We start from the raw sequence: 139,456 nt of genomic DNA, 5'->3' as shown, positions 1-139,456 counted from the left end.
GCCCTGCCCATCTGCCCCCAGTCACGTACCCCAACCACCCTTCTCCCCCTCTCTCCTAATGCCTTCTTCACCCAGGAGCCCCCCAATCCCCCCGCCCCTACTCACCTGCCCCTGCCCTCTACCTGCAGATGCTGTACACTGGCATCGTGATCTACGCCCCCGCGCTCATCCTGAACCAAGGTTTGACTCGGGGGAGGGTGACGGGGAGGGGACAAAAGCTTAGAGACTGGACCAGGGGAAGGAAGGGGCAGCCCTAGGAGAGACTTGGGAGGGAAGTATCCTCCTGGAGAGAAGAGGGCCCAAGACAGTGGAGGCCAAGTTTACACCCTGCACAGCGGCCTAATGGGAGGGTCTCCTTGCAGTGACAGGGCTGGACATCTGGGCATCGCTCCTGTCTACCGGAGTCATCTGCACCTTCTACACTACTGTGGTGAATGTCCCCCTACCCCCACCCGACGTGGGGCTCCATGTCCACTGAGTGGGAGAGACTGTGGGCAGACCCATCCACTCCCTACCTTCCCTTCCTCCGGAGGAAGCCTGTGTCCCAACTGGGCCTGCTTCCTCATCTTTATTATGAAAGGTGATTTGAAAAGTTTATTGCTGAAAGTCCAAGGACAATCTAGCTTCAGGCATGGCTGGATCCAGGGGCTACAACAGAGTCCTCTGGGTCCCTCTCCCATCTCTAGGGACCTCATTAGCTCCAGGCTTCCACCCCTTTTGGCTTCCTTCCAGCAGCAAGTGAGTTCCAGTTTCAGGATGGGCTGGCTGAAGTCCCCGAAGGGCTCTGTTTGGCTGGCTCTGGTATTCTGTGAAGGATGAGCCATTCACAGATGTTTGGGTAGCTAGGATGTTCTGATTGGCTATTCCTGGAGCTGGGAGCAGGGTTAGCTTCACCCAAATGACCTGAGTGGGGGGGAAGGGGCTTCTCCAAAGGAAAATCCAGGGGCTGCCAAGACAAAAACATGAAGAACATGCCAAAGACATGAAGGCTGGATGGGTAAAAACAACAGCTAATAATAACAGTAGTAGTAATAATGATAATAATGGTGGCAGCCATCACTCACTGAACACTTGTATGTGCCAGATGCTCTTCCAAATATTTTTCTTGTATTAATTAATTTAGTCTTCACAATGATACCCTGAGGAAGGTACTGTTATTACCCCCCATTTTACAGATAAGGAAACCGAGGCAGAGAGGGGTATTGGTCCCAGCCACTGCTGGAGGCCAGGCCAGGTCCGCCACCTGACTCCTCCCTCCTACCTCTGCCCTGTCCTGTAGGCCCCAGACAGATTCCCGTCTGACACCCTGTCTCCCTCTCTGTCACATCTTGCAGGGCGGCATGAAGGCTGTGATCTGGACCGACGTGTTTCAGGTCTTAGTGATGCTGAGTGGTTTCTGGGTTGTCCTGGCTCGTGGAACTATGCTCGTGGGTGGACCTGGGCAAGTACTTGAGCTTGCCAAGAACCACTCCAGGATCAACCTGATGGAGTAAGTGAAAACATAAAGGGGGATACTGCCAAACGATGGAGCTGACATCTGTCTGCCCTGGGAGAAGCCAACCAATGCCTCCTGCTCCAGGAAGCCCTCCTTGCTCCCCCCCTCCAGACTCCCCACGGACAGAACCCTGGCTCCCCCTCTCTGTACTCCCATAGCCCCCATCCCTCCATCTGTCCCAGTCTTCTGCACCACCCCACCCCCTAGCCCAGACTGGGGACTGCAGGCTCTCTGAGCTCCCAGCTGAACATAGAAAAAATGTTTTCTGAATGCATACATGGATGATTCAAACTCCTATTCACACTTCAGAACCTACCCCAAATATCCCTTTAAGGCCCATAAGGTCCAGAATGGCTATCTGGGGCACTTTGGGAAGGTGAAGTCAGTGTGGCATCCCCACATGGCTGACTTGCCCTGCCCTCATCCAGCTTTGACCTGGACCCAAGGAGCCGCTACACATTCTGGACTTTTGTTGTCGGTGGCACATTGGTGTGGCTCTCAATGTATGGTGTGAACCAAGCACAGGTGCAGCGCTACATGGCCTGTCGCACGGAGAAACAGGCCAAGCTGTGAGTATTTGGGAGGGGCAAAGCAGATACCTCGGGGACATGCTGCTCCCCTCCCCTTCTGAGACCACCTCTCCCCCCAGGGCCGTGCTCATCAACCAACTGGGCCTGTTCCTGATCGTGTCCAGTGCTGCTGCCTGTGGTATCATCATGTTCACGTTCTACCTTGACTGTGACCCTCTCCTGGCAGGGCGTATCTCTGCCCCAGACCAGGTGAGTCTGGTCCAGGCTCCTAGGCCACTTCTATCTACCCACCCCCCACTGTGAACCTCTGGATGAGTCTCTGCGGGTGAGAGTGGAAAAGTAGAGACAGCCTGTGCAAAGGTCCAGAGGCAGGAAAGAGCTCAGCTCACAGGAGGATCTGGGAGGTGATGGGAAGCCATGGGAGGGAGTAGGGGAGGGGCATTTCAGACTCCCTGAAGGCTATCAAGGAGGAGATGGGACCATGGTCCATCATGAAATGATGACATTAACCATAATGACCCTCTCTCATGTCCCAAGTGTCTACTCTGTGCCTCATGCTGTTCCCTTCACAAGCAGTTAATTTCCCATCAAATCTTTCAACACGTGATGAGGCCAAGGTTGCCATGGCCCTTGACTTCCAGATGAGGAAACTGAGGAGGTCACGGGTAGAGCAATTGCCTGAGGTCCACAGGCAAGTCAGGGGCAGCACCAGGGCCAAGACCTAGACCTGCACACCCTGGCGGGATCTCTGACCCTGAGGCTCAGAGCTGGCAGAGGCTGCAAGACCATCCATCAGATCCTCCTCTGGGGTCAGATCCTGGACTGTCTGACTGTGTAACCTCAAGCAAGGTGTGTACCTCTTTGGTCTCACTGGCTCCATCAGTAAAGTGGGGATGACACAGGACCTTGCCTCACTCAGGTCCCAGGGCTCTTTGCATGGTATCACAAAGTCAATCAACAAACACACACACGCTAAGTGCCCACTGTGAGCCTGGTCTGTACTGGGTGCTGGGGATGTGCAGTGTAAGGACAGACAGAAGCCCCTGCCTTTGGGGTGCTGCTGTCCTGGAGGTTGACCCCTGATTCCCCCCAGTACATGCCCCTGATGGTGCTGGACATCTTCGAGGACCTGCCTGGAGTCCCTGGGCTCTTTCTGGCCTGTGCCTACAGTGGCACCCTCAGGTGAGTGGCGCAGCTTGCTCACTTGGCCACATCTGAGCCCGTGGGTCCTCCTTGTCTGTACCAGCCACTCCCCTGTGGTATGGAATGTTCTGGGCATGTCCATCATTTACTGCTCAGTCCCCATCAGATGGGCTCTGTCAAAGGGCACACCCTGGGCATAAGGACCCCAGCTCCGGAGTCTTTACCTTCTTATTGCCCGGCAGGGCCACACGAGACTCCTTTCCCTTCTTTCTGTCCTCCATCCCCCAAACAAATGTTTGTTAAGCACCTATGTGGCAGGTACTGCTGTTCTAAATACTGGGGCACAGCCATGGCCAAGCGGTCCCCCATTCTTGCCCTCAGGGGCCTTACACTCTGGTGGTTTCAAATCTTCCGCAGCTTCTGGCCTGCTCCTGCTGTGACCAGAGTTCCATGTGACTGTTCTCTGCACCCCATTATTGCTCTGTAATGAGAACTTGTGTCATTTGTGTCCTTGGTCATGGGTGTCCTTGCTCCTGCGAGGGTGTCTCAGGTCTATGGGGTAGTGTGGGGATGTGGGCATCTCCACTCCTGAGGAATTCTGTCGCCCCTGCCTCTGCCCCTGGGCTGGCTGGGGGTCCTGGCAGGCCAGATAGTGTGGGCAGCTGGGGGCCTCCCCTAGCAGGTAGGCCCCAGGGGCTGTGTGGCCAATCCCTTGATGTGGCCTGAGGACACCCCTCCCCCCTCCCTTGTACCCGCCAGCACTGCATCCACCAGCATCAATGCCATGGCTGCCGTCACTGTGGAGGACCTCATCAAACCTCGGCTGCCGAGTCTGACCCCCCGGAGACTTGTCATCATCTCCAAGGGGCTGTGTGAGTTGGGGGGACCCGGGTGGGGGGCCAGGGCAGCCTCTCCCCACTGACAGTGCCATCCGCATCCACTACAGCGCTCATCTACGGCTCGGCCTGTCTCACTGTGGCAGCTCTGTCCTCCCTGCTGGGGGGCGGCGTTCTCGAGGTGAGCCCCGCTCCCCACCCTGCCCTAATCTCCCCAAGAGGGGAGGCAACATCCACGTTGAAATGAGGCTCCGAGAAGGTTATACATGTCAGCGGCAGAACTGAGTTCTGACTGATGCCACAGGCAGGATACTTCCTGCAGCCACCTGGGCCAGAAGCGGGGCGGGTGAGGGCGGGGGGACAGCTAGAAGGGGGAGTGGTGGCCTGGGGGCAAGAAGGGCCTCCTGGCCTGGAGGTGGAACCAAGTTTGTCAAGAGAGAGAATCAGCATCTTTGGGAGAGAGGCAGGCACAAGGAGTCCCCTCCCCTTTGGGGAGTCCCCTCCCCTTTAGGGCACAGAGGAGTCTCAAGGTCCACAGTAGAATTCCCCAGGTCTTCCTCTCCCAGCGGGTAAACTGAGGACAGGAAAGGTGGGAGAGCTCTGCTCTCAGTCTCACCCCCACCCACCCTCCCAGGGCTCCTTCACCATCATGGGAGTCATCAGCGGCCCCCTCCTAGGAGCCTTCATCCTGGGAATGTTCCTGCCCGCCTGCAATACGCTGGTGAGTGGGGGTGAGCGAGGTGAGGGGCTGGGAGTACCCTCCACTGACACTGGGTCCCCCATCAGGGCGTCCTGTCCGGGCTGGCGGTGGGCTTGGCGCTGTCGCTGTGGGTGGCCGTGGGTGCCACTCTGTACCCGCCTAGCGCACAGTCCATGGGGGTCCTGCCTTCATCGGCCGCCGGCTGTGCTGTGCCCTCGGCCAACGCCTCTGGCCTCCTAGACCCGCTTCTCGCCGCCAACGCCTCCAGCAGGGCCTCCAGGTGAGCGAGCAGGTCTGAGCGGGAGGCGTGGCCAGGGAGGGATCCTTCAGCTGAGTCCCGATTGAGAGGAGGAGCGGGGAGCAGGAAGAAGTGAGGGGAGGGCATTCCCAGCAGAGGGGAAAGAAAGTGCAAAGGCTCTGAGACCAGGGTTGGGTTCAGTTTAATCTTTTTTTTTTTTTTTTTTGGCTGCATTGGGTCTTCATTGATGCGCGCGGGCTTTCTCTAGTTGCGGCAAGCGGGGGCTACTCTTCGTTGCGGTGCCCGGGCTTCTCGTCGCGGTGGCTTCTCTTGCTGCAGAGCATGGGCTCTAGGCGCGTGGGCTTCAGCAGTTGTGGCTCGCGGGCTTAGTTGCTCCACGGCATGTGGGATCTTCCTGGACCAGGGATCGAACCCGTGTCCCCTGCATTGGCAGGCGGATTCTTAACCACTGCGCCACCAGGGAAGTCCCCCAGGGTTCACTTTAGTGCATTCCAACTATGGTGAGGTTGGGGTGGATTTAATGGGAGGAGTAAGGACAGGAGATGAGGTCCAGCCAGAGGAATCTGATTCTTTTCTTTCCAAATTGAGATATCATTTACAGACCATAAAATTAGCCGTTTAAAAGTGGTTTTTAGTATATTCCCCTGGTTATACAATCATCACCACTAACTGAAGAACATTTTCATTACCTCAAAAACAAAAACAAGCAAAACAAAAATAGACCACAAAATAAAACTCTGTACGCTTTAGCAGTCACTCCGCATTTCCGCCTCCCTCTAGCCCCTGGCAACCACTAATCCAGTTTCTGTCGCTATGGATTTGCCTATTCTGGACATTTCATATGAATGAAATTGTCCACTATGTGGCCTGTTGTCTCTGGCTTCCTTCACTCAGCGTGGTGTTTTTAAGGTTCATCCACACTGTAGTGTGTATCAGTGCTTCATTCCTTTTATGGCTGAGTAATATTTCACTGTATGGGTGGATCAATTTTATTTATCCTTTTTTTTTTAAACATCTTTATTGGAGTATAATTGCTTTACAGTGGTGTGTTAGTTTCTGCTTTATAACAAAGTGAATCAGTTATACATCAGCTGACGGACATTTAGTGATTGTGAACAGTGCTGCTATGAACATTTGTGTACAAGTATTGGTGTAGACATATGTTTTCATTTCTCTTGATATATACCTAGGAGTGGAATTGCTGGATCATATGGTAATTCTATGTTTAACTTTTTGAGGAACCACCAGACTGTTTTCCACAGTGACTACATCATTTTACATTCCCACCAGCAATGTATGAGTGTTCCAATTTCTCCACATCCTCTCCAATACTTGTTATTTTCCCCTTTTAAAAATTCTAGCCATCCTACTGGGTATGCAGTGATATGTCATTGTGGTTTTGATTTGTGTTTCCCTAATGACTAATGATGTTGACCATCTTTTCATGTGCTTACTGGCCATATTTATATCTTCTTTGGAGAAATGTCTACTCAGATCCCTTGCTCATTTTTAAACTGGGCCATTTGTCTTTTCATTGTTGAGTTGTAATTTATATATTCTTTATATCTTTATAATTCTGGATATTAGATCCTTATGAGATGTATGCTGTGCAAATATTTTCTCTCATTCTGGGTGTTGTCTTTCATTCTATTGACAGTATCCTTTGATACACAAAAGTTTTCCATTTTGATGAAGTCCAGTTCATCTATGTTTTCTTTGTTTTGTTTTGTTTGGCTGTGCTACGTGGTTTTTAGGATCTTAGTTCCCTGACCAGGGATTGAACCCCCCGCCCCACCCTCAGCAGTGAAAGCAAGGAGTCCTAACCACTGGACCGCCAGGGAATTCCCTCTGTGTTTTCTTTGGTTGCTTGTGCTTTTGCTATCATATCTAAGAAACTATTGCCAAATCCAAGGTCCTAAAGATTCACAGCTGTTTTCTTCTTAGAGCTTAATTTGGTTTGATTCTGAGGGCAATAGGGGTCCATGCAGGGTGATGAGCAGTAGCAGGAGGTGATCTGAGTTACATTTTTTTTTTTTAATGAGGCTTAAGTTACTGTTTCTTTTTGTTTTGTTTTGTTTTGTTTTGTTTTGTTTTGTTTATTTATGGCTGCGTTGGGTCTTCGTTTCTGTGCAAGGGCTTTCTCTAGTTGCGGCGAGTGGGAGCCACTCTTCATCGCGGTGTGCAGGCCTCTCACTATCGCGGCCTCTCTTGTTGCGGAGCACAGGCTCCAGACGCGCAGGCTCAGTAGTTGTGGCTCACGGGCCCAGTTCCTCCGTGGCATGTGGGATCTTCCCGGACCAGGGCTCAAACCCGTGTCCCCTGCATTGGCAGGCAGATTCTCAACCACTGCGCCACCAGGGAAGCCCTGAGTTACATTTTAGTAACGCTCCCTCTGCTTGTGTGTACAGAATGCCTGAGGGTGCTGGTGGGATAGCAGCAGGGAAGGAGAACTGGCACACGTCCAGATGAGCGATAACGGAGGACTGGGCTGGGTCGTGGGAGTGGAGACGGGAAGAAGCAAATGGACTGGGAGTGGATTTTAGACTCAAGCTCATCTCTCCCTCCCCCAGCCTCGAAATGGACCCTGATCAACACACCTTGACTGACAGCTTCTACGCCATTTCCTATCTCTATTATGGTGCCCTGGGCACGCTGAGCACCGTGCTATGTGGAGCCCTCGTCAGCTGCCTGACGGGTAAGGAGGGCGTGTGGCATCCTTAGAGGTCATCCTGACCATCCCTCTGCCTCTAGGACCCACCAGACAGGGAGGGAAGGGAGGATCCTTCTGCCAGCCAAGTGGCCACTGCGTGCTAGCCGCATCTACACCCTTTGTGCTGCGTCACCTTCAGGACAACCCTCCACCTCGTGGGACTTGTCCTATTTTGCAAAGGCAGAAACAGAGGCATCCCCTAGCCACCTCTCTATTCCCTCTTCGCCCCCCAAAATTAAGTCTTTGCTAGAGGAAGTCGGGTAGGGCCACGAGACGCTGTCCCTGGTGCTGATATATCTTCTCATCAGGGCCTTAGCAACTCTGTGCTCCTCCAGGAATTCTGAAGCCCATGGAGAAGTGGAAAGAGATCAAAAGAAATCAATAGTGATAATAGGACCTGTTCTCGCTTCCTGAGTCTCAGACTTTACATTCACCAGGCCTTTATTGAGTCTTTCTCTGTTGGGCAATATTCTAGACGATAGGGACATAGGAGTGAATGGAACCATGGGCCGGACCCTCCTGGCCATCCACTGTTGTTCTATTACAACCCCTCACTGTATAGATGAGAAAACTGAAGCCCAGAGAGGGGCAGAGGCTTGCCAGTGTCCCCAGTGGGTCACTATCGGATCTCGGATTGGAAACCATCAGAGCTCTCCCTTCCCCTCCCCAGGGCCTGGTCTCCAGTCCCCGCCCCCCACCCCTCGCTAAATAATTCCATTTTCTCTCTGCCCCCCTCAGGCCCCACCAAGCGCAGTGCCCTGGGTCCTGGTCTGCTGTGGTGGGACCTCACACGGCAGATGGCATCTGTGGCCCCTAAGGAAGAAGTGGCCACCCTGGATGACAGCTTGATGAAGGTCAGTCTCAGGGCTGTGCTCCCGGAGTTGGGGGAGGGGTAGTGAAGTGGCTTCAGGTGCTCTGTGTGTGGCCATAACTCAGGGAAGTGACAGGGTGAGTCACCATCTTTGTCTTTCTCAACTTCTCCTTACCTCCAGTGGAAAGACTCAGTTGGGAGCTAATGTGTCTTCAACACTTTCTATTACCCCCTTTAACAAGCACTGAGCAGAATTCATTTTCATTGTATCTGTTTTTACAATTACTTCTAATCTATGGCAAGTGAAACTGGTTTGTCTTTTGGTGTTGATATAAAGTGTCTCCTGAAAATAAAATTGCTTAATTCAAAAGTGAGTCAACTTAGGAAAAATCTTACATAAGAAACACCACAGGGAGTAGTCCAACCTTGGCCAAAGCCGTGTGGTTGCTATTGGAATGTCCTGAGTTTAAGAAACACTTTGTCCCTGGGGGGTCTGATCCAGGCCTGCTCTTGCTTTGGACTCCCTGTTTCATTCCCTTGTTTATTAAGCACTTGCTGTGTACCCAGACCCATACTGGCAGGAGCAGAAGAAAGCTAAACCAAGAAAGGAATAGGATCTAAGCGGGTGGTGAAGAGTAGGAAGAAAATAAAGCAGAATACTATGATGGGGATGGCCTCTTGGAAGAGGTGACATTAATAGAGTCCAGAATGAGAAGGAGACAGCCACAGGGAAATCTGAGGGAAGGACATCCTTGGTGGAGGGCACAGCAGGTGCAAAGGGTCTGAGGCCAGAGCAGACTCAACGGTGAGGGCTGGGGAGGGAGGGGATTTGGCTTAAGTGTTTTAAAGCTCCCTCCAGCTGCTGTGGGAAAATATTTATTTTCTTGAAGAACAATAAGGCAGAGTCAGAGAGAGGAGGTAGGCAGGCATCCATGGAAGCACTGATGGCCTGGACTGTAGGTGACACGGGCGTGGCGGAGAGAAGTGGATGGAGGTTTTGGAGGCAGAAGGGACAGGACTGACCTATGCACTGGGCAAGGGGATATTGTGCAACTCTGCCCAGGTTCTGTCCTCCCAGGCCCTCTGTCCCCAACTGGAGGATATCTGAGCTGACACAGCGGAAGTGGTCTTTATGACAGGGTCTTTCTTCTCTCCTCCCCTCAGGGTGCTGAAGAATTGCCCCCTGGAGCCAAGAGGCCTCCTGACTTCCTGCCCACTGACGAGGACCATCAGCTCTTCCTGGGTCAGAAGGAGATGAATGGAGCTGGCTCCAGGACCCCAGGCAGTGAACATGACAAAGGTCTTGACCTGCGAGAGACAGACCTCTGAGACAGTCAGGGACTGACCGCCTGGGATGGAACCCCAGGGGAGCCAATCCCAGGCCATGAGCCGATGGTCTTGGGCTCCTATTGGCTAGGCCACATCATATGCAAATAAGCTTGGGACTGCACGTCCCTGCCCTATGGGAAGAGGTGAAGCCCCACCTCCAGAAAGTCATTTTATCCTGCCTCCTCCTTCCAGCTGGACCCAAGTCTTAGATGCTGCACCCCTGCCCACTCCCCCAAAACAAGGCCAGATATTTCTCTACCTACAAGAGAAAGATGTTGGAGTCCCCTCTGGACAACATGGGAAATCCCCAGGCCCAACACTGGGGTCTGAGAAAGACCCCAGTTCTTCCCTGGGAAGTATCTGAACCTTAGCAATGATTTTGGAGGTCCTCAGGCCCAACCCCTTGTGCCCACTTCACAGGTAGGGAAACCAGGGCCTGGAAAGGGGCATTGACTTGGCCAAGGTCACAGAACAAACCAGAGACTCATCGAGAGTTGGACACCAGCTCTCCCTCCTTCATCCCTTCCCTGTTTTCCTCCCTTTGGAGGGACAGACGTCACATGGCCTCTGATCTTGTGAGGAGGAGGGGAGGAGAAAGGAGGAATAATGTTTTCAGCCTTCCTTCTGTGCCTGGACACTTTACCCATCTCATCCACTAAGGACCATGAGCCCACTTTACAGAGGAAGAAACTGAGGCTCAGCGAGGTTGCCTGAGGTCGCACAGTGAGTCGGGTCAGGGCAGGGACAGACCTGGGTGCTGCATGATGCTGAGGCTCCGTTGACGACGTGTTGCTGGTATACAGGCGAGCTCACGTACCAGAGACGCGTCTGACCCTTGGTTGGAGACTTCATCCATGCACATCAAGTAAATGGACTCTTGATGTTCTGTCTTCTCTGAAAAATCATTCTGGCTGTCACCCTAGATCTCCTCAGTCAGATCTGAGTGCAAATCTCTTTATCACTATCCCCGAGCCTATGATGAATAAACCTGAGTATTTAAAGCATCAGAGCAAGGTGATCACTCCCACGCTAGGGTGCATTACACTGCCTTCCCAGACACACAGCTTCTCTCCCCTCCTGACTCCCTCCCAAAGCATCCCCTCCTCACTGCCCTTTGTACACTGTCCCTGCACCAGCCCTTGGGGTTTCTGTGACCCTGAGAGCTGGCTGTACCCACCTCTGCCCACAACTGCCATGGCTCCCATGGCCTCCATGGAAGCGTCCCCTGCTCACCTGGCAGTTGGGGCCCTTATACTAGGTTCAATATGGTAGCCCCAAAATTCACGTCTACCTGGAAACTCAGAATGTAAGCTTCTTTGAAAATAGGGTCTTGGCAGGTGTGCTTGGTCAAGTTAAGATTAGGCCATACTGGGACTTCCCTGGTGGCGCAGTGGTTGAGAATCCGCCTGCCAGTGCAGGGGACACAGGTTCGATCCCTGGTCCAGGAAGATCCCACATGCCGCGGAGCAACTAAGCCTGTGCACCACAACTACTGAGCCTGCGCTCTAGAGCCCGTGAGCCGCAACTACTGAGCCCACGTGCCACAACTACTGAAGCCTGCACGCCTAGAGCCTGTGCTCCATAACAAAGAGAAGCCACCGCAATGAGAAGCCCACGCACCACAACGAAGTGTAGCCCCCACTTGCCACAACTAGAGAAAGCCTGCGTGCAGCAACGAAGACCCAATGCAGCCAAAAATAAACAAATTAATTAAAAATAAAAATTAGGTCATACTGATTAGAATGGGCCCTGAATCTAATGACTGTGTCCTTATTACAAGAGGAGAAAAGACACAGACACACAGAGAGAAAACCATGTGAACAAAGAGGCAGAGATGAGTAATGTACCTACAAGCCAAGGGATGCCAAGGATTGCTGGAGTCACCAGAAGCTGGAAGTGAGGCAGGGGAGGGATTCTATCCTAGGGCCTTCAGAGGAAACACGACCCTGCCAACATCTTGATTTCGAACTTCAGGCCTCCAGTACTGTGAGAAAATTAATTTCTATTGTGTTAAGCTGTGGCAGCCTCAGGAAATGAATATACCCCTCCTGATCTGGCCTCTCTTGACCACTCAGAGACCTGGCCCTCTGTGCAGGTGTTTTATGGAGACCTTTAGATTTGGACTTAAAAATGACCATCACAGGACTTCCCTGGTGGCACAGTGGTTGACAATCTGCCGGCCAATGCAGGGGACACGGGTTCGAGCCCTGGTCTGGGAAGATCCCACATGCCGCGGAGCAACTAGGCCAGTGAGCCACAATTACTGAGCCTGTGCGTCTGGAGCTTGTGCTCCGCAACAAGAGAGGCCATGACAGTGAGAGGCCCGCACACCGCGACGAAGAGTGGCCCCCACTCGCCGCAACTAGAGAAAGCCCTCGCACAGCCACGAAGACCCAACACAGCCAAAAAAAAAAAAAAAAAAATGACCATCACAAATTTTAAATCAGTGACTGAGTAAGGTGGGAACCAGACTTTCGGCTGGTTGATGGTCCTTCCTCAAAGCACAGTTGGGGGTGGGGCAGGGAGCAGGGCTGAGGCTTCCCAGTGCAGGCAGAACAAGCTGGTCTGGCTGCTGTTTTAGAGATCCAGCCATGTTGTCATGTGTATCGGTAGTTCATCACTTACTATTGCTGAGTAGTATTCCACTATATGGATGGACCACCGTCTGTTCATCCATTCACTAACATTCATGTTATTTCCAGCTTTGGGCTATTACAAATAAAGTTGCTAAAAACATTAGTGTACATGTTTTTGTGTGAACTTTCATTTCTCTTGGATCAATTCTTAGGAATGAAATGGCTGGATCCAGTGGTAGGTGTATGTTTATTTCAGAAATTGTCAAACTGTTTTCTAAAGTAGTTGACTCATTTTACATTGTCACAAACAATGTATAAGTTCCAACTGCTCAACATCCTTGACAGAACTTAAATGGTCCATCCTTTTAATTTTGTCCATTCTAGTGTGTATGGGGTAGTATCTCAATGTGGTATTGATTTACATTTCTCTGATGACTGAAGATTTTGAACATCTTTTCACATGCTTGTTATCTATCCATATAGTTTTGACCAACTGTCATTCAAACCTTTTGCCCAATTCTTAATTGGGTTCTTTATTTTCTTATTGTTGCAAGAATTATTTTTGTATTCTGGATACAAGTTCTTCATTGGTTATAAGCATTGCCAATATTTTCTCCCAAATTGTGTCTTGCCTCTTTAGTTGCTTAATACTGCCTTTGAAAGATCAGAATTGTAGTTTTGATTTCCGAAAAATTATAATTTTTTCTTTTCCTCTTTGTGGCAAAAATTACATAAAATAAAAGTCATGATTTTAACCATTTTTTAAATTTATTTATTTATTTTTATATTTATTTTTGGCTGTGTTGGGTCTTTGTTTCTGTGCGAGGGCTTTCTCTAGTTGCGGCAAGCGGGGGCCACTCTTCATCACGGTGCGCGGGCCTCTCACTATCGCGGCCTCTCTTGTTGCGGAGCACAGGCTCCAGACGCGCAGGCTCAGAAGTTGTGGCTCACGGGCCTAGTCGCTCCGCGGCATGTGGGATCTTCCCAGACCAGGGCTCGAACCCGTGTCCCCTGCATTGGCCGGCAGATTGTCAACCACTGTGCCACCAGGGAAGCCCCCATTTTTAAGTGTATAGTTCAGTGGCATTAAGTACATTCACATTGTTGTACAATCACCACCATCCATCTCCAGAACTTTTTACTCATCTGACACTGAAATTCTATACCCATAAATACTAATTCCCAATTCTCCTCTCCCACCAGCCCCTGGTAGCCATCATTCTATTTTATTTTTTGGCTGTGCCATGAAGCTTGCAGGATCTTAGTTCCCCAACCAGGGATCAATCCTGGGACCCCTGCAGTGGAAGCTTGGAGTTCTAACCACTGGACCGCCAGGGAATTTCCTCACCATTCTATTTTCTTTGTCTATGAATTTGACTATTCTATGGAGCTCATATAAGTGAATCATACATTATTTGTCTTTTTGTGTCTGGCTTATTTCATTTAGCATAATGTCTTCAAAGTTCATTCATGCTGAAGCAGCTGTCAGAATTTCCTTCCATTTAGAGGCTGATTAATATTCCACTGTATGTATATACCACATTTGTTTATCCATTCATCCATCAATAGACTTTTGGATTGTTTCCACCTTTTGGCTATTGTGAATGATACTGCTGTGACTATTGATGTCAAAATATCTGTTCTATATTTGCTTTCAATTCTTTTGGGACTATACCCAGAAGTGGAAAACTGGATCATATGGTAATTTGGTTTAAATTTTTAAATATTGTTTTACATTCCTGTTTTAAATACTATTTAATTTTTAAAATACTGTTTTACATTCCCACCAAATGTTAACAGACATAAAGAGAGAAATTGGCAGTAACATAATAATAGTAGGGGATTTTAACACCCCACTTACATCACTGGACAGGTTATCCAGATAGAAAATTAATAAGGAAACACTGGCCTTAAATGACACACTAGATCAAATGTGTGTCACACACTAGGACTCCATATATATATATATATATATATATATATATATATATATATATGTATATATATATATATATACGTATATATATATATACATATATATATATATATATATATATATGTATATATATATATATATGGAACATTCCATCCAAAAGCAGCAGAATACACATTTTTTCCAAGTGTGCATGGAAAATTCTCCAGGATAGATTACATGTTAGGCCACAAAACAAGTCCCAGTAAATTTAAGAAAACTGAAATCATGTCAAGCATCTTTTCTGACCACAACACTCTGAGACTAGAAAGCAACTACAAGAAAAAAAAACCTGCAAAAAACCACAAACACATGGAGGCTAAACAATATGTTACTAACCAACCAATGGGTCACTGAGGAAATCAAAGAAGAAATTTTAAAATACCTGACAAATAAAAATGAAAACACAATTATCCAAAATCTATGGGATGAAGGAAAACCAGTTCTAAGAGGGGAGTTTATAGAGATAAAAGCCTATCTCAGGAAACAAGAAAAAGTCAAATAAACAACCTAACTTTACATGTAAAGGAACTAGAAAAAGAAGAACAAACAAAACCCAAAGTTAGAAGAAGGAAAGAAATTGTAAAGATCAGAGCAGAAATAAATGAAACAGAGACCAGAAAAGCAATAGAAAAGATCAATGAAATTAAGAGCTTGGTTTTGAAAATATAAGCAAAATCAATAAAACTTTAGCCAGACTCATGAAGAAAAGAAGAGAGAGGGCCCAAATCAATAAAATCAGAGATGAAAAAGAAGTTATAACTGACACCACAGAAATACAAAGGATCATGAGATTACTACAAACAATTATATCTCAGTAAAATGGACAACCTAGAAGACATGGGTGAACTCCTAGAAATGTAAAATCTCCCAAGACTGAACAAGGAAGAAACAGAAAACATCAACAGATCAATTACCAATAATGAAATTGAATCAGTAATAATAATAATAATAATAAAAACTCCAGCAAACAAAAGTGTAGGACCAGATGCCTTCACAGTTGAATTCTACCAAACATTTAGATAAGAGTTAACACCTATACTTCTCAAAGTATTCCGAATAATTTCAGAGGAAAGAATGCTTCCGAACTCATTCTATGAGGTTGGCATCATCCTAATACCCCAACCAGATTAAGATATCACACAAAAAAGAAAATTACTGGCCAATATCACTGATGAACATAGATGCAAAAATTCTCAACAAAAAACTAGTAAACTGGGGCTTCCCTGGTGGTGCAGTGGTTGAGAATCCGCCTGCCAATGCAGGGGACACGGGTTCGAGCCCTGGTCTGGGAAGATCCCACATGCCACGGAGCAACTGGGTCCATGAGCCACAACTACTGAGCCTGCGCGTCTGGAGCCTGTGCTCCACAACAAGAGAGGCTGCAATAGTGAGAGGCCCGTGCACCACGATGAAGAGTGGCCCCCACTTGCCACAACTAGAGAAAGCCCTGGCACAGAAACAAAGACCCAACACAGCCAAAAATTAATTAATTAATTAATTAATTTAAAAAAAATGTACTTAAAAAAAATTTTTAAAAAGACAAAAAAAACTAGTAAACCAAATTCAACAATATGTTAAAAGGATCATACACAATGATCAAGTGGGATTTATCCCAGGGATGCAAGTTTGATTCAATGTCCACAAATCAATCAATGTAATACACCATATTAACAAACTGAAGAATAAAAATCATATGATCATCTCAATAGATGAAGAAAAAGCTTTTGACAAAATTCAACATCCACTTATAATAAAAATTCTCCATGAAATGAGTACAGAGAGAATATACCTCAACATAATAAAATCCATATATGATAAGCCCACAGCTAACAACATACTCAATGGTAAAAAGCTGAAAGCATTTCCTCTAAGATCAAGAACAAGACAAGTATGTCCATTCTCGCTACTTTTATTCTACATAGTATTGGAAGTCCTAGCCACAGCAATCAGACAAGAAAAAGAAATAAAAGAAATCCAAGTTGGAAAGGAAGAAACAAAAATTGTCACTGTTTGCAGATGACATAATACTCTACATAGAAAATCCTAAAGATGCAAACCAAAAAGTTGCTGGAGCTAATCAATGAATTTGGTAAAGTTGCAGGATATAAAATTAATATACAGAAATCTGTTGCATTTCTATACACTAATAACAAACTATCTAAAAGAGAAATTAAGAAAACAATCCTATTTACCATCACATCAAAAAGAATAAAATAACTAGGAATAAATCTAACTAAGGCTATAAAAGACCTGTACTCAAAAAACTATGACACTGATGAAAGACATTGAAGATGACAAAAACAGATGGAAAGATACACCGTGTTCATGGATTGGAAGAAATTATATTGTTAAAATGACCATACTACCCAAGGCTATCTACAGATTCAATACAATCCCTATCAAAATACCAATAGCATTTTTCATAGAACTAGAACAAATAATTCTAAAATTTGTATAAAAATGCAGAAGACCCTGAATTACCAAAGCAATCTTGAGTAAGAAGAACAGAGCTGGAGGTATCACACTTCCTGACTTCAGGCTATACTACAAAGCTGCAGTAATAAAAACTGTATGGTACTGGCCACAAAAACAGATACATAGATCAATGGAACAGAATAAAGAGCCCAGAAAAACCCCACACATTTATGATCAATTAATCTACAACAAAGGAAGCAAGAATATACAATGGGGAAAAGACAGTCTCTTCAATGAGTTGTGCTGGGAAAATTGGACAGCTACATGTGAAAGAATGAAATTAGGGGCTTCCCTGGTGGTACAGTGGTTAAGAATCTGCCTGCCAATGGAGGGGATACGGGTTCAATCCCTAGTCCAAAAAGATCCCACATGCTGCGGAGCACCACAACAACTGAGCCTGTGCTCTAGAGCCTGCGAGCCACAACTGCTGAGCCCGCATGCCACAACTACTGAAGCCTGCACTCCTAGAGCCCATGCTCCACAACAAGAGAAGCCACTGTAATGAAAAGCCCACGCACTGCAATGAAGAGTAGCCCCTGCTCGCTGCAACTAGAGAAAACTCCGTGTGCAGCTACCAAGACCCAACACAGCCAAAAATAATAATAATAATAATAATTAATAAAGAATGAAATTAGAATATTTTCTCATGCTATATACAAAAGTAAACTCAAAATAGATTAAAGACCTAAATTTAAGACTGGAAGCCACAAAATTCCTAGAAGAAAACACAGGCAGGACACTCTTTGACATAAATCATAGCAATACTTTTTTGGATCTGTCTCCTAAGGCAAAAGAAACAAAAGCAAATATAGACAAATGGGACCTAATTAAATTTAAAAGCTTTTGCACAGCAAAAGAAACCATTGACAAAATGAAATGACAACCTACTGCATGAGAGAAAATATTTGCAAATGATATGACTGATAAGGGGTTAGTATCCAAAATATACAAACAGCTCGTAAAACTCAATATCAAAAAAAGACCCAATCAAAAAATGGACATCTGACCTGAATAGACATTTTTCCACAGAAGACATACAAATGGCCCCAACAGGCACACAAAAAGATGCTCAAGATGGCTAATCATCAGAGAAATGCAAAGCAAAGCCACATAGAGATATCACTTCATACCTGTCAGAATGGCTATCATCAAAAAGAACACAAATAACAAATGTTAGAGAGGATGTGAAGAAAATGGAACCCTTGTACACCATTGGTGGAATGTAAATTGGTGCAGCCACAATGAAAAACAGTGTGGAAGTTTCTCAAAAAACTAAAAATATAACTACCATATGACCCAGCAATTCCACTGCTGGGTATATATCCAAAGAAGACACAAACACTAATTCAAAAAGATACATGCACCCCAATGTTCATAGTAGCACTATTTACAATAGCTAAGACATGGAAGCAACCTAAATGTCCATCAACAGATGAATGGATAAAGAAGATGTGGTGTAAATATGCAATAGAATATACTCAGCCATTAAAAAGAATGAAATTTTGCCATTTGCAATAACATGGATGGACCTGGAGGGTATTATGCTTAGTGAAGTAAGTTAGACAGAGGTAGACAAATACTGTATGCTATCACTTATATGTAGAATCTAAAAAATAAAACCAGTGAATGAATGAATATAATGAAACAGAAAGATAGTCACAGATATAGAGAACAAACTAGTGGTTATCACTGGGGGGAGGGAATGGGGAGGGGCAAGATAGGGGTAGACAATTAAGAGGTACAAACTAATATGTATAAAATAAAATAAGGGGCTTCCCTGGTGGCGCAGTGGTTGAGAGTCTGCCTGCCAGTGAAGGGGACACGGGTTCGGGCCCTGGTCTGGGAAGATCCCACATGCCGCGGAGCGACTGGGCCCATGAGCCACAACTACTGAGCCTGCGCGTCTGGGGCCTGTGCTCTGCAACAGGAGAGGCCGCGATAGTGAGAGGCCCGCGCACCGCGATGAAGAGTGGCACCCGCTCACCGCAACTGGAGAAAGCCCTCGCACAGAAATGAAGACCCAACGCAGCCAAAAATAAATAAATAAATTTTAAAAAATACAATAAACTACAAGGATATATTGTATCACAGGGAATATAGCAATATTTTATAGTAATTTAAATGGAGTATAATCTGTAAAAATTTTGAATCACTATGTTGTACGCCTGAAACCAATATAATATCGTAAATCAACTATACCCCAATAAGAAAAAAAAGAAATGCAACTGATTTTTGGGTGTTGATTTGCGTCCTGCAAAGTTGTGTTGTGAAACTTTGATAAAATGGTTTATTAGTTCTAACAGTTTTTTACGGAATCTTCAGGGTTTTCTACATATGTGATCATGTCATCTGCCAGAAGAGATAATTTTATTTCTTCTTTTTCCATTTGGATACCTTTGATTTCTTTTTCATGCTTAATAGCTTTGGCTAGAACTTCCAATACTATGTCGATAAAAGTGGCAAAAGCAGACATCCTTGTCTTATTCCTAATAGTAGAGGAAAAGCTTTCAGTCTTTCACCATTGAGTATGATGTGAGCTGTGGGTTTTTCATACATGGTCTTTATTATATTAAGGTAGTTTCCTTCTATTCTTGGTTTGTTGAGTGTTTTTATAACAAAAGTGTGTTGAATTTCATCAAATGCTTTTTTTTCTGCATCATTTGAGGCAATAATGGTTTTTTTTCATTCAGTTTGTTAATGTGGGGCTTCCCTGGTGGTGCAGTGGTTGAGAATCCGCCTGCCAGTGCAGGGGACACGGGTTTGAGCCCTGGTCTGGGAGGATCCCACATGCCGCAGAGTAGCTGGGCCCATGCACCACAACTGCTGGACCTGCGCTCCGGGACCCGTGAGCCACAACTCCTGAAGCCCAGGTGCCTAGAGCCCACGCTCTGCAGCAAGAGGGGCCACCGCGATGGGAGGCCCAGGCACCGCAATGAAGAGTGGTCCCCGCTCGCTGCAGCTGGACAGGGCCCGCGTGCAGCAACAAAGACCCAATGCAGCCAAAAATAAATAAATAAAATAAATAAATTTTAAAAGAAATTTGTTAATGTGATATATTACATTGATATTTTTGTATGTTGAACTATCCTTGTATTCCAGGAGTAAATCCTGCTTGGTCATGGTGTTTTTTTTTTGTTTTTTTTTGTTTTGTTTTGTTTTGTTTTGTTTTGGTGTTTAATTTTTTAATGTGCTGCTGAAATCAATTTGGTAGTATACCGTTGAGAATTTTTGCATCAATATTCATAAGAGATATTGGTCTGTAGTGTTCTTTTTTTCTATAGTGTCTTTGTCTGGCTTTGGTATCAGGGTAATGTAATTTTTTTTTTTTGATGTTGATGCCTTTTGTGTTCACTCTAAAAAATTTTTGCTCAATTTAAGATCACTAAGGTATTCTCCTTTGTTTCCTTCTAGAAACTACATTGTTTTAAGAGTTAAACTTTTTTTTTTAAACATCTTTATTGGAGTATAGTTGCTTTACAATGGTGTGTTAGTTTCTGCTTTATAACAAAGTGCATCAGTTATACATATACATATGTTCCAATATCTCTTCCCTCTTGCATCTCCCTCCCTCCCACCCTCCCTATCCCACCCCTCTAGGTGGTCACAAAGCACCGAGCTGATCTCCCTGTGCTATGAGGTTGCTTCCCACTAGCTATCTATTTTACATTTGGTAGTGTATATATGTCTATGCCACTCTCTCACCCTGTCACATCTTACCCCTCCCCCTCCCCATATCCTCAAGTCCATTCTCTAGTAGGTCTGTGTCTTTATTCCCATCTTGCCACTAGGTTCTTCATGACCTTTATTTTCCCTTAGATTCCATATATATGTGTTAGCATACTGTATTTGTTTTTCTCTTTCTGACTTACTTCACTCTGTATGACAGACTCTAACTCCATCCACCTCACTACAAATACCTCCATTTCATTTCTTTTTATGGCTGAGTAATATTCCGTTGTACATATGTGCCACATCTTCTTTATCCATTCATCCAATGATGGACACTTAGGTTGCTTCCATGTCCTGGCTATTGTAAATAGAGCTGCAATGAACATTTTGGTACATGACTCTTTTTGAATTATGGTTTTCTCAGGGTATATGCCCAGTAGTGGGATTGCTGGGTTGTAAGAGTTAAACTTTTTGTATGAAAAGTTTTCCCATTTCTAATCCCTAGTGAACTACCTTGGCATCTTTTTTTTTTTTTTTTTTGGCCATGCCCTTCAGCATGTGGGATCTTAGTTCCCCCACCGGGGATCAAACCCGCACCCCCTGCAGTGGAAGCACGGAGTCTTATACACTGGACCATCAGGGAAGTCCCACTGGCATCTTTTTCAAAAAAAAAAAAAAAATCAAGGAGCCAAAACATGTGTGGGGTTATTTCTGAATTCTCTATTTTGGCCAACTGGTCTATTTCTCTATCCCCCAGTTTTGCATCCTCAGCATTACAGGTATTTGGGACTGGACCATTCTTTGTGGCAAGGACTGTCCTGTGCAATGTCGGATATTTAACAGCATCCCTGCCCTTGACTCACCAGATGCCAGGGGCACATCCCCGCCGCACCCCCTCCTCAGTCTTGACAACCAGAAATGTCTCCAGACGTTTCCCAGTATCCCCTGAAGGTGCAAAACCGCCCCTGGGTGAGAACTTCTGGTGTATGCCTATACCAGTACCACCTGTCTTTTTCTTTTTTTGGCTGCACTGCGCAGCATGCGGGATCTTAGTTCCCTGACCAGGGATCGAACTCGTACCTCCTGCAGTGGAAGCACTGAATCTTAACCACTGGACCACCGGGGAAGTCTCCCAGTCCCACCTGTCTTGATTACCATAACTTTATAGTAAGCCTCAGCAAGGCTCAGGGACTCCGAACCTTTGAATGATGCTACTCAACCCTTGTCCAAGGAAATGGGCCAGTGTATGTGGAGAACACAACAGGGTTCAGAAAAGCCATTGAGATTAAAGGAAAAAAAAAAAGTAAGAAAATCCAGGTGGTCATCTTGAGAACCTGGCATCCAGGACATGGTGTTTTCAGACGACAGAAAACTAGGCAGGTGATAAAAAGATCAGGGTGGGGCTGCCCAGGACTCAGGTGACAGGAAGAAAAAGCAAGTTGCCCAGTGATATCAATAGTCAGGTCTCACTTAGATTAAAAAATAAAAAAATTAAAAGAGAGAGAGAGAGAGTTAGTCTGTGCCAGAATTTCTCAGCCTTGGCACTGTGGACATTTTGGGCTGAATACTCCTATGGATTGTAAGGCGTTAAGCAGCACCCTGGCCTTCACTCACTAGAGATCAATAACACCTTCTCCCCCCACCCCCGCCCCCCGCCGCCCAGTTGTGACAACCAAAGATGTCTCCAGACGTTGCCAGTGTCTGGGGGGGAGCACGGAATCATCCCTGGTTAAGCATGACTATTCTATGCCCCCAAAGAGTCAAGATGATATATGTAAGGTTTCCTTTCCCATATTGTATATTTGATTTTTAAAGTGAATAATTTTTTTTTAAGTGAATAATTTTTATAATCAGAAGAATGTTTTGAAATGGTTCACATTTCTTGAGCATACACTATGTACCAAGCAGTTTACTCATGGTAGAATATTGATGTTTATTTAGCAATGACTCAGTAGTAAGCACATTTTTTTGGTAATTATTTTATTGATTTTTTTAAATCAATAGACTATATTTTAGAGCAGATTTAGGTTTATAGAAAAATTGAGGGCTTCCCTGGTGGCGCAGTGGTTGAGAATCTGCCTGCTAATGCAGGGGACACGGGTTCGAGCCCTGGTCTGGGAAGATCCCACATGCCGCGGAGCAACTAGGCCCGTGAGCCACAACTACTGAGCCTGCGCGCCTGGAGCCTGTGCTCCGCAACAAGAGAGGCCGCGATAGTGAGAGGCCCGCGCACCGCGATGAAGAGTGGCCCCCGCTTGCCGCAACTAGAGAAAGCCCTCGCACAGAAACGAAGACCCAACACAGCCAAAAATAAATAAATAATAAAAATAAATAAATTAAAAATACAAAAAAAAAAAAAAAAAAAGAAAAATTGAGCAGAAATTTCAGAGAGCTTCCGTACATCCCTCTCTCCCTCAGTTTCCCCTATATTTAACTTTTTTTTTTTTTTTGGCCGTGCCGCACGGCTTGTGGGGTATTACTTCCCCAGCCAGTGATTGAACCTGGGCCCTTGGCAGTGAGAGTGAAGAGTCCTAACCACTGGACTGCCAGGGAATTCCCTATTTAACTTTCATTAGAACTATTGATTGTGCCAATGTTACAATTGCTGAGTGAATATTGATGCATTATTATTAACTCTGAAGTCCACAGTTTACATTAGAGTTGACTCTTTGTGTTGTGCATTTCATGGGTTTGATAAAAGCATCATGTCACCTCTCCATCATTACAGTATCAGACAGAATAGTTTTACTGCACTAAAAATCCTCTGTGTTCCACCTATATTGGGCTTGCCTTTAGTCTCTTCATTAGGTTCTATCCATTTTTGTTTGCTTATTCTTTTTGATTTTCTCTAGACGATTGTATCGTCTGGTCTCAGTTCTTTTTCTTATTTTACTGCATTAACTAGCACTTCTGCATCAGTATTAAATATTAGCCATGACTGTTAGCAGCCATACCTTGTTCTGGAATATGTCACCTCTTCTGTTTCACCATCCAACACAATGCACATGTTTCCTTTCTAATGACGACCTTTGATCAGACTAATTTCTTCCTATTCCCCATTTACTAAAAACTCTTTAAAAGATTGGAAGTGGTTGCTGAATGTTATCCAATGTTTTTCCAGCACGGTGAGATGATCATTTGATATTTTTCTCCTTTCATCTCTTCATTGAGTAAATGAGGTTTTCTGAGGCTGAATTTTTCTTGCCTCCTTGAAACAATACCTTGCACGCCCCTGGTATGTTGTCCTTTAAAAAGCAGCTGAACTCAATTTGCTAATATTTTATTTAGCATTTTTGCATGCACCCAGGCTCCTGACCCCTTCCTGGCATCTCCATAGCCTGCAGCTGAGCTGCGTCCCACAGGGTACATGGGAGGAGGTACATTGTACATGCTCGGAACATCTGCATGAGTTCAACCCGGTGACTCCAAGCCAGCAGCTCCCTAGCCTCCCTCCCAGAACTGCTCCTCCCCACCCCCAGCGACCCTGATGCACCCTGGCACCCTAGGAAGCAAACTAGCCTTCTGTTCCTCCTCACCATCTACACCCCCACTCCTGTTGACTTGTTCTCCTAAATGGGGGAAGGGACAGGCCACACAGCTCCCCACCCCCCTACACACACACCCCAGGGCTGAAGGCGTGTCTCAGTCTCCCCTGCTGATCTTGGCATCTGCAGCTGAGGCCAAGACAGAGGACCCAAATTCTTGTTTGTTCTGGTGCGGTGGGAGAGTTGTCAAGAAGCCAGACTGAGCAGAAGACAGGACCTGGGACAGGAAGTAGGTAAGTTTCCACTGGCGTGGTCACACCTACCTCTTCGCCAGGTCAACTACTTGTGTTACCTTCAGGTTCAGCTGGTTTCAGGTGCACCTGGGGCACAACAGTGCAAGGATGGAGGATCCACCCTTAATTCTGTCCTCCCCAGCGCCAGGTCTCAGACTGGGACTGGGACCTGGGATGCCCCCTAAACCAGAACCTCCTCAGGAGGCAGCTCACCTCACAGGTCACCACCCACCACACAGTATAGAATCCTGATGAAATTTGCTGCGCAGTTTGCCGCCCCTCTCTGGGTCATCCACATCGCTCCCTCCAAATCCTGACCTGACAATGAGTCACTCAAAGAACAGGTCAAACTCACAGTAGCCCAGCAACACAAAGCCCCTACATAATGAAAAAAGAAAAAAGATCTAAAGAGGGAAAGATTTTCTTTTCCTTTTAAAAAAACTGAATACTGGATCACATTATTCACATTACCATGAAATCTACTTTTTTCCTTTAAGAGTAAATCATAGGGGCTTCCCTGGTGGCACAGTGGTTAAGAATCTGCCTGCCAATGCAGGGGACACAGGATTGAGCCCTGATCCAGGAAGATCCCACATGCCGCGGAGCAACTAAGTCTGTGCACCGCAACTACTGAGCCTGAGCTCTGGACCCCACGAGCCACAACTATTGAGCCCACACGCCACAACTACTGAAGCCCGCACGCCCTAGAGCCTGTGCTCCGCAACAAGAGAAGCCACTGCAATGACAAGCCAACGCACCACAACGGAGAGTAGCCCCCGCTCGCCGCAACTAGAGAAAGCCCGTGTGCAGCAACGAAGACCCAATGCAGCCAAAAATAAATAAATTAAATAAATAAAAATAATAATAAAAAATTATTTTTTTAAAAAAAGTAAATCATAGAAATGTTTCATGAGCAGTAATTGTAAATCTTATCCATCTTTTGATTTATAAAAACTTTGGCTTTTTTGGTTACCTTTTATCACACCATATTAGATTTAAAGAGCCAGATTGTTCTGGAAGCCTTGTTACAACAATTTATAGCCCCTCACAGTTACCGTGTTTGATGAAATCAAGAAAAACACAATCGGGGAGAAATATGAACTTCTCTCTCACCCACTCCCAGCACCCATTGGTCCCCTGATCCCTGTCATTCAAGCTCTGAACCAGCCCCTCTGTCTCTCGTCCCAGCACTCTGTCCTCTACCTTGCCCTCCCCCCACTCCCGAGGGATCTAACACCTACTTCTCTCCCCAGCTCACACACCCTCCATAGATCTTTATTGCCTTGGAACAAAATCTGTCCGACCCCCTGCTCTCCCTCCTTCCTCCCCTCTTCATCCCGGCCCACAGAGAGGTGGTGAGGACTCTGAATGTAAGGCCAGGGTAGGGTTCAAATCCTGACTTTGCTGTTTACTAGTTAAAGTGACTGGGCAGCTCAGTTTTCCAGAAGCTTCAGTTTTCTGGTGCATAAAAACGGGTGCGTGTTCGAAGGGCAGTGTAAAAGCACTGCCCTTGACCGGAGGCATTGCCAGGGTGACCACAGGGTCTGAGGGGACCCCAGCCCAGGGTTGTTGGTAAAGGCCCATGTTTGATATAGGGAAAGAGGCACCAGATTGGCCATTATCGGGGCAAAGTGAAAACACACCCGAGGTGTGCAAGGACAGCGGGGAGCCCACAGATTGCATCTATCAGGGAGAAGGGTCAACCCCAGAAAGCAAACAGTGACTTTGTGTCCTCGAGGGGGCTGGTCACATGTTAACGCCTGGTCCCCACCCCAGCCCATTCGGTCATTGACATCCACACGAAGGTGCAGCATATTTGCTGAATTCAGCCCTTGTTCAAACATTTGTTTTCAAGACAAGACGCCTGCAGGGGCCTCATGCCCTTTAGCCAGGGTCGGAGCCCACAGCCGAGGTGGAGGAGGAGCAAGGCACAGGGCCCGGGCTTCACGAGGCTGCACGTGGCTGGACCCATGGGCTTCTCTCCAGGCCTGAGTCTTGGGGCCAGTAGTCCTGTGGTAGGTGAACACGCACTATTCAGAGCCACAGACTCAGGACCTAGAGCCCTCGCCATAAAAAGGAATGAGGTACTGATAGACACTGCAACATGGATGAACCTTTAAACGTCATGCTCAGTGAAAGAAGCCAATCACAAAAAACCACAGGGCGTGTGATTCCATTCATATGAAATGTCCAGAACAGGCAAATCTATACGAACAGAAAGCAGATTGGTGGTTGCCAGGGGCTGTAGAAGGGGGTTCGGGGAGAGATTACTAATGGGGCCTGGGTTTCTTTTGGGGTCGTGAAAATATTCTAGAATTAGATAGAGGTGAGGGTTGCACAACATCATGAATGTATTAAATGTCACTGAATTTTACATTGCAATTGGTGAATTTGATGTCATGTGAATTTCACCTCAATAAACAAAAATAAACAAAATAATTTGATTTAAAAAAAAGAATCACAGGGACTTCCCTAGTGGTCCAGTGGCTAAGGTTCCGTGCTCCCAATGCAAGGGGCCCAGTTTCAACACGTGGTCAGGGAACTAGATCCCACATGCCACAACTAAGACCCGCCGCAGCCAAATAAAAAGAATCACAGCCAGCATGGAGAAGTTTGGGGGTTCCTCAAAAAATTAAACATAGAATTATCACATGATCCAGCAACACATTTCTGGGTACATACCCAAAATAATTGAAAGCAAATATCAAACAGATTCTTGCACATTCATGGTCATAGCAGCATTATTCAGAATAGCCAAAAGGGGGAAGCAACCCAGGTGTCCACAGACGGATGAATGGATAAACAACATGCAGTATATCATACAGTGGAATATTAGCCACCCTTAAAAAGGAAGGAAATTCTGACACATGCTACAACATGGATGAACCTCGAGGACATTATGCTATGTATAATAAGCCAATACCAAAAGGATAAATACTCTAAGATTCCACTAATATGAGGTCCCTAGAGTAATCAGATTTATAGAGACAGAAAGTAGAATGGGGGTTGCCAGGGGCTGTAGGGGAGGAAATGGGGAGTTAGCGTTTAACGAGGACAGAGTTGCAGTTTGGGATGATTCAAAATATCTGTGGATGGATAGTGGTGATGGTTTTGCCCAACAGTGTGAATGTACTTAATGTGCCACTGAATTGTACACTTAAAAATGGTTAAAATGATACATTTTTTGTTATGTATATTTTAGCCCAATGTAAGAAAAAAAAAGAATCTAGAGTTTTGAATTGTCAGATTCCTAGAATTTGGGGACTTTAGGGGTAAAAACCTTTCCCTCTAACCACACTCCAGGCTCTGACCATGGCAGGCAGCACCAGCTGTCTGTTGCACCCTCTCCCAGTGGCCTGGGCAGACCTGTCAGGAACTCTGGTTGAACAATGCTAGGTATGTTGGGTTACTGGCTCCTCGTAACCAGGGAGACACACACCATGGGTACCTGTGAGCATCTCAGCCAGAGTTCGAGAAGGGTCTTGTTCTTATATTTGGGTTCAAGGAGGTGTAGTTTTGGGATTTCCCTGGTGGTCCAGTGGTTAAGATTCCATGCTTCCAGTGCAGGGGGCATGGGTTCAATCCCTGGTTGGGGAACTAAGATCCCACACTCCGTGTGGCACGGCCAAAAAAAAAAAAAAAAATTATAACAAGGAAGTGTAGTTTTGCTCTGAATTGGGCACAGACAGAAAGTGGAACAATTCTCTATTTGGGCGTCTTGATTTTTTTTTAATTAATTAATTTATTTTATTTTAGGCCACGTTGGGGCTTCGTTGCTGCGCGCAGGCTTTTCGCTGGTTGCGGAGAGTGGGGCCACTCCTCGTTGCGGTGCGCGGGCTTCTCACTGCGGTGGCTTCTCCTGTTGTGGAGCACAGGCTCTAGGCACGCGGGCTTCAGTAGTTGTGGCACGTGGGCTCAACAGTTGTGGCTCGCAGGCTCTACAGCACAGGCTCAGTAGTTGTGGCGCACGGGATTAGTTGCTCCACGGCATGTGGGATCTTCCCAGACCACGGATCGAACCCATGTCCCCTGCATTGGCAGGCGGATTCTTAACCACTGCGCCACCAGGGAAGCCCATGGGCCTCTTGATTTTTATCTAGGAGACAGGACGAAAGGCACGAGGCTACTGCTAGTAAGTGTGAGACATGATGGTTGCTCCTGGTAGCCAGGGTGTGTGACTTCTGGCCATAGTTTTGGTTTGCACAGCGTTCTTGTTTTTGTCTGTGCTCAGACATGATTATGAAGAGGTATTTTTTTAATAGATCTTTATTGGAGTATAATTGCTGCACAATACTGTGTTAGTTTCTGTTGTACAACAATGTGAATCAGCCACATGCATACATATGTCCCCATATCCCCACAGGTCACAACAAGTTGCAAAATAGTACAGAGTTGAGTACCCACCACCCAGCTACCTCCAATAGTAACATCTTAGGTAACTTTAGTACATTATCCAAACCAGGAAACTGAGGTTGGCACAGCACAATTAACTAGACTTCAGGCGGTGGGACTCGATTTCAGGCCTCTTGTTTCTATCTTGCTGCTCACAGAATGGCCTCACTTGAGGTTCTGTGACATTGTTGCTAGCCAAGCTGGTAGAGCCAGATCAACTTCCAGCTAACAGCAGTCAGGCTGTGTTTTCTTCTCAGTCCCTCCTTTTGACTAATACACATGAAGTCAGGGTGTGGGACAGTAGTCCATGATATCCAGCACCTCACCCTGCCGAGATCTTGCTGTTCATGAGGTTATCCAGAAAACGTTGTTGGATGGAGTTAACCCTTCCTGCTCTTTTGGTTGCAGTTGTTGGATCATCTGACAAGACAATTGGCTCTGCAGCAGAATTTAAGACTCTGGACGGGCTATGTTGGCTAACTGCACCATAGCAACACCCAGAAACAAACCCTTTATTAGTCCTTCTTTTTTTTAAATTAATTAATTAATTTATTTTTGGCTGCGTTGCGTCTTCGTTGCTGCACGTGGGCTTTCTGTAGTTGTGGCGAGCGGGGGCTACTCTTCATTGCAGTGCGCGGGCTTCTCATTGCGGTGGCTTCTCTTGTTGCAGAACACGGGCTCTAGCCGCGTGGGCTTCAGTAGTTGTGGCGCACAGGCTTAGTTGCTCTGTGGCATGTGGGATCTTCCCGGACCAGGGCTCGAACCCGTGTCCCCTGCATTGGCAGGCGGATTCCCAACCACTGCGCCACCAGGGAAGTCCTCTTTAATAGTCCTTATATTAGCCCTATATTCGCTTATTAGGCCCTATATTAGCTATCTACTGATGTGTAACAAATGACCCTAAAACTTAGCAGCAGAAAACAACATTTATCTCACGGTTTCTGTGGGTCAGGAATCTGGGAGTGGCTTAGCTGGCATTGACCTTAAAAATAAAGCAACCAGTTATTTTACCAGCAAAATGGGTTTATGCAGGAATAGCAGAGAATTGCAATTCGGGGCAAGCATGCCATAGCAAAAACTGTAGGCAAGTCCAGCAAACAAAGGAGAGGAATGTTATGTTTAGAGAAAAGGGGGAAGTTGGGAGGGGTTGCTTTGAAGGAAAGTCCATTGGAGGACAGTAAGAGTTCAGGGCAGTGATGGCTTCCGGTTGGCTAAGTTGTGACAGTTCCCACTGGCTGGGTTATTGCTGGGCAAGTAGAAAACTCCCTTCTTCCTGCTGGGGCAGTAAAGTAGAGACACTTTCCTGCTGGGAATGCAAGGTAGGTCTCTTCCTGTTGGGATGTGTAATTGACATTAAGTGATAGTGCATGAAAGCTCCCCCTTCTGGCCTCCTGACTCCATTTTATTTTATTTATTTATTTATTTTTTTAAAAACGTATATAACTGTGCCTTGATTTCTTTTTTTTTAATTTTTATTTATTTATTTACTTATTTATTTATGGCTGTGTTGGGTCTTCGTTTCTGTGCGAGGGCTTTCTCTAGTTGTGGCAAGCGGGGACCACTCTTCATCGCGGTGCGCGGACCTCTCACTATCGCGGCCTCTCTTGTTGCGGAGCACAGGCTCCAGACGCGCAGGCTCAGTAGTTGTGGCTCACGGGCTCAGTTGCTCCGCGGCATGTGGGATCTTCCCAGACCAGGGCTCGAACCCGTGTCCCCTGCATTGACAGGCAGATTCTCAACCACTGCGCCACCAGGGAAACCCTCCATTTTAAGTGAAGTTTCCTTTATTCAGTTTCACACTGGGTACTTGTGGCTTAAGGTCTCTTATGAGGCTGCAGCCAGGGTTGAGGTCAGTTCAAGGCTCCACTGGGGTTAGAGGATCCACTTCCATACTCACTCGCTCCACAGGGCTCCCTCATGACACAGCAGCTGGCTTCCACTAGGATAAGTGTTCCAAGAGAGAACACCCAAGATGGAAGGTATGTTCTGGTCTTTTTTTTTTTTCCTTAAACACATGGACGTATTTTTCTTATGTAACAAGAAGTCCAGAATCCAGAACTAGGCAGCTCCAGGTGCCCTTTCACCTACTCCATGATACCAGAGACTTTTTCTTTTTTGGCTGCCCCATCTTTAGTGTGTCCTCTTTATCCCCAGGCTTGTTGCCTTCTGATTGCAAAATGGCTGCTGCATGTCCAGGTATCACATCTACATTCAAGACAAAAATGCATCTCCCCGGGACTTCCCTAGTGGTCCAGTGGTTAAGAATCCGCCTTCCAATGCAGGGGATGTGGGTTTGATCCCTGGTCTGGGAACTAAGATCCCACATGCCGTGGGGCAAGTAAGCCCACACGCTGCAACTACTGAGCCCGTGCGCTCTGGAGCCTGTGGGCCACAACTAGAGAGAAGCCCAGGCACCACAACGAAAGATCCCGCGTGTTGCAATGAAGATCCCACATGCCACAACTAAGACCCAATGCAGCCAAATATAAATAAATAAATATTTATAAATAAATATATTTTTTTAAAATGCATCTCCCTTTTATCAGGATAGAAAAAAGCTTTCCTAGAAATCCCCACAGCATACTTCCATACATGGCCATCCTTACTGCAAAGGAGGCTAGGAATTTGGGGCATAGGAATCCATAGTCTACGAAACCTAATCTTGGAAGTGACATCTCATCACTTTTGCTGTGTGATATTCATTAAATGCAAGTAAGGGAATTCCCTGGTGGTCCAGTGGTTAGGACTCTGCGCTTCCACTGCAGAGGGTCCGGGTTCGATCCCTGGTGAGGGAACTAAGATCCTGCAAACCGTGCAGTACGGTCCCCCCCCCAAAAATAGCAAGTTAATAAGTCCGGCCCGCTCCAAAGGGAGGGATTTACACAAAGGCATAAAATACTGGATGGTGGGGGATCACTGGGGACAATCTTGAAAGCCTCCCCTTACGGGCCCCAAAGCCAGGAGCCTATATGACCAAATCCAGGCAAAGGAAACATGCCCCCAATTCAACCTGGGGTCTGTTCTAGAGATCCAAGCCGCTTTTTCTTTTTTCTGGTCACAGACTGTTCTGCTTGACCTGCAGTATTATCTTGTGTAGCAGGAAGTGTTTGCCAGTAGCATAGACTGCCCTGGGCTGGCTACGACGAGGAAATCAACACTGGCAAAGGAATTTAAACGGGTCTGTGGGACTTCTAGAGCAGAAGCTGGACCTCCTAAGAAGCAGTAATACAGAAAAGGAGAGGTTGAATGGGAACACAAGTACTGTTTACCACAGCAGGCGTGAATCAAACATCAGTCTCTTAAGGGGAGAGCTTTTCTGAGCAGAATGGGGTGTCTCTAAGAGGAACACATTATTATACGTGAGATAACCCAAATATTTGTCTCTACTCTTGATGGGCTGGGTTTGCTGATACAGTTGTAATGACCTCAGCAGAAGCCTTTTGTTGACCTTAGATCAAGATCCAATTTTTACAAAATGATGTTTGGGATTAAGTAGGTGAGGAAAGTGTACATAGTAGGAGGGGCCTATAGAAGGAAATCTACTATATTGGTTTCCTGAGACCGCTGTAACAAAGTTCCACAAATTGGGTGGCTTAAACTGACAGATATTTATTTTGACTTTCTCAGTTTGAAATCAAGGCATCGGCAAGTTGGACCCTTCTGGAGACTCAGACAGGAAACTGTTCCGTGCCTCTCTCCTGGCTTCTGGAGGCTGGCTGCAGTCCTTGGAGTTCCTTGGCTTAGAGCAGCGTCACTCCAACCTCTGCCTCTGTCCTCACGTGGCCTTCTCCCTCTGTATGTCTGTGTCCAAATTGTCCTCTTCTCATAAGGACACCATCATTGCCTTACAGCCCACCTTAATCAAATATGACCTCATTGTAACTTGATTGTATCTGCAAAGAGCCTATTTCCAAATAAGGTCGCATTCACAGGTACCGGGGGCTAGGATTTGAATAGGTAGTCTGGGGAGACACAAGTCAACCCTCAACACCTATCTTCTGAATTGTTTGGAAGCATAGCTATTACGTTTTTGTCAGCAGGATCAGGTGGGGAATGAAGATGCAGCAATCAGCTATTATCTGGAAGAGTAGCTGCAGTCTGTGAAACACACACAACAGAGATTTTTTCTTGTTTAAGAGGCAGAAGAAAACCATAGGAGGTCTCTAGTCCAGGATGAAGATGAGAAAGAGCATACTGAGAAAACTTTTAGGCATTTAATAGAGGGTGCCAACATACGATAATACGCAAGATGAACAGGGGGAAAGAAAAGTAAAAAAATGACTGTGGAATCAGAAAATTAATCTTGTCTTCTCGGGAGGAAGTCATCCACAGCTGACGGTTATGTGGTGGGGGGTAGGGGGTGTCAACCTTTAAAATAGCCAGTTATTTTACTAGTGAAATGAGTTTACTAGGGAATGGCAGAGGAATTGCAATTCAGCACGTGCAAGCTATGGCAAATCATACGCAAGTCCAGAGAACAAAGGAGAACATTACTTTACAGAGGAAAGTGGGAAGTTGGTGGGGGAGCGCTGCTTTGAAGGAAAGTCCACTGGAGGAAAGCAAGAATTCAGGGTGGTGACAGTGGTGAGTTGTGGTAGTTTCTCATTGGCTGGGCTGTTGCTGGGCAAAGAAAAAATCTTCCTTCCTCCTGCTGGGGTAGTAGTCTTCTTCCTGCCCAGGAGTGTAAGGTAAGCTGCAACAGAAGGTATGTCTGTGAGAGGGAGAGCTCCCCCTTCAGGGCTTCCTGACTCCATTTTAAATGAGATTTCCCTCTATTAATTTTCACAGGGACTTGTCTGTCTACTGCAGCTGTAGGTTTCTAGAGCGTGCCAAGAATCCTCAGTTTAAGGTCTCCCGATGGAATGGATATCCAGTGGTCAGGATAGGATGAACTAACTGTTTTTAATTGGGAAACACAGATCACAGAGCCTGATGAAACTCTTTCCATCAAGACTCAGGGCAGGGACTTCCCTGGCAGTCCACTGGTTAAGACTCCATGCTCCCAGTGCAGGGGTCACGGGTTCGATCCCTGGTTGGGGAACTAAGATCCTGCATGCCGCGCTGCACGGCCAAAAAATAAATTAAAAAAAAAAAGATTCAAGGGCAAATTTCCTCTGATGACTTTTTCAGAACACTGTCTCTTGAGGTTTCAGGTGATGCTGGGATTGCTTACTGGACAATGTGGAAAAGCAGCTTGCACGTGTCAGTGATACTGTGTGGGCATCCTCCGAGTCGCCTGCAGTATTTAGTCACGTTAGCCTGTGACAGGGTAGACTTCAGGACTGGGAGTGGAACCATCAAATGCATGTCAGACTACTATTTACTCACAATGAGATAACTTGAGGGGTTTGATTTTTAGTGCCGACAAGGCTATTGGCAAGTTTAGACCTTGGAAGATGGGAGATTTCTGAGATCTTTGCTATGTCTTGTTTTAGAATTCCATTAGTTGTTGAAGTCACAATATCCTGGCTCCATTGGGCTAAGTGAAATTTATCAGGAAATGAATTCCACCTGTTTCTTTTCTTTTTTAATGTGGTGCCTAGGAAGTATTAAACCCAATCAGTGGCCCACCTTACCTTTATTTCTAATGGACAGCACAGCTCTATAAGATCGCCCCTGAGTCAGGATAATTCTTTTATTTTTTATTTTTTGGCTGCATAAGGTCTTCGTTGTGGCACGCAGGATCTTCGTTGTGGAGCATGGGCTTCTCTCTAGTTGCAGCATGCAGGCTTCTCTCTAGTTGTGGCGTGCGGGTTTTCTCTCTCTAGTTGAGGCGCTCAGGCTCAGTAGTTGTGGCGCACGGGCTTAGTTGCCCCGCAGCATGTGGGATCTTAGTTCCCCGACCAGGGATCAAACCGCATCCCCTGCCCTGAAAGGTGGATTCTGTACCACTGGGCCACCAGGGGAGTCCTGAGTCGGGATACTTCTTTAACATGGGGAGGCAACTGTGGATTCTCCTTCTTTGAGGAGGGAAGGAGGGTGGCAGGGTTTAGAGTGTCACGGTGATGGAGAATGACACGTGAAGGGGAAAACAGGAATATGTCACAGGAGCTGAGAATGCTGAGTGTTTTCTATCTGAAGCGCAGTCTGCAGGCATGGGGTCCAATTAGCTGAGCGGAGACCCCAGAACCCAGTCACTGAAGCTTCCACAAATTCTGCTGCTGCTGCCCTAGTTCTTACACAAGGTTACTGAATCCTGGCTACTGAATCCAATGAAAGATTGAAATAAACAATGGTGCTGGACAACTCCCATGTGACTGAGTCAAGATCCCTACTGCCTCTCCAGCCCTTTCACTGAACAAAAAGAGAAAAGAATTTGTGGATCTAGAATCCAAGAAACAAATACTTTTGCAGCTGCTTTTTGTAGCAATCTTTGTGCTTCTGCATGGCCATGCTTCTTGTAACCTGAAAAGTATACAATCATTGAAAGATACTTATCTTAGCACATTTTACATCAGTACAACCAACGGAGGAATATGGCTCTCTTTTTGTCACTTTTTAAAAAAAATCCTAAATTTGGTAAATGAAAAAGCTCTCCTAACAGTTCGGAATTAATTAAAATTTGGAGAATTCTAGACAAACTTTTTTTAAAAATATGTATTTATTTATTTTTGGCTGCGTCGGGTCCTAGTTTCGGCCTGTGGGATCTTTCATTGCAGCGCACAGGCTTCTCTCTAATTGTGGGGGGCTTCTCTGTAGTTCTGGTGCACAGGCTCAGTAGTTGCAGCACAGGCTTAGTTGCCCTGCACGGGCTCCTCTCTAGTTGTGGTGCACGGGCTTAGTTGCCCTGCGGCCTGTGGGATCTTAGCTCCCCAACCAGGGATCGAACCTGCGTCCCCTGCATTGGAAGACGGATTCTTAACCACCGGGCCACCAGGGAAGTCCCCAAGAATTCTAGACAAACTTGATGATACTTTTGTCCTTGCTTCTATAGGTGAAGGAACAAATATGTGTGTTAACCAATGGCAATCTCAGGATGCCCAACGAGAGTTGAGGCATAAAAGACATCTTCAGAGTTGTCTTATTCTGAATTTGGAGACTGAATTTGGGAAAGGTAAAATCATGATGGTTGCTGGAGAAAGGATTTAAGTCATAAAGACAAGAAATATTTTCCCGGCAATAAACAATGGTTATGAGGGACTTAATTTTTTTCAAAAGTAAGGGATCTCTTCAAAAAACAATTTGGGAACATTTCAAAAAGCATAAGAGTTAACAATATTTGGGGGACAAAAGGCAATGTCTGTGCATCTTAACATGAAGTAACAGCCACTTTACAGGGAAAAAAAGACCCAAATTTGAATTTTCCTCATTGTGTACATTATTCATTAACAATTTGCAGTGCAGTATTTGTTAATATAGCTCTCTATGTGTGTATTTAGGCATACAGGGGTATATGAATATACAAATATATAATAGAGAAATAAAATGTATCATTGTATCAGATAAAACCGTGTGTGTCACATAAAATTTGCCTGCAGGCTTCTATAGCCCACTCTCAACACGGGGCACATCTTCCAGCCAAGGTTAGGATCATAATTTTTGGTATGACTTCCTGACTGTGAGCCCCAGGAGACCAGGGACTGTGTCTGTCTCATTCACTGCTGCGCTCCCAGCACAGGCACAGAGTAGACCCTCAATACTTACTTGAGAATGTGAGCATCTAAGAGCTATAGAATGTCAGAACAATAGAAGTCAAGAGTTCTCAGGAATGGGAGCCATGCCCTGTGGCCTGGGAGGTGGCAGAAGTCTCCTTGTAGAAGACTTAACTTGTTCTGGAACGATTCACTTGACCTGCACCCCTCAGATATGTCAACAGACATAAGAGGCTCCCGCCCTCAGGAAGATGTGACAAGCCTGGCTCTTTTTTTAAATTTAAAAAAAAAAAAACATTTTTTTTTTCTTTTTAAAGCCTGGTTCTTTACCAGTAGAAGCTTAACTAGGTGTTGCCTTTGGCACTTTCACCCCTCACCCCATACTGAACAACAATAAATGTTTATGCTGAGCTCCTTCTTCTTGGTGACAAATATTCCAGGTGAAGGGGTTCCATCCTCCAGACAACACAGCCATAGGGGAGACTGAAAATAAACAGGTAAACCAACAAAGCAAGTTGATGCTACCAAGGAAATAAAGAGGGCTGGGGGAGGGGCACCAACTATTGATCCTTGGGGAAGTCAGGGAGGTCTTTCTCAGGAAGGGATATTTGAGCCAAGGCCTGAAAGAAGTGAAGGAGTCGTCCGTGCGAAAAGCTGCGGGCAGAGGGAACAGCACAGGCAAATTCCCTGAGGCAGGGCTGTGTCTGGCAATTGGGAGAAAGGAGGCTGGTGTGGCTGGAGCTTAGAGAGAGTGGGGAAGAGGAGGGAGATGAGATGGGAAGGTGGGGTGAGTCCTGCAGGGTAGGGGGACCCACTCAAGGCTTGAGAGCAGGGGAGGTAAACGATCCGACTCAGTTGCCAGCAGTGTCACTGGGATTGCCTTTTGGAGTATGGACTCCGCGGTCAACCCGTCCTGCCTAAACTGCCCCTAAATCCATGCCCTGCTTCTCTCCGTACAGCCAGGCCCAGTATAATCATTCTCAGCCCCCTAGTACTACCATTTTTACAGATGAGGACACTGAGGCTTAGTAAGTGCAGAAAATCTAAAGTATAGGTGCCTAGGACAAACTGGTCCCCAAAACCTAATTGTTGAATAAAATAAAAGAGCAAGGTGTGTGCGGGGGTGGATAGCAATCCAGGAGGGATTCTGAGTCCTTCGATTACACTTTGGTCAAATTCAATTTCTGGTCTCTCTGAGCCTGTTTCCCCACCTGGACAGCGCGGAGTGTTTTAACTTCTCTGTCCCTTTCTTCTGCTCCCTCCCACTTCAACTTCGCAGGAGGGAGGCAGAGAATGTGGACTAGGAGAGCGTCTTCAAACCACAAAGCGATGTTGAAGGGCCTGACTCTCCCTCAGGCGAAGCGCGTCTAACCACGCGCGGACCGCGGGTTCTGGCGCGCCCTGGCGGCCAAGCAACTCCTGACTGACGCCGCCAGACCCACACGTGAAACCGAGGACTTCATTTTTCATCTGGGCAATGGCCATCTTGGTAGAGACAATAGTCCAGATTGTAGTTTCTGCTCTCCTCTCCTGACTAGCTAACGTATGAAGTGAGCGCAAGGGATGAGGGTTTATAAAATATTCTCTTCTTGAAGACAAAAAGAAACGGCTAACGCCCTTGTCTTGGACTGGAGCAGCACCTCCTCTACCAAGATGGCGACGGAGCCGAGACGTAATCAGCACGCGCCCCCCTGGGGCTTAGCGCGCAAGCCCTATGGTGACGGCACGGAGGTGCGACCGGGCCGGCGCCGGGGTAAGGAGGTAGGAGCGGCAGCGGCGCGGGCGGAGCCGGGGGGCGGGGGGGCGGGGGACGGGTGGGCCCAGTGGGGCTGCTGGGCCTGGGACCACCTCCCCGGGAGGGTTGGAGATGGGGTGCTCGGAGACGGAGGCGCTTTTGACCACCGTCTCCAGGGCTCCCGCAGGGGCTATGCCCATTTCCCGGAGCGGACGATTGAGACCCAGAGGGACAGCGTCGTGCTCGAGGCCACCTATCTCCGGTCCTGCTCCTGAGCAGCTTACAGGCCTGGGGGTGACAGAGCTGGGTACGGACGTCCCTGGCCTCTTGCAATGGGATCAGGGCTGGGGAGAGGGACGACGGACTGGGGGAGCCTAGAAGGGGTAGCGGGAGGACTTCTTGGAGGAGGCAGCGTTGAGTTTCATCTTTTATTCTCTTTCTTACTTTCACATCCAATCAACCACGAAGGTCTTGATTCCCCCCTAAGTGTACCCACTGCTTAGCCAAAGCCACTCCTTAGACCCCCTGTTTGAGCTCCATGCTTCTGTCTCAATCCTCCAGTTCACCTCCTTACCAACCCCAGAGGGCTCTGACGCCCTCCGCACCTTCCCATCACCCTGGAATACAAATCCCCTCTTCCCAGCCTGCCTCCCCCACACCCCTGGGGGCTTGGATCTCCCCACTCCCTTAAGTCTTTCCTTTGATGTCTCCTTCAGGAAGCCCTTTGACACCCCCTCCCCATCCCTCCCCAGGCTGGGTCAGAAGCCCCCTCCCGACTTCCTCAGCGTCCATATGGCCCCATCACAGCTCTGATCTGGAGTTACCACTCTTATTATCTATCTCCCAACCAGCCTGGGAGTCCCATTCTGTCAGGAAGCCCATCAGCACTGCCTCTTTCCCCAGCATCCCACACATACTAGGTGTACAGTGCGTGTTTACTGAATGACAAAGTGTATGTGTGTGAGTGTTTATCAGAGGAGAGAAGCTGTCTGTATTAGGCTCTGGCTGCCATAACAAAATACCACCGACTGGGTGGCTTAAAAGGCTTTCCTCCAGACTTGCAGATGCGCACCTCCTCACTGTGTCCTCACATGGTGGAGAGAGCAAGCTCTGGTGACTTTTTCTCTTCTTATAGGGACACCAGCTCTACTAGATTAGGGCCCCACTCTTAAGACCTTATTTAACATTTATCACCTCCTCACTGGCCCTGTCTCTCTTTTTTTTTTTTTTTTTTTAAGGATAAGGTACCGTTTTTAAAAATTAGTTTATATTTTGGCTGCATTGGGTCTTCGTTGCTGTGCGTGAGCTTTCTCTAGTTGTGGCGAGCGGGGGCTACTGTTTGTTGCGGTGCACGGGCTTCTCATTGCTGTGGCTTCTCTTGTTGTGGAGCACAGGCACTAGGCGCGCGGGCTTCAGTAGTTGTGGCACGCGGGCTCAGTAGTTGTGGCTCGCAGGCTCTAGAGCGCAGGCTCAGTAGCTGTGGTGCACAGGCTTAGTTGCTCCGCGGCATCTAAGAGGGATCTTCCCGGACCAGGGATCGAACCTGTGTCCCCTGCATTGGCAGGCGGATTCTTAACCACCGCGCCACCAGGGAAGTCCCAGCCTTGTCTCTAAATACAGTCATATTGAGGGTTAGGGCTTCGACATATAAATTTTGGAGGGACATAAATATTCAGTCCTGGCCTGCAGAGGGGGTCAGAAAAGCCCTGTCAGGCTTTGGGATGGAATTGGGGGTCTTAAGCAACACGAGGAGGAGGAGATGCTGGGGCTGAGTCTCTGTGAGTGGGTAGGTTTTCACAGGAGGAGGGGACAGAGGAGGGTGTATCAGGTGAAGGCATAGCAAGAGCAAAGGCTCAGAGGCTGGAGAGGGAAGTGAGTGGGAAGAGAAGTGAGAAGCTGAGTTTGGACACAACACAGAGTGTGAAGTAAATACTGAGGGAACCCTGGAAATAGATGCTTGTTCATTCATTTGCGCAAAACATTTTTTGAGCCCCTACTCTGCAGGGCACTGACTGAAGCAGTCCCAGCCCTGCCCTCATAGAGCTCCCAGCCTGGTGGGGAAGATGGACATTTGTCGAATAATCCTGTAAATGAACATAGATAGCAACCTAAACAAGTACCTCAGAGAGAAGTTTATGGTCTGAGAGTCAGGGGGTGTGTCAGGGAAGGCTTCCTGGAGGTGGCAACACCTGAGCTGAGCCCTGAAGTTGAAATAGGAATTAACTGGGTAAAAAGAGGAGCAAAAGTGGTGGGCAGAGCAAGTGCAAAGGCCCTGAGGTGGGAACATGCTTTGTAGGCTTGAAAAAAGGCAAGGAGGTTGGTGTGGCTGCTGCTGAGAGAGTGAGGGGGAGATGGAGAGAGAGGTGGCGTGTGGGGAGTTTCCTCACCTGACACTTAGACTGTGACCGCCACCCACTTCTTAGTGCTCTTCTGGGGAATCCAGGTGAGGTTTTCTGTTGGGTACATTGTAGATGCTCAGTAATGAATGCTTGATTCAGGGGGCCCAGGAGCAGCTGGGAGAAGTACAGGATCAGGCTGGCATATCCAGCCCCGCCGTGGCAGCTCTTGCATCCTGTGTAGGGAGGGACTGGAATCAACCCCACTTCTCAGATGAGGAAACTGAGGCTTAGGGGAGCATTTCAGCCACGATTGCAGAGCCAGGACTCAACCCTGAGTCTCCTGGGTCCATTGATCTCCCTTACTTTGCCCTGCTCTGCCCCATGGGATTCGCCCCCCAGTCTCAGCCTGGAGGAACTGCCTCTCTGTGTCATGTGAGGGGCACCAGTGGCCTCAGAGACCTGATCTGCATTGATGTTCCCTGAGAGGCCAGCTGGGACCCTGTGGTGGGGCAATGGTTAGGAGGACGAAGTTGGGACCGAGGGTCTGGGCCTCGGTTGGAACCCGGGCCCCTCCACTAACCCACTCTGTGGCCCTGAGCATGTCACTTACCCTCTCAAGGCCTCAGATTTTTCATCGGTAAAATGGGGAGAAAAGTACCTGGCCTTGCTACTGCCGGGGGATGACATAGTTTAGACTACATCAGTCAGTCAGCATTCCGGTTATTATTGCCCGGCTCCATCTGACTCCAAACCCCTGGCTTTGCCCATTGCACCATCGTAATTCCCTCAGCCCCTCGCCCACCCACATGACAGCGTAAATCAGAATGTGTTCATGCCCTGCTCAGAGCTGCCTAACAGTTCCCTGGTGCCCAGAGAATAAAATCCTTGCTCTTTCTCATCCCTCCTTGTCAGCCTCACACCCTCCCACTCACTCTCTTCCCTCCCCTTCCCCCTCGCTCACCCACACCGGATTCAGTTGCCTCCATGCAGCCTGTAGCGCATGGCCTCGTTCCTGCCACAGGGTCTTTGCACATCCTGTGCCCTCTGCCCAGAAGTCTCAACCCTTCATCCCCACCAAGCTGCCTCCAACCCATCCTTCAGGTCTCAGCTTGGCTGTCACCTGCCAGGGTTGTGAGAATTCACAAGACGCTATATGTAAAGCATTTAGCCCAGCGTGCATGACTGCTGCAAACAGGAGCTGATAGGGCTCAGAGATGGGAGCCCCCTCCCCCATAAGCCACACAGCTAGGAGGTTGGTGGTGGGGGGTTGCCTGGTGGTCCTGAGTCAGGATGGCCCTACATTCTTTCCCCTTCATTCTCGATGCTGGGCCTACTTCTCCAAGGTTCAGCAAGGGACTGAGCTGAAGATTCTCAGTGGGGAGAGGACAACCAGGAGTGAGGGACATCAGCCCATTTCCCAGATGAGGAAAACTGAGGCCCAGAGAGCTGAAGGCTTGCCCTGACCGTACAGTGCTTATGTCCTCAGTCAGTACTCTGGAGGTGGGGTGATCTTAATTTCTTGGCTTCCCTTCCTCACCTGAAAGGCAGGCTTTGGAGGTGAGACTCCAGGCTCAGCCCTGTGCAACTTAGCCAGGTACCTTGACTTACCCACCTTCGAAAGGGAATAAGGGCAGTCCCCGTGTTTAAGGCTTTGAGAGCATTCGATGTAGTTGGGCCATATAAAATGCTTAGTAGGGGACCGGGTGTGGGGAGGGTGGCACCTCCCATTTGGTGTCATCATTTCCCCAGCACCCAGTATGCGACTCACACAGACCAGGTGCCCACTGGACAGCAGCTTTACGATTGTTATAAAATCTGGCTGTGCGAGCCTGGGCTGGATCATTGGGAACAGTTCATGGCAGCTGCTTACCCAGGGGGAGGGGGGTTCGGCCTTAGGGCTGTGGGGCCGGGACACTGAGGCCTCATAGCCAGCAGAGTGGGAGGGTCCACACACAGACTGGCCCGCGGGGATCTAGAGCAACATGACTTGTAAGAGCTGAAAAGTAGAAACAACCCACGTGTCCATCATGGACAGATGGATAAACAAAATGTGGCCCATCCCTACAATGGAATATTATTCAGACATAAAAAGGAATGAAGCACTGACAGATGTTCAAACATGGATGAACCTCGAAAACATGATGCTGAGTGAAAGAAGTCCAGAATAGGCGAATCCATAGAGACAGAAATTAGATTAGTGGTTGCTGGGGGAGGGGAGGTGGGGAGGGACTGCTCATGGGGACGGGTCTCCTTTGGGGGTGATGGAAATGTTCTGGAACTAGATAGAGGTAATGGTTGCACAACATTGTTAATGTGCTAAATACCACTGAACTGTGCACTTTAAGATGGTTCATTTTGTATTACGTAAAATTCACCTCAGTAGATTTTTTTTTTAAAAGAGAGATGAATAAATCCAAAGCCCTTGTTTTATAGCCAGAGCTATTGAGGCCCCAAGGGGGTCGTAGCTGCACAGGTGTGAGTCTGGGGCTGCCGAGGGTGGATGCCCCAGAGTCACTGGTCCCTGCCCTCCACTCACAGCGTTCTGAGGGATGCCCAAGAAGTTCCAGGGCGAGAACACTAAATCGGCAGCGGCCCGGGCACGGAGGGCTGAGGCCAAGGCAGCAGCTGATGCCAGGAAGCAGAAGGAGTTGGAGGATGCCTACTGGAAGGATGAGGACAAACACGTCATGAGGAAGGAGCAGCGCAAGGTGGGTGCGCCCTGGGCTCCCGCGCCCCACCCATGGGCAAGGTGGCTGGGCAACACGGTAGAAGGTGGTGAGAGGCCCCTGGGTCTTTGGCCTGAAGGGTGAGGAGTCATTGGACATGGAGCAAGGGCAAGGAGGGAGACAGAAACAGAGGCAAAGGCTCGTGCAAAGGCCCTGGGGTGGCCAGGACTTGCCACATTTAGGGAACGGCAAGCCCTCCATGAGCTTGTTTCTCTCCTTCGTGTGATGCCAGGGTTGGTCTAGACTGGCAGGACCTCACTCTGGAGTGATTTTGCACCCAGGGGACACTTGACAACATCTGGAGACATTTTTGGTTGTCACAACTGGCAGCTGGAGGGTGCTACTGGGCAGCTGGTGGGCAGAGGCCCAGGATACTGCTCAACACCTGGCAGCGCACGGGATGGCCCCACAGCAGAGTGAGCCAGCCCGGCTTCAGCAGTGCCGAGGCTGACACGTGCTGAAAGATCCTGTTTCTGACCTGCTGACCTGGGGCCTGCAGGCATTTCCGGGTGTTTATAAAAACACAAAAGAGGGCAAGGATGGTTGGCTGTCTCCTGCGGGGCCGCAGTGCCACACACACAGTGGGTGCTTAATTGGTGTCCGGGAGTGGTTCAGGGCTGATGCTGACCCTCTTGGCCCAGTAGGTGGCACCAGAAACCATTCTTAGCCTCTTCTAGTCCCCTGGGCTGGTGGGAGGCTCCAGCTGGGACTGTTAAAGGTTCTGGAATAGCAGTGGTGACACACCATCCCTGCATGCCCAGTTCAGGGGGCGCCTGGGCACTTTTGTGAGTTTTTCCCATTGTCTTTCTGTGCAGGGCTGGATCCTGCCTTGTTTTTAGTTGGAATTGAATATCCCTGGTTGCCTCCCCTCAGCGCCCCCAATGTTGCACTGGGTCCATGGAGGTCTTTAAATTTTCTTTTTGACTGCCAACATTTTGACAATATAGGAAAGTTGAAAACCCAAAAGGAAAACTAATGTCTGCCAGGGATCCATTATCTAGACAGAAAAGCCAGAGACTTTTCCACAGTCCCAGAGGCAGCAGCCCAGCCCAGGGCCCCAGGAGCCCTCCCAGGCCTGCATCTTGGGCCTCGGTGTCATCCCCATCCTCTAAATGAGGAAACCAAGGCACAGACAAGGCAGGAAGTCCAGGTCACAGGGCTGTGAGGAGGGGCTGAAGCCAGGCTGGCGCTAGCTGAAGCCAGGGATCTGCCTTCTGGTTTGTGATGAGGTTTGACTAATAGCCTTGCAAGTGTCCATGCCCCAGGGGTGTGGCCCAGGGAGCATTTGCCTGTCCACTCACCTGTGTAGCACACACCTGGAAGAATGCACAGGGCAGAGGTCCGACAGGCAATAGGAGCCAGACAGGCTCTCAAAGCTACTCGACCCTGTCGCTGTAGCACAAAGCCACCATGTGCAAATAGGCTAAAACTTTACCAAAACAGGTGGAGGGCCAGAGTTTGCCAACCCCTGCTCTCTAGAACATTCCCAGCCCCCATGCCCCTCCCAGGCAGTCCCCCCTCCTGAGTGTTTTACCTGGAGCTATTGATGGTTCTCCTTCCCCATGGGGTGGTTTTCTGGGTTTTGTTTATCCCTCTTCCTGCTGATGGGTGAGGGGGGCCCACAGTCTACACAGCATACCCGGTCCCTCTTTCTTTCCTTATGTGACAGCTGCTTTAAAAAGATACTGTTTTTATGAAAAAGAAACAAATCCACATTTGTTCCAAAACACTAAAAAAAACCCAGCACCTCCCGCCCATGTGACACCAAAGGCTCTTCTCACCCAATGCCATACCCTAAAGGCCATGTCCTGCATTAAATGGGATCGCACAGCCAGATTTCTGCCAGCCACCAGGCATCAGCCTTGCGCTGGGCCATAATTCATCGCCTCGCCCAGAGGTTGGCATTTCGTTTCCATTTGTTCTATATTAAGCAACTCGGCAATGAGCACCTGACTCTCTGGGTTCCATCTCAATTATTTAGGAGGCTCATTTTTGATGGCTCCAGAATATTCCGTCCGCAGCCTCATCCTTCACCCATCACCAGATGCTGCCAATTGCTAACTGGCCTTTTTAAAAAACTGCGAGCGTCTTTTTCAGAAAAGTCTGCTGAATGTCAAAGTATAAACGCTCATGTTCCCGCCTCAGTCCCATGTCCCTAGAGACTAATGGCCCCATTCTGCATGTCCTTCCTGAGATTGGAGCCTTCTGGAATTCATTCACTCATTCATCCAGCACACTTTTACTTAAGCACCTACTGTGTGCTGGGCCAGGGCCTGCCTCCTGCCTCAGGGACTAACCAGATAATCGGAAGACTAGAAAACAGGGATTTGTGGAACACAGGAAAGAGCCGTGTGGTAGAGCAGGACAGGGAGCCAGGAGCTCAGGATGAGCCAGAGTTAATCAGGAAAGGAGGCCGGCAGTGGTGCTCCAGCAGGGTAGAACAGCTAGTGCAAAGGCCGTGAGGCAAGGCCGTGCTGTGGACAGGGTGAACGTGGGCTGTACACGCACCATGCAGTGGTCGGGGAGCCTCAGGAGGACATTACTTCTGACCGATGGGGTAACTGAGACTCAGAGCACGATGGCGCTACCCCAGGCGTCTGACCACAGACATGGGATCCTAGCAGCTGTGCCCAAACAGCCTTGATCTTTAACTGCCACCATCCCTGCTGCCCCCCGCCCCCGGCTTCTTTCCTATCATGCAGGCAGGTTGGAGGTCAGAGGCCCAGTACGTGTCCTCAGGAACCCCTTTTCTGGGGCACTTGGCCCTGTCACGGGGGGCACTGCAGGCATAGGGACCGTTCCTGAGGCCTGGCGGGCAGATGGCAGAGTTGTAGGCAGTGAGTGGGCAGGTGGGAGTGCCTGCAGTGCAGGGCCCTTTGGGGGTGCTGGGCGGGAGGCGGCACAATATTCCAAGCCTACGGCCGCAGAGCCACACTGCACTACAAAGGAACCAGAGCCTCGCTCTGTCTCTGGAGCAGTGGAGGGGCAGCGGCCAAGGACAAGTCCTACAGGCCACATGTCCCCTCGACCAGCTGGCATCTGGGCCTCCCTGGGGAACCAAGGTGGGCTCAGTCCCAGCCCCTGTGACGCTCAGCTGGGAACACTTCGATGGTGCCTCCCAAGGTCTCCTGGCTCATAAAGGCAGAAGCGCTGTCCCAGCTGGCAAATGGGTCCAGACCCCAGTGGCTCCTATCGCCTTTGGAATCCAGTACAAACCCCTCCCCATGTCCTTGAGGCTCCCCATGGTACCACCTCTGCCCTCCCCACGTCTTTGTCCTCCACACTTCCCCTCCTCCCTCCAGCCACACCAGCCTCTGTGCTGTTCCTCTGTCATGCTAGGTGGTTCCTGCCTCAGGACCTTTGCACCCACCGTTCCCACCACTAAGGACTCTCCTCTTCCCCAGCTCTTTTCCTGGCTGTCTCCTCCTCCAGCCCAGGTATCACTTTTTCTTCAAGAGCCACCCACCCACTGCCTTGGCCAAGGTTCCCTGTTGTTCCCTAGTCATATAGGATGGGAGCCCCCAGGTAGGCTCATCGTGCTCCCACCCGTGTCCCCTACTCCCATCACGGGGTCTAGCACACAGCAAGGCCTCCATCCACACTGGTTGAGATGCAAACTGGACCCCATGCCGGTGGGACGGGGTCCACTCCTGTCTCCCAATCCCCCAGGAGGAGAAGGAGAAGCGGCGCCTGGAGCAGCTGGAGCGCAAGAAGGAGGCACAGCGGCTGCTGGAGGAGGAGGACTCGAGGCTTAAGGGCAGCAAGGCCCCGCGAGTGGCCACCTCCAGCAAGGTCACCCGCGCCCAGATTGAGGAGACGCTCCGCCGAGACCATCAGCACAAGGAAGCCCCGGACACAGGTGGGGGCCTCGGCCCACTCTGGAGCTGCCCTTTTACCTGATAAGCAATAGGCAGTGGGCCTACCCCCTGGACTGAGTCCAGACCCCCCTCCTCACCTCCAGAGAAGCTGCCTGGGCTCTGCAAGGTGAAGGGTGGGTGGGCGGTGTCTCGGCAGGCCTGGCTCTGAGCACGGACGCCATAGGCACACACGTGTGTAGTTACTCTGCACCTGACCCTGGCTTGTCTCCCCGGGGTCCCCACAGCTGATGTGGTGCCCCGAGGTGAGGAGACAGCAGCCACGTATGAGGTGTCTCCTGAGTGGTGGGCTGCAGGGAAGTTAGTTTGGGGACTGGGCGGGCAGGACAGGCCCATCCCAAAGGCAGGACTGGGCGGGGAGCTCAAGTTGCGTTTCCATCCTCCCCCATCCTTCTCTGCCTGCCTGCCTCCCTCCCTTTCTCCCCTGCTTCTTCCCCTATGATGTCTCTCATCTCCATGGAACTCTGCGTCTCTGCTTATTTCTCTCTGTTTCTGGTATGTCTCTGTCCCCCGGCCGCTCCCGCCCCCAGCCGAGAAAGCCAAGAGCCACTTGGAAGTGCCGTTGGAGGAGAATGTGAACCGCCGCTTGCTGGAGGAGGGCAGCGTGGAGGCGCGCACCATCGAGGATGCCATCTCAGTGCTCAGGTACGGGGCAGGGCAGAGGTCTTTGGGGTGGGGCTTGGGGCCCGGAGGGGAGCTTGAGCCTCTGGGGGCGGGGCGGGGCGGGCCACGCCCCAGCCCCCTTGACGCCTGCGTCTTTACCAGCGTGGCGGAGGAGGCGGCAGACAGACACCCTGAGCGCAGAATGCGGGCGGCATACACTGCCTTCGAGGAGGCGCAGCTGCCGCGGCTCAAGCAAGAAAACCCCAACATGCGGCTGTCACAGCTGAAGCAGATGCTCAAGAAGGAGTGGCTGCGTTCGCCGGACAACCCCATGAATCAGCGCGCCGTGCCCTTCAACACCCCCAAGTGAGCCTGGAACTGGGGGAGACGCCCCGTGGGCGGTCAGGGTCACGACCCCACACGCCCTTCCGTTGGGTCAGCTCCGAGGGTTACAGAGATGTCTGGGGGCCACGGCGCGTGTCCTGGGGGCTAGGAGGCATCACTGGCCACACCTCCTGCCCGAGGGTCCCTGCTCCTCACCCCTCGCCCTTCCCGCACGCGCCAGTGTCCTGGGGCTGAGTGCCCAATAAAGGCAGTTGGTGAGGCAGAGTGTGCCCTTGAAGTCTACGTGACTGGGTGGGTGGTGGGAAAGAAGGGCTGGAATGAGGTGGAACGCACAGGCCACAGCCAGAGAACACAGCCAGAGAAGGGGCCCCCAACCGCGCTCCTATCCTAGCAGGCTAGCTGAGAGTTGTGCTCGGCTCCCGGCTGGGCCAGTTATCCAGTGAGAGACCTGTACCATCATCCCCGGAAGCCTTGCTGGGGGTAGCTCAGAGAGGTTGAGGCACTGGCTCCAGGTCACACAGCACTTCAGAGGCTGAACTAGAGGAGAGCTGGAGGCGAGTTGTTGGCACCCTGAGATTCTGGTTCAGAGTCAGCAGCCAGGTCACATACTGTGCTTGGGGTCAGGAGATGCAGGCTGCTCTGCTGTTATTCCAACACGGGAGGCATCTGGAATAACAGGGCAGGCTTCCTGGTGGAGGATTTCTTTAGAGCAGGCCTTAGTGGAAGATGAGTCAGTTTCCATCGCAGAGGCAGGGCACTGGACAGGCAAGGGCCTGGAGGCTGGAGTGGGCAGGTGGATCCGGGTAGAAAGGAGTATCCCATCGGAGGCCGAATATCTGGGAAGGGCTGGGTGAGAACTCAACTTGGTTCTGGCTTCCTAGAGCTTAGTTGGCCTCAGGGAGTCAGTAGAGAGGAAGGGTAGCTGGGAGATGGGCCCAAGTGTCTGGGGTGGGGTCCACGCATTTACCAGGCCACTGCTATGGGCTCCCATCCAAGTGACACCCTCCCTGCACTCATAAGCCTGCCCCTGCACCTCTGGCCCCTATCCCCCCTCACTCTCCACCAGCCCCCCAGCTCTGGCCCCACTATCTCCTTGTTCCCAACTTCTCCAGCACAGCAGACTTGTTCCCTCTCAGGCCTATGCCAAGAACTCTATTCTCCCAGGTGTCAAGTCTCAGATGCAGATCCTCACAGATGTCCCCAACTCTGTGGGGTCACAGCTGAGCCTAAGGGAGCCAGGCTCTGCCCAGAAGTAGGGAGGTAAAAGTCTTCATGGAGGGAGGGCCTTGAAGGATGGGAGTTCTCCACACAGACAAGGGACAGAAAAGGCTGAAGGGACCACACATGCAAAGGCCTGGAGGTCACAACTTCTGTTCGGGGGGGGGGGGGTGCCATTAATAATTGGGTACAGCTGAAGTGCAGTATGGCAGGTACCTGAAACAATGGTAGCTGACATAAAAACTAACCAACATATATTGAGCACTGGCTTAGTTTGGGGATTTCCCCAGGAACCAACTCTGAGACAAGGACTAGGGGGCATGTGAGGGATCTAGGATGGACCCCAGGAAGACCCCGTGGGGGTTGAGGGAAGTGAGACAGACGGAAGGAGCCCTGCAGGGGGTGCCAATGAGCTGAACCCTCACCAGGGAGGACTGAGAAAAATCCATTGTGAGATGCTGTGCGAAGCATCCACTGGATGCTGGGCCCTGGCCTAGCACATGGTAATGTCATTTCCCTGAGCCCTGGGGACAGCCCTGTGTTATATTGATCTTCTTTCTGGATGGGAAAACTAAGTCATCTGCCTGTGTCACATAGCCAGGAAGCACCCAGACTGTTGGTGAGCCAGCAGGGTGGAGGTGGGGCCCGGAATTGGGGCTTGGGATGTCAGCTGAATAACGGGTGGAGGAGCCCAGATGGCTCCCCACAAGTGGAGCCATTTGAGCTCCCCCTCTTACCTCTGGGGGCCTTAGGCCAGGGCCTTAATGGGTCTGAGCCTGTTTCCGCCTATATAAAACAGGACTGAAACAGTATCTAACCCTAGGCCATCTCGAGAATCAACGAGATGGTGCCTAGGAAGGGCAGATGCTGAAGAAGAGCTTGGCAAAGGAACCTCCTGCATGGCCACGTTGGGGTATTTGTGGCCGGCGATTAGGGAAGGTCGGGGACCAATGGTGATTAACTGCAGGGAAGAAGCCAGCGGAGCGTGCAGGGCCTTGGACGCCACGCTGAAGAATGGGGCGATGAATGGGACTTCACCCCAGGGCGACGGGGAGCCATGGCAGGTGTGTGAGCAGAGAGTAGGAAGAGCACCGGAGCTGCGAGTGGCAAGCTCTGCTGGGGACTTGTAGGGGGACGACTGGTAGGCCAGAGAATGAAGGTAAAACTCAGGACAGGTGCTGAGAGGGCCGCCTTCATTCCTCACACATAAAGACGACGGTAATAACGACTGTTCTGTTTCAAAGAAAATCCTCTTCTGACGCTTTCTGGCCTCATCCCCGCGGAAATCCCAGGCTGGCGCATGCGTGCGGGCAGCAGGGAATCCCCGGCTTCGCCGCAGTGCGCGGGAGGGGGCGTGAGACGGGAGTTCCGTGCGCTCCCAGCCCTCCCCGCGCGCGTTGCCTTGACGACCAGGCGGTGCCGCGGGGACGCCGGACACTCACTGCGCCTGCGCGGGGATTGTCTCAAAGGCGCCAGGGCTTTCCCGTCGTGCGCGAGTCGGGGAGGGAAAGCCGCGCCCGGCACGCATGCGTGGACCCTCGCCCGACTCCCGCCCTGTGGGCCAGGGAATCCTCACCTGCCGCAGTGCGCACTGGGGGCGGGGCGGGGAAACCGGCTCAAACTGGAGTGGGGTTCGCGGAGGCTTGGGCTGGGGAGGGAGCGAGCGCGGGGTCTTCCCCAGGTTCCCGCTCCGGCCCTCGCCGTCGCCTTGGCAACCGGGCGCGCCGGCCGCAGTGAGGGGGCGGCAGCAGCCTCGGGGAAGCCGGGCGGCTCTGCGCCTGCGTGGGGCTCCGCGCCTGAGGCTGGGGTTTCCCTTCGTGCGCCTGAGGGATCGATGCGAGGGGCGGTGTGTGGGGAGGACTGGAGAAGGTGGGCGCCAGGGAAGGGGGTGAGCGCGGAGAGAGGGGCTGTGGGATAGGGGAGGATTGTGGTGGAAAGAGGAGGCGGAGTGGGTGCCGAAGAAGGTAGGGGGAAACGGGAAAGAGTGGGGGTGGTGGGGAGAGGGGTACCGGAGGAGATCGGAGGAGGGGGTAATGAGGGAGAGAGTAGAGGGAGGGGGACAATAGAGGAAAAGGAAGGAAGGGAGGAGGAAGTTGGGGAGCAGTTAAAGGACACGGACAATATGAGGGAAACAAAGAGAAGCTTATTGAAGGGAACACGGTGGGGTGTAGAGGTGACTGGGGGAGAGGACGGACACCTTCAGGACAAAGCAAACCCCAGGTTTGCTGAGCCAGGAAATCCAAGTCTAAGATTTCCAGATTTAGAAAAAAAAAAAAGGTACGGGACACACCAGTTAAACTTGACTTTCAGTTAAGCAATGAATAATTTTTAAGTATGTCTCATTCCGTGCACTGTTTTTACTGGCAACCCTAATCTTGGTCGGACCACTTCCCTCTCCTCCCTGCCCTCCCCCGCCCCCCCACCCCGCCTGTCCCTTGAGCCTTTCTGAAAGCCGCTGGGACCTCTCAGATGATGCCTTTGTCTCTCACCTCCCTGGTGCCCCACAGCCCTGCATACTGGTGCCCTCCCATGCCATCTCCCATCCTCCTGGCTTCGAACACCACCTTGAGGTGGAGTCCTGGCCAGGCAGTGAAATGCTGAAAGGCATGGCTCCCACAGCACCTTCAGGTTCTCCTGCGGGCGCTCGCGCGCTCTCTCTCTCCCCCCCCCCACAGCCCCCCATAGCCCCTCCAAACCCTCTGCCTTGGGGCCTGGCCCTGCTGAGGTGACATAATGTCTCCGCCCATGCCAGCTGCCATCACCTCCTTCTCCCTGAACTTCCTGGGCTCCTTACTCTCAGCCTGCGACCCAGGAAGCTCCTACTCCAGACTCCCCCTCAATCTCTGGGCACATAAGCATATAGTAGATACTCGGAAAAACATTGGAGGGTAGTTTTATGGAGGCAAGTACTGGGGGGAGTACTTGATTTTTCAACACAGGCAGCTGCATTTTTCATCCCTTAGGGGCACACACCCTCTCCAAGCTTTTGTACCCTCCAGCAAAGCAATTATCCTTTTATCCTCCCCTTTGGTTTCAAAAAGTATAAGATAATAAAACATTATGGGAAAGCTAATAACGGGAAAGGTCAGCCCCTGAGAGCCCCTGGAGCTGGGCTGCCCCTCACTGCCTCCCCCTCTCCCCACTTCTCATCTTTGCTCTTCATATTTATTTCCCACTGGAACAAGTCGCACCTCCCGCCTGGCTTCTGCTTAACAGGCCAGAAACTCGGCCCCATGGATCATTTTTCCCAGGAGCATGTTATTTGGTAACGGGCTAAGCAGTCCTCAGATGGGGAACATTTGAGCCCGATTGTGCTTTTAGTTTCAATGTCCTAGGCGACGCCCCTGCAGAATCAGGCCCTGCATCTTTTGTGCCATGTCCTAGGGGTGCTTTCTGGGGCAGCTCACTGGGCAGAGGGTGATGCCATCCCTTTATTTGGAGCTGGGTAGCTCCTGGGGTGGTGCTGGATCAGAGTTGGCCCCCTCCTCTCATCAGCCAGGCCCAAGTTGCACCGGGGGCCCCATTCCCCTGGGGGAAACAGAAGGTGAATAAGTGAACAGACCGCTCCCACCAGGAATGAGGACAGTAACCTAGGATGATGTTGCCAGATAAGGAACGACTCTAGGCAGGAGGTGACATTGGACCGGGCTTCTGAAAGACAGTAAGAGTTGAGGAGAGCCAGGAAAGGGTGATCCTGGAAGAAGGAACAGCAGATGCAAACGCCCCGAGGCTGGACAGGGTGACAGCTGACAGGCTGGGGTGAAGGGCCCCCACGTGGGGGCCGGACCACGTGGCCCTTTCAGGAGGGGGCGAGTCAGGATCCTCCTTTTGGTTCAAGCAGGAGATTGCCTGTAATGTGGGGCAGGACGTGACCAGTCAGTCACATGGGTGAGGATGGAATTCTGTGGCTGCATCACAGAGAAGGGACTGTGGGGAGACACTGGGGACACATGAGCTGCGGGACTGGGAGGGGACGTTCTGGGGGACCCACAGGGCAATTGTGGGTGTTCAAGGGCGGGGGACACCCCAAATGATGCGTGCCCTGCCACCACTGGCTCGCGACTCTCCCTCACACGGGCCTCAGCCTCCCACCAAGGGCTGGAAGCCACCCCCAGGGAGGTGTTGGGTGAGGCCCCTCCTCTGTCGAGTCCCCGCTGTTCCCGCAGCCCTCCCCCTCTCTGCCTCCACAATGCAGACCCCAGAGGCCCCCTGCCGCTTTGTTCTCTTTCCCTCCACACATGGTCACGGTCACGCTGGCGGCTCCCTCTGAGCGCGGCTTACACACATAATGGGAGGGGGGAGAAAGCGTTCCCAGTCGCCCCCGCATCCGCCCCCGCGGTCCGCCTCCCCCAGCCCAGCCCGCACCGCGGAATCCCCGCCTCAGGACCCCGCCCGGGAGAGCATTACCTTTCGCGAGATGCTCGGGGTGGGGAAGGGGGAGGGCTATTTTTAGAATGAATGGAAGAAAAGAGGGGAAAAAATCAAAACAAAAAAAAAGGATGGAGGCTTGTAGAAGCCTTCTGGCTCCCAAGAGGAAAGCCCCCTCACCCCAGGCCAAGGCAGAAAGGGGTGGGGGCTGTTTCAGAGACGGGGCGGGCGGAGCAGCGGGGGCAGAAGGCGAAGAGGGAGAAGACAGTGGTCTGGGAGGGCGCCGCGCTTCCTGGAGGTAAGGGGGAGAGCTGGAGGAGACCAGGAAGACGTAGCCGGCAGCCCTACAGACTCCTGAGAGCTGTAGGGACCCCAGAGGTGGGCGCTGTCCAATCCAGACACTCCGACAAACAGACTCGGAGAGGGGCCTGGGCAGAGCCAAGGTCATTGGGGGGCTGAGCCCTAGACTCAGTCTCCCATCCCCTAGTGACCCAGACCTCGGGAGCCGCATTGTTCTAATTTGGCAGAGTGACCTTCACAAACCCTGCCATCCAGGCCTCTGCGGTTCATGTTCGGCGGGGTCCCGGAATCGTGCGGGAAGAGGGCGGATATCAGGATATCACTATGCAACAATAACACGGAGAAGTTTTCTGTGGTTTGTTTTCTGACCACCCCGGGTCCCTCCTCCCTCACTGGGACCTTCCAGCCCGGGCAATATCACCAGCTGCTCGAAACCCCCGGGTTCCCCCTGTAACTCCAGGCCCACTCAGGGTATGTGTGTGGGGGGAGGTTAATTGCCTTCTGTCTCCCTGGCCTCTGCTCCTTCCCCGGACCCCGGGAGCGGCCCCCAGAGTGAGGGGGGCAGCCGTATTCTGTGCTGCTGGGTCTCTGGGCCTTGGCCAGAGGCTCCCCCTGTCTGGGTCTCAGTTTCCCCATCTATGAAATGAGCGCCGCGGGGTAGCAGCGGCAGAGGGTCCTCCCGGCTCTTTGAGCATCCTAGGAGATTTGCTGGCACGCCCCTGCGAGGAGGGGGCTTGCGCGAGACCAGAACAGGGATTCCCGCCCCCCACTTCTAGAGCAGCGTGGCGGGGGAGGGGGTCGCGCGGCGGCAGCCTCCGGCTGCCTCTCCCTCTGCGCGGTCGGCGCCCCCTCCCCGGGCGGCAGGGCGGGGCCCAGAACGGCGGGGAGGGGGTCAGCTCTGCGGCGGCGCGCGCACACCCTCCCGGCTCACACGCCCTTGCCCGGCGGTGCACTTGTCTTCGCGCTCGGGCCAGGCGCGGGGGCTCCAGCTGCTGCGGCCGACTCCGGCCGGTGAGTAGGCAGTAGGGGGGTGGGTTACAGGGTGGAGGTCTCAGCGGCGCTCCCCTTCTCCTCGGTGGGAGTATAGGTCTGGGTTTGCCCGACTCGGGGAATTCAAAGGGGGAGCTGCGGGAGGGAAGGAAACCCCTTCCATTCTCCCCCAACACCAAGACCCGAGTCAGCTTCAGGGCCCCCAACCCCTGGAGAAGGGGGCTCCCGCTCCCGGAATTTGGGATGCGGAGACATCCTCCCACGGAGGAGAGGGTGGAGACATGGGCACCCTCCTGCGCCGCCCTCAGTGTGTGTGTGGGGGGGGAGGACTGGTCCCACTGCCCCTCCCCATTACCTCCCCCTCCCCCAAGGCCTTTCTCTCCCAGTGTGTGGCAGGGATTCCCCCGGCCGGCCTTGCTGCAGAGTGGAAGGGAACCCCCTCCTGCCAGCCTACTGTGCGCCTGAGCGCTTGCTCTTTGGAGCTCACGCTCTTCTCTCTTCCCTAAGCTTCTTCTCTTACCCCCACCCCCATTGACAGGGAGAGAGGCCCAGAGAGGGCTAGCACTTAGCCAAGGTCATGCAGCTGGGCAGGAGCAGAGCCGGGTTTGTGGCTCACTAACCTCAGAACCCAGCGGATGGTGTCAGCTCTAGGGTCCTCCGCTCCCTGCATTTAACCACAGGTGTGAGGGCCCTGTCTGGGGGACCCTGGAACTGGAGGAGGCTTTCTCTCACTCTCCCCAAATCTCTCCGCCCTGCTAGAGGCCCAGACAGGAGTGAATGGAGAAGCCCCACCACCACCACCACCTGGCTCCTTCCTTTTGGCTCCGAGGTCCCTCATGCCCCCTAGCCCCCCTCCCCAAGCCTGACCAAGACCTTGAAGGAAATCCCTGGGGCGTGGGGGGAATTCCAGATGGGCAAGCTGAGCATCGTGAGCCCGTGGAATAATGTCCAGTCTGATTCAACCACCTGCTGGTTGACCTTCTACCATCCCCCTGCCCTACCAGGGCCAGAGTCAACTCCCAAGTCCCCCTGGCTAGAACAGGCAGCCCCTGAGCCATGCAGGCGGCCATTGGCTCCCACCCCAGACGCTGGCAAAAGAAAGGACAGCTGTGATGTTCACAGCCAGCTGAGTTTTCCCTTCAGTCCCATTCTGGGGTCTCCCCCACCCCTCTGCACCATGGGGCTGCCCTGTGTCCCCTTCTGCCCTCTCCTCCAGGGCAAGACCTGGGTACTGTGGTCATATGGGGATTCTGGAGACAGCCCTGTATAGACAGCGAATACTGTGAGGGAGCTACAGTTCCCAGGGCAGCTGCAAAAAGGGGAGGATTTAGGGACGGCCAAGAATAGAGCCAGAGGTTCCTGACTCCTTTATCCTCACACCAGCACATCCTAGCCTCACCCACCCAGCTCTCCCTGTGGTGAAGGAATTGGTGGGGGCGAGGTGGGGAGAGGAAGACAGGGAGCAGCCTGAGGAAAGGCAGATAGAGCCTTCAGTGTCAGGGGAAGGAGGGGGGCCTCCAGGGAGGGGGCCTGGTATGGGAGGAATGTATCAGCAGAGGTTCACCAAGGGGCATGCGGGAGGCAGCAGGGCTCCACTGGACAGACAACGCCACTGATCGTGAGTTTCCCTAAAACTTACAAGGTAACCCAGCTTGTCAGAGTGTAGATCTGTTCTAAAGACCATTGCCGTCTGGGAGCTGTCCGCCTGCCCTCCTGGGGCCCTGCTCCACCCCACAACCCATGTCTGGTCCTTACAGGTCAGGGGGGAAAGAAAAGCGGCCACAACCCCCTGCCAGCCAAGTGGTAGCCCAGCGGGACTGAAGGGGACAGGCCGTTTGGTGGTGCCTCATCAGGAAGACCCCTGCACCCGAGGGAGGGTGAGTGAATCGCAAACTCAGGTCACATTTGGGGGTCGGGGGCAGGGGGCCAGGAGTTGGATAGAAAAACTGGTGACTTAAGATAAAAGTGCCAGCCTTTGAAACAATACTAATAATTTAATAATTATTATTATTATAATGACTATGCGTTCTAGAGCCCCCCAGAGAGTCACTATCCACTTTCTTTGATCACTGGTGGTGGGGAACCTGCTCAGAGAGGCTCAGTGATCCACCCAGAGTCACACAGCCAGAAGGAGGGAGTTGAACTGGGTTGGAGGGACCCTAACCCCCACAGTCTCCACCACCCAGATCCCGTGGCCTCACTCCCTGGGGACAACCCTTGGGGAGCACCTCCTTTGCTTCTTCTTTCTCCTGCAAATGTTGATGGACATTCTGGCGTCGGCAGTGAGCTGCCGATGTGGAGAGGACAGAAGTGCCAGTCCCAGATGTGTGGGATCATTTAGTCAAGCAACAAAGACTAAGCAGTTGTGGTATGCCGGGCCCGGGACTGGGCACTGGGAACACAGCAAGCACTGAGGCAGGGCCAAATATGCCCTTGTGATATGTGCTGGGAGGAAAATAAAACATGGAGATGTATTAGAGAATGACTGGGGCATAGGGGAGGCTCCTGTAGTTGGGCAGAGGGACCTCTCCAGGGAGCTGACCGTGAGCTAAGACCTGAAAGAGGAGGAGTAGCCAGCCAGGCAAGAGCTGGGAGAGCAGCATACCAGGCAGAGGGAACAGCATGTGCAAAGGTCCTGAGGCGGAAAGAAGCTTGGCATGTCTGAGGAACAGTGAGGAGGCTGGTGTGGCTGGAACAGAATGAGCAAGGAGGAAAGTGAGGGCAGGGGTGTCTGCAGGCAGGGGCTGAGGTGAAGGAGTGGACTGCAGAACACTGGGGAGCCATGGAGTGTGTGTGAGCAGGGGAGAGATATAGTCTGATTTATGATTCTCAAAAGCCCCTGTGGCTTCCGCGGAGAACAGGGACTATTGGGGCAGGAGTGGAAGTGACAGAAGGCCAGAGGGGAGGCCAAAGGGGCATCTGAGTAGTCAGCTGGGCCAGGACCAGGGTGGGGTCTCAGGGATGGAGAAGAGTGGGCAGATTCTGGGACTGAGCTGGCCATGGAGGATGAACTGTTTGTGGCCAGGTTTCTGCCTCATGCTGAGGGACCATGGGGAGGGAAGGAGGGATTCACTGTGCCTGGGGAAATCTAGGAAGGCATCCTGGAGGAGGTGTTCTTGCTCTTTGAGCTGGGTCTTGAAGGGTAAATAGGAGTTTGCCAGTGGCCAATTGGAGCCATGTCCGGGATCTATTCATACAGACGCCGTGCAGGCCACGGGGAGCCACTGAGCACTAGGAATTAGCAGCAACATGATCATATTTTAGCAAGGAAAGACCCCTCCGGGGGCCTAGCAGAGACTGGACTGGAGCCCGAGAGGTCAGGAAGGAGCTTTTGAAATGGTCCAGGTCATGATCAGGCCAGTAGCAACTGGGAGCATCCAGTCAGCCATCACAGTATGCCTGGCACGTTTAATGGGGATTAGCTCCCTAGCCCCTCCCCCTGCCCTTGGAGGGTCCTCGTTGCCCTGCTGAGGAAACTGAGGCTCAGAGAGGGACAGTCGGTTGTCCATGACCACTGTATGAGTTTCCAGGGGCTGCTGTAATAAATGACTACAAACTGGGTGGCTTAAAACAACAGGAATATATTCTCTCGCATTTTGGAGGCCAGCAGTCTGAAATCCAGGTGTTGGCGGGGCCACACTCCCTCTGGAGGCTCTGGGAGAAGTCTCTTCCAGCCTCTGGTGGCACCAGATGTTCCTTGGCTTGTGGCTGCATCACTCCAGTCTCTGCCTTTGTCTTCATGTGGTCTTCTGCCCAGTGTGTGTGTCTGTGTCTTCTCACGTGGTCTTCTTATAAGAACACCAGTCATCGGATTAGCACCCACCCTAATCCAGTATGCCCTCACCTTAATTTAACTGCATCTTCAAAGACCAATAACGTGGCCAAATAAGGTCACATTCTGAGGTCCTGGATGAACTGGAATCTGGGAGAGATACTGTTCAAACCAGAACAGCCATGCAGCAGGGTGCTGTGCTTGACCATCGAGCCTTTGCCCCAGGGCTTATGCCAAGGCAGGGGCTGTAGGGATGGGGACAGAGGGGTGGCCTGGAGCGAATTTAGGTGGACAGGCCTGGGGTCCCATTGGATGTGGGGGACTCTGGGGAGGAAGAGTTAGTCTGGAGCCTTCCAGATCGAGAGTGAGGAGGGAGGGAGGAGAAGTTAAGTGTCTGGAGCAGGGATGCCGCTGCCAGCTGAATGAAAAAGGCAGCCCCAGGGCAGGTCCCCTGGTGGATGTGGCAGGGTCTCCCAGACCTCAGCTGCTTGTGGGAACTCCGTGCTAATGACAAAGCCGATTCCCTGCCTGCGTGTCACCCCCAGGCTCCCACCTCCTCCTTCAGAGTAGGGACTGAGGGCCCCTCACTGGGCTGCCCGCGGCGAGGACCAGGGGATGCCAGGCACAGTCCCTTTCCACCCCTCCCTGGCCTCATTTCTGCTGTGAACCATCTGCAAGGGCCAGTTGTATATATTTATTGATTCAAGGTCTTATCTTGCCCACTGGCCTGAAACCATGAGTTTGGGGGATTTTGTGTGACTTTGTCCACAAGTATCCCCCGCTTGGGGTGCAAACTCTGCCTACAGGAGGTGCTCAGTAAATGCCGATAGAATAAATGAAGCTTCTCCAGGTCCCTGAATACTGGAGAGCCCAGGAACAAGCCCTCTGTGATGCCTGCCCCAGCTCCCCCCACCGCCCCCCCCCGACCTTCCTGTCCCCTTCCTGCCCTCATAGTTCACAGGACACTAGGGGGCTTAACCCTCCATGAGTTCCTCTCTGCTCGGAGTCCTCCCACACACAGCCCTGTGAGTGGGACCCCTGCCCGCCTCTGTGACTCGCCCCACCCTGTTTACTCCTTCTCTCCAGCCCCACTGGTCTCCCTTCTCTTCCTCCAACACACCCTCCTCTGTCTCACCTCAGTGCCTTTGCCCTTGCAGTGCCCTCTGCCTGGTGTACCCTTCTCCAGCTCTTCTGGGGTGGCCCCTTGGCCCCTTTCAAATGTTCTCTTTTCCGAGAGGCCTCCCCTGACCATTGTAGTTAAAGGCTCCCCATCTCCGTTCCTATTTTTCTCAACTTCATAGGATCCTTTTCCAATGCTTTTGTATGGAAGCCTCAGTAGTCCTTTACGTGGAGAGGTTTGTTCCGTTTCTCTAGAAGATCAGCTCCAAGAGGAGCAGGTTTGTATCTGTCTCAGACTCTGCATTCCCAGCACCAGACTTAGAGAAGGAGCTCAGTCGGTATGTGAATGAATGAATGAATGGGTGGGTGAATGAATGAATGAATGGGTGGATGAATGAATGAATGAATGAGAGAGTGAGTGAATACCTTCCCCACTCTGCCATCCCCACACTCAAAGGGGACTCAGGGTCCCGCCTCCTTCCAGGCAGTCATTGGTTAGACCCAGGATGGGTCTGAGATTTCTGTGAATGCGCAGCTTGTGGGTGAGGGGGGAGGTGGCCAGTCTGCCCCTCCTCAGGCCACTGCCTCTGGGTCCTTCAGTTCCTGGGAGGTTCTCCCAGGTCTCCTGCACCCAGACCCATGGCAACTGCCCTGAACTTGTGGCCCAGCCCTCGGGCCTCTGGAGGAGGGGCTTTGTGTTTAGCCTCCACCCCCTCACTGGTCTGTAGGTCATTTTCTGGGGCTGAGTCCTGAGGGCCTCCCAGCTGAAGTTCATTTGCATGTTCCTCGGGTCCCTTCCAGCTGACTGTGGGCTGTTGAGAGGCTGTCTGGAATGGAGACTCAGGTATATCCCACCCAGAGCTCCACTTTCATCCACCCCCTACCTTTGTCCACCAATGCCAGCCTTGTCTCAGGGGGGTGAGATTCAAGCAGATAGCATGGCCAGCTTGGGCAGGAGGTGATCGGTCACCAGATTGACTATCAGCTCCTTGAAGAAGGTCCCTGATCCCTCAGGGCAGGTGAGCCCAAAAGGGAAATAGGGATGTTTCCAGAGAGAGAAGGTAGATGCAGAGCCTACAGGGCCTGGGTAGTGGGGGGAGGGCTGGAGAAGCCTCTGGGGGCTGTGGCCCATGCTTTTGTGAATTTCTGGATGTTTACCTGTTGGACTTGAATTCAGAAAGCATCAGATGCTGCAGGGACCCCACAGCAGTCTGTGCAGGCCAGGGTCAACCCGTAGGCACGGTGAGAATGCTTCTCGTCGGGCAGGGACCCATACGGGGGCAGGCTCAGGCTGTCAGGGGACAGGGCATTGAATGCGGCACAAGGATGTGTGCCAGACCCCGAGAGAGATGTGGGCGGCTCCATCACTGTTGTGCTTTAGGAAGAGCCCCCAGTGGCCCAGGCAAGGGAACAGCAAGTGCAAAGGCCTGGAATGAGCTGAGGGGAGTCTGAGGAGGCCTGGGATGGGGGGGCTTGTGAGTGGATGAGTGGGATGCAGGATGGAGCACGGTTGAGAATGCGTCCCTTTAGGGTTCCCACAACCCCACTCCTGGAGCCCCTATGGATACAGCAGGGTATGGGTGGTCCCCAGGCCTCTACTTCCCACCTATCACAGACCTGTGCACTGTCTCCATGGCTAGGCCTTCTTCAGGGTGTCCCCGACAGCCTGGGCTAAAGAACAGGCTCTCGAGAGGAGGGAACAGGAGTCCCATCTGCTGACCCCTGGCCGTCACCTGGCTGTGCTCAGCCTCGCCACCATCACCGGCCCATGACACTACCCCCTGCCCAAGCAGCTGTCTGCTCATGTATTCATTCAGCCCAGCTATTTTCTGGGTACCGCAGAAGAAACAAAACAGATCAGCTGCCCTCAGGCAGTGATGAGCAATCAGATGTTCCTGACCTGGTCCAAAGCTCAGGGCCAGGAATAAAACAGATGGGGGACTGGGAGAGAGATGGGGGGAAGCTGCTGCCCCCAGGAGCCCCTGGGCTGGGGAGGGCAGAGCCAGACTCAGTGACCCAGGTGACAGGGTGACAGGGTGGGGACAGGGTGAGGCTGAGGTAGTGAGGCTGCCTGGGAAAGGAGGAGGTAAGGGCTCCCCACTTTCCAGTCCCCACGGCTCCTCTGAGCTGCCATTAACATTGAATGAATGTTGCCCAAGGCCATCCTCAGTGCCAGGGGAAAGGGGCACCGTTTGCGGGACCCCCAAAATAGTCTCCTGCTGTTCTGCCATCCTGGCATTGGTTTGGGGAGTTAGGACTGGGGGAGGGGGCTAAGTCTGAGTGGGCTCTCTCCTTCCAAAGAAGATGAACTTTGCCCCAGCAGGCACCCCCTCCACCCCTGGAAGCCCCCATACCCAACTCCGAGGCATCTTCTACTTGCCAACATCCTGCTTCCCACCCCAAGACTTCCCCACACGGAGAGGACTTTGATGAGGTCATTTCAGGAGGGAGATGTCCAGTCACTTTACAAAGTTGTCCCCTCAGCAAGTGCGTGGTGTGATCAGCCCCCAGGCTCGCAAATGTTGAGAGGTGGCTGGAGTTTGGGGACCTGATTTTGGAAAAGGGGTGGTTAGTTATCAAAGGCTGTCGAGGTCGGGAGTTTTCGTTTCGCTAAGGTCCTCTCCACGGCGCGGGGCAAGGGTGAGTTTGAGGAGGCTCGCTGGGGAGCGAAGGGGGAACCGGGGAAATGAGGGATCTTTAAATAGAGGCGGGGCTTGCGGGGTCGCCGGGGGCGGTGCCAACCTGGGCTCGGCCAATCGGCTGCGCCGCCGGCGTCGCACCGCCCCCTCCTCTCCCTGCCCGGGCGGGCGCTCGCCCCCCGGCCGGGCCCGTGGGCAGGGCGGCGGGGGATGCGCACGCTGCCACCGCCCCCGGCCCCACAGACCCGGGGCCTCGCGCCAGCCCGCTGCTGCCGGCCCCGCCCGCGACCCCGGCCCCGGCCCCTGCCTGGGGGTCCGCGGCCGCGCGGGACCCTCTCCCCTCCAGCCTCGTCCGCCTGCCCAAGACGAGCCCCGCAGGTACTGAGTGGGATGGGCAGGGGCACCCAGGGCGGCATGTCCCGGAGTGAGATGCGGTTTGGGGCAGGGGCTAGGAGGGTTTCCGTGGGGTCCGCAACCCAGGGGATACGGCGACGGGGGCAATGTGTGTATGTGCACTGCCCGAGTGAGTAAAGATTCACGGACCCCCATCCTGGAGGGGGAGGGTACTGGGTTCACTTTGGCGGGGGCAGAGCAGTGAGTCTCCAAACTCCATACATACGGTGGGGGAGCTCTCGGGGTGGAGGCAGTGACCCAGGACTGACTTGGTAATGGGAGGAAGGAGACCCTCACCACTGGCCCCTGTATCCAGCCATTAGGGGCAGCACGGCAGGGGTCGGAAAGCCGGGTCCCCCAGCTCTCCCTGGACAGAGGTCTGGTACCCAGCACAGTGCACTGCTTGGGCTGTCCTGGAGGGTGGGGCCACACATGTGAGCGCTGAAGGCTGGGGGTGAGCCAGAGATGCTGATGGAGATGCATCAGAGTGGAGGGCACTGGGGACAGCAGGCTAGGGCAGGCTAATTGCACCCTGTTGGCTGCTGGCAGGTTCCTGACGGGTGGTGATGGGGGGAATGCCTAAGGGATGGGGCAGTCAGCCAACGACTTGCTGCACCCACTGTCGGGCAGCCCATGGGGTGGAAGGACGAACAGATCCTGTCCACCCTGCAGAGCTAGGGTCCCAAGAGTGCTGGTGGAGGTGTGTCCTAGGGTCCTACCCCACCCTCCGCAGGGACACACAACCCACAATTCACCCACATATCCTGGAAGGTTCTACCATGTGCTGCTCTGGCCATAGTTCCTGGGAGCAGTGGGGTGGGCATTTGCCCCAAGGAGGCTCTGCCTTGGAGACTGATGGGCAGGGGTCACGTTCTCCTGGTCCAGCTCTGAAGGACAGATCACGGTGTTCGGTAGTGTCACCACAACAGGCGTACCCATGGCTGAGTGCTAAGCATTTTCCACATGAGATCTCACTCCACTGTGGCCACCGACCCTGCTGGGATGGCACCGAGACACCCCTTTACTAAAGAGGTAGATGAGGAAGTGGCAGTGACTTCGTCCTGGCTGGGACACCCAAAGGTCCCTCTGCAATCAACCCATCATTTGTAAAAGAGTTCACTCGAGGGCCTTTCAGGTCTGGCCATTTTCTTTCTCTTCCTGTTGGGTGGGACAGTTCGGAGGAGTCGGCCTCCTTGCTCCCTACTCTCTACACACCTTCCCCCACTCCTCAAGAGCCCTCCTGGGTCCTGCCGGCCCTGCTCGGCCTACAGGTTTCCCACAGCATCTCGTGGGATGGTACACGAAGGCGGGGTTTTGCTCATCCCCTCACCCCAGCATTCAAGGAACAGAGGTCTTGTGCCCCAGACATGTTAGACAATTTGGGGAATTCCAGGAACCCTCAAAACCAAATGCAGCCCATAGGATGTTTGTTGCTTTTCAGAGGAACTCCTTGGAGAACCCAGGGCCTTCACCCAGAAAAACACACCCTTTCATGGACATCCAAACCTTGGCTGGGGTTTCACAGGGACTTCTGGTTCTTTGGGAAATCTCTGAGGGTCCCGGGGACCCCAGCTTTAGGCCCAGGTTGCATTGAGGGAGGGGAAGGTGAATCTGGGGAGGGGTGTGATCTCTTGTCCCCACGGCCCTATTGTCCCACCCAGTCTTTAGAAACGGGCTGCCCCCTTCTCCTGCGGGATTGCAGGCAGGCCACTCTGTCCTTCCATTTCCTATGAGGTCGTGGGAGGGGTGGGACAGTCACCATGCCTGTGTCCTGAGCTCTGTGGCCCCTCAAGGACAGGGCCAGGCTGGCTCCCTTTCCAAACAGCCGCTCATCAAGAGGGACCCAGGCAGATCCTGCCATCCACTGCCCCCAGACTGCACTAACTTAGTCCCTGCCTTTCCTGGCTGTGTGACCTTGGGCAAAGTGCTGAACCTCTCTGAACCTTGTCTCCCCTCTGTAGAATGGGAATAAGAATGCCACCTGCCTTGATGAGTGGCAATAGGGATTAAATGTGGTAATTCTCATCAAGGTCTTGGCCGGCAATAAGCAATAGGTCCACATTAACAACATGGGCACTAAGAAGGCCCTCCCAGAAGCCACCTGCCGCCTGTTCACATGCCCTACCCCACCCCCTCCCTGCCCAGGGCACGTTAGGACACGGCTGCCAGGCAAGGAGGAGCATGGTGGAAACACGGCTGAATTTGGCCTGTGTGTTGGGCGGCTGAGTCACATCCCCAAATTGCATCTTCATCGGTGCATTTTGGAAGGTCGTTTGCACCGCTCCCACCCGCTTCCAGTCCTGACTGCCAGGCCACCACCTCTTCTGCCTTTGCTCCCCAAGCCCTGGGCAGGGACCTTCTGCACCTTCAGGAGGGAAGATGGGAGGGGTGCCTGAGGTTTCCTTGTGTCTTGGGCGAGGGCAGGGTCTGGGGCCGCTGTGTGTGTCCTGGTGGCAAGCTCTTAGCCCTGCCTAGCAGCTGACAGCCCTTCAGGTGGCAAGCAGGGGCTCTAGCCCAGAGGAGAGTGGCACCTGAGTGCTTGTGAGGACGAAGAGAGAGATCAGGGCCAAGGTCAGCCTTATAAACTGTGAAGTGCTGGGCCTGCAGGAGATCAGCCCATATAATCTGTGATATCCTGGGACCACATGGGGCCAGCTCTTATAAACTGTGAAGCATCAGGTCACAGGTGGCCACAGCCTGGTTGGTGAGATGGATGGAAGTGGGACACATTCTAAGACTCATGTTTCTTGTGTTCCTACCATGTGCTGGCACCCTCGTCTGGGGACATGTAGTGAGTGGGACAGATACTGCCTGGGGCAGGGCGCGGCCACAGGCACAGGTGGTTCTGCAATGCATGCGGTGGTGCCCTGGCCAAGGTCACCCATGTCCCGCCTGGCAACATGGCTCATCTTGGCATGTCCTGATGTGACACTTTCTGAGCCTGTCACCCCCAGGAACATGGCTTCAGGGCCAGGGAGGTGTCCTGTCTGTGCATGCAGCCCCCTCTCCCGGGACCCCAGCACATGCCAGCTTGGCCTTTTCCAAGGGGACAACACTTGGCCCACAGCCCACCACTGCGTGGCTTCTTGGGAGAATCCCACAAGGCAGCCTGGCCCAGAATCTGCCTTGTAAGGAGATGGTCCCTTCACCACATGGTACCTCAGTTTCCCCATCTGTACAACTGGCCAAATCCCAAGACCCTCTTCTTGGGGGTGTTGTGAGGATTAAGGAGAAAAATCTGTGCGAAGGACAGAGCCTGGCGTGTAGTAGGTGTTCAGTAAACTCAGGCTGTGGTGGCAGCAGGGGGTGCCTGCAGGGGTGGGGAGTGAGAGAGTGGGCTGGGGGGGGCGGGTGGCAGGGAAGGATCTGGCAAGTTGGGACCCAGGAGATCGGACTCCAGGCAGCCTCATCATGTGCGTGTCATCGTCTTCAAGGTCCTTGCTCTTTCATGTGACGCCACGGGACACTGCCCTGTGCAGGAGCAGGGGGCAGATCAGACAGTCTCCTCCTTGGTAGCCAGTTTCCTTGGTGGGGAAACTGAGTCTGGCCCGAGGTCACAGGACCGGGCCAAGCACGTCTCTCAAGACCCTGTAGAATCAATTCTGGGATTTTAGAGTTAAATCCTGGATTGCTGCTTTGGTCCTGCAATGTGTTTGGAGATCACGGACCTCCCTCCATCTAAGCAGGAGGGAGCTGAGGGTCTCATAGCCACGGCCATGGTCCCCAGTTTCCCCCTGGCCGTATCCCGTGACTATGTAAGTGTGTTCAGGCCTTTGGACAGCTCTACGGGAGGAACTGGAGTAGAGTGAGATTAACTTGTCCAAGAGCCTGAAGGTCAGAAGGAGACAAGCCTGGATTGGAACCACCTCCCAGCTGCTCATTTACAAGGCCTCTAGTCCTCCCAGGCAAACCAGCCAGCAGATTCCATCTTGAGGCATTCAGAAGTGTTTATTGAATGTCATCTGTGTGCTAGGCATTGTTCTAGGTACCTGGAGACACAGAAAAGTCAGTGGGCAAAGGTCTGGTAGGAGGGTGTTCCAGGCAGAGGGCACAGCAGGTGCAAAGGCCCTGAGGCAGGACCAAGCTTGCTGGGATCTGGTAATGGGGAGGCCACTGTGGCTGGAAGGGAGTGACTCTGGGGAAAGTGAGAAGGATAAGGTGGGTGGGAGCCAGACCACGGAGGCCTCCTGGACACAGTGAGAAGTTGAGTTTTTATGCAATGGCACTGGAGAGCCATGGGGAGGTTTGGAGCAGAGGAGGGACATAGGCTGACTTGCAGATTTCTGGAGTGGCCAATCCACGTGTCAGCCGCAATCGGTTCCTGGCCCCTCCAGCCTCAGAATGTGCTGGGGTGGGGTCCGTAGCCCTCTGGTCAGTTGCTGAGGCCCTGACATGACCGTGTCCCCCATGCCCTGCAGGTCAGTGCGGGAGCCCAGGTGCTGAGCCATGCCGGGCCCCGGGCGGCCGGCAGCAAGCCCAACCCCAGCACCCACATAGTCATGAACAGCCACAGACACAATGGCTTCGGGGGACGGCCACTGGGTGGCGGGCTGGGTGCCCTGGGCCGAGACCCTCTGGACCCCGAGGCCGGCCACCCGCCACAGCCTCCGAATGGCCCAGGCATCCAGGTGGTGGTAGCCAAGAGTGAGCCGGCCCAGCCCTCACCCGGCAGCCCCCGGGGGCAGCCCCAGGACCAGGAAGAAGAGGAAGATGAGGAGGAGGATGAGGCGGGTAGGCAGAGGGGCTCAGGGAAGCCCCCCAGCGTTGGCCACCGTCTGGGCCACCGGCGGGCGCTCTTTGAGAAGCGGAAGCGTCTCAGTGACTACGCTCTCATCTTCGGCATGTTCGGCATTGTGGTCATGGTGACGGAGACGGAGCTGTCCTGGGGGGTCTACAGCAAGGTAGGCGTGGCCCTTGCCCCTGGCACCCCAGGGAGGCCCTGCTGGTCCCACTGGGCTCCCCGAGACTCCTTGGGCACGGGGTGGGGAGCCACATCAGCCCTAGGAGAGGGAGGGGGGTGGGGATGCTGAGGGGTCCCTGGAGGTGGGAAGGGTGGGGGGCCCTGGGCCTCCTGTTGTGTCCACCCCGTGGGGGCAGCAGGAAGGCTGCAGGTGGGCCCAGAAGGCTCCAGCCCATTCCTCTCTGCCCTGCAACAAGAGGCTGCCACCTTGGCTGAAGGTGGGGATGGGGCTGCCTCCCAAGGTCAAGGGGGGGGGGCATGGGGGAGCCCCAGAGAAGGGCTGCGCCGAGGAGCAGGGAAAGAGCTTTCCCTTTTTCAAGAGCGGTCAGGACCAGGTTACATGGGTCCCCAAGTGGATGTGAGGACAGAGGGAGATGAGAGCCATGTCAGCCTGTAAACTGGGAAGTGCTACGTCTGCATGAGGTCAGTTTTTGTAAACTGTAAAGTGCTGTACCCATGTGAAGCCAGGCCTTATAAGCTGAAGTGCTGGGCCCACCTTGCCCTCAGCCCAGGCCTAAGGAGTAAGGCCCAGAGCTTCACTTTCTGAGTGAAGCCACCAGGTGGGGGGTCAGGAGGGCTGCCTGCCCCGACAGTGTCTGTCCTGCCCTCTCTCTTTGTCCAGGAGTCCCTGTACTCATTTGCACTCAAATGCCTCATCAGCCTCTCCACGGTCATCCTGCTGGGCCTGGTCGTCCTCTACCACGCCCGGGAGATCCAGGTCAGTGCCCAGTGGGGTTGGGGCAGCTCCCCTCCCCCCCAACCACCTGGGACCCCAGCCCACCTGGGACCGCAGCCCTCTAAGACATAAAAGGATCAGTAGCCTCTTTATAGTGAAAAAAAAAAGGACTTCTGTGGAGACACACTGTTTAGATCACTCTAAATTTCCTTGGAATGCATATCTTCATTTTAATTTTCATTGATTCTTTGGTAAAGAAGACCAACAGTGAAGGAGCAGGAGGTGGGCTGGGGTTCTGGTGCACGTGGGTTGTTTTCACAGCCCTGGGTCTTCTGAGGTTTTGCAGCCATGGGGTCCAGTGTTTGTAGCACCAGGCTCCTTTTCCTAGTCCATCGGACCCTGTGTTTGAAAGATTTATCATGTGCCAGAGAGTTTATTCTCCTATTTCAGGGGTTGATCAAAACCTGGTCAGGCTCCTGGAGAGCCCAGTTCAGGGCCTGTCAGGCAGGCGTTACCACAGCAGGCTGGCACCAAGGCCTGGGGACACCAAAAGGTGTCAGATGTGGCTCTTGAGTCTGGCCTTTGACCCCTGACCTCAAGGAGCCACGGTATGGCAGGAGATGGGTGTAGGAAAATCCTACCTGGGTCGCACTGTATGCAGACCTGTCAGGGGACACCCAGGGTCTGGCACACAGGAGGGGTCCTTGATCTGGCTGGGGGTTGGGGGAGGGGGACTGTGACCCCTGAACTAAAGGAAGCAGTTCTGAAGATACAGCTGTGGACAACAGTCTGGCAGTTCCTTAAACAGATAAACATGGAGTTACCATATGACCCAGCAATTCCCCTCCTAGTTACACACCCAAGAGAAACAACAACCTACATCCACACAAAAACTGTACACGTATGTTCATAGCAGCATTATTCACAATCGCCAAAAAGTGGAAACAACCCAAATGTCCACTGACTGATGTATGGATAAACAGAATGTGGTCCATCCGTACAATGGAATACTATTCAGCCAAATGAAAAAAGAATGAAGCGCTGTGTGTTTGTAGCACCACAACTGAGTGGCTGAAACAACAGGAATGTATTCTCTCACAGTTCTGGAGGCTGGAAGTCCAAGACCAGGTGCTGGCAGGGTTGGTTTCTCCTGAGGCTTTCTCCTTGGCTTGCAGACGGCCACCTTCTCATTGTGTCCTCACATGGCCTTTGCTCTGTGCTCACACATCCCTGGTATCTCTTCCTCTTCTTATAAAATGACACCAGTCCTGTAGGACTGGGACCCCACTCCTATGACCTCATTTAATCTTAATTATGTCTTTAAAGGCCCTATTTCCAAATACAGTCATACTGGGGGCTAGGGCTTCAACGGATGAATTTTGAGGGGACAAAGTTCAGTCCATAACACTCCACCCTCTGGCCCACCTTGCAAATCCTTGTCCTTCTCCCATGCAAAATGCACTCATCCCATCCCAACAGCCCCCAAAGTCTTAACTCATTCCAGCGTCAACTCTAAGTCCAAAGTCTCATTTAAATAACGTCTAAATCAGACATGGGTGAGATTCGAGGTACTGTTCCTCCTGAGACAAAATTTTCCTCCAACTGTGACCAGACAAGTTGTGTGCTTCCAAAATACAATGGTGGAATAAGCATAAGATAGACATTCCTGTTCCAGAAGGGAGAAATATGAAAGAAGAAAGGGGTGACAGGTCCTACACTTCTCTCAGACCTAACCAGGCAAATTCCGTTAGATCTGAAGGCTGGAGAATGATCTTCCTCGGCTCAACGCCCCACCTTCCAGGCCCACTGTGGCGGCAGCATTGCCTCGTCGGCCCTGAGTGGTGGCCTTTTGTGACTGCCTTCTTTCACTCAGCTTAATGTTTTCAAGGTCCGTCTACACTGTAGCATATGTCAATGCTTCATTCCTCTTTATGGCTGAGTAATGTTGCATTGTGTGGAAGGACCACATTTTGTTGATCCATTCATCCATTGATGGACACTTGGGTTGTTTCCACTTTGGGTGCCTGTGAACACTGCTGCTGTGACTGCGTGCACACAAGGACGTGTCTGAACGACTGTTTTCATCTCTCTCGCCTATATACCTATGAATGAGATGGCTGGGTCATTGGTAACTCTGTGTTTGACTTTTGGGGGAACATCTGTGCCACGTTTAGCTTGAATTGTGGCCGACCCTGAGAACTAGGGCGTTTTGCCTTTGAGGCCATATTTCTTGTAAAAGCCGACGGGGTTTTCGGCCGGGATCTTGCTCCGGGGCCTGGTCTCCTGTCCGAGGCCCACCTCATCCTGCCCGCCTGACCTCCGCAGCTGTTCATGGTGGACAACGGGGCAGACGACTGGCGCATCGCCATGACGTGCGAGCGCGTCTTCCTCATCTCCCTGGAGCTGGCCGTGTGCGCCATCCACCCGGTGCCCGGCCACTACCGCTTCACGTGGACAGCGCGGCTAGCCTTCACGTACGCGCCGGCAGCGGCCGAGGCCGACGTGGACGTGCTGCTGTCTGTGCCCATGTTCCTGCGTCTCTACCTGCTGGGCCGCGTCATGCTGCTGCACAGCAGGATCTTCACGGACGCCTCCAGCCGCAGCATCGGCGCCCTCAACAAGATCACCTTCAACACGCGCTTCGTCATGAAGACGCTCATGACCATCTGCCCGGGCACCGTGCTCCTTGTCTTCAGCATCTCCTCCTGGATCATCGCCGCCTGGACCGTGCGGGTCTGTGAGAGGTGCGCCCCTGACCCCCTGACCCCTGATCCCAGTGACCCTCATGCCCACCCACGACTTTAGTGACCCCAGGGCTCTCCCAGCCGTCACTCTGTCCCCATGACTTCTGATCCTGGTGAACCCCATGCCTACCCACGACTTCAGACATCCAAGGCCTCCCCCCAGCCATCACTCCATCCCCATGATTCTGACCCTGGTGACACCCCACCCCCCATACCCAGTTCCTGGCCTCAGTGACAGTCCCTGGCCTCAGTGACAGTCCCTCAAGTGCAGCTCCCTCATCCCTGGGACTCCAGCCCTGTGTCCCCACTCCCCTCCAGCCCCTACCCCGCACCCCTCTAGGACCCCATCCCTCTTCCTCCTCCCCCTCCCCCAGGGGCCCCTCCACTGGCCCAACCTCTGGCCCAGGGTGGCGGAGGCAGCAGGAACAGGGACCCCCCCCATCCACCTATCCCTCCCCCACAATTTAACCTGCTCTCCTTCTCCCCGCTGCCCGCCCCACCGGACTGTAGGGAAAACATGTGAGTCCTACCCTCAGCCGAGCTATGTGTGCAGAGCTGCCAGCTGCCCTGCCCGCCAGGAATTTAAGATCAGCTGCCACCAGGGGAGGGAGTGGGGGGGTGAGGCGGGTGGCTGGGACCTGCCCAGAGCCCACAGGGCCCTGGGGAGAGCCTGTCCCAGTGCAGCCAGGCACGTGGGTCTGGGGTCACGCCCAGGATAGCGGGAGGCAGGCCACTCTTGGGCTATGTGCACTTGGCATCCCTGGGGTCCTTGTCACCAAGGCGGGGGCAGTGGTGGGGAGAAGGGGGGAGAAGAGCTTACTTAGCTCTGGTGTCTTGTCGGGGCAGCTGGCCCCAGGGGGCTCAGACAGCTCCTTCGGAGGGTTAAGTGGGTCTGGGGTGAACGAGAAAACCGTCCAAGCTTTTAAGACCCCCGTAAGGGGTCTGTTCTGAACAGCCTTGGAAGGTGCAGGGCCATCAACCCGACTTATATATGAGGACACTGAGGCTCTGAGGGGCAAAGGGACATCCCTGAGGGCCTAATTCCTGATTGTCTCCAGAAACCCCCAGGGGTTCCAGGAGAAGGAGGGGCCCCACTGGACCTCTCAGGGCATGGGGGTGCCTTGTCTGGGAAGGGGTCTCCCCTGCCTTGTCCCTAGCTGGGGCTGGGACTGGGCTTTCTGGGAGGTTCCTTGGCTGGACCTGCCCCCAGATCCCCAGTCCTCACCCCTTCAAACGCCCCCTCCATGACCCCTGCCTCAGCCTGATGTCGGGCTGATGGGGGTGAGGGCCTAGCTCTTTCTGTCATCAAGGTTTACTGTCTGAGGATCACACAGGGGCTCCTTGGACCCCTAATGTGCCCCTGTGCCAGTTCCCACAGACCTCAGGACTGAGATCTGGGGAGTGGGAGAGGGTGCCTTGCATCAGGCATCCCTGGGGTCCAGGCTGGGTCACTGCAGGGGTGCCTGGGAAGGGTGGGGAATAGGGCAGGGCCCGGGGTGGGCAGCCAATCCTAAATTCTGAGCCCTCTGACACTGCTTGATGCCCTCTCGCCTGCCTCGCTCCACCCCTGTGGCTCTGACCCACCCCACCTCCTGCATGCCCCCCACTCCCTGGTCCTGGGTGGTCCTGTAGCACCCACCATAGCTCCAGCTGGACCTGGAGCCTCCCCCGGTGGCTGATGGGTTCCCCACTCCTCCGGCCTCCTGGGTGTGGAGCCCTGGTCTCCTGAGAGAGACACTAGAAGCTGGTGCAGCTTGGGGCTCACATGCCTCAGTGAAAGATGGGGTTCAGTCCCTGGTCCCCCTTGTCCAGCAAGCAGCCCAGAAGTCCAGGCTGAAGGGGCCTGGAATGGCACCCGACCCTCCAGTGGGGCAGGGACTCTCAAAGCCCAGACCTGCTGGGAAGGCCTCCAACCCTCCTTCCCACCTTTCGGGTTTCCATCTCCTCCTTATCTTGAGCCCCTGACCCCAGCCCCGTCTGCCTGGAACAGCCCTACCCGCCAGCTCCCCCTGCCCTGCCCCTGCGGCCTGGGAAGGAGGGAGTCAGCTGGAAAGGGCTTCCTGACCTCCCAGAGCTGGAGGGGCTTTGCAGGTAGGGGGCTGAGCTGGAGCAGAACCTTGAGCCATCCCCAGACCTAGAGAACCGATCCCTTAGTCCCCCAGCCTGGGCTGACCATAGGTAGAACCAGTTCATAGCCTGTGTGGCCAGGGTCCCAGGCCCAGCTTTGATTGGGACAAAATCATGTCCTTGCAAAGCCTTGGGGTCTGTCCCCCTGAATAACAAAAGTTGAGTCCCAGGCCTCTCCCCAGTGCCAAGCAAGCTGCCCCTTCCCTCCTGACTGCCAGGAGAACCCCAGGCCCGAGGTTGGGGCAACTGCCCTCCACATATTGACTTCCCTAATACTCCCAAGCCCCAGGGTGTGGTCCTCCAGGCTCCTGTCTCCCCGTAGAGTCCTCCTCCCTCCTTGGGACCTTGCTGCCTGGGGAAGTTCTTCCTGGTGTCTGACCTGAATCCTCGCCTCTACTTCCTGCCGCTTCTGGTGCCCGTGGCCACCCGCGTTCGCATCTGTCTGTGTGTCTGTCTTTGGGAGGGGGATTGTGTGCACATGCGTGAACACGTGTGCATGCCCCCTCATGTGCACACGCTCATGTGTGTCACCCACACGTGGACCCCTCTCTGCCCAATAACCAGCAGCTTGGGGGTCAGGTGAAAGGAGAAGGTTGGAAGGGATGCTGGGGAGGAGTGGTTGCCCTGTGCCCTGTGGTACCCTCAGGAGGACCACAGGGCTGCCCCCGGCACTAACCATCCCCCCACCCTGCCCTATAGCGGTGCCCTGGACACTTTGAGCCTCCAGAGTGATCAGCTCCCTGCAGTCAAGGCCCCCATGCAGCCAGGTGGACCCAGGGCCCTGCCTTCCTGGGGGTGTGATGAAGGCAGAGGGACCAGTGTGGATTGACTGGGCCCTCCCTGGCTCCCCCCATCCCCCAGGTATCACGACAAGCAGGAAGTGACCAGCAACTTCCTGGGAGCCATGTGGCTCATCTCCATCACCTTCCTCTCCATCGGCTACGGCGACATGGTGCCCCACACCTACTGCGGGAAGGGCGTGTGCCTGCTCACTGGCATCATGGTAAGGGCGAGGGCCCGTGCACAGCCCCACTGATGGGGAGCTCACGCCGTCTCAAGGTGGACCCGCTCAGAGTTCCTCCCTGTGTCAGCCCACCCCTCCGCCACCCTGCTCCTTCCCTCTGATGTGACACAGAAGACACTCTCAGGCTTCCCGGGGACATCTCCTCTTGGGTTCTTCCAGCCCTAGATATGTAGCTTTCACTGTATTCTCCAGTCCAGATGCTGTGGTCCACTCTGAACCAAGAGTCATTTTTGCCCCTTTATGCTCCGCAGCCTGCTTAATTCACAGCTCTTGGATCCAGGGCAACGGGCCTGATGCTTCTGTGCCTCGGTTTCCGCCACTCCCTCTGCTTGTTGCAAGGACTGAGCCCGTTCATTTATGTGAAATGCCTAGAGCCATGAATGCCTCGGATACCCAGTCAATACCCTCTGAGCCCTGCCATCACAACCCAATTCTCCATCCTTCCCTGACTACCAGGATGTCCTGAGCACCCCACTGAGCCCCTGGGGTGTAAGGTTTATCTCTTGTGACTCCTGTGGGCCCAGGCAGCACCCCTTCTTCCCTAAAGACTTCTCAAGTCCGCCTGCTTGTATGGGCAAACTTTGGCATCTGGTGTCTTCTCTTTACCCTGATTTGAACATTAGGTTCCCTGCTCATCCCCTCCTTCTGGAACCTTCTTTCTCTCTAAGTTTCTTTCATCTCCACAAGTGCTTTTCCATGTTTTGAATTATGAATTGTTTGACTTACAGTAGAGAACTCCTCTCCCCAGCCCCCAATTAGCATGTTCATTTTGATGCTGAAAACTCGGCCTCTGTGCACCGGTGCTGAATCAAATCTTGGAGTCAGAGTTTGGGGTGAAGTAGGAAAAAATAGCTGTATTGCTTTGCCAGGCAAAGGGGGACACAGCAGGCTCATGCCCCTCAAAACTGTGTGTCCCAACCCAGGAGGATTTGGTGAGGAGTTTTTTTTGTTTGTTTGTTTGTTTTAAATTTGTTTATTTATTTATTTATTTTTGGCTGTGTTGGGTCTTCGTTTCTGTACGAGGGCTTTTTCTAGTTGCGGCGAGCGGGGGCCACTCTTCATCGCGGTGCACGGGCCTCTCACTATCACGGCCTCTCTTGTTGCGGAGCACAGGCTCCAGACGCACAGGCTCAGTAGTTGTGGCTCACGGGCCTAGTTGCTCTGCGGCATGTGGGATCTTCCCAGACCAGGGCCCAAACCCGTGTCCCCTGCATTAGCAGGCAGATTCTCAACCACTGCGCCACCAGGGAAGCCCTGGTGAGGACTTTTATACAATGGTTCATGGATGGAGCTGCTGATAAGGCTCAGAGTGTGTGCAGGGCCTGCATTCCTTTAATCTGGCCTCAGGTGATCTCCTGATGAGCTTCTGTGGTTCTTGAGGTTATCAAACTTACGACCTTTTCTCTGGAATGAAGACTGCTTCATCAAATAGTTCATCTTCCATTTGCTGGGGGCCGTAGTTCTGCAGAAGAGCTCAAAGATACTCTTATGTGTATCCCTTAAGGTGGAACCAAGACCCTGCCCCAAGGCTGCACTATGGTTTCTTGGCTACTCCTCCCTTGTCTCTGTATCCCTTCCCTTCCCTTCCCTGATTAGCAACTGTTCGAAAGGCTTCTGTTGCCCAGGAGCCCCACAGGGTCCTGCTCGGTTTCAATTTGTGAAAAAAATCAATGAACACCCACAAGCCAAAGGAAGTCAACCAACCCGATTCCCCCCAGGGTCCGCCCCAGGCCACTTCCTTTTCTTCGTAGAGAGATGCTTTTGTTCTTGCAAAAGTACTATGCCATCCCCGCCGAGGTTTCCTTTCCTCCTGCAGAGGGAAGGGCTGTCTTTCCATTGGCTCCTCCCAGCCCCCTTCACTGCATGTAGACTGACCCCGTTGTCACCATCTCCCGAGGCCCATGGCTCTCTCCCCCCTTCACCTCTTGTCCCCTCCTCTTTGGACACAAGCTGGGGGTCCACGTCCTCCTCCGGCCCCCACCGGAGCCTCGCTTCTCCTGGCCAAGCTGACCTAGACTGTCTCTCAGTTAAAAGGCATTATGCCTGTTTGCTTACGTTATTTTGTGAGATTGGAAGGGAAAAAAACTAAAGATCGGCCACAATCCACTCCCCTACTCCCACCCCCGGCAAATGAACTTTACAAACGAAAAAAGAAGAGCTCTCAGATAAGATGATGGCTTTAAACCCAGAAAACCTGCAGCGAAACAGAAAAGCCATGTTCTCTTCTCTGGGATGAGCCTCCTTCCAGAAAATTAGTTCCGTGTTTACCCTGTGGCTCATTCCAGGCCCTCGCCCCGGCACGTGCAGGAATGTTTACACCCAGGGATGTTTTTGCTTTTCTCTGTCACCACACAGCCAGGTATCACACAAAGCCACACGTTGGTCTTTACTCTCTCTCTCTTTTTTTTTTTTTTGGCTGCACCGCATGGCTTGTGGGATCTTAGTTCCCTGACCAAGGATCGAACCCGGGCCCTCGGCAGTGACAGCTCAGAGTCCTAACCACTGGACCACCAGGGAATTCCCCACACATTGGTCTTTTAAGCCACTTTCTAATTCTTCTGTTAGACCTCTCCTCTTCTACCCTTGCCCAAGTGTGTCCCCTCCCAGTCACTGCCCCACGGACTCACCCCCTTCCAATAGCTTATAAAGCACACATTTGCTCATTCTTGAACTTCAAGGCATCCCAGCATGGCCTCCTCTGAACTCAGTGTCTTTTGCTGGACGTGGCATCCATGCTATTGTGCAGAGTCATTGGCTGATCCTTTTCCTGGAGGCATAGTATTCCACATGGAGGTTTCCAGTATGTTTCTTTGCCCCAGTTGACAGGGCTTTTCTTGAACACGGACTCCTGAGTCTTCCCAAGACCTTCATCCTGGCCAGGAACGCATGATGGGGTCTCCTCAGGGGGCGACTTTGTGCCCACCCTTCCGCATAAGTGTTTCCTTCCAGCTGGAAGAAAAACTAGCCATTCCCCTGGCCCTCAGAGGCTGAGCCCGGGTCTCTTCCTTCCTTCCACCCTGTATGCAGTAGCTGCAGGAGGAAGCAGCAGGTGGATGAGGTGCCAAAGACAGCCTCCAGCGCAGGTGGGGAGCCGCCTTCTGGCCCCCTCATTGGCCCCTGCCACCTGCTCCACACCACTCCTGGGGCTGATGACACCTGGATGTCCTGGGCTCCCCGGCTCCTGATTCTCAGTGGCAGAAGGTCCCCCTTCCCTCCCTCCTTCTGCATCACTTTTCACTGCCCCCCACCCCTACCTCTCAGCCTTGCTGTCCCCCTCGGGTCCTCACTCCTGCCCTTTTGTCTCTCAAGTGGCCCCCCAAGTGGGCAAGCAAATCCTCTCTGGCCTCCTTCCCTAGCCGGGAGACTGGCTGCCATTCAGAACATACTGGGGAGGGTGGTTGCTAGAGCAGGGAACCCATCACGGGGGAGATGTCCCCTCCCTTTACTTCCCCGCATCCTGGGACCAATACTTTGCCTCTTTCCTCCTGCAAATGCCCCACCGCAGGCAGCTGGCCTCACCCTTCTTTCTCGCCACCCTTCTGACCCTACCAGCTGAATCCCCATTAGTGGTCAGCAACATGTCAGCCGGGTCTCTGTCCCCATCATCCAGACCCCAAAGCCTGGATGGAAATGCTTCCAAATCCTCCCACCTCTGTGGACCTCAGCCCCAGATGTACATGCAGATCCTGCCTGTTTCTTATCCTTTCTCTTATCTCCGAGCCTCACCTTCCCCCTCTGCCCAATGGGGTTAAGAGTGGTCCTACCTCCCGCAGTTGTTGGGGATCAAATGAACTAATCTATGGCACAGGCTCCCTGGATGTTTGATGGATATTAAGCAAGTGGGGTTGGGAGTCAGTGAACTCAGAAGATGGGATTTGCCAACCCTGCAGGCTTGGAGGGCAAATGTGAGGGGGAGGAACCAGGAGGGCTTCCTGGAGGAAGAAGGGTATCCTACTTGCAACCCATACGAGGTGGACCCTGACATGCCCCCTCGCCCTCTTCATGCAGGGGGCTGGCTGCACGGCGCTCGTGGTGGCCGTGGTGGCCCGGAAGCTGGAGCTCACCAAAGCAGAGAAACACGTGCACAACTTCATGATGGACACTCAACTCACCAAGCGGGTAAGGACGCCAGCCCCGTCACAGCCACCTCGCCTCCTGGTCCTCAAGGGCAGACCCTCCTCACCTTCTGCACACGTGCCCACGGGTCATGCCGCGCTGCCTGTGTGTGCCCAGCCTGCCCTGGGCTGTGCCACCACGTGAGCACCCTTAAGCTGTGCACAGGTGTCCACTTCTGTGCCCAGTCACAGCCCAGTCACGGGCCCCTCAGCAGGAGGCAGGGATTCGTGGTGAGGCAGCCAGGTGCAACTTATAAGCCGGATGAACTCAGCAGGTCAGCTTCTCTGTGTCTCTGTTTCCTCACATATAAAATGAGAGAGATAACCGGCGTGTGTAGGTTCACTGAGTTAACATTTGCATAGAAAGGGTACAGAAAGGGTCTGGCCCATGGTGAGTGATGTGTGTTAGGCAGACACATGCGCGCACACACACACAGCACAGATGTGGATGTGTAAACATGGTCCTGACCTACAGTCCCAGGACCCCAGAGGGGCATTTCCAGGAGTTTCTGGAGGTTTCCAGAGCCTTCCATAGTTTTGTGGTACTCTAAGGAACTGTTCTTTCTCTGGCCTCAGGTAAAAAACGCCGCTGCTAACGTTCTCAGGGAGACGTGGCTCATCTACAAACACACCAGGCTGGTGAAAAAGCCAGACCACGCCCGGGTTCGGAAACACCAGCGTAAGTTCCTCCAAGCCATCCATCAGTAAGTCCAACACCTTTCCCACTTGCATTTCTGTGTCCACCTGGCACGGAGGCAGCCCTGGCCCACGGGGAGGAGGCTGCAGACTAGGCCAGACAGCTCGTCATGGCCACATCATGGCCATTCCCATGCCAGGTGGTCAGTTGGTTGGGGCCTGCAGCTTCTGTGCTGGGTGGGATAGTGGGTTGGTCGGAGGGAGGCAGGTGATGGGCCCAGCACTTGTCCAGAACAGTCACCTCTGATAAATCATGCAAACCACCCAACATAGTGGCAGGTAGCATATTTTATTCTCTGGAATAGCCAAAATGACTCTCCCCTTGGACACTGAAGCAATTTCCCCTTTTTGCTTTGGCTTCCAGGAAGCTCAGAATTAAATCTGTGGCCTGATTCATGTGGTCATGTGGGATAATTAGAGATTACTTAATTTTCTCTGTTGTCCCTTTTTCCTGAGAATTATTTAATCAAGTCGTTCTCATCTTGGCTGCTCATTGGAGTCACGTGGGGGTGCTTTTTAAAATCCCACAGGCTGGGAATTCCCTGGTGGTCCAGTGGTTAGGACTCCATGCTTTCACTGCTGAGGGTGCTGGTTTGATCCCTGGTTGGGGAACTGAGATCTCGGAAGCTGCACAGCATGGCTGAAAATTAAAAAAAATAAAATAAAATGCCACAGGCCATACCCAACACCAGTTACAGTAGAGTGTGGGATACAACCTGAGCTCAAGTTTAAGTTCCTCAGGTGAGTCCAATGTGCAGCCAGAGTTGGCAGACTTTTTCTGTAAAGGGCCAGATATTAATTATTTCAGTCTTTGTGGGCCAAAATGTCTCTGTCACAGCTACTCTCAACTCTGCTGTTGTAGCAGGAAGACAGCAAGGATGAATGGGTGTAATTATGCCTCTTCTCCAGGAATGGAGTGTGGATCAAACAATTGGGGTGACCAGGTGATTTGCCTGCACCTGCCTGTCACACAGTATTTTCTGAAAATGGGAACTGTTATTGTTGCTGTTATTACCACCCTCAATATGTTCATTTGGTCATTCCACAAGCATTTCCTGCACCAGCTGGTGTGCCAGGCATGGGGGACACAGACATGGCTCTGCTCTGGACCTTGCCCCAAGGGATGTCCCAGAAGGTTCTTTGGGAGAAGTCGGAGGGTAGGAATTGAGGAGAGTTAGGTCTGTGGAGAAGGCACCTGCTCTGTGAGTTACCCGTGTCCCTTTGTTCTGGGGAAGGACTATCTCGCTCACCCTTAGGTCCCCCTGAACACCTCCAAAACAATAGTGGCCTATGAGAACAGCTGATGAAATCAAGCAAGTTTGAATTAGGGCCTGAAGGGTGGATGTGATTTGGGTAGGAAACCGAGAGGTGGGCAGGCATACCAGGGAATGTGCACAGTTTGGGCAAAGGCGGGGAGGTGGGAATGAGCACAGTGCCAGGGAGACCAGAGGTACCACCTGCAGGTATGAGGGAGCCACGGCATCTTCTTGAGCTGGAGAGTCCCCATGATGGGAATGCAGTATGAGCAGCCAGTGAAAAGGAAACAGTGGTCTTGGAGAGGACAAACTGAGGAACACAGCATAGGTTTGGGAAGTGTACACATTTCCTAGGGCTACTTTAACAAAAGTACCACAAACTGGGAGGTTTAAAACAGAATTTACGATCTCACTGCTCTGGAGGCCAGAAGTCCAAAATCAAGGTGTCGGCAGGGCCGTTCTCCCTCTGAAGGCATTAGGGGAAGATCGTTCCAGGCCTCTCTCCTAGCTTTTGGTAGCCTCAGATGCTCCTTGGCTTATAGAAGCATTGCTCCAATCCTCCATCTTCATATGATGTTGTCCCTGTGTCTTCACATTGTCCTCCCTCTGTATGTGTCTGTCCAAATTTCCCCCTTTTTATAAGGACACCAGTTATCTTAACCTAGTTAAATTTGGAAAGACCCTATTTCCAAAGAAGGTCACGTTCTGAGGTTCTGGGGGTTAGGACTTCAATATATCTTCTGGGGGGGACACCATTCAACCTGTAACAGGAAGGTTCCAGAGGTGCCAAGAATGACTTGCCCAGGGCAGGCATGTCAGTGGCTCCTTAGCAAGCCTCCGCCAACTTCCAGGGCTATGGGTGTCTGTATCCACCTCCACTTCTCCAGACTGAGGGCTGGGTCCTCTCAGGGGTCCTGGCAACACCCAGCATGGGTGGGCCCCAAGGGGCCTCTCCGAGCATCTATCACATGTGGGCGAGGCCATGGGAGAGGGTTGAGTTTGGACCAGTGAGGAGGAGAGGAGAGTCCTACCTGGAAATGTCTCCCTGGGCTGGTTTAGCTACAGAAGGGGTGGAGAGAAGGGGTGAGGACAACCCCCCCCAACCCCATAGGCAGCTGTCCAGGGGGCCAAGGTCTCAGAGGCTGAGTGGCAGACGCAAGTGCAAATCCTGCTAGGATGCCAATGGGCACTGGCTTTGCCCCTCTGAGCCTTGACTTCCCCTTCGGGAAATGGTATGGGCATAGTTTTCTGGACTAAATGCCACCTCCAGGGCCAGGAGCTTGGCACAGGCTGGCATACAGTGGGGCTGCAGGGCTAGAGGCAGCTGCATTTGCTGTGAGGCACTGCTGGAGGGAGGGGGCAGAGGGAGGATGCATCCCTGAGGGCTGGTACCACCCCCTCAGAGGCTGGACCTCTCCCTAGAGCAAGGGCAGCTGCCCCTCCGCCGTCCAGGGCCCCCAGCCTGGCCCTGGGGTGGCGCACGTGGGAGGGTTGGGCATGGGCTGCCCAGGTGTGCTGAGGTTAAAATTGCCTTGTGGTTTCTCCCTGCTCCGCCGGGTCCTGCCAGAGCTCAGAAGTAAGTCTCTTCCTGGGGGTTAGTGCATGTGGGCACTGTGGGTGGTGGCTGAACCGCCCTCCAGGCCCTGCTGCCCCCTGCATGCCAGGAGGGAACGGGCTGCAAGGGGGCTAACCTCCAACTTGCCCCTCATCCCCCACTGCATATCCCACAAGGTGACTCTGGATGGGGTGGGTGCATGGAGGACCCCTGACCCCACTGCAGCCTCTGCACAACCCCACCTGCCCACCTGTCCCCCAGGCTCCGGAGTGTGAAGATTGAGCAAGGGAAGCTGAATGACCAGACCAACACGCTCGCAGACCTGGCCAAGGTGAGCAGGGCAGGGTGAGGTGGGGCAGCCCCCTGGGCCAGAAGGAGTTGGTTAGGCCCTCAGAGGAGGATGAGGGATGTTCAGTAAAGGACAAGGCCCAGCTCCTGCCAGGGTGGGAGGGACAGGGCTGGTGCCCATAGTATAGACAGGTGACCCAGGCAAGTGATGCAGGGCAGGCAGGGACCAGCCACCAGGGAATACGAGCCCTGTCTGCAGGGGTCCACTGTGACCAGAGGCTCCAGTTGTTAGAGTGATGCCAGAAATCTACATCTGTGTGTAAAATCTTTACTTTTTAACATTGGCAGCTATTTTATCAGCCTTTTTTTTTTTAATTTCTTGGCCACGCCGTGCGGCGTGTGGGATCTTAGTTCCCTGACCAGGGTTCAAACACACGTCCCCTGCAGTGGAAGTGTGGAGTCTTAACCACTGGACCACCAGGGAAGTCCCAATTTTTGTCAGCCTTTTTTTTTTTTTTTGGCAGCTATTTTACATTTTTAATTAATAGCTAATACAAAGTTTTAATAAGAATATGTAATTAGTGGGCTAAATTGGTGAAGTGGTACTTTCGTATTTAGAAATGTCATCTACATACAAGCTCTAAAATCTAAGAGAAAAACAAATTTCTTTTGCTAGGGTTATAAGTTCAAATTATAGCATCGGAGGAGAAAGCTTATTTGTATAGCAATTAAACATCTTTCAGGAAATTAAAGTTGATTGCAAGAGCTCTGTAAGATCGGTGTGTGTTATAAATGGATCTATTTGTTGGTTCTAATGTCAGGTCCCATCCAATTTCCCGCTTTTTATTCATCCATTAGAAGATACGTCAACTGACTCAACTTCAGTTGGGCAAGCTCTTAGAATATTTGTCACACTCTTCTGAACTCCCTTTTGCCCTTTCATGAATAGTTCATGTGTGAACTATGCTCATTGGCTCCATCTCCTAATCAATTAATCAATCTGAGCCTAATTTAATATTATCTTTAGAAAATGTTAAGTCCTCTCCTATTTTACTACTTATACTCATCACATTTTGGACTCGCTCTCTTCGCCATTAGCAAGAGAATGCAATTTAATTAAATACTAACGGGGGACTTCCCTGGAGGTACAGTGTTTAGGACTCTGCGCTTCCACTGCAGTGGGCAGGGGTTCAATCCCTGGTTGGGGAACTAAGATCCCTCATGCTGCACAGAGTGGCCAAAAAAAAAAATAATAATAATAATTTAATACTAACCTATATAAACTTAATTTGAAAGGGAACATTACAGAGGAAAAAACATATTCTAGAACCCTGAAGAAATAATTCAATCGTTAGTAGAAAGAACATAATCCTAAGAGCATGTAGAAATCCTTGGCCAACTAATTTGATGTCATATGAGATTACAGCTCCAAATACATATCGAATGCCTTTGAAAAATTCAGGTACTAGATATTATAGTTTGGATTATCCATATCACACTTCCTTCATTAGTACAGATGATTAAAATGTGAATTTATAAAAGTTATTTAAACCTTATAATTACAGCAGTATACTCCTCTCAAAATACATTTAATGAAGGCTTCTTCCAAGTAAGTCTTTCACTGGATTGGATTATAGGGTTTCTAATTTTTTTTAATTTAACGAGGTTAAAATGTTTTCCAATATTAAATTTTAATGCTTTCCGAGGTTGCTGATTTAATTTGTATCTCTCCAACAAAAACAAAATATATATTCTAATAAAAATTTAAACCTCAGAGAGGGCCAAAAAAGAACCATCCAAGGCCTGGTGCCTCCAGATGTTACTCTCTGGCCCGGGGGACTTTGTGACCCCTTGAGGCGGGCTGGGGTGAGGGTCTGCGGCCCTACGGGGGTGGAGGGTGGGGGGTGGGGGGCGGGCAGAGGCATTTGTTCACCCTCGGATGGGGTTGGCCTACCAGTAACAGGAAACGGTGGAAGGCACGGCTCAGGTAAAGGCTTGCGGACCGGAAGGGAGAGGCTGCAGGTACAGTGCGGAAAGAAGGAGCTGTGGGATGGATGACCTGTCTCCCTCCCACAGATCGAGAGGTTGGAGTCGGGTAGGGTGTGGCACAGCCCCTTCAGCCCTCGCATCTGACGCCCACGACGGGCGGTGAGCTGCGGTCCGTCTGGGGGTCTAGCCTGCGCGGAGCTGGGCTGAGACTCGGAACGGTGGTCTAGCGCCACCTGGTGGCTAGAGCGGCATTTGCACCTAAGGCTGTTTTACGTGTCCCGCCTACCCCCTGCAACTCCCGGGGCCATCTGGACTGTGGCAGAACCAGCCCCTGCTTGCTGGGTTGTGGGGATCAGTCGAGGTGGCAGGGATGCCCCACCACCTGCTGTAATGTAATTATTGTGTCTGTCGTGTTGCCCGGTCTGTGATAGGGTCAGATTCTTGGGGTCACCTCTCCCCACCCAGACTCCTATCCCCTCCCCAGTCGAATGTGGAAAGCAGGGATAGTTCACAACCGAGCCTCCTCCCCTCGACCGTGTCCCCAGCCTGGAGCAACACCAGTCCAGAATCACCCAAGACCACCCTCTGGCTTTACAGGCCATGCGGCTAGTTCATCCCCTCATGGCAACTCTGGTCACATCCGCTGGGCCCCAAGACCTCCCTTAACATTCCCCTGGACTGCTGGCCCCGAGCCTGGCACTCAAGACCTGTGTCTCCGCTCCCCTCGCCTATTCTCCCACCACTCCCTGGGGCCCAGCAAGATACCTTCGGTTGGGTTGGGGGTGCGCTCACAGTTGCTCCTCACTTGGGTCCAATTAGTGGGCCCCCACCCAACCGGGGCTGGTCTGCCATCTCTCTGCAACCACCCCTCCCTCTCTCTCACCTGGCCTCTCCTCTCTCCCACCCTCCCTGTCTCTGACAGACCCAGAATGTCATGTACAACCTCATGTCCGAGCTGCACGCCCAGCACGAGGAGCTTGAGGCCCGCCTGGCTGCCCTTGAAAGCCGCCTGGATGCATTGGGCGCCTCCCTGCAGGCCTTGCCGGGTCTCATCGCCCAAGCCATACACCCGCCTCCACCACCCCTGCCTCCCCGGCCTGGCTCCGGCCCACTGGACCAGGTGGCTCGGAGTCCCCCACACCGACGGCCACCCACGGCCCCTTCAGACTGCGGGTGACGGCTCTGCCTGCCACCAGACTCCTCAATCTTGGCCATCGTGTGGCCGCCACCTCCACGCCACCCAAGAAGCCCTGTACAGTGGCGCCTCTTGGAGTTCAAGGAGCTGAAACCGAGTTGGGCTGATTGAACTGGGGCCCGCCAGACTGTCCAGGCAGAGGGCAGGGCCGTACGGCAGGCAAGGGCAGGGGCGGGCCACCACCGGCTTCCTCCCTGATTGGAGCTGGGAGAGCCCGGAGCTTCCTCTGGTCCTCTGCCACCCTCAACCCCTGGCTCTCCCCAGGCTCCCAGTGGGTGCGGAGCAGCCAGGAGAGGGGTCCTTGCCAGTTCCAAATAAAGCAGGACCCACCCACTTGCTGCCTGTTGTGCGTGGCTGGGGGACACTCATAATCACAACATGGGAAGTAGATACCCAGCCCTGGGGGTCCAGACCGGATGTGGGGTCAAGGTGAGCCCATCCCCATCCTAGGCAGGTTGTCTCCCGGGCCTGAACTCAATCAGAGACACCTCCCTGAGGACGTCTGCGCCAGTCCCACCTGACACCGATTGAGGGACCCTGCAGAGAGCATGGCCCAGCCCTGGCCTACAGGAGGCAGTGGAGAGTCAGGACGTCCTTCCAGCTGGCTTTGCTGGAGCACCCACTAGGGGCCAGCGGAGCTGTGGGTCATGGTCCAGTGGGGGAAGTGACATGAGTGAGGAGGGCCATTAAGTCTTAGGCGGACATGGATTGAGCACCTGCTGTATACAGGCAATGTAATGTAAATTATCACACTGACTCTTCACCAGAACCTGACCAGGGTAGGATGGGGAGACTCAGAGAAGTCAAGCCACCTGCCTGGGGCTACAGAGTGAGGAGGGGTGAGCCAGGATTTAAACTCAGGGGTCCATAGGCCAAAGGGAAGAATGGACTTGGTGGAGGGCACTCCATGGGGAGGGGAGTGGTGTGATCCTGGGGTTTGAGGGGCCCCTCTGGGGCAGGATGGAGGGGAAGGTTCTAGACGTAAGTAGAATCAAAAGGTCCCTCCAGGCCTTGAGCTCGGAGTGCTGGAGTCAGGTGGGGGCGGCAGGCAGATGCTGGGCCCTGGGTGGAGAGGGAGGCTAATCTGGGTTCAGCTGAGAGCCCAGGCTCTGGCAGCCTCCGATAAGGCCATGGGCCACCTGGCTGGAAGTGATAGGTGGGGCACAAGAGCAAGAAGGGTCTGGGGAGGTGTCAGTGGGCTGTGGTCAGACGTGAGTTCGAGTCCTGACTCTGACACCGGTGGATGCCCGTAGGCAGTGGCTGCCCCTCTGGGGGCCGCAGTTTCCTCTTCTGTAGGATCGGGTGCCGAAAACAGGGCACGGTGCTCACGCTTGGGAGCACCCAGTCTGACGGAGGAGGCGTAGTAAACACACAGCAGTCACAAACACAGCGACCAGAGCCGTAAAGAAATAAGTCCAGAGCATGACTCTAGTGACATTTGGGCGTGGGTGAGTGGGAGAGGAGATGTGGGGAAGGGCGTTCCTAGCAGCGACAGCCAGTGCAAAGGCCAAGAAGCAAGACTTGGTGTGTTTGCGGAACAACCAGATGGAGGCTGGGGCGGCGCCTGGTCCAAAGGTGCCGTGTACGGGACGAAGGAGTCCACACGACTCCGCTCCGCGCCAGCCACAACCGCCCCAGCCCGCCTCTGACTCAAAAAAACAGGGCCCGCCCCGCCCTGGGGGTAGCAAAGTCAGCCGCGCGGACACGCGGGCGGCACGTCCCCGGAGGCCCGAGCGCGTCACGGGGCTGACGCGGAGGACCAGGAAGTCCGCCAGCTACGCGCCGGCCGGGACCCGGCGGCGCCCGCACAAAGTTCTCAGAAGCAAGAGAACGCTCGGGGGGCGCCCGGCGCGGCGAAGACCAACGCTGAGACCAGGGAGGTCTGCAGACGCGCCCCAGCTGTGCGCCTGGTCGCCGGGTGCCCGGCGGGCCCGCGCCAGGTGTGGCAGCCCCGCCGTGCGCCCCGGCCCGAGCCATGCGCCCGGGGGGCGTGCGCAGCTTCGCGCTGGAGCTGGCCCGGGACCCGGGCGGCGCGTACCGCGGTGGGGAGCGCCTGTGCGGCCGGGTGCTGCTGGAGACGGCGTCGCCGCTGCGGGTGACAGCTCTCGAGGTGGCGGCGCGCGGCGGGGCGGTCACCCACTGGCTCGAGGGCCGAAGCGTGGGTGTAAATGCGGTGTCCAGCGACTACGCGGCCGCCGAGACATACCTGCGGCGGCGGCAGCTGCTGCTCCGAGGTGAGCCGCTCATCCCCCCCTACCCCGAGCCAGGATCCCCCGGGACCCTCTACCCAGGTCTGGGCGTCCCTCTCCAAAGCCAGCCTTTCGACTTAGAGGCTGTGTGGTCGGGTGACCCTTCTCAAGAGGTGGAGACCTCCTCCTCAGGGTGTGGACCCTCCTACAGAGTGGGACACCCACCCACCTACCCCCCTCCAAAACCCTCTTTTCCAGGAACTCCTCCTAGGGTCTGGGCGCGCCCCCCCCGCAGAGCCGGGACGCCCTCGACCTAGAGGCTATGCTGTGGGGAGCCCCCCCCATATGGAGTCTGGGGGATCCCTTGGTGGAACTGGGAGTTCCTCCTCTCTGGACTCTAGGATGCCACGTTAGCCCCAGGCCTGGTGTCTCTGATTCCCAGAGAAGGCCCCTGTCTCATGCCCTGCCAGTGCCCCTTACCAGTTTTTACAGGAAGGGTTGTTCGCTGGGTTGGGGGTTCTGGTGGTGTTTGCAGGTGAGCGGGTGGGACTGCATCCCAGGCAGGGAGAAGACTTGGGGTGGGGTCAGATCAGACTGGGAGTCTTAGGTGTTGGGCATGTCCCTACCTTGCTCTGAACCTCAGTCCCCCACCCTCAGGCCATACAGCCAGTCGGGAGCAGAACAGGGCCAACAGAAAGAGTAAGTCTGTGCCCCAGCACTGTGCTATGTGGCTGAGGAGGGTGTTGGTCTCTCTGGGCTGCCCTGGCCACCTCCTCTTGGGGAAGGCAGACCTCACCATACCCATCTGCAAGATGGGTGGAAGCAGGAAGCAGCTCGAACCTGGCTCCCCCCCGCAGCCCCCTTTTTTCCAGCAGTGCACACACTAGATGCTTTGCCTACAGGCTTGCAAACTTGTCCCAACGGCCCCCAGGTGTGGGGGCCTGAGCAGCTGTGGAAACCGAGGCATAGCCGGCAAGGGGTGAAGCAGGAAGGGGCCCTGTAGTCACTTCCCTTTCCCTGTGACTCGAGGGAAATTGGGGCTGGTCTCACCCTACAGTCCTCCTGGTCCCACTCACTGGTAGCTTCCTTAAGATACTGGAGGGGTGAAGCTTGTGGAGTTGCTTTGTGACCTCTAGTGAGGCCCTGCCCCTCTCTGGGCCTCTGGGGACCCATCTGTGAAACGGACTGAGGGCACTGGCTCAGAATGAGCCTTCCTGGGACTACCCTGGCCGTCCAGTGGTTAAGACTCTGGGCTTCCACTGCAGGGGGCGTGGGTTCCATCCCTGGTTGGGGAACTAAGATACCTCGAGCCGAGTGCGGTGTGGCCAAAAAAAAAAAAAAAAAAAACCAAACCAAACAAAAAACCCAAAAGAGCCTTCCCATCCCCCCAGGGTCACTCCATTTCCCACCTCCTCCTGGGCTTATAGCCTCCTGTCCTCTTTCTAGGCTCTATTTGGCCCCTTATTTCAGCCCCAGAGCCCCCTCCTCCGGGTACCCCCCCCCCAGGGTGATCACTCAGTGGACAGCCTCTACCCCTCTCTTCCGGCCTGCCCTTACCCCTATCACTGATTGGTTGTGCCCGTTTATGGCTGCCGCCCGCTGGGTGTGCCTTGGCCTCAGGGGGTCCCGGTGTGGCCTGAGCCAGGCTCAAAGGGGATGGCCAAACTAGGGGGTGGGTTCAAGCAGCAGTGCATCCCTCTGTCACCAGAGGGCGCAGGCGCTCCGCAAATCGCGATCAGTCAGCTCCCAACTAGGAAACCGTGCATGTGGTTCTGCTCCGAGGAGACTGAGGTCCACAGACGGTTTACCGCCCCAAGGGCACACCGCAGCCTTGAATCCGGGGATTCCGTGAGCTTCCCCGGTACTCGGCCCTGTCTGTGAGAGGAAGAGTTAGGCCTAGAGGACAAGTAGGAGTTTGCGGAGGCGGGGGAGGGAGGGCAGGTGCTGAAGGTTTGGAAAGGAACGTCGGGGCAAAAGCGCTGAGGCGCAGCCGACTGGCAGTGTCAGGAGCGCGCTGATGACTCGGGAGAGAGGCTCTGGGAGGGGTCGAGTAGGGGCTACACCGTGATTCATGCACAACCCTCTGAGGTCGGGAATGATTTTCTTCTGGCTCTACAAACGTGGAGACTCAGGCTCCAAGTGGTTGTCACTAGCCCGGGTCAGCCAGCTGAGCGGGTTTCAAATCAGAGGAGGGGGCAGTAGGCGCCCGAGTGGAGGGAGGCCCCATCCACTTCTTCCTCCCTCCCCCATTGCACAGGGCGCGGGAAACTGAGGCCCGAGGTAGTTAGTTCTAGGCTCTCAGGGCCTCGATTGGGGCCTGGCTGTTAACACACCCTTCCAGCTCGGGCTGGACGTGCATCGAGTCACGTCTGCAAGTGGCGGCCGGTTGATGATTAAACCGACGGCAGAATGCTCTTGCTGGGTGACCTCAGGCCCGAGTCCTCCAGGCCTCAGTTCTTCCTCTTGACCCCCGGAGTCTGAGAGATACTTGCTCTGTCCCGCAGTGCTTTAGTCTCACCCCAGGGTGCACTAGGGTAAAGGGCAGCGGGTCGCGAGCCTGGGCTGTTGTTATTTTGCTCCACGCGTGGGCGGAGCCACGCCTCTCGGCGCGCCATTGGCGTATTCCTCTCCGGGGGCGGGACCTGCGTCTCGCCCCGCCCCTCCCTGCCGTATAAATGCGGCGCCGGCGCAGGCAGTGAGGAGTTTCTGGCCTGATCAGCGAGTGCGCCTGCGCGCGCCTGGTGGGTTCGCGTTCGCAGGCTGCAGCGTCCGCACCTCGCGCCTCCGCGTCGCGGGTTCGAAGCCAGGGACAGCGCGCCGCGAGTTCGTATCCCAGCCGCGATGCTGTTCGACAAGGTGAAGGCGTTGGTGGTGCAACTGGATGGTGCGAACGCGGGCGCCGAGCCCGTGTTCAGCGGCGGCCAGGCGGTGGCCGGCCGGGTGCTGCTGGAGCTGGCGGGCCCGGCGCGCGTGGGCGCCCTGAAGCTGCGCGCGCGGGGTCGCGCCCACGTACACTGGACCGAGTCGCGCAGCGCGGGCTCGAGCACCGCGTACACGCAGAGCTACAGCGAGCGCGTAGAGGTTGTGAGCCACCGTGCCACACTACTCGCGCCAGGTACCACCTGGGGACCCCTGCACGGCGCGTGCTGCGCGCTCCGGGAGCCCCTCACAGCCACTGAGCCTCCCCTTCTTGCTCCTACCTGCAGACACCGGAGAGATGACAACGCTGCCTCCTGGACGCCATGAGTTCCCATTCAGCTTCCAGCTGCCACCGTAAGTCAAATGGGGTGGAGGATTGCAGGGGAGTCCCTAAGTCTGCAGCCCCTTCCAGGTTTGGGACTCCACTGCTCGCTATCTGGGGACCCCCGAGCCGCAAGACTGTCTCCCGGGGGGGCCCCCCAGGAGTGCCTCGTGTTTCTCATCCCTGTACGTCTTTGGGAATCTCCCACCCGGTTGTCTGTGGATCTCACCCACTGAAGCCCCTTTCCTCCACCCCCAGGACGCTAGTGACTTCATTTGAAGGCAAACATGGCAGCGTCCGATACTGCATCAAAGCCACCCTGCACCGGCCCTGGGTCCCTGCCCGCCGGGCAAGGAAGGTGTTTACTGTTATCGAGCCTGTGGACATCAACACACCGGCTCTGCTGGTGAGCTGCTGCCCTTGGGGAGGTGGGATGGGAGCACCACAGGCAGGGTCCTGGCTATTTGGTGACTGGCTCCTCACTCCCTTCTCAAAGTGGGGGTCACAGCTGAGCCCTGGCAGGGAGGGAGGCAGTGGGGGAGGTAGGCATGGGAATGCCTGTGGAGTCCAGTGGAGCCAGGTGCAAGTCCCAGGGGCACCAGTTGGCTGTGTGTTTCTGGATGAGTGTCTCGCCTTCTCTGAGCCTCCTGTGCCTCCTCCGTGAAATGGGACACAGTCAGAGCTTGCAATAATAATGGCTTACTAAGCACTCATTACGCACTAAGTGCTTGGCTTGTTTGCTTGTTTTCAGCTTAATGAGATGGGTCATATTCCTGGATCCATTTTACAAATAGTTTCTAGAATGTTAAAAAGAAACCAGGATACTAGGCCCTGCCCCAAATCCTCCTTCAGCTGAGGGTGGTTTAGAAGCTTCACGGGGTCTGTGGTTGGCACAGTGGGATGCATTTCATGTCCTTTCCCTCCACCCCACCAGGCCCCTCAAGCGGGAGCTCGGGAGAAGATCGCCCGATCCTGGTACAGTAACCGTGGCCTTGTCTCCCTCTCAGCCAAGATCGACCGCAAGGGCTATACACCAGGTAGCAGGTGGGAGGGGCTGGATTGGGAAGAAGGCCCATGTCAGGGTTGCAGGTGGGGAAACTGAGGCCCTGCCATCCCACCCTACAGGTGAGGTGATCCCCGTCTTCGCCGAGATCGACAACGGCTCCACGCGCCCAGTGCTGCCACGGGCGGCCGTGGTCCAGACACAGACCTTCATGGCGCGAGGTGCCCGCAAACAGAAACGAGCAGTGGTGGCTAGTCTCTCAGGGGAGCCTGTGGGCCCCGGGCGGCGGGCACTGTGGCAGGGCCGGGCGCTGCGGATCCCTCCTGTGGGTCCTTCTATTCTGCACTGCCGCGTGCTACACGTGGACTACACCCTCAAGGTAGAGTATCCTCGGGGGCTGGGGTGGCTGCGTCTGCTCTGTCCTCCAGGCTGGGGGTCCCCCCGCCCCCCATCAAGGCCTCCTGTAGAAGGAGGGTGTGGCCGAGGCTGCCTGGGCACCCTCTGTCATGGCTCCTTCCTCCAGGTCTGCGTGGACATCCCGGGCTCATCCAAGCTGCTCTTGGAGCTGCCGCTGGTCATCGGCACCATCCCTCTGCATCCTTTCGGCAGCCGCTCGTCCAGCGTGGGCAGCCATGCCAGCTTCCTGCTGGACTGGGGACTGGGGGTCCTGCCAGAGCGACCTGAAGGTGAGCTCTCCATCCTGCTGTGGGGGGCATGGGTGGGCAGGGAGGCAGGTGCCTGGCTGACTCCCTCCCCCAGCCTCGAAGCCTTTTCACCATCTGTGAAAGTGCTCAGTAACAGTCATGTTGGGAGTATGAATTCCCCCAGAATCCCAATCCAAGGGCACACAGCCCAGCAGCCCCAGAACTGGCACAAGCCAGCTCCCAGCCATCGTCCCCAATTCTGGGGCTCCCCGCCTCCTTTACCAGCCTCACCCACCCCGTCTCTCGATTCCAGCACCTCCCGAGTACTCAGATGTGGTGGCCGACGAGGAGGTGGCAGCCATGGAGCAGAGCCCCTTCCGACTACTGCAGGACCCTGACGTGGGTGTTGAAGGCCCCTTCTTTGCCTACATCCAGGAGTTCCGCTACCGCCCGCCACCCCTGTACTCCGAGGTGAGCTTAGGGGGTTCAAGAAGCCCCTGTGGCTCTCCAGGCCCTGAGAGCCAAGATGAGGGTGGAGAGCCACAGATGAGTTTTAAGTAATGATGGAACTCCTATACATCCCCATACAGGTGCAAGGGCCTGAACCCACCTTGCACCTTAGTCTGTTCCTAGGTGTCACCCCCGGCCAAGTGAGGGAGTGGAGATGAGGAGGGTGGGGAGGGGTGTTTCTGAGCCTCCAGGGCCTCCTAAGACTTGATGGGATCATTTTCCCCCCCGCAGGAGGATCCAAACCCACCCTCAGAGGCCATGAGGCCCCGCTGCATGACCTGCTGAGTGGCAAGTGGAAACTTCAAGGGATGAGGCTGTACACGTGCTTCCAGCCAGCGTGGACATGAGCGAGGAGTGGCTGGATCGAGAGCAGACCAGCCTGACTGCGCTGAAGTTGGGGAAACCGAGTCTCAGAACGGGGCAGGGCCATTCCAACATCACACAGAGCAGAGGAAGAGACTCCCAGTCTGGAGTCTGACATATCTGGACTGGTTCTCATAAGGTATCAAATGCCCACCATAAGATCCGAGAGACTGTTCAACCTGTCTGTGCCAGCCTGTGGTCCCCCAGAAGCCTCCAGTCTGGGAGAGACAGAGCCAGACATAAATACTTCCAGGCCCATAGGACCAGAGGAAGGGACCAAGAGCTGGGAGAGTCCAAAGGGGGAGCAGGAAGGCTTCCTGGAGGAAAGGGCATTTTAGCTGAGGCTTTGGTGCATGAATAAGAGCTCGGAGGGCAGGCAAGCAAGCGGAAGGAAAAGTCGAAGAAGGTCAGAGCTGAGTGATGTTTGGAGACTGCCCCCTTCATCTTAGAACTGGGGCTCAGAGAGCAAGTGCCTCAGTCGAGGCCACACTGCAAGGTCCGGCAGGCGAGAGGGCCCAGGAATGAGGCATTCAGGGAAGCAGGTCATCAGAGCTGTGTGGGGCAACAGGGCAACAGGGGCAGCGACTCCAGCCTTTGAAACCTTTGAAAGCCAGAGATTCCTGGCCCAGGCTAGGCTGCCTGGGGGCCCCTCCACACACTCCAGGACGTGAGAGCTGCCTGGGTATTGTATGGCCCGAGAAACCCAGGTTCAGAGTGGGACAGACAAGACCGGCTCCATCACTTGCAAAATGAAGATGTGGGGCCCCTTGTTCAAGAATTCAGAATTTCAAGATGGTGACAGCAGAACATTAAACCAGGCTGTGGGGACAGAGGTCAGCCTGGGGTGACACAGCAGGGCCAGTGTGCTTCTTCTGGGCACCCCCTGTGTCCTGGAGGGACAAAACATAATGGGGCAGCTGGACAAGCCCCCAAGTGCAGAGTCCCAGCCCGGGCTGAGGCAGGACCCTCACCTGGGACTCTACATTTCCGTTAAGCCTTAAATTGTCCTCTTTTGTACAGTTATTTTTTAAAAATAAAAGCACGGAGGAAGAGACTGGGCTTAGTGGTTTATTGCCCTCAGGTGCTGAGGAACCTGGGGTGGCCTTGTCCTCCGTCTTGAGTCTGGATCTCAGATGGAATTCCAGGCTGAGGAAGGTTGAGGGGCCCATTGTCCAGAAGGTGAAGGTGAGGCCCAGGGACACATAGGGAGACAGCTCAGGCTGGCGCCGGATGCTTTCCCCTCGTGCAGTAGCAGAGGTTGGGAGCGTGGACGGTGGAGGGCAGGCAGGGGCCTCACCTGTCCTCACAGAATGGAGATGAGGGGACAGAGGGGTGCCAAAGGCAGGAGGAGCCTGCCTGTCTATGCAGTCTGGGCTGGTTTTGCTTTTACTGTGGTTCAATTCATATACCATTTGAAAGTGTACAATTCCTTAGCATTCCTTTTCAGTGTTGGGGCACCATCACCTCTAGCTAGTTCTAGAACATTTTCATCAGCCCCTAAGGAGATCCTGTCCCCATTAGCAGTCCCTATTCCCCGTCCCTTAGTGCCAGGCAACCACTAATCTGCTTTCTGTCTCTGGATTTGCCTGTTCTGGATATTTCATGTAGATGGGATCATAGGATACGCGGCTTTTTGTGTCTGGCTTCTTTCGCTTAGCATATTTGGAGGTTCAACCACTTTTGTTGCAGCATGACTCAGTGCTTCAATCCTTTTTATGGCCAAATAATATTCCATTGTGTAGATGAACCACATTTTATTTATCTAGTCACACCCTGTTGATGGACATTTGGGTCGTTTCCACCTCCTAGTGGTTGTGGCTCATGCTGCTGTGGTCGTGCTTGTACGAAGGTTTGTTTGAGTACTCACAGGGCTTTAAGGCAGCCCTAGCGGCGTGGAGGTAGTCATTTTTCTGGAGTTGCAGGTGGAGAAAGTGAGACCAACGGAATGAGGTAACTCGCCCAGGGTCTCACAGTAGGGACTGATGGAGCTGCCACTCAAAACTGCCCCTGGAACTCTGGAATCCATACCCTACAGGCCATGTGACACCCATGTGACACTCCCTGGCAGCCTGGGCTCCACCCCAGACCCTAGGCCACACCCCATTTGGGCGGGGCCCAGTTATACCACCCTCTGATAGCCCTGGCTGTGCCTACCAGCCTGCCCAAGGTAGTGAAAATTAACTAGCAGCCCAGAGTGGCCATGGGCAGGGCTGAGGGGCAGGGACAAGGGGTGGACACTGGGAGCTCTGGGGTCAGGCTTTGCTCTCTGTGTGATGATGGGCCGGTCACTTGTTTCTGAGCCTCAGTTTCTCCATCTGAGACTCTGGAACACCTCCTCTCCACCAGTCTAAATTTGGGCCCTGATTCCCAGTGATTCCTAGTCGTGGGGTTCACCCAGCCTTCCCAGTCCAGCAGCATCCACCCTGGGCCGCTGATACGCCATCAAGCTCGGAGCTTCTCAGACTTGGGGTTCCTTGGGGCCTGGCAGCAGAGAGGAGATGTTCCCTTAACACAGTCACCCAGATCCAAGATGGCAGCCTCAGGAGGGGCTGAGTTTCCCCTCAGCTGGATCGTGGGAGACACAAGATCCCAGTTTCCGGATCCATGTTCCCAAACTAAGAAGAGTCTTAGGTGTTTATTGCATTAGCGGATGCGGGTACAGTTCTATGAAAGGTTCCCCCAGGGGGCTTGGGAGGACAAGCCACCTCATGACCCCAGGACTCCTGCGTCTGCAACTATCTGGAACCTGATCCCTAAAGGAGGCAGATTTTCTGGTTCAGATAAATGACAACCAGGATGGAGCTGGCCCAGGCAGCCCAGAATTTGGGGAACTCCCTGAACATAGAGAGGGGCCCACAGAGTATAGAGAAGGGTGGCCAAATATTCTTCTAAGATAAAATCCCTCCCCTCCTTGGTCCCCTAAGACCACCCACCCACCTCTCCCTCCAGCTCCCCCTCCATCCCTGGCTGCTACTCAAACACCCCAAGCCGGTTCCCACCTCAGGGCCTTCGCACATGCGGTTCCCTCTGCTGAAAGGCTCTTCCCTATAGCTGGCTCCTCTTTACCCACCAGCCTTATCTTATCAGGGACGCACCAACCTAAAGTCACCACCCCTCATCACTCCCTCCCCCATCCCCTGTCCTACTGTTTTCATAGCCTTCGTCAGTCTCTGAAATTCGTATTTAGATATTCACTTGTTTGTCTGAGACCTTGAGGGTGGGGCTGGGTCAGGGCTGTGTCCCTGGACCCAGCACACAGCAGGTATGAGTGACTGGAGGGGACTTCCCATCTACTCTGGTGTGAACAAAGACTCTGATGGGGGTGGGAGTGTCACTGCCTCACGCTTTTTCCCAGGACCCCCTAGAATCAGACCTGTCACCCGTTCAGAGTCAATGCCAGTTCTCTGTCTCTCACCACTGTCTTTCTGTCTCTGCCTCTCTCACCATCTTTGCCTCCCCCATCTCCGCCTCACGTTGCTCTCTCACTGTCTCTTTAGCTGTTTCTCTGTCACTGTCTCTCGTATCCTCTATCTCCTCCTGTCTCTGACTTACCATCTCTGCATCTCTGTCTCTCTCGCTCACCATCTCTCTTGGTCACCATCTCTCCGTCTCTCTCAGTCTCTGACTCTTTCACCGTCTCTGTCTCCTGCCCTGGCCGGGCCAAGCCTGGGGCATCGGGTGACAGGCAGGCAGGGCGCCTGCTGCTTGTTTTCTACCCTCACTGGCAGCAAGCCCAGCCGGGCTGCTGTTCAGGAATCCTCCAGCCGCCCTGCTCCAGCCACCAGGCTCAGCCACCACCAGCCTCTCCTCCCAGCACATTCTGTCCTGAGCAGGGAGTGCTGGGGCCTGGCGAGCGGGCGGGCAGATGTGTTCCTGCCCGGCTCCAGTTACAGGACAGCCTGTCCTGGTGGCCCTGCTCCCCACCAGCGCTGCCCCCTGACGCCTCCCCTCCTTGCTCTGGGCTTAGATCTTCCTGAATGGGACCCTCTGCCAGCTCATCCCCACCTCAGGAACTTTGCACCTGCTGAGTCTTCCACCTGGAGCTCCTCTCCCCAGGACGTCTCCCTTGTAGACCTCCCTGTCCCTAGACCAGAGAGTCTCCTCAGTCGGATCTTAGTTCCCCGACCAGGGATCGAACCCGTACCCCCTGCAGTGGAAGCTTGTGGAGTCTTAACCACTGAACCAGCAGGAAGTCCCATATTTATACGTTTGATTTACATGTCTGTTACCCCAGGGCCCCACTATATCCGCAGCACCGGGCACACGCAGTAGGTGCTTGGTGACTATTTTAGAATTGAAGTCTGCCCGAGCCTCCGAGGCTCACACACACGGCTCCCCAACCCCTCAGCCTGCCTGATCTACCCCAGCCTCTGCCTCCTCCTGACCCTGCCGCTCCCCCTGCTGTTTCCCATGCCCTCACCCCCCCACTAGGAATCTCCCAGCCCTCCCACCTTTGCCCAGGGATTTCCCTGCACCACCAGATGCACCTTTTTCCAGCAAGGGGCTGGGTCTGTCTTTTAAGCCTGCTGGGCTCTACACACAGGGCCAGCCATGATGCACACACACGTGCAGAGACACAGAAACGGGCCCGCGAACTCGGGCACACGCAACCCAGAAACCACTAACACAGACCCACATGCCCTCTAACGCCTGTCCAAACAGGTACGACAGCAATGACCGTGCTCATCCCAGCGCTGGGCGCCCATGGCTTGAGGGTCTGTGGGGTGTTCACGTGTGGAGTCCCCCAACTCTGAGGAGGTTATGGCCTCTTTACAGGTGGGGACAGGACGTGGGATTTGAACCCATGCCAAGGTGTATGCAGTCTTGTCCACACGCGCCTCTGCCCTCGCGCCCCCAACCCGGGAGTCATCCCCCACCTTGTTTTTAATGTTCGGGGAAGGCCAGGAAAGCCCCCAGAAAGCATCAGGCTGGGCAAGGGGCCCAGGAGGAAGTGGTGACTCAGCTGGTGGCCATCAGTGCCTGCCCACGTTGTGCTGCCCCGTCTCGGGGGGAATCACAGAGAGCAACAAGAAAAGATGGGGGAAGGAGGTGCGTGGTAAACAGGACCTCTGAATGGTGGGGGGTGGGGGTGGGGAGTGCCTGGATGGCCCCTCTGTGCTCCAACACCTCAGCCATGCTGAGCCCAATTCACAGGTGGGGAAACTGAGGCAAAGAGAACAGGTGATTTGGCCCAAGGCCCCCCAGCCAGGATGGAGCAGGCAGGGGATCCCTAAGTCCTTGGTAAAAGGGTCTTGAGGGCACCTACTCTCCCTGAACACCTTTTGGTGGGCAAAAGGAACCAAGTCAGACTTCTCCAGTGGCCAGTGGTTAGGAATCCACCTGCCAATGCAGAGGACACGGATTCGATCCCTGGTCAGGGAGGATCCCACATGCCGCGGAGCAACTAAGCCCATGAGCCACAACTACTGAAGCCCACGCGCCTAGAGCCCGTGCTCCGCAACAAGAGAAGCCACCGCAGTGAGAACCCCGCGCACCGCAATGAAGAGCGGCCCCGGCTCGCTGCAACTAGAGACAACCCTCGTTCAACAACGAAGACCCAACATAGACAAAAATAAATACATACATAAAAGAAAAGAAAAGGAGCCAGGTCCACTTCCTGCTTCCAGATGTGGACATGGGACCAGGTCTGGCCAATTAGACCTTTTTCTTATCACAGACCCAGGGACTGGTTCAGGGATGGGCATGTGACTCTGGCTGGGCCAATCACTGTGGGAGTTTGGGGACTCCCTGGAGGTGATGTTAGCGACCATCTTTGCCACCATGACAAGGACAGCAGAACAGAGTCCAGAGGCATTATGGTGGAGTCCACAAATACCCGCCACCCTGTGAAGTCAGGGTGGGGCCAGAGGGAAGGATGAGGGCTGAAGGGTCCTGGGAGGGCTTCCAGGAGGAGAGGACACTGGAGTTGGGGCTTTGATGGATGAAGAGGAGTTCACTGGGGAACTAGAGAAGAGCATTCCAGGCAGAGGGAACAGCCTGTGCAACCCAGCAGACAAAAGAGAGCCAAGCATGTCCTCAGTCATCCCAGTGGCTCTGTGGGGCTGGAGCATAGAGGGGACAGCTGCAGATGTGTTTGTTTATTTGCTCCTGGGCTGGGTCCTCCCCCACCTTCACCAACCCCCAGAGGGTGAGACCAGTTCTGCTTCGTCAGCTGCTGAAGCTTCATTAATGTTTGTGACGTAGGTGGCCCTCCTTTTGGAGACACAGAGGATGGGATGGGTAGAGTGGGTGGTGAATGGGGGGATTGGATTCACGGGGCAGGAGAGCCTGGGGTTGCATGGGCGTGGCCCCAGGAGCCAGGAGGAGCTGGGCCACAGTCCAGGCAGGAAGGGGCAATTCCCTGTCTGTGAATCCTGGACCCCGGGAATGGTGCTCCAGAGGGAGGCAGGCTAGAGCTCAGGGTCTGGACTCCAGGCACCACCTCTTCCTTCCTGTGTGAACTTGGGCTAGTGGCTGTACCTCTCTGAACCTCAGTTTCCTGATCTGGAGTCTGACCTCACTGTAGGACAGGGTCAGTACTGGGGCACAGAGGGGGTGCAGGATCTGTGGGGCTAGATGGGGGGGAGGGGTGCTGAAGCAGTAGGGGAAGGGCTGGGCCTGTCCAGAACATTCCATCAACAGTTCCCAGACTCTTTGAAAACAGGAAGCCAGCTCTCAAGGGAGCCCCCAGCAGTGCTTCCTGAGCCTCCTAGTGACTCAGTCTGGGGGGTGTACTCACACACATGTGTTTGCAGGCGGCCTGGAAATAGGTGGAGCCACCAGTGTGTGCATGTGTTTGTGTGTCTGCCTTGTCTGCGGAGTTGCCCAGAGGCGCATGCACACAAGTGTTATGTACTTGAAGGTGGTACACATCTCAGTCAATTCAGGAAGCAGATGCGGGCTGGTTGGTGCATTTGCAAGTCTGGGTCCAGGTGTTAGGCTTGGGTGTCTGTCAGCAGTGGGTACTGGTGTGCCCTGGTAAGCACTAACTGGAATATACTGGCTTGTGCAGGCTTGTGCCAGTACGGGCTGACAGATAGGAGCCTATGCGACACCCCCAGGACTCTGAATCCCCAGGTAAGCCCTGATTCAGCTGCCAGTGATCACTCTAGATTCCATCTCTTCCCTGCTCCAAACCCACTGTGGCTCCTCCTGGTCCCCAAGGCCCTGCATAGCCCCTGTGACTGCTCCGCCCTCCTTTCCTTTCATCTGCCCCTCACACGTCAGCTCCTGGCTCACCTGCCTCCTTGCTGTTCCTGGAGACTGCCAAATATGTTCCTGCCTCAGGGCCTTTGCACCTGCTATGCCAACTGCCAGCCTGCTCTTCCTTCCCCTCCTCTCCATCTCTCAGGCCTCAGGACACTGGCCTTGGGCAAGACACCCCTCCTGATTCTGTTGCAACTGTCTTCCTCTCCTTCCCTAAGTCCTGACCACAGGCCCCAGCTTTGGCCACTTCTCTGCATCTTAGGATGGATGAGTGGCCTCACTCTGTAAGCCTCAGTTTATTTTCCTGTAGCCTGGGGCCAATCTTGGTGTGGCCTCACTCACCCAGAGTCACCCGGAAAGTGGAAAAGCCTGGATTCAAACCTGGGCTAGCCTGATCTCAGAGGCTTTGTCCTTTCCCATATTAAGTGGGAGACAACCGAGGGTCCAGGACGGTCTAGGGTTACTCAGCCACAGGGACCAAATGGGGCCAAACTGGGGCCTCCTGCAGGTCATGTTCCTGGGATGCCTTTTTCTTGCTCTCAAACTTCTACTCATCCTTCAAAACCCCATCTCCAATGCCCCTTTTCTCTAACCCAGTTCTGACCTCACAGGCTGAGGGCATTTACATCTGGCCATGCCTATCCCCTCCAGACAGGTCAGGGCTGAGGCCTCTCAGGAGCCTAGCATCACCCAGACAGGTATGCAGAACCATGTTTCTCACATGCCAACTTCCTGGAGCTGGCTCAGGCCCCCCTGCCATGCCTGATTCCCAGGAGGTGCCTCCTGCTGGCTTATCACTCTCAGGACCTGCCAAACTCTGTGGTTTAGAAGGGCAGGCAAGACTTTTCCATTCCACCCAGAGGCCCATGTGTTCTGGAAACTCCCTTGCCCAGGCCTTCAACCCCCCTGGCCTTGGCTCACATCAGCTCCACGCCAGGCTGATTTATCTGTGAAATGGACCTGAGACGTTAGTGCAGTGGGGGTTTTTTGCTGGTGTCTCAGTGCCCCAGCCCCAGGGCAGCCATGGGAGCTATGAAACAAGGCTCAGATCCCGTCCCTTATACACCCTCCCCAAAGCCTGTGACATCCCATGTGGGCCGGCCCCCACAGCCTCCATCACAACAGATTCAGTCCCACCTCAGGACCTTTGCACTTGCTGTTACTTCTATCCAGAGAACCCTTCCCTCACTCCTCCCAAGATGCTCACCTTCTCCTCCAGGTCTAAGTTCAAACATCCCTTTCTCGCAGGCCCCTCGGCCTCCCTGACCGAAGCTGCGCTGCCTCATTCCCTCTCTCAGCCCTTCCCTTGTGCTTCTGACAATTCATAATTATGACGTATTGGTGAGTTCATGGTCATCTTCCGCCTCCCCTCTGTAATGGGAGCTCTGAGAGGGCAGGGCTACAGCATGCAGTGAGTGTCCAGTGAACACGCAGTAACAAAGGAGAGTGCAGGAACCTAGAGCACGTCCTCCTAAAGGAGAGCCCCCAGCCTCACCCTGGCCTCCAGATCCCTGTTGCCGCCCCCCTGCAGAGCCTGCTTGGTGTTTGCGGCGGTGGGAGGGAGTGAAGCAGAAGGTCCTGCTCAGTTATTCACACACTGGCCTCTCATAAAACCCTCCCCCCATCATGATCCGGAGCCCCCTTTCCTTCCAGACTCCAGGCCTAGAAAGGCCCTTATTTTTTTTTTTTAAACTGCATCATTTATTTATTTATTTATTTATTTATGGCTGTGTTGGGTCTTCGTTTCTATGCGAGGGCTTTCTCCAGTTGTGGCGAGCGGGGGCCACTCTTCATCACGGTGCGTGGGCCTCTCACTATCGCGGCCTCTCTCGTTGCAGAGCACAGGCTCCAGACGCGCAGGCTCAGTAGTTGTGGCTCACGGGCCTAGTTGCTCCGCGGCATGTGGGATCTTCCCAGACCAGGGCTCGAACCCGTGTCCCCTGCATTGGCAGGCAGATTCTCAACCACTGCGCCACCAGGGAAGCCCAAGGCCCTTATTTTGACCTCCTCAGCCCATAGCACAAGTGGGAAATCCAGGTCAGGAGAGGTTCCGCCCCTACGTCCAGGCTGAGTGTGCCCCTCCTCTGCTCATAGTCTGGCCATACCTTACCATCACCTTCCAGAGGAAGTCCAGCTCCTCGGTGCAGGGTTCAAGGTCCTGCCCGAGTGTGCCAAGATCCTTCTTTTTTCCTTTGCCTAATTCTCAGTCACCCTTTTGGTCTCATCTTGGTTGCATTTCCCAGTATTGACTGTTGACACAGTCTCGGGACACATTAACTGCTGTCAGAGACCAAATAGTCACTGCACCCAGAGTGTCATCACATCACGCTTAATGTGACTCGTACAAAGTAAAGAGATGCTTTGCATGGTATACAAACATCGTGGACCATTGAACTCGCTGTTTGCACAGTATATGAACACCATGGACCACTGACTACTAACAGGATACTAAGCATAGCATAAGGAACAGCCACTGCCTGAGAGTTTAGATCAGGAGTCAACAAACTTTTTCTATAAGTGGCCAGATTATAAATATTCTCAGCTCTGCAGGCCATACAGTGTCTGTTGCAACTAGTCAATTCAGCTCACTTGAAAGCAGCCACAAACAATACTCAAATGAGTGAGCATGGCTGTAACCCAATAAAACTTTATTTGTGGACACTAAAATTTGAATTTCATGTAGTTTTCATGGGTCACAACATGGTCTTCTTTTGGTATGTTTTCAATCATGGAAAAGTGTAGAAGCTGTTTCTAGGCTGGCCAGAGCTGCAGTTTGCCAGCACCTTGGTGAGGCTGCTAGATGGTTAACAAAGTATCAGGATTCATTGTTTACAAAGTATCAGAACTCTGTTTAAAGTGCTTCCAGATCTCCAGCTAAGAAATATTAGGGCAGGTTGATGACTAACAGTGTCTGACCATTGACAAGTTAACAGGTATCAGGACTGGATATTTACAAAGTATCAGTACAAAGCAGCCGGGATGGCTAATGGGGTGTCAGGATCTGGGTTTAATTTGGACCCAGCCACTGGTCCCAGCACCGTACTGACCAGATGGGGCACTGCTACCCATTCTCAGAACACTGTTTACCAAGTATCCAGTGACAGGGCTGGCAGCAGGGTATCGAGTCACAGGGCAGTCACACTGAGACTCGGGCACTGTGACAACTCTAGACACCAGCTGTTTACAGTGACATGAGACTGGCTGTTTACAGGAGACCAGCCACCCTACTTCCGGATGCCGGAATCCAGATAGTGGGATGGGCTCCTCCTGCTTGCAGAGGGCCCTGGTTCTGGGGACTCCTCTCCTTCAGCTGCTTCCAGCACCAGGAGTGAGAGTGAGGAAAGTGCCTCTGACCCAGGCGAGGTGGGGCTTTTGCTCATTCAAGCCCCACCACGCCTCAGGCTGGGATCTTTGGAGGCAGGAATTGAGCACTGAAGGCAGTGGGTCCCATGGTACCACTTGGATTCTCCATCTGCCCATCCCTGGCTGTGCCACTTCAGGGACATCGATTAACCTCTCTGGGCCTCCGCTTCCTTATCTGTAAAATGGGCACAATGATGGATCAGCATTGCCCGACAAAATACAGGATATCCAGTTAACTTTGACTTTCAGATAAACAATAAAAAAAATTTTTTTTGTATAAATTTAGACCATGCATCATTTGGGGATATACTTATGCTAAAAAAATGTATTGGTTGCTTATCTGAAATTTGAAGTTAACTGGGTGCCTAGATGTTTATTTGCTAAATCTGACACACACACACCCTTTTTTTTTTTTTTTGGCTGTGCCACATGGCTTGTGGGATCTTTGTTCCCCAACCAGTGATTGAACACAGGGCCATGGCCTTTTTTTTTTTTTGGCTGTGCCACATGGCTTGTGGGATCTTTGTTCCCCGACCAGTGATTGAACACAGGGCCATGGCAGTGAAAGCGCCGAGTCCTAACCACTGGACAACCAGGGAATTCCCTGACCCCACTTTGATGAAGCCTCAACCACAGGAGGTTGTGAAGATCCTGAGGGGGATCCCAGGCAGAGAGAAAGTGGTACTACTGACGGTTCACCATCCTTGTCTCTCCCAGGAGCTCATGGGGATGGGTAAGTTCTGACAATTGGCTCATAAATATATCATCTGTCTCTGAGGACCAGAGCCTGGGTAACAAGAATAGTGCCCTTATTCAAGAGTTTTCACTAGAACCATTAGCAAGAGGCTCAGGACCACAGGGGTTCCACAGGAGGGCAGGGGGTCTGAGTTTCTTCATTCACAGTGTGTCCCCAGAACCCAGAGTTTGGCCCGGTGCCCTGCAGGGCTCAGTAAAGAGTTACTGAGTGAATGACAGATGAGATTCAATAAGTAGTTATGAATTCAGTGATTGATCCCATCACTCTTTATTGAATACTTACTGTATGCCAGGCACCCCAATTCTTGCCTGCCCAGGACTCCCCATCAACGAAGGAGATGGATATTAACCCAGTCATCACCATAAATGCAAAATTATAACTTGGACAGGACCTGCCAAAGGAAGACCCCCCCTCCCCCCAGTGCTTGGACCCCCAGCATGGAGTCCAGGAGGGCTTTCTGGAGGATGTGATGGAGACCTGGAGGGGGAGATCTGTAAGTGTAAACAGAGGACAGAAAGTTCCAGGCAAAGGGTACAGCATGTGCAAAGGTCCCAGGGTGGGAGGGAACATGATGATTTCAAGAGCTGTTTTCATGCCAGGCCCAGCTCCTCTTGACAATTTACAGTCTCCAACTGTAAATTGGATAGTTGGTAAAGCTAAGTTTATGATGCAGGGCAGGACAGGACAGGACAGGATAGGACATTGTGTCCTGAATCGCCCACACAGAGAAGGATGAAAGCCCCAGCACATCCTCAGCCCTGGCGGGGGTGAGACAAACAATACCCAGCAACGTCTCTGCCCTGGAATTTCCAGAGTCGCCTGCCTCCCAGATACCCCAGGTATACAGTCCTCTTCCATGATGCCACCTCAGGAGACAGGCTCGGGAGGAATGCGACAGGGCCACAGGCTGCTGGGTGGGGTCAGGAGGCAGAGAGAAGAGCTTCAGGATGCCCAGCTGGGAAGTCTCAAGGTCAAGAACCAGGGCTGGGGTGGCAACAGTAGCAACCACTCTAATAGTAATAGTAGCAGCTAACACCTATGAGTGCCCAGCCAGGCCTTGCTGAGACAGACCTCATTTTAACAGACACAAAAACCCCACCAGGAATGTAAGTTGGTGCAGCCACTGTGGAAAACAGTATGGAGGTTCCTTAAAACAAAACAAAACAGGCTTCCCTGGTGGTGCAGTGGTTGAGAATCTGCCTGCCAATGCAGGGGACACGGGTTCGAGCCCTGGTCTGGGAAGATCCCACATGCCGCAGAGCAACTAGGCCCGTGAGCCACAACTACTGAGCCTGCGCGTCTGGAGCCTGTGCTCCGCAACAAGAGAGGCCGCGATAGTGGGAGGCCCGCGCACCGCGATGAAGAGTGGCCCCCACTTGCCGCAACTAGCGAAAGCCCTCGCACAGAAACGAAGACCCAACACAGCCATAAATAAATAAATAAATAAATAAAAATTAAAAAAAAAATAAACAAAACAAAACGTAGAGCTACCATGTGATCCAGCAATCCCACTCCTGGGTATATATCCAGAAAAGATGAAAACTAATTTGAAAAGACACATGTGCCCTAATGTTCACAGCAGCACTGTTTACAATAACCAAGACATGGAAACATCCTAAGTGACCATCAACAGATGATTGGTTTAAGATATATATACACAGTGGACTATTACTCAGCCATAAAAAAGAATGAAATCTTGCCATTTGCAGCACCATGGATGGACCTAGAGAATATTACGCTTAGTGAAGAAAGTCAGAGAAAGACAAATATTATATAATATCACTTACATGTGGAATCTAAAAAATAACACAAATGAATCTATATACAAATCAGGGACTTCCCTGGTGGTCCAGCAGTTAAGACTCCGTGCTCCCAATGCAGGGGGCCTGGGTTTGATCCCTGGTCAGGAAACTAGATCCCGCATACCACAACTAAGAGCCCACATGCCATAACTAAAGATCCCACACGCCTCAGTGAAGATCCCATGTGCCACAACTAAGACCCGGTGCAGCCTAATTAATTAATTAATTTTAAAAAAAATGAAATCAGACTCACAGACATAGAAAACAAACTTATGGTTACCAAATCGGAAAGGGAAGGTGGGAGGGATAAATTAGGAGTATGGGATTTTATGATACAAACTACTCTACATAAAATAGGTAAGAAACAAGGATTTACTGTATAGCACAAGGAACTATACTCAGTATCTTGCAATAACCTATAATGGAAAATAATCTGAAAAAAATACATATATATAACTGAATCACTTTGCTGTATACCTGAAACTAACAAAATATTGTAAATCAACTATAATTCAAAAAAAAAAAAAAGTCCCACCAGGCTGGTTCCATAACTATCCCCATTTTACACATAGGGAAACAGGGTCCGGAGGAAGAAGCTGCTGGCCGAGGACTTGTAGTGACCCCAGGATGCAGCAGGTCTTAGTTTCGGTTGCTATGACAAACATACTAAAGGCTGGGGAGCTTAAACAGCAGAAACTTATTTCTCACAGTTTGGGAGGCTGGGAAGTCCAAGACCAAGGTGCCAGCAGATCTGGAGTCTGGTGAGATCCCACTTCCTGGTTGGCTGCCTTCTTGCTATGTCCTCATGTGGCAGAGAACAGAGAGACGAAACAGGCTCTCTCATGTCTCTTCTTATAAGAGCACTAATCCCATCAGTGGGAGCTCCACCCTCATGAGCTGATCACCTCCCAAACGCCACATCTCCTAAAACCATCACACTGGGGATCGGGATTTCAGTTTATGAATTTTGGGGGGACACAAACATTCAGTCTATAGCAACACCCAGCTTCCCTTTTAATCCTCACTCTTGAGGTGAGGAGATGAAAGCCCAGCGTCCAGGACCAAAATTGAAGCCACTGGACCCACTGGGCCAGTTGTCTCTAGCCTCAGTAGTACTGGCTGTAAAATGGGACTTTGGCCAACTGTGGATGTCCACAGGTAGACCCTTCATGCCAGGCCCTGGGCCCACTCTGGGCTCAGCTCAAGGGGATTGGGATTGTGGCAGGAGGAACCCCCATCTCCCCTCCAGTTGAATCTGTAACTCTAACTTACTGAATCCAGTGGGAAAAAACAAATGTGCTCACCCAGGATTTATCATTAACTGCATACCTGCAGTCGGGAGGGAATGGCTGTAAAGGGGGACCGATGGAATTTTTGGGGTGATGGAAATATTATATCCAGATTGACAGTTCCAAGACTATGCATTTGTTAAAACTCATCCAACTGTACTCTATTGTATGTGAATTATAACCTAACCAAGCTGATCTTAAAAATAGGTATATGATATTTTATTTCGAGATTGTGGGGAAAAGGCAAATAAGAACAAAATCTAAATGCATTATACAAAGTCCCCTGTTTTGGAAACTTGTGCAAGGAAGAAAAGTGATATCTTAATTATATCTCTTGTAACATTCTTTATTTTAAAGTCTATTTTGTCTGATATGAGTATTGCTACTCCAGCTTTCTTTTGATTTCCACTTGCATGGAATACCTTTTTCCATCCTCTCACTTTCAGTCTGTATGTGTCTCTAGATCTGAAGTGGGTCTCTTGTAGACAGCATATATACGGGTCTTGTTTTTGTATCTATTCTGCCAGTCTGTGTCTTTTGGTTGGAGCATTTAATCCGTTTATATTTAAGGTAATTATCGATATGTACGTTCTTATTGCCATTTTGTTAAATGTTTTGGATTTGTTTTTGTAGGTCTTTTTTCTTCCTTTCCTCTTTCATCATTGTTTTCTCTTGTGATTTGATGACTATCTTTCGTGTTGTGTTTGGTTTCTTTTTCCTTTTATGTGTGCAAATCTATTCTAGATTTTTTTCATTTGCAGTTACCATGTGATTTTGATACAGCAGTCTATATATATACATGATTGTTTTAAGTTGCTGGTCTCTTAATTTCAAAGGCATTTCCAGTAACCTGCGTTGTACTCAATATCTTACTATATACTCTAGCTGTCCAGGCATGTCAGTGAATATTCTTTTTCTCCTTTCAAAATAAAACACAGGGGCTTCCCTGGTGGCGCAGTGGTTGAGAGTCTGCCTGCCAATGCAGGGGACACGGGTTCGAGCCCTGGTCTGGGAAGATCCCACATGCCGCAGAGCGACTGGGCCCGTGGGCCACAACTACTGAGCCTGCGCGTCTGGAGCCTGTGCTCCGCAACAAGAGAGGCCGCGATAGTGAGAGGCCTGCGCACTGCGATGAGGAGTGGCCCCCGCTTGCCGCAACTAGCGAAAGCCCTCGCACAGAAACGAAGACCCAACACAGCCAAAAATAAAATAAATAAATAATTTCTAAAAAATAAAATAAAATAAAACACATCTGTATTTTAAGTTGTGTCAATATCAACATGCTATACATGAAGTATTTGTGAAAGATATGTGAGCATACCATTATATAAACACAGAAAAAAGGTTAAAAAGCAGTTGTTTGGAAATGGAGATATTACAGCTGTCACAGCTGTACAGAGATGCTGTCTCAGTTTCCTCATCTGTACTATGGGGGTAATGATACCCCCACCCGCTGTGTGGGTCTGTAATGGGGACTGGGTAGGTTGGGGGTGATGCAGTAGGTACCGTCAGGGTAGGATAAATAAATCTTTGGTTGGATTGAGTATCTTCTGCTCTCTCTGCTGCATTTATTTGTTTTATGCTAATGAAAGTCAACAAAGGCTAGATCGCACATCTCACCATTGTCCAAATGCTCGGGTTGATAATCTGCAAGGCAGGAGCCTTCCCTGCGTGGCCGGGGCCAGCCCGATGAGGCAGCAACGCTGTCCCAGCCACGCCCCAGTGCACAGCTGCCCCTTGACAAGGTCCAGTCCTGGGGCTGCTTCTATTCTGGAACAGTCTTGGGGGTGGTGAGGAGCCCAGGCCGGTAACCTGAGACTCTGGAGTCCCGGGATAACCAGGAAGTTGGACTCAGGGTGACCAGTGGGGGAGCTCATGACCTGGCAAGGGGACCTGGGGAGGCTGCTTTGGGGACTCAGCAGTGTGGCCCCCAAGGTGGGGGGATGTACAGGGTCAGGGCAAGGTGGCCATAGCCGGTTGGGCCCAGTGTGTGCAATTCTGGCCTCATTGGAAAGTCCAGCCCATTAGCCATTCACTGGAGGTTCAACAAGAGCTCATCCTCCTCAGACTGGAGGCCCCAGGGCAGATGCAAGGGTTGCAGGGAAGTCAGACAGCGGACCCAATACACCTGTGAGACAGACAGACAGACGGTGGGAGAGAGAGGGAGAAACAGAGACAGGAGAGAGATGGAGAGACAGGGAGAGAGATACAGAGAGATAGGGAGAGAGAGAAACAGAGACAGAGAGAGACACAAATAGAGAGACAGAGTTAGTGAGAGACACACACAGAGAGAGATAGGGAGAAACAGGACGAGAGAGAGACACAGGAAGAGAGATATGAATGAGAGACAGGGAAAGAGAGACAGAGAGAGACAAGGAGAGACAGAGAGATGAGGAAACAGAGAGAGACAAGGAGGGAGAGAGAGAGAAGGAGAGACAGAGAGACGGAAACAGAGAGAGAGAGAGAGAGAAGAAGATGGCGGGGGTGGGGGAAGACAGTGGAGAGACAGAGAAAACAGACACAGAGAGGGAGAGAGAAATAGAGAGACAGGGAGACAGCAGGAGAGATGGGGGTGGGGAGAGACAGAGAGAGCTCTTGGGCCATTAATTCCACCTCCTAGGTCTGGCCCATGGACCTCTCCCCAACACCAAACCAGACTGGCACCCCTTGGACATACGGATGGGGAAACCAAGATCCCAAGCTCTCAACCTGCAGCTCCAAGGCTGTGACATAGGCCAGGGCCCTCAGCATGGAGAGGTGCAGGTAGGACTCCAAAGGCTGGGGGGCAGGGAATGAAGGGGACCCTCATTCCTGGTGGGTTTCAGGGGTGATTTTGCTTTCGGAGCCAGGCTTGTCCAGTAAGAAGAATTCCGCCTCTTGGGTGAGGAGCGTGACCTGGGGATTAGCATGGACCTAATAAGGTCGAGGAGGGTGGGGTGCCGTGGACATGTGGTGAGTGTAGCCTGGGTCACTGTGAATCTGGGGATGGCCCACAGGTCACTGTGTGTTCTCCACTGCAGGGAGTGTTTGAAAGTTTCCATGACACAGAGCATTTTGAAATGACCTCTGGGCTCCTGAGGCCGATCCCAGGCCTGATGTCCAGGACTGAGGAAAATCTCAGCTCTTCCTAGAGACTGACCCAGAGGCGCCAGAGTGGGGATGCCGAGAAAATTTTGAGAATGACCCGGGCCTGAGACGGAGGCGCCAGACAGCCTCGAGGGGGCGGCTGGGAATTCTGCTCCTGGCATCCTCCCGCCCTCCACCCGGCCCACGCCACTGCAGGAACACGCGGTGCACCTGCCAGCAGAATGACCTGAGCAGGGACTGCTCCTTCTCGCCCTTATGGGGGCACTTGGAATAGAGTGACTCCCACCTACTCCCGCCACGAGCTGCCTCCCTGGGAGATGCTGGTGGAAGCCGGGACTCGGGGAGGGAGGGGAAGTGAGAAGTAATGGCCTGAGGTCTTAGGGGACTTGGGGACTCATCTCATTCCCTGAGACGGGGGAACTGGGGCTGGCCTTATCTTTGATGTCCCTGAGGAAATGGGCTGGAATCAAAATGACCAGATCTGGAGAAACCCATTATTTCACCAGGAAAAATCTCTGAACCATGGCTTCCACCAGGAGTGAGAACAGGAGGACAGATAGGCCAAGAGCTTAAAATGAGCTTGACGTGCATCCCAAACCAGGCAGGGGAATATGCCGGCCATGTGAAAGTGGGTCCATCTGAACAGAACAAAACAAAACAAAATTCAGAAAAGAACCAGGCAGAAATCAGAAATACCAGGTAAGAAAAAAACCTCATAGTGGAATCAAGAATGCAGTGGTAAAATGGAAGATCAGATGGAGGGCACCTTGCATCAGTAAAGAGGAATAAATGAAGCTTGGATACTAAGGTACCTTAGTATCTCTTAATACAGTGGTTTCTGTTTCCCTGAGGGGTTGAGAACACCAATTGCTTCATTTATTCCTCTTTCCTACCATATGACCCAGCAATCCCACTGCTGGGCATATACCCTGAGAAAACCATAATTCAAAAAGATACACGTACCACAATGTTCACTGCAGCACTATTTACAATTGCCAGGACATGGAAGCTACCAAATGTCCATCAACAGATGAATGGATAAAGAAGATGTAGCATGGGCTTCCCTGGTAGCGCAGTGGTTAAGAATCCGCCTGCCAATGCAGGGGACACAGGTTTGACCCCTGGTCCGGGAAGATCCCACGTGCCGCGGAGCAACTAAGCCCGTGAGCCACAACTACTGAGCCTGCGCTCTAGAGCCCGCGAGCCACAACTACTAAAGCCCGCGTGCCAAAGCCTGTGCTCCGCAACAAGAGAAGCCACCGCAATGAGAAGCCCGCGCACCGCAACGAAGAGCTAATGCAGCCAAAAATAATAAATAAATAACAAATAAATTTTTTTTAAAAAGAAGATGTGGCACATATATACAATGGAATATTACTCAGCCATAAAAAGGAACGAAATTGAATTATTTGTAGTGAGGTGGATGGACCTGGAGTCTGTCATACAGAGTGAAGTAAGTCAGAAAGAGACAAACAAATACCGTATGCTAACGCACATGTATGGAATCTAAAAAAATGCTAACGCACATGTATGGAATCTAAAAAAAATCTACTGAAGAACCTAGTGGCAGGGCAGGAATAAAGATGCAGATGTAGAGAATGGACTTGAGGACACGGGGGTGGGGGGAGGGGAAGGTGGGACGAAGTGAGAGAGTAGCACTGACATATATACACTACCAAATGTAAAATAGATAGCTAGTGGGAAGCAGCCCCATAGCACAGGGAGATCAGCTCAATGTTTTGTGACCACCTAGACGGGTGGGATAGCGAAGATGGGAGGGAGGCTCAAGAAGGAGGGGATATGGGGATATATGTATACTTATAGCTGATTCACTTTGTTGTACAACAGAAACTAACACAACATTGTAAAGCAATTATACTCCAATAAAGATTAAAAAAAAAAAAAAGATACTAAGGAAGGGATTTCCCTGGTGGTGCAGTGGTTAAGAATCCGCCTGCCAATGCAGGGGACACGGGCTAGATCCCTGGTCCGGGATGATCCCACATGCTGCAGAGCAGCTAAGCCCCTGCACCACATCTACTGAGCCTGCGGTCTAGAGCCCAGGAGCCACAACTACTGAGCCCGCGTGCCACAACTACTGAAGCCCGCGCACCGACAGCCCGTGCTCCACAAGAGAAGCCACTGCAATGAGAAGCCTGCCCACTGCAACGAAGAGTAGTAGCCACGCTAGCTGCAACTAGAGAAAGCCCGCAGGCAGCAGAGACCCAACGCAGCCAAAAATAAGTAAATAAATTTATTTAAAAAAAAAAAAAAAAGAAATACTAAGGAAGCAACGGGGATGGTGGATGCACCATATTCACGGACAGGGAGGCTGAGGCTCAAAGGACACTGATTCTTTCCATCTAAAGTTTATTTATTTATTTATGGCTGCGTTGGGTCTTCGTTGCTGCGCGCGGGCTTTCTCTAGTTGCGGCAAGCGGGGGCTACTCTTCGTTGCGGTGCACGGGCTTCTCATCGTGGTGGCTTCTCTTGTTGCGGAGCACGGGCTCTAGGTGCGCGAGCTTCAGTAGTTGTGGCATGTGGGCTCAGTATTAGTAGCTCGCGGGCTCTAGAGCACAGGCTCAGTAGTTGTGGCGCACGGGCTTAGTTGCTCCATGGCATGTGGGATCTTCCCGGACCAGGGCTCGAACCCGTGTCCCCTACATTGGCAGGTGGATTCTTAACCACTGCACCACCAGGGAAGCCCCTCATCTGACATTTTAACACACCCCAACCAAAGTCACAGCAGGGTTTTTTCCCCGGGAACCTCAAGATGAATCAATTTTTTATCTGGAAAAGCAGAGGGTTGTGAATAACCAGGATGCTTCTGCAGAAGAACAGGGTGCTGTTACCTGTCCTACCAGATATTGGGATCCATTACAAAACCTGTAACTGAGTCAGAGGGGTGTTGGCACAGGGAGAGACACATTAACCAATGGGTTGGATTTAAATGCCTACAGACACCCAATGCAGGTCAGGAATTTTGCTCCAAAATGGAGAGGGTCTGTCCCAGCAGTGGGGAGGGGAGACTATCTCATAAAAGGATCTGGGAAGTAAGAGTCCATGCTAAAAACCATTAAATTGAATCCCTACATCTCACAAAACTCAATTCCATGTGGGTGAAGGGGTTATGCGCAAAAAAAAAAAGCTTGAATAAAGCTTAAATGTCTTGGTAGAAAATATAGGTGAGCAGGACTTCCCTAGTGGCGCAGTAGATAAGACTCTGTGCTCCCAATGCAGGGGGCCTGGGTTCAATCTCTGGTCAGGGGACTAGATCCCACATGCCGTAACTAAGAATTCACGTGCCGCAACTAAGGAGTCCACGAGCTGCAACTAACACCCGGAGAAACCAAATAAATATTCAAAAAAAAAAAAGAAAGAAAGAAAGACAATATAGGTGATCTTCACTAAGGAAAGACTTCCCCCAAAAGAGCCAACAGGCATTGTATACTACATGAGAAAATATTGACCAATTTGTATATATTAAGATTAAAACTCTTTGTTAATCAAAGTACCTTGAAGAAAGTAAAGAGACAAATTACAAACAAGAGGAAGATATTTGCAATATACTCGACTGACAGAGGAATAGTATTGAACATATATAAAGAACCAAGGAGGAAACCCATGTGGCAAGATGTTCAGAATCGACTGGAGATAAGGAAGATGTAAATCAAAACACAAGTGAGATGCCATTTGATTGACAAAAGCTACAAAATCCAACAAAACCAGTGTTTCCCAAGTCACATATTCATGAGAAACTCAGACTTTCCAACACTTTAGAAAAGCATCTGGAGTTTTTGAGCATATCAGAGTCCACAACCCACAAACCCCTGAAATCCCCAAAAGAGAAAGACATGCCTCCCTACTCCTGGCCAGAGTGCCCTGGGGGTAGGCACTGCCCTCTCAGGGCTGGGGCACCTGCGGGAAGACAGGGGGATCATTATTCGGGATGAGAGTAGTGTGGAAGTTTCCTGGGGCTACCGAAACAAAGTACCAAGAACTGGGTAGCTTAAAACAACAAAAATTTATTCTTTCACAGTTCTGGAGGCCAGAAGCCTGAGATCAAGGTGCTGGCAGGGCTGGTTCCTTATAGAGGCTCTGTCCAACACCTCTCTCCTGGCTTCTGATGGCTGCTGGAAACCCTTAGCATTCCTTGGTTTATAGCAGCAACATTCCAGGCTCTGCCTCTGTCTTCATATGGCTGTCTCCTCTGTCTCACATCTTCCCCTCCTTTCTCTTATCTTATAGGGACACTTGTCATTGGATTTAAGACCTGTCCTAATCCAGGATGAGCTAATCTCGAGATCCTTACCTTAATTAAATCTGCAAAGACTTTATTTCCAAATAAGTTCCCATTCATTGGTACCAGGTGGACATGTCTTTTGGAGGATAACCGTTCAGCCCACTACAGAAGAGACCCTTGATCCTAAGATCACTCTCTATCACATGGAAGAGTCATCAGCCTGAAGTTCAAAAGCCACGTGCCTGATACTGCAATTCTTGTTCCCTTCTGTGTCCCCAGCTCCCGGCAAGGACCCGGAGCACAGCAGACTGGAGGTGATTCCAGAGCAGTGAAATGAGTAGATCTAGGCTCCAACCAGCTAGGTTTAAGTCCTAGCCCTTCAGATCATCAACTTGACCTCTCTGTGCCTCGGTTCTCTGACCTGTAAAGTAGAGCTGATAATACCTGCCCGGAGAGAGCTGAATCGTGGCCCCCCAAAAATCTGCCTACCCAGAACCTCCAAATGTGACCTTATTTGGAACAGGGGTCTTTGCAGATGTAATTGAGGATCTTGAGACAAGATCATCCTAGAGTAGGGTGACCGTAAATCCAATGAGAGGTGTCCTTATAAGAGACAGAAAAGGAGAAGACAAAGAGACAGAGGAGAAGACAGAGACGGAGACTGGAGCGATGCAGCCACAAGCCAAGGAATGCCAGCCCCCAGCAGCCAGGAGAGAGACACGGGGCAGATTCTCCCTCAGAGCCTCCAGAAGGAACCCACGCTGCCCTCGCCTTGATTTCAGACTTCCGGCCTCCTGAGCTGTCAGAGAGTACATTTTTATTGTATTAAGCACCAGGTTTATGGTCACCTGTTACAGCGGTCACAGGCCTATATTGCCTCTTAGGACTGTTAGGATGCTTAAATGAACAATACCTGGTACACAGCCTGATATGCACTTCATTTATGATCACTGGGAGAATAAAATGTGCTAATACAGCAAAGCATGAAGTGAGCATTGGTTATTGATTGAATGAGTGATCGAGGCTAAATGAGGATGAGGGGTCAGTGACCCCCCCAGACTGCTGACCCCTGGCCGCCCCTAGGCCCGGCGGTACCCTGCTTCCCCAAGTCAGCAGGTAGTGCGTCCTCTTAGCACAGATAGTGTCCTGCAGGCAGCGGCCCAGCAAACCTCCCAGGCTGCAGCGGGCGGTTGGAGCCGGATGCCATTTGCAAACTGAAACCCAGGCCTGCAGCTTTGGCCACCCAGTTGTGAAAACAGCTGCTGCTGCTTCCTCCCTGTGAGAAAGTCCCCTAGTGAGGCTACGCAGGGGAAGTGCAGGGAGCATGGAGGGGGCTGACTCCATTCCCGGGGGGGCCTTGGGGAGTGATAGCACCTCTGTGCCTCGGTTTCCCCATCTACATCTGGGCCGCGGGGGCGGGGGGGAAGGGGTGCATGGGGGGGGAGGGGATTGCAAGCTCCAGGTTGGGGAGATTGGGCCTGGGGATGCTGAGTAAATCACTTCGCGTCTCTGAGCCTCCGTTTTTCCATCTGTGAAATAGTGAGAAATACACGGCCACCAGAGTAACCACACGCAGTCATGTCTTTCCCTTGGGAGACACAAATCAAGTCCTACGCGCCGCCCCCCCACCCCAGACCCTCCCAGCATGCCCAGTTGTTTTTGTTTTATTTGGTTTTGTTTTCTTTTGGCCGCGCAGCAGTGGGATTTTAGTTCCCTGACCAGGGATAGAACCCGTGTCCCCTGCAGTGGAAGTGGGGAGTCTTAACCACTGTACTGCCAGGGAAGTCCACCGATTGTTTTTAAGGTAAAGACCATCGCCCTCCCTGTGGCCCCCAAGGCCCCATAAGGTCCAGCCCTGCTGCCCTCCCCCCATCATCTCCTTCCATGGCCTCCTTGCAAACAAGCTCATTCCCAGGTCAGAGCCTTTACCTCTGCCTGGAACCTTCTCATCACAACTCCCACTCTCTCCCTCCCTTCATTCGGGGCTGGGCTCCAATCTCACCTCTACCAGGAGGCCCTCCATGACTTCCCAATCTGAAAAGACCCTCCCTCTGCCACATCTGGTCGTGTGTCCCACTTTATCCGTACTGTCCATCTCCTTCCCTGCCTCCAGACCATGAATCCCTCAAGGGCAGGGATGTCTCAATTGTCCCCAGCTGTGTTCCCAGCCACCAGCCCAGGGCCTGGCACACAGTAGGCATGTGATAAATGACTCTTATTATCAGTGTGATTATTTGTGAGCACACTGATTTGACACTGCTGTGAACAAAATCTAGACTCCTGATGGTAGGAGAGGAAGAAAGGGCACGTGGGTGAGAATGGCATTTGAGCCAAGACCTGAAGGAGGTGGGGGAAACATTTGGGTGTCTCAGGGAAGACGGTTCCAGGCAGAGGAACAGCCTGTGCAAAGTCCACGAGGCAAGAAATTGCCAGACTTGTTGGAGGTACTTTGAGGAGGCCTATGTGGCCTGAGCCAGGTAAGAAGGGAAAAGAAATGGGAGCAGTAAGACCAGCAGGGCCTTGTGGCCTCGAGGAAGACTTTGGCTTTTACCTTGAGGGAGGTGGGAGCCATAGAGGGCTCTGGAGGAAGGAAGGATGAGTCTGACTGGTCACTACAGAGTCTATGGGGGATGAGGGCAAAAGTGAGGAGGCCAGGAATGCCTGCTCTGGTCCAGGGATCAAGGACAGGGCTGGACAAGGTGGTGAGGAGGGGTGCGATTTGGGAACAATTTCACTGGTGGATGGGGTGGGGAAGGAAGAGCGTCAGTGATGCCTGTTTGGTCCTGTTTCACAGAGGGAGAACTGAGGCTCTGGACGCAGAGATATCTGAGTAAAGGAGAGGCTGAAAGGGTCAGTAGGAAGTCAAGAGGCAACCAGGATCTGGGAGGGAGGCTCGTGCCCCACCCCCCACCGGAGTCACCAGGGCGGTCAGTTTGCTTCTGCGCAATTACCCTCCTTCCATCTTTGATTTTATCTCTATAATTTTAATCCTTGTCAGAGGGAGGAGGCTCATCACTCACAGTTGAAGATAGGCCTGACCCTGCTTCACACAGATTCATTCACTTCCCCCAACAAGCCCGAGACAAGGGCACCATCCCCATTTTACAGATGGGCAAACTGAGGCTCCGAGAGGCGAAGTGGTTGTCCAGGTCAATGAGTGGCAGAGGCGAGATGTGAACCCTGAACTTAGGGCTCCAGACCCTGGTCCTGGGACCGCACTCTACCTGAGTTGGGGTGGCCTGGGGGTGCAGACACATACCGTCAAATGTCCCTCCCACCCTGGAATGTATTATTCAGTTCCTGGCTTCAGATGTGGGCTGTGGTGGGAGCCCCCTAGGTGTGCTAAGAATTCCAGTTTCAGTGTTCATGGCCTGCGTTTCTGTGGTTCAAGGATGCATTTATATCATGTGTTTGTCCACTCATTTGCTCATTCATTCCCAGCCACCTTCATGTGCCTGCCTTGTGTGGGAAGATGTCCAAGGCCCCAGTTTGGGAGGGTCCGGGCCCAACATAGATACCCCCAGTTCCACGGGGTCAAGGCTGGCCCAGAGGGAGGTACTCTGAGCTGGGGATCCCCAGGAGTCTGGTAGGTGGTGAGGGATGTTTCCTGAAGCAGGGACCGTCAGACTGAGAAGCGGCTCACTCCCTGTCCCACCCCCTACACAAAGATGTAAGCCAGGGAGGGTGGGGACACTGTGGGACTTCCTGACCCTGGAGTCTCCTGGGCCTGAGGTCCCACCTCAGACCCCACCCTCTGGTCCCCATTTCCAGCTGGCACCAGGCAGCTGCCAATGCCACTGGGACACGGCCTGGGCCACCTGCCAGATCTGCCACTGGGAAACCAGCTCTGGGAGGTGGGGATGTCACCACCCAGCCCGTCTGGGTGGAACAATAGTGACCATTTACGGGGTAGGCCCAGGGGGGCCACAGGCTGGGGACCAGGGTGACCAGTGACAGCACTGGAGCTGGGGGCTCTGGATGGGATTTTTCATGATGCAGGCCTCAGTTTCCCCATCTAAATAAATGGGGTGGGGGACAACTCTTGTGTCTTGAGACTGTGGGTTTTGAGCTGCTAGGCTCTCAGGCTTAGAGAGGGATTCTTATGCCATTTGGGTTTTCCAGGCAGCAAGTGAGGGCCCCAAGATGCCTAGATCCCGACCCTGAGGCCACAGCGGGGGGTGGCTGGGGGGAGATTAGGATCTGGGCTTGTCTCAGGGAAATGTGGGCCTAAGACACTGGCCAGGCCTGGACTGCCCCGGCTGACGCAGGCCTAGTCTGGGAGATCTGGAGGAGGGTTGAGGGAGAGACAGAGGCGGTGAGAGATAGAGAGAGAGAGGGAGAGACAGAGAGAGGTGAGGTGGAGAGAAAAGGGAGAGATGAGACCGAAGAGAAAGGGAGAGAAACAAGAGAGCTGGAGAGACAAAAAGAGACAGACAGAGAGGGAGGTGGGCAGTTAGGGAGACACGGTCGCCCCCACCTGGCAAATCGCGGGAAGCTGGGGATGTAAAAACAGCCAGAGGCGCCCCTACGTGGAACAAATCTCTGCGTGCTCTTGAACAAACCGTGACTTGCGTATTATTGAGGATGATGTTAGGGACAGCTCCCTAAGGTGCGCGCCTCCGGGGCCAGGCACCCTCTTCACCTCTCACAACCCCCAAGGAGGGTTAACCACCCCCGTTCCACCGACGGGGACACTTAGGCTGGAGAGTCCCAGGTTGCACTGCCAGTTGGCGGCCGAGCAGGACTCGGTCAGGATGTGAGAGACGTTTGTCCACCTACTGTGTGACACTCGGTTCCTCCAGCCGCCAACCCGAAGGCGCACCCCAGCTGGCAGAGGAGAAAACCCGCCCTGCCCCTCCTCCCTGGCCCGCCTCTACTCCCTCTCCGCCCCTCCCCATCCCAGCCCACAGAGTGTTTTTCTTCTCCTCCTGGGTGTTTTGGTTTCAGCAGGAACCGCCTTGCCCGCAGGCGGTTCCCGCCAGGCAGGGTCAGTCCAGGGAGGGGACAGAAGCCAGGAGCAGCTCCGGGGCCGAACCCAGGGCATGACCTCGGCCATCGCCCCAACATGGGGACCAGGCAGGTTCCCTCCTGCTCCCTCCGTATCTTGGTTTCCCCACCTGGAAAGTGGGGCCCTGCTTGGTCGCGGGCCCCCACGTGTGGCCAAGGGGCAGATGCCTCCTGGCGGGGTTTCCCACGTCCGTGCCAAGGTTCCGAGCGCTCCGTTATTAAACATTGATGGAAGCTGCGTAGTGCCTGCCCAAGAGGCCTCCCAGTGCGGGGACATGGTTGGACGCAGATGCCCCAACCCGAGTTAGTGCAGGGTGGCGGGGAGTCGGGGGAGGGGAGGTAGGTCAGGGTCCGCCAGAGGGAGAGGCTGGGGGGCAGGGAGGATGGGGAGAGGGGCCTGCAAGAGGGGGCATCAAACACAAGAACTCTTAGCTATGAGGTCTAACACCCAAGTAACCAAAGGAAAATACATAAATTGGGCTCCAAATTTAAGAGTTTTTTTGACAAAGGACACTTAAGAGAGTGAAAAGACAACCCACAGAACGGCAGAAAACATTTGCAAATCATATATCTGACAAGAGATTAATATCCAGAATATGTAAAGAACTCTCACAACTCAATCAAAGATAAATAACCCAATGAAAAATGGGCAAAAGCCTTGAACGGACATTTCTCCAAAGAAAATGTACAAATGGCCAGTATGCACATGAAAAGATGCTCCGCCTCATTAGTCCTCAGGGAAATGCAAATCAAGACACCATGAGATACCACCTCACACCCACTAGGATGGCCAGACTCAGAAAGTGGGAAATAACAGGTGTCGATGAGAATGTGGGAAAATTGGAGCCCTCACACACTGCTGATGGGAATGGAAAATGTGCAGGCACTCTAGAAAACAATCTGGCAGTTCATCAATCATTTAAACCTAGAATTACAATGTGATCAAACAATTCTACTTCTAAGTATATACCAAGAGAATTGAAAACAGGTGTTCACACTCATGCTTGTACACAATGTTCATAGCAGCACTAGTCACAATCGCCAAAAGGTGGAAATAGCCCAAATGTCCATCAACAGATGAATGGATAAACAAAATGCAGTCCATCCACACAATGGAATATTACTCAGCCATAAAAAGGAATGAAGTGGGAATTCCCTGGCGGTCCAGTGGTTAGGACTCAGCGTTTTCACTGGTAGGGCCCGGGTTCAATTCCTGGTCTGGCAACTAAGATCCTGCAAGCCGCGCAGTGCAGCAATAAAAAAAAAGGAATGAAGTTTTGATATGCGCTACAACATGGATTAACCTCAAACATCAAGAACATCAAGGTGAGTTTCTTCTACAAAAGAACAGACACGAAAGGCCACCTGTTACATGATCCCATTTATATGAAATGTCCAGAACAGGCAGATCCATAGAGACAGAAAGCAGATCAGTGGTTGCCTGGGGCTGGGGGAGGGGGAATGGGAGTGACTACTCATGGTGCTGGGGTCTCTTTTGGGATGATGGAAATGTTCTGGAACTAGATAGTAATGATGGTTGCACAACGTTGTAAATGTACTAAATGCCACTGAATTGTTCAGTTTAAAAGGGTGAATAGTGTGGTATGCAAACATAGCCTTAAAAAAAAAAAAAAAAGTAGGAATGGGCAAAGGCGCACAGTTGGGGGAAGGGCATTTCAGTTCAGGCCAAGGGCCTGGGATCTGCGGGGTGCAGGCTGTGACGCGTAAGAAGCTAGGCCAGGCCTGTTCTGTGTCATCTCCTGCAACCACTGTCCCCAGAGGCCCCTGATACCCCAGCCCCATCCTGGTTCAAGGGAAGAGACGGAGACAACGTGTCTTTGTGACCAAACCACCCAGAGGCTGCTGGAGAGACAGAAGAGGCAGGTATCTGGGGAGGTAAACTGAGGCAGCCTGTCCCCCTGATGGAAACATGCATCCTGACTCATGGTGGGATGAGTCTCTTTCTCAAGAGAGAAAGACTCAGAGGAGAGGAAGTTGAGAGTGGGGGCAAGTGCTCTGGAGAAGCCACCTTACCCATTTTACAGACTGGAACACTGAGGCCAGACAGGCTGAGTCATCTGTTCTGGGCTGAACTGCAGCAGGAAGAATCTTTGAACAACTCACAAATCCGGTCTCTAACTCTTCTGCTCCAGAACGTCCACCCCCACCCCCCGCCAACTTAAGAATAAAACTCTTAGGTCCCCAAGCCCCTGGAGGCTGTGACTTCTATCCGCCCCCCTCACTTACTCCCCGACCACTTCTGCCACAGGGCCTTTGCTCTTGCTGTTCTGGCCTCTCTTCACCATTGGGCCCTAGTACCACCTCTTCCAGGAAGCCCTCCCTCACTCCTGTTCCTCACACTTTCACTTGTCACTCTCCCAGGTTTATTATAACTCTCTTTGTGATGATTATATTAACATCTGCCTTCCCTACCCAATCAGGAACCCCTCATGCCTGCACCAATTCTGACCTGTTCGGGACAGGAATTGGTATACAGTAGGTGCTCAACACTGATTTCCTGAATCAATGAAGGAATGAAGCTGTGAAAGGGGGTCTACCCCAGTCTTGATTCCTGGAGCTGCTGGGAAGAGCTGAGGGATCAACACTCAAAGGAGCACCAGAATAATGAGTATACAGCAAGTGCTCAATAAACACTGGACCAGGGTTCTGCTAAGTAAGGTTGTCCAACCCACTGAGGTAGGGCCCTCAAGCCAGTGCCCTGAACCCCTTCCTTTTATAGAGATGGACAAGTAGAGGCCCAGAAAATGACCCTTCTGTGGGTAATTTTCTAGCAGCAGAAACAGAACTCAACGTGGCTTTAACAAAAAGAGAACCAGGGTGGTGGGCTTCAGGCATGGCTGGATCCAGGAACTAGGACTCCATCTCTCTGTGTTGCTGTCCTCCCTGCAAGCTTCTCTTCCAGGCAGGCTCAGCCTTCCCCCAGTGGAAGCAGGGTGTTCATTTTTCCCATTCATTTCAGCAAGAATTTCTGGTGGTGCTCAATAAACACCAAACTCCTACCCCTTGGACCCAGGGGGTGAGTTTGCCAACTCCAAGACCACATAACTGGGTCGTGTGCTACCCGTGGGCCCAAAATGGGATGGCCAGCATGGGGGCATTTAGCTCCCTGGAGGTTCTGCTGTGTATGTGTGTTGGGGATGGGGGAGATGCTGGACTTGAGGTGGGTAGCTCTGAGCCCCTGGGGGTCAGGTCACTCTGGTCTTTCTCATGAGGCTGCTGACCCAGCATCCTCTCCTTCCTGTCCACTTGGTTCTGCCACTGTCCAGGCCTCTTCCTCAGGCTGGAGCCCAGCCCTAAGGAATGAGGAGGGATGATCTTCAAGGGAGGGCATATCTAGCAGAGGGCGCTTGAGCAAAAGCTGCGAGGTGGCAAATCCAAGGGAGGGAACATTCGCAGAACAGTAAGCAGCACTGTAGCTGGAGCACTCGGACCAAGTCTCCTGTTTCCCCATCTAGATGCATAGATGGGGAAACAGAAGACCCCCAAAGGGGAGGGGCCTGGATCTCTCGATTCCCGGCCCTACCGGCTGCCAGACCTCCCTCACCCAGAGGTCCCACCTCCTTTTGCCACAAAATTCAGTGGTACTGGGTTTTAATCTCCACCCCCGCCCTCGTTTAAAACCGGAAAAGTCTGTTTTGGAAACTCCCTGGGAGGTGGGAGGGGGCTGGGCGGACTGGGCCTGGGAGACACGCGCCGCTGCTGCCACCTGGTGGCCATGCGGGGAATCAGAACCAACTCGTTTAAGAATGAGGAGAGGACTTCCCTGGTGGCGCAGTGCTTAAGAATCCGCCTGCCAATGAAGGGCACGAAGGTTTGAGCCCGGGTCCGGGATGCTGCTGAGAAACTAAGCCCGTGTGCCACAACTACTGAGCCTGCGCTCTAGAGCCCACGAGCCACAACTACTGAGCCCACGTGCCACAACGACTGAAGCCCACGTGCCACAACGACTGAAGCCCACGTGCCACAACGACTGAAGTCCACGTGCCTAGAGCCCATGCTCCGCAACAAAGAGAAGCCACCGCAATGAGAAGCCCGCGCATCGCAACGAAGAGTAGCCCCGGGTCGCCCCAACTAGAGAAAGCCCGTGCGCAGCAATGAAGACCCAACGCAGCCAAAAATAAATAAATAAATAAATTTATTTTTTAAAAAATAGAATGAGGGGAGGTCGCGTGGCGAGGGTACGGGAAGCGGGCAGATTCAAGGTGTGTCTGGGGTGCACGGGTCCTGCTGTGGGGCGCTGGGTGTTAGGACCAGGGAAGAACCCCAGGTCCCGGCCTGAGCCCTGGGCAGAGGGGCGGGGCTGGGGGACAACCAAGGCTCCTGTTATTAGCGGTCTCAGCCCCACTGCCCCTTGGGCTGGTCCACCACCCCCACCCCCGCCTCCCAGTCCTAACTTTGCAGAGTTCCAAGTGATCATCTAGCTCTGTCTCCCCCAGATTGGGTTCTCCTGGGGGCACCCAGAGGGAGAGATTAATAAATGTGTGGAATGAATAAATTAATTCTCAGGCTCCTATTGGGGGATTTTGAGCAGGACATTCAGGCTTTAGTCAGGGGAAAGAAACACATTTATTAAGCCTCAGACACCCGCCCCCCCCCCCACCAGCAGCTCTCTGAGGTCATTATTATCACCCCCATTTAATTAATTAATTAATTTTTGGAGTTTAGGTGAATTTTATTCTAAATTGGGTAAAAAACTTAACAACAAAACAAGTTAACTATTACATTCAATTTAATTACTGAATCAGTAAGTTTATATTAAAGTCCTTTTTTTTTTTAAGATTTAATTTTATTTATTTTTGGCTGCATTGGGTCTTCATTGATGCGCGCGGGCTTTCTCTAGTTGTGGCAAGTGGGGGCTACTCTTCGTAGGGGTGCGCGGGCTTCTCCTTGAGGTGGCTTCTCTTGTTGCGGAGCACGGGCTCTAGGCGTGTGCGCTCAGTAGTTGTGGCACACGGGCTTAGTTGCTCCGGGGCATGTGGGATCTTCCCGGACCAGGGATGGAACCCGTGTCCCCTGCATTGGCAGGCAGATTCTTATCCACTGCGCCACCAGGGAAGTCCCAGTCCTATCTTTTTAAACCACTCAGTGATTTTTAATATTTAATACAATCAAACCCAATGAAAACTTTTTATATAAACCTTTAAAATTACTGGGAAACTAAAATTTAAATCCCATTCATAACTGCACTGCACCAATAATTGATATGCAATAATCTACATCTTCCCAAAGATGTTGTGGCTTATAGTAAGGTACTTTCTTCCTCTCCACCATAAGTTTACTGAACTTTCTCCTTTGTTTTCAGTTTTTTATTTTCTTCTACAATAGCTTCATATTTCTCTTCCATTTCTGCCAATTCTAGGCGAAGCAGCTCTATTTCTAGATTTTCTGGGGTAGCAGCTCCTAAGCAATGTTTTAAAAAATCCAAAGCACTATTAGGTTTCTGTGGTTCTTCATATAAGACTACCAATACCTTGGTCAGCGTGTCCAGCACCCCCGACTTCTCCAAGTACCTCCAGAACTGATGGGCGGCTTTGTAATGAGCCATAGTGACAGCAGCAGCCGCATTTCCATTTTATTTTTATTTTATTTTATTTTTTCACCCCCATTTTACAGGGGAAGAGTCTGAGGCCAGGGAGGGCCAATGCCCCCCTCAGAATGCTTAGAGCCCCCATTCTTTTCCTCACACCTAGATCCTCCAAGCCTGGAGACCCTGCAATGCAGCCAGGAACTCTGCGCCCAGATTCCCCATCCAACGCTTCTGGGACAGGATACCCAGCCCAAGACCCTGGGATCAGCCTGAGACCCTTTGGGCCCCCCTCCAGTCTATCCCACACACCCCCAACAGGCCAACAGCACCCTGCTCCATGCATGCCAGGCCCTGGCCCTGAGTAGCAGCTCCCATTTCATGGCGATTTCTAGGGTTCCCACCACAGGACATGTGGCAACCAGTGCTGGACAGAGTGGGTGTTGGTGGGGGGCACTGACGCCAGAGCCTGGGCAGTGGAGATGGGGTCTGAGTCTCTCCGCCTGGGTTAGACTCCTGCCTGTGTTGTGTGGCCACAGGCCAGCCACTCACCCTCTCTGAACCTCCCTGAGGCTTATTGAAATAGGTTAATAAGACAGCCATGTACCTCAAGGTGGTTATGGGGATTCAGGGCATCACGTGTCTGGAAAGAACAGGCTGGGTATGCAATAAGCACTTAATAACCAGCTGTCGTGATTGCGATCATTGGTCTTCCTATCTGTAAGAGGAGGCAGATGTTTCTGTTTCTCCCTGGGAACAGAATTTGGGGCTCTGCCTTAGGTCTCCCAGGAGCAGCAGGAGTCCAGCTGCCTGGGCAGGGCTGTCTTCCAGACTGTCCTGCCAGCCAGGCCCCAGAGTCCCAGCCTCAGGGCATCCCTGCACCCATTTCCTGTCCTTCAAGGGCAGCTCCGTGTCCAGGGCTGGCTCAGGGGCACCCAGAGGCAGCTTCATCTTCTCCTTGAGAAGCCCAGCTGTGTCCATGTCAGCTCGCTCTCCTTTGTCCCAGGATATGTTCACCACCAGGGCCTCTTGCTGGGACACCTCCTCCGGGAAGTCTGCCGGGCTGGTCCACTGCCAAACCTGGAGAGGGACGGTGGGGTCAAGGCTGTGGGCAGGGCCCTATTTCTCATCCACACAAGGATGGAGTGGACCAGGTCCCTTCTGGCTTAATTCTCTAAAACCCGAGACCAATTCAAGTATCAGTTGGAAGGGCCCCCCCATTTCTCTTTGGAAAATTTCCCCTTCTCTCTTAGTTGATGTGGTTGGGCAGGGCAGTAGCCCCATGCCAGCTCTTGCCATCGGCATGTGATCCTGGCCCAGCCAATCAGAACACTCCTACCCCCTGGTTCTAGTGATAGGCTAAGGGATGGGCATATGACCCAAGCTGGGCCAATCAGTGATGTCCCAGAATTCTGCTCCAGTTAATGGGAAAAATGGGTACCCTGATTCCACAGGGGGAAGGCTGAGCCTGCCTGAGATAGAAGCCTGCAAGGAGGATAGCACCACAAAGAGATGGAGTCCTAGTTCCTGGATCCAGCCATGCCTGAAACCCACCACCCTGGAATTTTTTTCCATCAGGTTCCTTTGTGGAAGTCACTTAAGTTCTGTTTCTGCTACTAGTAAATGACCCACACGAGGTTCCCCTTTGGGTTTCTATTTGCCTGTCTATAAAATTGGGCAGGATTTTGGAGTCCTTGCACCAGTGGGTTGGGGGAAAGTAAAATGAGTTAATGCATGGCCATTACTCTTCAGAGCCCTGGTCCAGATATGGACCCAATAAACAAGACCTGGAATTAGAAAGGGGGCCCTTACCTGCTTCCCCTGGCTGCCAGAGAACTCGACGGCAGTGCTGGCACAAGGTGTGGGCAGGGGTGGGCACAGGTGCCTTACAGCCCTGGGGAGGGAGGAGAACTGGTCAGTGCTTCTGTTCGTTCTTACTTTTTAATTGTTCCGACTTATTTTTTTCATCTCCATTAGGTTATAATAAGGGGAGTGAGGATGTGGCTAAGGGGTCAGGGGTACGGGAGACTGACAGGCCCGGATTGAAATCCCAGCACTGTCCCCACTGCTGGATGCCTGGGCCTGACTATCTGGGCCTCAGTTTCCTCATCTCGAAAGTGGACATAAAAACCTACTTGGGGTGAGCAGTTATTACTATTCTTACTATCACTATTACAGATCATCTCGGGGGAGGGGGTGCAAGTTACCTGTTCAAGCCGAGGTACCCAAAGATTCCCAGGAGAAGGATGCTCACGAAGCTCCCCAAAGATGTGAGGAAGATGGACAAATTGGACAACTCAGAAACCTGGACTTCTGGAAGCAGAAGAGCTTGGGCTGGGGGAGAGCCACCTCCTGCTTCTCATTGAGGAGGGAGTGGGAGGGGCGGGCCTTCCATCAACTCACTGCTGACCCTGGCATACTGTGAATCCCTCTGTGCCTCAGTTTCCTCCTCTGTGAAGTGGGACCCCACCTGCCCTGTGACTATAGGATAAAGCCCTGGCACACAATAAGTGCTCAGGACACCGTAGCTCCAAGAGCCTGCAGGTAGGGCCTGTGAGGTTGCTCCCCTGGACCCAGACCAGCACACCGCACACCCAGTCTGACTCACTGGTTCTCTTGGGACCAGATTTCACAACACGGACAACAGGCAGGGACCGTGGCAGGAACAGGGATCATTTGGTCTCCAAATCTCTCACTGCCACACACCCCCAAGACAATGCAGCCCACCTCCTTATGTTTGTGATGAGATACTCATTCATTCATATTCATTCATTCATTCAATAAATAGCCCCCCTGCTCCCTTCCTCTCCCCAGGAGCCCCAAGGCTGGGGGAGGCAGAGCCCACACAGACACCCCCACCCACTCCCAAGGCGTCAGGCCAGGTAGGAGGGGCAGTGGGAGGGGTGCCCAGAAGGAAGCCTGGAAGGCTTCCTGGAGGAGAGAGCTTTTGGGCTGAGTTTTGAAGGATGAATAGGAGTTTGACAAGGAGACCAAACATTCCAGACAGAGAGGGCTGCAAGGGAAAGGCAGTGTGAGAGAAGGTTCATGAGGGGAAGCTGCAGCGGAGGTGAAGAAGTTGGGAGCAGGTCAGCCTGCGACTTTCTCCTGAGAGGGATGCATGGGGAGCCATGGAAGGATGGAGGGTCAGGGCAGGACTGCTTGCCGACATGTGGGATGGGGCAGTGCATGCTGGGTAAGTACCCAGGCCCGCCCCCTCACTCACCGACGGTGAAGCGCAGGGGCTGGCTCCAGGCGCCCTGCCACTTGGCTGTGTCTGCTCGAACCTGCACCTTGTAGGCTGTGGCAGCCCGCAGGCCCTGGAGGGTGATCTGGGTCTCTGTGGCTTTCACTGACAGCTCTGTGTGCGGGAGGCAGCGTGGGTCCCTAAACCCCCTTTACTCTGGGCTCCACCCTGGGGGTGGGAGTGGGGGCTCACAGACATTTTGCTGAATGATCTTCCCTGAATGCACCCATTCACATCAAGCTTATTTGGAAAATATTCTTCATCAAAATATTCAGTGAATAATGCTGTTTTTTCTCAAATTCTGACCAATTTGCCCTTCACTCGCTCCTAGCCCACTCCATTCCAGCCGCATCTGCCTTCTCCTCAGAGCTCCCTAAAAGTCACCAGGTTCAATCCCAAACCTCAGGGCCTTTGCACTGGCTGTTTCCCTGGCCTGGTTCACCCTTTCGCCAGATAACTACATGGTTTCCTCCCTCACCTCTTTCCTATCTTTAGGGACAAGGTCAGGGTTAACTTTGTCTAAGTTGTTCCCCGAGTGTCCCCAGCACCTCAGCACAAAGTAGGATCTCAGCAAGTGTCTGTGAAATTGGATGACTTTTAAAAAATAAAGCACCCCATAAAATTCTCTAAAATGAGAATACAGTTGTTGGCTGTCATACAGAAGAAAAATTCCTAGAACCCTAAATCCATATTCGTTGTAAATATTCAAGAGGAATATTCTTCAAAAGAAATTTCAGGGAAGTTGGTACATTTGGCCAAATGGGCATTTGGTGCATACATCTTCAGCAATTTGACTTTTGGCCAACTGGTTTTCAGCAAATGGGCTGCTTCCAGCTGTGCCACTGTGAACAAGTCACCGACTCCCATTTGGCCTCATTTATCCCCTCTAAACAACGGAGGGTGACCAAGCTGATGGCAGAATGTCTATGTCTGATGCCGGAGCAGCCCCCGTTCCACCCCCCTCCCCCTTCTACCCCCCTCCCCCCTCTCCCGCCCCTGTGCTGGGCTCGAGGAGGGAAGGCAGGATATAAACCCATGGTCTTGGCGGCCTGGCCTGTTGCTGCAGGAGGTGGATGGGCGAGGCTGTATTCTCGCAAGGCTATGTTACCCAGTGGGGAGGCTGAGGCTCCCAATGTGGGAAATGACAGGAAGTTCCAGCCCTGGTGAGACCTGCCCTATACATCCTCATTTCTTTCCCTCCTACAGGGCAGGAAGGGGCACCTAACGGAGCTCAAATCCAAGCTTGTTTAACCTTTGGGCAGGTGAATCCCGCTCCAGGCCTCAGTTTCCCCATCTGTGGAATGGAGACAGTCATCCCCGTTCCATGGGAGTTGCCGTCTAAAGGGCCAGTCAAGACCCTTGAGTCCAACTCTATTGTTCCATGGGTGTGAAAACCAAGGCCCAGAGAGGGACAGTGAGGTGCCCAGGGTCACACAGCAAGGCAGAACTCAAGCCCAGAGCCCTTCCTCCCCCAGCCAGGCCTGTGCTGCCTCACCTACCGGATACTTGGTTGCTGGCCTCATCCTGGCAGCGCACAACGTACTCCTTCAGGACGCCGGGGCAGGTGCTCAGCAGAGATGGTGTCCAGTCCACAGACACTGAATCCTGGCTGAGTTTCTTTACAGACACATGTTGTGGGCTCCCGGCCTCTGAGGCTGCAACCAACATCCTTTACCACGGTCAGCTCCAAGGGTGCTGGTTGAGTACTTCCTGCCTGCCCAGCCTGCTACTGTCCGGAGACCCAGGGAACCTTGGCCACAGAGTCAGCTGGGTCTGGGTTTGTATCCCAGTTCCACCACTCTTGGTGTCATCACTTCCCCTCTCTGAGCCTCAGTTTCCTTACTATAAAATGGGGCAATGCCTCTCGGGGTATCTTAAGAGTTGACTGAGCTGACTTCTATGTGTCTGGCTTCTGGCCAGGGCCTGATATGCAGTAGGTGCCTCTAAATGGTATTCCCCCTTCCTGATACCCAAGGACACTGCCGAGTCCCCTGGGGAGACCACCCTGCAGGTTTGGGCCACTCACCATTGCCTCCAAAGTGGTAGGTGGACAAGACGGTGGACCACGAGGTGGGCTTCTCCGGGTGTGCAGAGGCAAAGATAGTGATGCGGTAACACTCCTTCTGCCACATTGCCCCAGATCCTTGGCTCAAGCTGTGCATTGCTAGAAGGATTAGCGAGGGCCAGACCAGTAAATAGATTGTGTCCCCACCTCCGCACCTGTGCTATCTGCCAGGAACTCTTAGAGCACTCCTACCCATGCTTCAAAGCCCTTGCACCAATGTCCCCTCCTCCAGGATTCCGTCCTCATGCCCCTTCCCAACCCGTCCCCACCCCCTCCAGCACAGCTCCTACTCTACGGCACCGGGGTGTCTGCATCCAGCTCTGTCTCCCCTGGCTGGGAGCTCTTTGAGGGCCAGACTGAGGCCGAGGCTTCCTGGGGCCCCGGCCAAGACCACGTCAGAGAGTGAGAGGCTGCTTGGGCCATTTGGCACCCTCCCTTTCCCTCCAGAGGCCTCATTAATTTGCCACCTGCATCTTGCTAGCTGCCACCTTTCCTGGCATGGGTGAATGTTTAACAAACACCCTGGGACGTGAGACTTATTACCCGCTGGGGTGCAACCTTCCCAGGGCTGAGCCCTGACACCCCAGGATCCCAGCAGGAAGCTCCAGACCTGCATGAGTGGGAGGGTCTGTCTTGGCCTGTCCCCACCTCTGTGTAACCTTGAGCAAGTGGCAAGACCTCTCTGGGCCTCAGACACCCCACACGGACGATGCCTGTAGGTTTGCGCTGACCAGGAGCTCTAACGGAGGATGCAGGGCAACCGATATTACGGTACCCATTCCAGCAGGGTCCCGGTCCTGGGGTGCCGTCAGGATGCAGGTGGCAAGGCTCTCGTCCTGGCCCTGGGGCTGCCACTCAATGCAGTACGTCATGCCCTGGGCCCGGGCTGGCCAATGCATGGTGGTCCTGTTGGCTCCAGTACTGATATTCAGAACCCCTGGTTCTGGAAGAAGACAAGGGAGGCACGTCAGAATAGCTGCCTCATGCTCCCCCCACATCCCAAGGCCCCTATAGCCCCATCCCACCCTCTTGACAAGCTCTAACCCCCCAGGGCCAGGAGTGTCTGTATCTGGCTCTGTCTCCCTACGCTGGGGGCTGCCAGGATGGGGGCTGAGCACAGAGGGGACAGCAAGGGCTGTTTGAATGAATCGAGTCCTCCCCCAGCCTGACTGTGGGTTCCCTGCCAGGATGCCCACAATCAGTGCTCCCTATGCTGCCACTACTACCCTGTCAGGCTAGTGGGCATCTCCTGGTCCAGCAGATGCCTGGCCACCCACCACCCACCTTGCCCAGCGGTGGGTGGCTGTGGTGGAGGAGGAGCCTCCCGGCTGGACCAGAGCTCGGAACCCCGAGGACAGACCCACTCAGCCCCCTGGGCTCATCTCTCCCACTCCCTACAGCAAGGGCACCTGTACCAACCTGAGAGGTGGGTACTGCTTCCAATTCTAAGGACAGTAACTATCACTTATTGAGTTCCGACTGTATGCGCCAGGCCAGTGCCGAGCATTTTACAGGCGCCACTTTCCCACAAAGTGGGACCATGATCATCCCAATGATATAAAAACTGAGGCTCGAAGCCGGAGAGCCACCAGCCCAAGGTCACATAGCGAGGCTGTGGCCCAAACCACACCAGGAGCTGACCGACTTGCTGCTGTGCCACCCTGGCAAGTGGCTTCATCTGTCTGAGCCTCAGTCATCTCATCTCTGAAATGGGCATGATCATAACAGACCAGCTGGGTGATCAGCAAGATCAGGACTAAGGTGAAGCGAGCAGGGCACTAATCTCGGGCATGAAATTAAGGAGGCGCCAAAGAACTCAATCACCGAGATCAACACTCTTCTAATGCAATATTTTTTTAAAAAATCAAAATGAACCTAAAAGTATGTACTGAGTACTATTCATGGTTGCCAAACAATGGAAACAGCTCAGATGTCCGTCAGTGGAAAAACAGATAAACAAAATGGGGCCCATCCACACAGTGGAATATTACTCAGCCATAAAAAGGAATGAAGCACTGATGCACGCTACAATGTGGATGAATCTTGAAGACATCAGGCTGAGTGAAAGAAGCCAGACACAAAAGGTCACATAGTATATGATTAATTTCTATGAAATGTCCAGAGCAGGCAAATCCACAGAGACAGAAAGCAGATTGGTTGTTGTCAGGGGCTGGGGGAGGGGGATGGGGAGTGACTGCTAAGGGGGACAGGGTCTCCTTTTGGGCGTGATGAAAAGGTTCTGGAACTAGACAGAGGTGATGGTTGCACAACATTGTGAATGTAATTAATGCACCAAATTGTACTTGTTAAAATGGTTCATTCTGATATGTGAACTTTACCTCAAAAAAATACATATGTTTATATACATACATATAAACCTTAATTTTTAAATTTTAGATTTATTTTTTTGAGGTAACACTGGTTTATAATATTATAATAATAAAAATGTTTCATGTGTGCAACATTATATTTGGACTTCTGAATACCCTACTGTGTGCTCACCATGAAAAATTTAGTTTCCATCTGTCACCGTACGGTTGATCCCCTTTACCCCTCCCCTCCCCCTGCCTCTTCCCCTCTGGTAACCACTAATCTGTTCTCTATATCTATGTATTAGTTTTGGCTTGTCCATTTATTTATTCAGTTGTTTGTTTGTTTGGTTGGTTGGTTGGTTTTTATATTCCACATCTGAGTGAAATCATAGGGTATTTGTCTTTCTCCAGCTGAATTGTTTCACTAAGCATAATATCCTCAAGGTCCACACATGTTGTCTCAAATGGCAACATTTCATTCTTTTTTATGGCTGAGTAGTATTTCATTGTATACATGCACCACATCTTTTTTATCCATTCATCCATTGATGGGCACTTAGGTTGTTTCCACATCTTGGCTATTGTGAATAACGCTGCAATGAACATAGGGGTGCATATATCTTTTCCAATTATGTTTTCTTTTTCTTTGGATAAATACCCAGAAGTGGAATTGCTGGATCATATGGTAGTTCTAGTCTTAATTTTCTGAGGAATCTCCATACTGTTTTCCATAGTGGCTGCACCAATTTACATTCCTGTCAACAGTGTATGAAGGTCCCCTTTTATCCACATCATCGCCATTGATTTTTTCATTGTATATAAATATATGTATATATTTAATATATGTATACATGTATATAAAATGAGCAAAATGTCTAGATTTTAAATAAAGACAGGATCAACCCTGTATTTGCACGACCCTGCCTTTCTTGCCACACCCTGATCTTGGCCCTGGTCCCAATAAAACTTTATTTACAAAAACAAGTGTTTGGTCTGGGCCACAGTTTGCCAGTGAGAATTTTTTTAACTATTACACTATAACGCTATGCATTTTTTAATGCTATGCATTTTGAATACTGACTTTACACTCTCCTAAATTAGACACCCCATTACATTTTTGTGCCTCACTTGCTTCACCCTAGTCTAGCTGAGGCTCAGAGTACGTGCTCAGCTCCAAGGGCCCCCCCCACTGCCCAGCCAAAGGTACCTGAGTGGGTGTAGGCAGGAATGTGCCATGTCTGGTTGGGACCGGGGCCAAAGCGATTCCGGGAAACGACAGTCAGGTCATAGGCGGCACCCGAGAGGATGAGCTTTTTCTGCAGGCGCAGAGTCCTCGTGGCCTTGGCCTTACATGGGCAGGACAGCATATGCAGGTGGACATGGTAGGTCAACTCCATGCCCGAGTCGGGCCCGAGGCAGCCTTCTGGAAGCTCCAGCTGGGGCAGCTGTTGTGAGTGTGAGAGATGGTTTGTGGGGACCTGAACATGCACGTCGTCCCTGTGGGTTGACATCAGGATGCTGCCCACGAGCACAGGCTCATCCACGGGCCACAGCTGATGACATATGTGAAAATTTTAAAAAAATAGTAAACCTCAGTGCTGGCAAGGCTGCTGGGAAACTGACACATCCACTGCTCATTGGTTTAGGGGGAGGGGGGAATAATTTGGCAAAACCCACTGAAAGCCAGAGAAAAAAAATATTTCCGTCTTTGGACCCAGTTACTTCGAGCCTGGAAATTTTTCCTAAGAAAAGGAATTCAAATTATAGGAAACCTAGGAAGAGAAGGAGCTTCACTACAGCTTTCTCATGCCAGCCCATTGGGGACCTGGCTGAATCAATTATGGTGAAGCCAGGGGTTGAAATGTATGGTGAGTTTGCCCAGACTCAGGCAGGGGATTTCCCCTCTGCGCCTCAGTTTCCTCCTCTGGAAAATGGGTTCATTCGACTGTACTTAATGAGTTGTTTGGGGGACTTCAAAAAAATCATCGCCCATCCAGACCAGCACAGTCAACCCCCTCCTGGCCTTCCAGCTTCCACGTGAGCTCCCCAAAATCTGCTCCCCCAATGGCTGCCAGAGGGAGTCTGTGAACACCTGAGTCCAGCCATATCCTTCCTCTGCTCACACACCCTCCATGGCTCCCCATTACCTTCAGAGTTCAACCCACAGTCCTTCCAGTCCCTACCACCTCCACGACTCATCTCCCTCCTTTTAAACACTTCCACTCCAGCCTCTTGTCTCCTTCTCTCTGTCCTCAGGCCACCCCCACAGGCCTGCGATGTTCCCATTACCTGCTCATGCAAGGTCACCTGCCTCCTCCCATCCGGGCGGAGCTGCTCCACGGAGAACCTCACCTTGGCCTGTGGGGGGGGTTCTGCAATGAGACAGCAAGACAGTGACACTGGGGGTGGGGCCCTTGCTCACAACGTCCTGCAGACCCTGGATGGGGACCCGGGACCTTTTCCTTCCCTCCCATGAAACACAGGATTCCATGGGTCGTTAAGTAGTCTTCAAAATCTGCAAACACGGAGATCCACTCCACGACAGTGTGAATATACTTAATGCAACTGGCTAAAAATGGTTAAAATGGCAAATTTTATATTATGTCTTTTTTTACTACAATTAAAAAAAAAAAATCTGAAAACAGCCGTCGGAGTTGTTTCCCAGCAGATACGCACTTGGGTGGGCAGGAGGAAGCTCCAGCTCAAAGGGTAGGGGGACAAATGTTGACAGTCACCCCCCCATCTCTCCCTCTCACCCCCACCTCGGGCCACGTCTCCACTCTGGAGCTGCCCTGGCTCCAGCTTCCTGTATCATTTGGGAAAATCTGCCTTCACGACACAGCCACTTGCACCCATCGACTCCTTGTTTGGCTTTCAAAGAACAAAACCCACCAAACTAATTGGAAGGAGAGAAAGACTGATAAATGTTTTCTTTTTATTATGGATTTGCCACATTTTACAAAGTGAAACTTGCCCACTGCCCTGCCACCTTGCACTAATTTTCCCTAATTTCTTCAGCAGCCTTATTTCTAACATCCATCACGTTATTGCTAACACTCACCACCTTATTTCTAATACCACTACCATCTTTCTAACGCCTGTCTCCCTTCCTGTGGTCCAGGGTGCTCTCACCGGGGGGGATGCACACAGGGCTGCTCCAGCTGCTCCAGGGACCTCCGGGGACCCCTGGCCTCAGCCGTCGCCGCAGCTGGAATTCCTGGGCCGTGTCCGTCTCCAAGGGGCAGAGGCATGACTCTGGGGAGAAGCAGATCAAACATCAAGCAAAGGGGCTGTCCCAAAGCCAGGAGCACCCAGGGCTTGGCACTGGTCACTTAGCCATCATGCACATATTAAGTTCCAACTGTGTACATGCACTTATTGAGTGTCAACTGTGTACAAGCACTTATTGAGAGCTAATCATGTGCCGGACCCTGGGGACACAGCCAGAATAGGCCAGGTCCTGTGCTCTTGGGGCCTCAAGGATCACCCACTTCTTCTACCGTTTGGAGTTCAAGTCTCAGCAAGGCCACCTACTAGGGATGTGAACTTGGCCAAAGGCTTCACAAGCCCAAGCCTTTGTTTCCTCACCTGTGAAATGGGAATAATCCAATACTGAACTACAGGGAGGCGCAAACAAGCCTACAGAGAATTTAACACTGGGCCTAGCACACAGTGGGTGCCTAATTAATGCTAACTTGCTACTGCTGTCGTTGTCACTATTATTCTCACCGAAGTCAGCATCATCCTGACGTCCACAGTCGCCCTAAAACAAGACCATATTTATACATTGTTTTACATTTGGGTGTTGAAAATTCTAGCTCTTTTGAAATTTTCAACAATTATTTTGCTAAATGCAACATGGAACCCTGGATTGGATCTGAGAACAGAAAGAGAACATTCTTGGAAAAGCGGGTGATAGTCCAAATAAACTCTGGAATTTAGTTCATTGCAAGGGACCAGTGACAGACGGACTTGGCAATGAAAGCCATTAACCTGTGGGGAAGCTGGGTGAAGGTTCTATGTACTTCTTTGTAACTTTTCTGAAAATCTAAGATTATTCCAAAATAAAAAAGTTTTTTTTTTTTTTAAAGAATTATTTGGGGGAATTTCCTTGCAGTCCAGTGGTTAGGACTTGGCACTTTCACTTCCGGGGCCTGGGTTCAATCCCTGGTCAGAGAACTAAGATCCCACAAGCCGTGTGTCGAGGCCAAAAATTAAAAAATAAAATAAAATAAAATAATTATTTTAGGAGGCAAAATTATATTTTTATAACTTCCTAAATAAATATTTTAAGAGACAAAACCTATCTGTCTGTGGTGTCATGGATGAGGAGAGGCAAGTTTAGGAGCCAGCTAGCCCCACACTCCCCGGCTGATGCTGAGAGGTCCCTGGACATCCTGAGCCTCAGTTTCCTCATCTGCAAAGGGGGGCTGAGAGGGTCCACTGAAGAGTGTGTTAGGGGGCTGGAGATAAAAAGTAAAGAGATGTCGCTTCCCAACAGGAGTCCCATGTCACCTGCCTCTGACTGATCCGAACCCATTCACTTGATGGGAAAACTGAGGCTCAGGGAGGGGCACAACATTTGGAGGGAAGATGGGGCTGAAACTGAGGCAACTCCCTGGACTCAAGATGCTCCCAGGCTGAGGGAGGGGGAGACACCACAATTCAGAAGCTGGGGGGGGGGTCTCTGTCTCTCCCAAACTCCCTGGGGACTTGGTCAGGGCTGAGGTTTCTTGCAAGCCTAGGCTTGCCCTGCCTGCAGGGGACAGAGGGGAGAATAGAGTAGCTGAAGAATGAATGAAGGTCCAAAGAAGACATACAGATGGCCAATAGATACATGAAAATGTGTTTAACATCACTAATCATCAGGGAAATGCAAATCAAAACCACAGTGAGATCTCATCTCACACCTGTCAGAATGGTTATCATCAAAAAGACAAGAGATAACAATTGTTGGCGAGGATGTGGAGAAAAGGGAACCCTGTGCACTGTTGGTGGGGACGTAAATTGCAGCAGCCACTATGGAAAACAGAGTCCAAGTTCCTCAAAATATTAAAAATAGAGCTACCATATCATCCAGCAATACCACTTCTGAGTACTTATCCAAAGAAAAGCAAAACACTAATTGGAAAAGGTACATGCACCTTCATGTTCACTGCAGCATTATTTACAGCAGCCAAGATGTGAAAGCAATCTTAGTGTCCATCGATGGATGAATGGATAAAGAAAATGTGGTACATGTATCAATGGAATATTATTTAGCCATAAAAAGAAGGAAATCCTGCCATTTGCAACATGGATAGTCCTTGACGGCATTATGTTGAGTGAAATAAGTCTGACAGAGAGAGACAAATATTGTATGATCTCACTTACAGGTGAATTTAAAACGAACAAAAAACCAAACTCATAGATACAGAGAACAGAGTAGTGGTTGCCTGAGGTGAGGGGTAGCGGGTGGGCGAAATGGGTGAAGGTGGTCAAAAGATACAAAGCTATCAATATAAAATAAATAAGTCCTGGGGATGTAATGTACAGCATGGTGACTATAGTTAACAATACTGAACTGTATTGTCTGAAAGTTGCTAAGAGAGTAGATCTTAAAAGTTCTCATTACAAGAAGCAAAATCTGGAACATGCCTGTGTGGTGACGGATGTTAAACAGACTTATTGTGGTGATGATTTCACAATGTATACAAATATCAAATCATGTTGTACACTTGAAATTAATATAATTTTGTATGTCAGTTACATCTGAATTAAAAAAGGAGGGACAGGGCTTCCCTGGTGGCGCAGTGGTTGAGAATCTGCCTGCCAATGCAGGGGACACGGGTTCGAGCCCTGGTCTGGGAAGATCCCACATGCCGCGGAGCAACTGGGCCCATGAGCCACAATTGCTGAGCCTGCGCGTCTGGAGCCTGTGCTCCGCAACAAGAGAGGCCGCGATAGTGAGAGGCCCGCGCACCGCGATGAAGAGTGGCCCCCGCTTGCCACAACTGGGGAGAGCCCTCGCACAGAGACGAAGACCCAGCACAGCCATAAATAAATAAATAAATAAAATAAAAAAAAAAAGGAGGAACTTCCCTGGCGGTCCAGTTAAGACTCTGTGCTCCCAATGCAGCGGACAAGGGTACAGTCCCTGGTCGGGGAACTAAGACCCCGCATGCCACACAGCATGGCCTAAAAAAAAAAAAAAAAAAAAGGAAAGGAGGGAGGGAGGGAGGAATGGTGGAAAGGTAGTTTCCTGAAAGAGGCAGCCCTTGAGCTGGACC

At 52.4% G+C, this 139,456-nt stretch overlaps 5 protein-coding genes across 14 annotated transcripts in view; 4 read left to right on the top strand and 1 right to left on the bottom strand.

Moving 5' to 3' along the window:
- The window catches only part of SLC5A5 (solute carrier family 5 member 5), an 11,603-nt gene extending 1,573 nt beyond the window's left edge, over positions 1-10,030 (top strand). The window contains exons 3-15 of the mRNA XM_036847921.1: positions 129-180; positions 363-430; positions 1,335-1,489; positions 1,924-2,064; positions 2,145-2,274; positions 3,119-3,207; positions 3,928-4,040; positions 4,115-4,185; positions 4,639-4,725; positions 4,791-4,984; positions 7,534-7,658; positions 8,412-8,527; positions 9,649-10,030. Coding sequence (XP_036703816.1) covers positions 129-180; positions 363-430; positions 1,335-1,489; positions 1,924-2,064; positions 2,145-2,274; positions 3,119-3,207; positions 3,928-4,040; positions 4,115-4,185; positions 4,639-4,725; positions 4,791-4,984; positions 7,534-7,658; positions 8,412-8,527; positions 9,649-9,813 — 1,506 coding nt within the window. The 3' untranslated portion in view covers positions 9,814-10,030. The remainder of the gene's footprint in view (positions 1-128; positions 181-362; positions 431-1,334; positions 1,490-1,923; positions 2,065-2,144; positions 2,275-3,118; positions 3,208-3,927; positions 4,041-4,114; positions 4,186-4,638; positions 4,726-4,790; positions 4,985-7,533; positions 7,659-8,411; positions 8,528-9,648) is intronic.
- A 27,956-nt stretch (positions 10,031-37,986) lies between these two features.
- On the top strand, positions 37,987-48,160 carry CCDC124 (coiled-coil domain containing 124). Of its 2 annotated transcripts, none has more exons than XM_036849212.1 (5): positions 37,987-38,031; positions 42,883-43,052; positions 46,740-46,929; positions 47,476-47,590; positions 47,711-48,160. In XM_036849212.1, exons 2-5 carry the CDS (start codon positions 42,894-42,896, stop codon positions 47,916-47,918), a joined length of 672 nt encoding a protein of 223 aa, XP_036705107.1. In that variant the 5' UTR covers positions 37,987-38,031; positions 42,883-42,893; the 3' UTR covers positions 47,919-48,160. The 2 variants fall into 2 exon arrangements, with proteins under 2 accessions (XP_036705107.1, XP_036705108.1); XM_036849213.1 differs by lacking the exon at positions 37,987-38,031 and adding an exon at positions 38,163-38,312 and having other exon boundaries at positions 47,711-48,158.
- A 14,330-nt stretch (positions 48,161-62,490) lies between these two features.
- On the top strand, positions 62,491-85,650 carry KCNN1 (potassium calcium-activated channel subfamily N member 1). Of its 5 annotated transcripts, XR_005019314.1 has the most exons (11): positions 62,491-62,677; positions 67,111-67,593; positions 68,275-68,370; positions 70,654-71,072; positions 71,583-71,591; positions 74,061-74,202; positions 78,232-78,342; positions 78,915-79,017; positions 81,858-81,866; positions 82,107-82,176; positions 85,045-85,650. XR_005019314.1 is itself a non-coding variant. In XM_036847421.1 (10 exons), exons 2-10 carry the CDS (start codon positions 67,192-67,194, stop codon positions 85,297-85,299), a joined length of 1,632 nt encoding a protein of 543 aa, XP_036703316.1. In that variant the 5' UTR covers positions 62,532-62,677; positions 67,111-67,191; the 3' UTR covers positions 85,300-85,609. The 5 variants fall into 5 exon arrangements, 4 of the variants coding, with proteins under 4 accessions (XP_036703316.1, XP_036703313.1, XP_036703314.1 ...); XM_036847421.1 differs by lacking the exon at positions 71,583-71,591 and having other exon boundaries at positions 62,532-62,677; positions 78,915-79,042; positions 85,045-85,609; XM_036847418.1 differs by lacking the exon at positions 62,491-62,677 and having other exon boundaries at positions 67,108-67,593; positions 78,915-79,042; positions 85,045-85,609.
- Positions 85,651-87,044: 1,394 nt separating this feature from the next.
- ARRDC2 (arrestin domain containing 2) lies at positions 87,045-94,319 on the top strand. 5 transcript variants are annotated; one of them, XM_036848315.1, is made up of 8 exons: positions 87,050-87,551; positions 90,713-90,779; positions 91,006-91,153; positions 91,682-91,784; positions 91,873-92,129; positions 92,274-92,436; positions 92,708-92,865; positions 93,136-94,319. In XM_036848315.1, exons 1-8 carry the CDS (start codon positions 87,293-87,295, stop codon positions 93,187-93,189), a joined length of 1,209 nt encoding a protein of 402 aa, XP_036704210.1. In that variant the 5' UTR covers positions 87,050-87,292; the 3' UTR covers positions 93,190-94,319. The 5 variants fall into 5 exon arrangements, with proteins under 5 accessions (XP_036704208.1, XP_036704210.1, XP_036704207.1 ...); XM_036848314.1 differs by lacking the exon at positions 87,050-87,551 and adding an exon at positions 88,860-90,621; XM_036848313.1 differs by having other exon boundaries at positions 87,045-87,551; positions 91,873-92,436.
- A 31,798-nt stretch (positions 94,320-126,117) lies between these two features.
- IL12RB1 (interleukin 12 receptor subunit beta 1) overlaps positions 126,118-139,456 on the bottom strand; it is an 18,575-nt gene continuing 5,236 nt past the window's right edge. Inside the window, exons 6-16 of the mRNA XM_036847992.1 lie at positions 136,917-136,950; positions 136,320-136,442; positions 135,477-135,559; positions 134,395-134,632; positions 131,651-131,818; positions 130,837-130,974; positions 130,310-130,465; positions 128,790-128,924; positions 127,774-127,879; positions 127,379-127,460; positions 126,118-126,646 (exon numbers count right to left, since the gene is read on the bottom strand). Of these exons, the coding sequence (XP_036703887.1) occupies positions 126,281-126,646; positions 127,379-127,460; positions 127,774-127,879; positions 128,790-128,924; positions 130,310-130,465; positions 130,837-130,974; positions 131,651-131,818; positions 134,395-134,632; positions 135,477-135,559; positions 136,320-136,442; positions 136,917-136,950 (1,629 nt within the window). The 3' untranslated portion in view covers positions 126,118-126,280. The remainder of the gene's footprint in view (positions 126,647-127,378; positions 127,461-127,773; positions 127,880-128,789; positions 128,925-130,309; positions 130,466-130,836; positions 130,975-131,650; positions 131,819-134,394; positions 134,633-135,476; positions 135,560-136,319; positions 136,443-136,916; positions 136,951-139,456) is intronic.

Source organism: Balaenoptera musculus, chromosome 3 (genome assembly GCF_009873245.2).
Source record: "Balaenoptera musculus isolate JJ_BM4_2016_0621 chromosome 3, mBalMus1.pri.v3, whole genome shotgun sequence".
In the NCBI taxonomy this organism is placed as follows: Eukaryota; Metazoa; Chordata; class Mammalia; order Artiodactyla; family Balaenopteridae; genus Balaenoptera; species Balaenoptera musculus.
The sequence above is the reverse complement of the archived record's forward strand: the minus strand, read 5'-3'. Positions and strand labels throughout refer to the sequence as shown.

Bases quoted from the DNA above. Each gene is read 5' to 3' on its own strand.
- KCNN1 (XM_036847418.1), top strand. From the start codon at position 67,192: ATGAACAGCCACAGACACAATGGCTTCGGGGGACGGCCACTGGGTGGC. The intron at 74,203-78,231 runs GTAAGGGCGAGG...CTCTTCATGCAG, and splicing joins GCCTGCTCACTGGCATCATG to GGGGCTGGCTGCACGGCGCT. The intron at 78,343-78,914 runs GTAAGGACGCCA...CTCTGGCCTCAG, and splicing joins ACACTCAACTCACCAAGCGG to GTAAAAAACGCCGCTGCTAA.
- CCDC124 (XM_036849212.1), top strand. From the start codon at position 42,894: ATGCCCAAGAAGTTCCAGGGCGAGAACACTAAATCGGCAGCGGCCCGG. The intron at 43,053-46,739 runs GTGGGTGCGCCC...CCAATCCCCCAG, and splicing joins TGAGGAAGGAGCAGCGCAAG to GAGGAGAAGGAGAAGCGGCG. The intron at 47,591-47,710 runs GTACGGGGCAGG...CGTCTTTACCAG, and splicing joins GATGCCATCTCAGTGCTCAG to CGTGGCGGAGGAGGCGGCAG.
- ARRDC2 (XM_036848312.1), top strand. From the start codon at position 90,348: ATGCTGTTCGACAAGGTGAAGGCGTTGGTGGTGCAACTGGATGGTGCG. The intron at 91,154-91,681 runs GTGAGCTGCTGC...CCACCCCACCAG, and splicing joins TCAACACACCGGCTCTGCTG to GCCCCTCAAGCGGGAGCTCG. The intron at 92,437-92,707 runs GTGAGCTCTCCA...TCTCGATTCCAG, and splicing joins CCTGCCAGAGCGACCTGAAG to CACCTCCCGAGTACTCAGAT.